Source organism: Anomaloglossus baeobatrachus, chromosome 4 (genome assembly GCF_048569485.1).
Source record: "Anomaloglossus baeobatrachus isolate aAnoBae1 chromosome 4, aAnoBae1.hap1, whole genome shotgun sequence".
In the NCBI taxonomy this organism is placed as follows: Eukaryota; Metazoa; Chordata; class Amphibia; order Anura; family Aromobatidae; genus Anomaloglossus; species Anomaloglossus baeobatrachus.
Window position 1 is genome coordinate 134109184 of NC_134356.1, and position 144179 is coordinate 134253362.

Consider the following 144179-nt stretch of genomic DNA (forward strand, 5'->3'; position numbering starts at 1 on the left):
CGCCCATTTGTGAAGTTAGGTTTGCCTGCTTCTCAGTTGTCTGTTTATTCCCACCCATGGACTGCTTTTGAACGTCCCATGGTCTGGGTCTCCCATAGGAACGATAAAGAAAAAGAGAATTTTGTTACTTACCGTAAATTCTTTTTCTTATAGTTCCGTCATGGGAGACCCAGCACCCTCCCTATTGCCTGTTGGCAGGTTTCTTGTTCCGTGTGTCCTCACCGGCTGTTATTGTTGTAGACAGAGGTTCCGGTTCTTCCGGATTTTACTCTGTCTCTTCTTGTGGGTGGATGTCCTCCTTCAGCTTTTGCACTAAACTGGCTAGGACTGGCTAGCAGGGGGTGTATATGCTAGGAGGGAGGAGCTACACGTTTTTGAGTGTAGTAACTTTCTGTGTCCTCCGAGGGCAGTAGCTATACACCCATGGTCTGGGTCTCCCATGACGGAACTATAAGAAAAAGAATTTACGGTAAGTAACAAAATTCTCTTTTTTTAACAGATAAAAATAATTGAGATGGGAAAATTTACATTTATTTAGTTAATTCTGCACACCTATATTTGCCCAGTAATTATACTCGCATAGATATTTTTATAAGAAAGACCATGACCCTTTTACTTTCTTACTATATTCAGTTTAACCTTTTTGGAGTGACTGATGGCACTTAACTTTTATTACTGAACAACTTATCATCAAAAACACAATTTGCCTAAGAATTGTGCACACAGTATATTATTCTGAGCATTTAGAAAGGATTAAACAGTAGTGATGGGCGGACCTGGACTGTAAAAGTCCCGATCCGCGCGGTTTCAAACTTACCCGAGTGCCGGACCTGGGCCCAGTAAAAAATTAAGAAAAAATAAAGAAAATAAGAATGAAACAAGCGCTTCATACTTAAAGATGCTCCGGCATGGCTTTACACTGCTCCCACGTCCTCTCCTTCACTTCCTGAGCCGCTCATTATTGCTCATCTGTATGCACTGCTTTCCCCACTCACCGGCTGTCCTAGTGTCTGTGATTGATTGCAGTCATACACGCCCCTAACCTGTGTGACAGCGTCTGCCTGCAACCAATCACAGGCGCTGACTGTGGGTCTATATCGTACAGTAAAAATAAAGACGTAAACAAAATATTTGGTGTTGGGTTCCCCCATATTATGATATCCAGCACAGATAAAGCATGCAGCTACTGGCTGCAGCCCCCAGCTGTGTGCTTATCTTGGCCGTGTATCAAAATAGGAGGAACCGCATGCGACTTTTTTAATTAAATAATTAAAAAAAAAAAAACTTGCGGGCCCCCCTAATTTTGATACTCAACCAAGATAAGGCCCGACCACTGGGGGCTGGTATTCTCAGGCTGGGGAAACCCATAGTTATTGGGAGCACCCCAGGCTAAAAATAGAAGCTTGCAGCTGCCCCGAAATTGTCGCATCCGTTATATGCAACAATTCTGGTGCTTTTTACCGACTCTGATTGCCTTAGTGCGTTGGCAATTGGGGTAATAAGGGGTTAAATGACAGCGCACAACTGTCATCAAGCCCAAAATTAGTGATTAATAGGGGTCTGAGACTCTCCCCATCACTAATCCTATAAGTAAAAAGAAACAAACACAAAGACAAATCCTTTATTTGAAATAAAATACAGCACCCTCTTTCCCCTCTTTATTAAACCCAAAAAGACTCTTGAAGTTCTGCCGTAATTCACACACTGTCCCACGACGGTCCTGGCTCTGCTACATCCAAGCCTGAAGAGACCGAACACATGTCTGATCTCTACAGGCTCCGGGAAATCCTGACAAGGGGGACCTGGCTAGCAGCAGTGACTTCACTTAGTTCACTGGAGGTCATACCCAGGTTCCCATGGTATGACCTCTGATGACCTGAAACACTCTTGCTTAAAGTGCAGGGCCACACACCGACGGCCCTTTAACAGTGACAGTGCCAGCCGTGCACTTCAAGCCAGAGTACTTCAGCATTTTCTCTGTGTTTGTGTTTTTCTTTTTACTTATAGGATTAGTGATGGGGGGGGTCACTGTCATAGACTGTGGGTGCGCCTAACTGCAAGCAGTCACATACACTAGGTCGGCCAGTGGGCAGGGAAAGCAGTGCATATGCAATGAAGGTAATGAGCGGCCCCTGAACTGGATGCGTGGCCTGGAAGCAGCGTACAACCGGTGTTTCGGTAAGTACAGCGCACCTGCGCCTATCCCCCATCCCTTCTATCAACATTTTTAATCGCTGGATTCTGGTCCCCGTAGACTTCTATATGGGGACCGGAATCCAGATACAGATTTTAAAAAACAGATAAAAGGGACCTGCTAAACCCGGTTACTGCGAGTCCACTCATCACTATAAGGGTAAGTTCACACAGTGCGTTTTTCGCGGCGTTTTTGCGCAGTTTTCGGGTGCGTTTTTGCTCAGAAAACTGCATGATTTTGCTTCCCCAGCAAAGTCTATGAGTTTTCATTTTTGCTGTCTGCACACAGCGTTTTTTTTCAGCTGCGTTTTTGTGGTGCCACAAAAACGCAGCATGTCAATTATTCCCGCGTTTTTCACTGCGCTTTTCATCCATTGAGTGCAATGGGATGTTGAAAGACGCAATGAGAAACGCAAATAGCTGCGTTTTGGTGCGTTTCTAAGACCAAAAACGCAGCTATAAACGCAGGAGGTGGGTAGTAAAGTGACGTGTACAGGAATAGGATTCCTTCTGTCAGTAAACACAGAAGCGTGAATCCTCCCGGTACCGTCAACGCCGCTTCCACCTCCCGTCCTGGGCATGTCTGCTGCCGTGCGGCGCCATGTCAAAAGTGAACAGTAGAAAAAAAAAAAAAGTTATACTCACCTGTCTGCACCCTCCCGGTGCCATGCCCGCTCCCAGATCCTCCTCCCGGTACCGCCGCTCAGGGTGTGTGCAGTCTCCCCGGGTACGTATGCCTGCAGGATGCAGGACCTGGCGATGGATCACCTGATGCAGTCACCTGACGCATCAGCTGATCGTAAGTCTCGGGCTGACGCCGGCGCCCAGCCGGTTATCAGCGGATGCGTCAGGAGACTTCATCCCTGATTACCGACAGCTGCTGCAGCGATCGGACAGGATCAGACTCCCGCCCTATCGCTCCAGGAGCTGCCGGTAATCAGCACATAAGTGAGTATTTTTTTTTTTTTGCACCGATGCATCTGCTGATTGTATAAAAGCCGATTATACAATCAGCTGATGTGTGATGTGCTTCAGCCCCTAGAACCTGACATCATCTGATTGCTTTGCCTTCCAGCAAACCGATCAGATGATATTGGATCCGGATTGGACGGCGCGGGACCCTTGACCCAGGATTACTGCGGAGGGGGGTTCTTTATTTCAATAAAGATGGAGTCACTAATTGTGTTGTGTTTTTATTTCTAATAAAAATATTTTTCTGTGTTTGTGTTTTTTTTTTTTTTTTTATCTTTACTAGAAATTCATGGTGGCCATGTCTAATATTGGCGTGACACCATGAATTTTGGGCTTAGGGCCAGCTATACAGCTAGCCCTAACCCCATTATTACCCAGCGAGCCACCCGTCATCAGGGCAGCTGGAAGAGTTGGATACAGCGCCAGAAGATGGCGCTTCTATGAAAGCGCCATTTTCTGGGGTGGCTGCGGGACTGCAATTCACAGCGGGGGTGCCCAGAAAGCATGGGCACCCTGCACTGTGGATTCCAATTCCCAGCTGCCTAGTTGTACCCAGCTGGACTCAAAAATTGGGCGAAGCTCACGTCATTTTTTTTTAAATTATTTCATGAAATTCATGAAATAATTAAAAAAAAAAAAAAAAAAAAAGGGCTTCCCTATATTTTTGGTTCCCAGCCGGGTACAAATAGGCAGCTGGGGGTTGGGGGCAGCCCGTACCTGCCTGCTGTACCCGGCTAGCATACAAAAATATGGCGCAGCCCACGTCATTTTTTTTGTTGAGGGGGGGGGGGCAAAGAAATCCTGCATACGGTCCTGGAAGGAGTATGCTGAGCCTTGTAGTTCGACAGCTGCTGTCTGCTCTCCTGCATACACTATTGGATGGAGTATGCTGAGCCTTGTAGTTCTGCAGCTGTCTGCTCTTCTGCATACACTAGTGGAGAATGAAGAACACATTGAAGAAGGAAATGACATCAGACCTTTTTTTTTTTTTTTTTTTGTTCACTGATAAACGCATCAAGACGCAGTGAGCAAAAACGCAGCAAAAAAACGCACCAAATCGCGGCAAAACGCGTGCGTTTTTTGCCGCGTTTTTTTGCCGCGGGTGCGTTTTTGTGCGTTTTTTTTGACGCAAAAAACGCACAAATACGCAGCGTCAAAAAAACGCAGTGTGTGAACCTAGCCTTAAAGAGTCATTCTGGGATGGATTTACAAACTAAATGTACTATTATCAGGGCCAGGGGATCTATTTAATTGTTAGATTAGGGGACAGCTCCTCTTCACGATACAGATTTCCTATCTTCTATTCCTATTGCTAGAATAAATCCGCACATGGCTATAGTCCTCTATTTCACACAGCATACCTGATTTCAAGTCTGCCTTATCTGCCTTTATTTGTAAATCAAATAAAGTGTTCTCTAAATTGTATGCTTTTTTTTTCCAGCCACATGTGATTGTTCATTGTGCTGCGGAGAAGAGACTTGATATAGTTGAGAACCATCCATATTCTGCTTCCTTGTTAAATGTGGGGGTTTCTGAGAATTTAGCTAAACTCGCAGGTAATATGTTAATTAAACCGAAGTTATAGTAAATCTTATTTTTCCCGTGTTATAATTCCCTAAAATCGGTGTGTAAGAAAATAACACCCCTCTTATACAAGGTGAGTGCTGCATTATGATACCCCTTGGTGCAGTCTGGACGAATTTGGGGCAAGTAATGGATTTTATAAGAATCACAAGCCATGTGTTCTTGTACCATCATTAGCCCTCAGTCTGTAGCAGAGCATACTCTTAATACAAATATTAGCTTGTGTTACCCCTATAAAACAAGCTTTTTGCCCGGTTTTCCAATGCCTGATGACATGCTGTACATGACCGTATTGCTTTTTCTGGAGTGTATATTGGCCATCCAGTAGTATTGGAGCCACATGTCGTCTAATAAGGCAGGGTTTTTCAGTAAGGCACAAAAAATGTAGTCTACTGCATTTTTGTGCTTTCCTAAAAAAGACTAATGGTGATTAAAATGAGATCAGACAGATCACAAAGTGACTGCTTCATTAACCCCTTCAGCCCCCAGCCTGTTTTCACCTTAAAGACCCGGCCATTTTTTGCAATTCTGACCAGTGTCACTTTGACAGGTTATAACTCTGGAACGCTTCAACGGATCCTGGCGATTCTGAGATTGTTTTTTCGAGACATATTGTACTTCATGTCAATGGTAAATTTAGGCCGATATTTTTTGCGTTTTATGTGTGAAAAGTTTGGAAATTTGGCGAACATTTTGAAAATTTCGCAATTTTCAAAATTTGAAATTTTATGCCCATAAATCTGTGAGATATGTCACACAAAATAGTTACTATATAACATATCCCACTTATCTACTTTATACCAGCGCAATTTTCGAAACAAAATTTTTTTCCGTTAGGAAATTAGAAGGGTTCAAAGTTCATCAGCAATTTTTCATTTTTCCAACAAAATTTACAAAAAAAATTTTTAGGTACCACATCACATTTGGAGTGACTTTGAGAGGCCTAGGTGACAGAAAATACCCAAAAGTGACCCCATTCTAAAATCTGCACCCCTCACACTGCTCAAAACTACATCCAAGAAGTTTATTAACCCTTTAGGAGCTTTACAGCAACCAAAGCAATGTGGAAGGAAAAAATGAAAATTTTACTTTTTTACACAAAAATGTTACTTTAGCCATAAAATTTAGCATTTTCACAAGGGTATCAGGAAAAATGCACCATAAAATTAATTGTGCAATTTCTCCTGAGTACACTGATATCTCATGTGTGGGGGAAATCAATTGTTTTGGCGCACGGCAAGGCTCGGAAGAGAAGGAGCATCATTTGAATTTTTTAAAGCAAAATTGTCTGGAATAATTAGCAGATGTGATGTTGCGTTTGGAGACCCCCTGAGGTGCCTAAACAATGGAGCTCCCCCACAAGTGACCCCATTTTGGAAACTAGACCCCTCATGGAATTTATCTAGATGTTTATTGAGCACTTTGAACCTCTAGGGGCTTCACAAAAGTTAATAACTTTGAGCAATGAAAATAAAAAAAAAAAATTACCACGAAATTGTTACTTCAACCAGGTAGCTTTTTTTTTCACAAGGGTATCAGGAAAAATTGCAACATAAAATGTATTGTGCATTTTCTCCTGAGTACACAGATACCTCATATGTGGTGGAAATCAAATGTTTGGGCGCACAGCAGGGCTCGGAAGGCAAGGTGCGACAATTGACTTTTCAAACGCAAAATTGTCTGGAATCGTTAGTGGATGCCATGTTGTGTTTGGAGACCCCCTGAGGTGCCTAAACAATGGAGCTCCCCCACAAGTGACCCCATTTTGGAAACTAGACCCCTCATTGAATTTATCTAGATGTTTACTGAACACTTTGAACCCCTGGAGGCTTCACAAAAGTTAATAATGTTCAGCCGTGAAAATATATATATTTTTTTTTTACCATGAAATTGTTATTTCAACCAGGTAGCTTTTTTTTCCACAAGGGTATCAGGAAAAAATGCACCATACAATGTATTGTGCAATTTCTCCTGAGTACACAGATACCTCATATGTGGTGGAAAGTAATTGTCTGGGCACACAGCGGGGCTCAGAAGAGAAGGAGCGCCATTTCACAGCAAAATTGGTTGGAATTATTAGCGTACGCCATGTTGCGTTTGGAGACCCCCCTGAGGTGCCTAAACAATGGAGCTCCCCCACAAGTGACCTCATTTTGGAAACTAAACCCCCATGGCATAAATCTACATGGGTAATGAGCACTTTGAACCCTCACGTGCTTCATACATTGAGGCATAAAAACAAAAAAGTACTTTTTTTTTTTCCCACAAAATGTTATTTTAGGCTCCATTTTTTAATTTGTACAGGGGTAACAGGATAAAGTGGACCGCAAAATTTGTTAGGCAATTTGTTCTGAGTACGCTGATACCTCATATGTGGCAGAAAACCACTGTTTGGGCGCACGGCAGAGCTCAAGAGGAAAGGAGCGTCATTTGACTTTTTAAATGGAAAATTAGCTGGAATCGTTAGCCGCACCATGTCGTGTTTGGAGATCCCCCTGATATGCCCAAACAGTGGAGCTCCCCCACATGTGACCCCATGTTGGAAACTAGACCCCCCCAATACAAAGAAACATTGGTTTGGCATAATAAAAAATACAGACGTCAGTAAAAAAAAAAAAAATATATGCACCTGCAACTGACGCTAAGGCAAGCGCCACACGTGAGAGCAATGCACAAATCTCGCATCGCATCACCCGACACAGCCGCACACTCCTGTCTGGAAGAGAGCGACCGTGCCGGATGATGCGGTGTGAGACTCGAGCATCGCTCTCATGTGTGGCACTGGGCTGACCCTTACAATATTCAGTAAAAAATACTGTAGTTGATGATTACTACAGTATAATTTTACTGGCCCTAAACTAAGTTTATTTGTATTTCTTTCTTAGTTTACAGAAAAAAAAATTAGGACGAATGCACGGATGTGCTGCAAAAAGGGGGGGACTAGGTGGGATGGAAAAAAGATGGATGGAGGATAGAAGGGCGCAACGGATGCAGGAGCGGCGGAGGATGGGTGAGGGGGCACGGCGGAGGATGGGAGGGCGTGGCGGATGGAGGAGCGGTGGAGGATGGGTGAGGGCACAACGGATGCAGGAGCGGCGGAGGAAGGGGGGGCGAGGGGAAGGGTGGAAGGGGAGTGGGAGATGAGATTGGGGATAGCTACCTTACAGAATGGATCTAGGCAGCAGGATTGCAGCAGATCCGGGAGGGGGGAGAGGGGGCAGAGGATTAAGGGGATGGGAGAGAGCAGGCAGCAGATCAGGGAGGGGGCAGAGGCTGATTGGGGAGTGAGGTGGCAGATGCAAGGGCGCAGAGGCTGATTGGGGAGTGAGGTGGCAGATGCAGGGGCGCAGAGGCTGATGGGGGAGTGAGGTGGCTGATGCAGGGGCGCAGCGGCAGATGGGGAGAGAACTGGCAGATGGGGAGAGTGCGGCGGCAGATGCAGGGGAGAGTGGAGCGGCAGATGCAGGGGAGAGTGGAGCGGCAGATGCAGGGGAGAGTGGAGCGGCAGATGCAAGGGAGAGTGGAGCGGCAGATGCAGGGGCGGTGGAGCGGCAGATGCAGGGGAGAGTGGAGCGGCAGATGGGGAGAGAGCAGTGGCTGATGGGGAGAGGGGAGCGGCAGATGCTGGGGCGGTGGAGCGGCAGATGCTGGGGCGGTGGAGCGGCAGATGCTGGGGCGGTGGAGCAGCAGATGCTGGGGCGGTGGAGCGGCAGATGCAGGGGAGAGTGGAGCGGCAGATGCAGGGGAGAGAGCAGTGGCTGATGGGGAGAGGGGAGCGGCAGATGCTGGGGCGGTGGAGCGGCAGATGCTGGGGCGGTGGAGCGGCAGATGCAGGGGAGAGTGGAGCGGCAATTGGGGAGAGAGCAGTGGCTGATGGGGAGAGGGGAGCGGCAGATGCTGGGGCGGTGGAGCAGCAGATGCAGGGGAGAGTGGAGCGGCAGATGCAGGGGAGAGTGGAGCGGCAGATGCAGGGGAGAGAGCAGTGGCTGATGGGGAGAGGGGAGCGGCAGATGCTGGGGCGGTGGAGCGGCAGATGCTGGGGCGGTGGAGCGGCAGATGCTGGGGCGGTGGAGCGGCAGATGCTGGGGCGGTGGAGCGGCAGATGCTGGGGCGGTGGAGCGGCAGATGCTGGGGCGGTGGAGCGGCAGATGCAGGGGAGAGTGGAGCGGCAGATGGGGAGAGGGGAGCGGCAGATGCTGGGGCGGTGGAGCGGCAGATGCTGGGGCGGTGGAGCGGCAGATGCAGGGGAGAGTGGAGCGGCTGATGGGGAGAGGGGAGCGGCAGATGCTGGGGCGGTGGAGCGGCAGATGCTGGGGCGGTGGAGCGGCAGATGCAAGGGAGAGTGGAGAGGCCGCCGTGACGCTCTCCTCCCGCTGCGCCACCCCCTGCATCTGACGCCGCTTGCTCTTACTGCTGAGTAGCGGCATAACATGCAGGGGCGCAGCGGGAGAGTAGCGGCGTCACATGCAGGAGCGCAGCGGGAGAGCAGGGCCGAAGCACATGGAGCAGGGCAGCGGTGGATCGGGGGCTGTGACTCACAGATGGGCACCCGAAGGGATCGCTCTCCTCAGATTCCACGGAGGGAGACGCTGAGGAGAGCGATCTCCTACAGCGAGCTCACCCGGTCCCAGAGGCACGGTGCTGCTTGGAGAAATCGGTCACAAGGCCGATCTCTCCAATCAGAGCTGGGGGCGGGTGCAGTAAAGCTCACTGAGCTCCAGCCAATGGCCAGTGCTGCAGCAGCACTGACATAGCTGGATTTCAATGCTTCAGCCATTTTCAATGGCTGAAACATAACACTGGCTGTGATTGGCTGACGAACGCCGTTCAGCCAATCACAGCCTCCGTAGGTCCGGGAAGGAGACACCACCCCTCCTGAGGTCAGGTACAAGTCCTCTCCTTCCCGAATCTACAGTTTTTTAAAACCGATCCCGGTGCTCCGGGGCCGCGATTTCGCCATGACGGATCTATTCGTCATGGGTCTTTAAGTACCAGGGCACCATGACGGCTAGATCCGTCAAAGGTCGTGAAGGGGTTAAAGCCAATGGCCCCGTCAGCAGATACGCCTGGATCCCAATGAAAGCCTTGATATATGGTACACCGTGGTGTAAATCCAGCCTAAGTGGTCATGGTTCACAATTTCCTATGACTTGCCCATTAGCATTTCCTTAAAGGGTTGTGATGCCCTGAAATGGGTGTCTGTGCCGATACTTGCGCTCCACTCCTGCAGGAGAACGCCTAGGTGGCCTGACCGGTATCTGCCCAGTGAGAGGCCCTCCAGTAACTGGCACTTTGCTATGTGGCCATCACTGCCCATCATTTTATTAGTGGGTAAATGACCCAGCTGAAGCTATAGCTTGAGCGAACAGTAAAATACAGCTATGTTACTATATCCGATTATCACTACTAAAATCTAACAAAATGAAACCGTGTGAACCCAAAAATAAAACTGTAGACCACTTTTATGCTATCAGCCAGGGAGGGGGGAATTGGTCATGGACAATTGTGCCAGTCACATAAAGCTTTATAGATCTACAATTGCAGGGACCTCCATACATTGTAATCCTCTGTTGTCGTGCCAGTAATGTCTAAATAGGATTATATTCTGATGCTGCAGATTTCTATTCTATCTATTTCCATTCTGTATGGAAAATTCATGCCAAATTCCAGTGTAATACATGTGAATGGGGTTCAACTAAAGCTTATTAACAAAAAAATGATAAATATTGTATATTTTAGGTCACTGTCCATAAAAATAAGAGGCCAAACAAACGTTTTTGTGCACTGTATTAAGTGTGTATTTTCTTCTGTAATGTAGCTGGAACCGGATCATTCCTGATCTATATTAGCACGGATTATGTATTTGATGGAACTAGCCCTCCATATACAGAAGATTCGGAGCCCAACCCTTTGAACATGTATGGTAGAACCAAGCTAGAAGGAGAACGAGTTGTGCTGCAGAACAATGATGGTAAGGAGCAGTTACTGCAAAAAAAAAAAAAAAAAAAAACTTTTCTAGAGAATACTAAACAAGGTTTTCTACTGTCTCTTTGATGGGAAGGTGCTGCCGTGCTCCGAGTTCCTGTGCTGTACGGCAATGTGGAGAGGACTGCGGAGAGTGCAATCACCGTTCTGTTTGACCAGGTGCTGCAGAGCAACAAATTGGCCAACATTGACAACTGGCAACAGAGGTTTCCCACCGAAGTAAAGGATGTGGCTAGCGTGTGTGTACAGATGGCAGAAAGAAAGCTTCAGGTAAGAAAGTAGATTTAACATCTAATTTTAAAGGGAACCTGTCACGTGGAGAAAAGGTATTATCCTGCAGATATGGGGTTAATCTCCAGGCTAATTGCATTCTGAACCTACTTGCTCCCTACATATTAACCGTAGAACGCGCAACCATAGAAATCTACCCTTTCACATACCTGGGGCCTTTTAGGCCTGTGTGCAAATAACATGGAGTAACTCAAATACTTTTCAAAGTTTTAGTTGAGATGTGAACATTTCAAAACATTAAGTTAACAAGTAATCTTGCAGAAAAAAGAAAACAAGTAACCTAGCAGGCCTGCAAGGCCCCAGGTATGCGTTCTAGGGTTAAACTATGCTGCCAGGAGGAAATTAACTTTTAATCTTCCCAGCAATGTTCCAGTTTCAGTCACGGCTTCGCGGCGGCGGTGCCGCAAAGCATTCAACTGCTGTGAAGCACAGACTGCAGACAGCAGCCCCCTGCATCAGATGCTATCACGGAGGGGTCTATGTACCTGCGGTCTGCAAGAAGCATCTGAGAGGACACTGTGGGAACGGAGGATAGGTGAGAATAATTTTTGTGTGTAAACAGCATAATAGGGGATAGGAAAGGGACCAGTAAGAGGGCAATACTAGAGGGCATAAGAATGGGCACATTACAATAAGGGGAGGTAGGACAAGGATGGAAGGATGGGCACATTACATTTTATTGGAATCTATTTTTTTCTATTTTTGATATTTACCAGAAGCTGCTGCATTGCCCACCCTAGGCTTATACTCGAGGTTTTTTGTGATAAAATAGGAGCCTCAGCTTATACTGGGGTCGGCTTATACTCGCGTATATACAGTATATTTACCCAAACAATACTTTATTCAAGAAAACAATAACAGGTAAATATAAGTAATAATTAAAATAGAACGAGGGTACTACATAGTATGTGGGGACATTGATATGGGTATAGTACAGAAAACCCTCCAGTATAATGTCTTATTTGGATAAATATACTCCTTTTAGCGGTTGTATTATCACTCTTCTAGTGCTACAAAAATAAAAACCAGGTGGGATTTAGAGGGACCATGTGTGCAGGCATTAATGATTGACATAAAGTACTTAGTTTACAACATAAGCCTTCAAACCAGAAACCAGCCACCAGGATTTTTCCATATGAAGTAAAGGTAGTGCCAAACTGGCACCAAAATGCTGAATCCAGGCATACCTGCTGTAGAATGATCAGATGCTTGGTTGCGAAAATATCTTTGATCAAATTTCCAGAAATGGACTGCACTATGACTGACATGTGCAGCGCGGGCGGGTCTCTGTGGGTCAGATCCTCTGTGTATATTCTCCTTCAGCCTCCTCTATGGCATGCCCCCTTTTCTTTATTTAAATATTGTGCTGCTAAAAGCAGCAATGGCGAATGTGACCCTGACGCTCATGGTCTTCACCGCAGTGTCTTCAATAAAATGGCGCTGGAGATCACGGTACGTGCATGCTTGGACTCCAGCACCTTTTTAATGAAGTCATAATTACTGTGGCAGTGCGCATGTGCCACCAACAGCAGCAATAGCAGTGTGGCACGATATTTATCTAATGAAAAGGGGCCATGCCATAGAGGACACAGGAGGAGTAATATACACAGAAGACCTGACCCTGTAAGGCCCGCCCCCGCTGCACACGTCAATCATAGTACAGTGCATTTCTGCAACTTTGATTAAAGATCTTTTAGCAACCGAGCATCCGATCTTTCAACAACAGGTATGCCTGGATTCAGCATGTTAGTGCCAATATGACACTGCCTTTACTACATATAGCAAAATCCTGGTGGTTGCTTCTCTTTAAATCTCAAACCTTGACACTAATGTGTTTGCAAACTAAATTATCTTTCCATTAAAGTTTCCATAATCACTGGTACCAGATATATCTCTCAAAATGGCTAAATGTAATATTTTATATTGTGTTAGCCTGTAAATAGAGAAACCGAATCGGACTGTGATGTCATTGAATTAAATTACATACTCTGGTCTTTTTGTATCATTTCTCAAAATGTACAAGTCCATATTGTATTTGCTCCATTTGTCAGTTTGGTACAGACCAGTTACACAGCTACCTCCCGATGTCCTCCGGTTATGACTTGGAGAGCAATCTTTGCCACAATATTTGCAGGGAATTAATTAGTGTTAAAAGAGAGAACTTTTTTTGCACCAACATTTATCTCATCAGTCCTTACTGGCTGATACAATAAGGAATACTCCTAGTGCAGGAACAGACAGCTGGGTCTTACAATACCCCTTTTCTGTCCCATTGTATATTGCTACATACTACTATACACAAACAGCTGGAATACAGATGTAGCAGAGCTTAAATGGGGATTTCCTATCCTAGTAAGTGATGATAGATCGCTAGGATATATTATCGTATCAGTAAAAGGGGTTGTCCTATAAATAAAGTAAACTTTAGTCAGTATATCTTGGTAATAAAAGTAGGTTCCACAATTGGATACGTAAAAAAAAAAAAAATGTTCCTGTCCCGAAAATCTTACAATTGTTGCTTTGTGAAAGTGTCAGAGCATGCAGGAACATGGTTGGATATACCAGAGCTCTAGGGCAGAGAAGGAAGGAAAAGCGTATACAACATTACAGCATGGGATCACAGCTGATGGTTTACCTCACAGAAATAGTTTTTAAACGGGCAGGGAAATGTTTACCTCACAGAAAGCAGCAGCAGCTATGATCCCATGCGGTGCTATAAGCATGCTTTCTTTTCCATTCTCCCCTGGCCAGAAGATGTGGTATGTGCCGACCAAGTTCCTGTACAGTCACACACGGCCATTACACAGTACATAGCAGGGGCACATTAAGATTATCTCAGCACAGGAACATTTTTTTATTTATTTAATTTTTTTTTTATTTTTTTTTAAACGACCAGTTGTGGAACTTTTTTTTTTTTTTTTTTTTATTCCAAAATCTATTAACTAAAGTGTGGTTTGTAATTTTTACCAGAGCATGAGAACCCCCTTTAACCCTTTCACGACCGGCCGATTTTTCGCTTTCCGTTTTTTTTTTTCGCCATTCTTTTTCTGAGAGACGTAACTTTTTTATTTTTCAGTCAATATGGTCATGTGAGGGCTCATTTTTTTCGGAACGAGCTGTACTTTTAAATGAAACCATCAGTTTTACCATATTGTGTACTAGAAAATGGCAAAAAAATTCCAAATGCTGAAAAATTGCAAAAAAAGTGCGATAGCACTATGGTTTTTGAGATATTTTATTCACTGTGTTCACTATATGGTAAAACTGATGTGTGGGTGTGATGCCTCAGGTCAGTGCGAGTTCGTAGACACCAAACATGTATAGGTTTACTTTTATATAAGGGGTTAAAAAAAAAATCGGAAGTTTGTCCGAAAAAAGTGGCGCACGTTTTACGCCATATTCCGTGACCCGTAGCGTTCTCATTTTTCGGGATCTTAGGCTCAATGACGGCTTATTTTTTGCGTCTCGAGCTGACGTTTTTAACGGTACCATTTTTGCGCAGATGCTACGTTTTGATCGCCTCTTATTGCATTTTGCGCAAAAGTTGTGGCGACAAAAAAACGTCGTTTTGGCGTTTGGAATTTTTTTGCCGCTACGCCGTTTACTGATCAGATTAATTGATTTTATATTTTGATAGATCGGGCGTTTCTGAACGCGGCGATACCAAATGTGTGTATATTTTTTATTTTTTTAACCCTTTAATTTTCAATGGGGCGAATGGGGGGTGATTTGAACTTTTAGGTTTTTTTGTTTTTTTTAATTTTTTAAAACTTATTTTTTTACTTTTTTTTTTTATTTTACTAGTCCCCCTAGGGGGCTATTGCGATCAGCATTCCGATCGCTCTGCAGTATCTGCTGATCACAGCTGGAAGGCTGTAAACAGCAGATACGCTGTCTTTCTCTTTTGCTGTGCCCCGGGCACAGCGAAAGTGAAACCAATTCATGTGTAGTACAGGAGTCATCACATGACCCTGTACTACCATGACAACTATCGGGAGTCACGTGATCGCGTCACGTGACTTCCGGTTTCGGCGGTAAGTAAAACTTTACCGCGATTGCGCTTATAATGGCGCTGTCATGTATTGACAGCGCCATTATAAGGGGTTAATCGGCACGAGCAGATAACGATTCTGCTCGTGCCTAGCAGGCACACATCTCAGCTGTGAAAATCAGCTGAGATGTGTGCCGATCGCGGCATGCTGCCGCCGGAGGACCGCGGGCAGTAAGATTATGTCATTTAGGACGTAATTTTACGGCCCGCGGTCGTTAAGGGGTTAAAGAATTTGTCCCTGGTAAAAACCAGCAATGTTGCAATTTACTTATTAAAAATCCTCTTTTATTTTTAATTTTTTTATTTTATTTTAATATTCAGCTCATTGCTTTGGCTACAAGCCACCTCTGCAGTCTATCATAGATGGTCGGTTGCCTAGTCAAGGAGTATCTTGTATGCTCTTTAGCTTAGTTCTTCAGAGCTCTCTGAAGAGTATTTACATATTTAGATTACCAGAGGAGAATATCATGGTGTATAAATCTCCATACACAAACCTGTCACTCACCACAAGGAGAAACGTTATCCCTCAAATACCCTAAGGCTATGTGCCCACGCTGCGGATTTACCGCGTATTTGCCGCGGATTTACCACGGATTTTCCGAAAATCTGCAGCAGCGGCACTTCCAAGCCATTTCAATGGCATTTTGGAAATGCTGTGTCCATGCTGCGGATTTTTCCGCGGCGGATTTGCCGCGGATTTTGATCCGGAAAAATCTGCAGCATGTCAATTCTTTGTTGCGGATTTTGGTGCGGATTTGGGTATAGAATGGAAAAAAAAAAATCCGCATCAAAATCCGCAGGTACATTCTACCGTGGACACATAGCCTAAGAGGCTTTTCTGTTTTGCCTTGATGGGGGATAAATACCCTTTAACACGTGTCTACATATAGAGTTTCTGGTTTGACTTCTTATTCCAAGTCATGTGGCAAGGCCCTATTTAAAAGGTCGATTTTATCCTTCACAATTGCTACTTACGTGGAGCTAGAGTTCCTGTCCCTGTCCCCTTTTTTTTTTTTTTTTTTTTCTTTTTCTTCTTTTCTCCAAATCCCTGCTATGAATCTGGCCAGTGCAAGCATATGCCGCTCATAAGAACTGTCAATCATCAGGTGTTTGAACCCCACTCTTTCCCCTCCCTCACCTGGACAACCCCTTCAAAAAAGCACTCCTATGATCTCTTTTGTTCCAGTCCAACTACTTGATTGCGCCCCATCCCCCCCCCCAATAATTGCATGACTACAGAGGCACGGTGCAGCTTCAGGATTGCTTTGCTTTAGTTTTTTCCTGTACTGCAACTCTCCGGGCCACCTGGCTGTGCACGGAACAGTAGCTGGACCCATTGACTTAAAGGGGTTAATTTTAAAGTTCATTTTCATCAATATATTTTGGAATAATTAGAAGTTCTACAAGTGGATATGTTTTAATAATTGATGTTCTTGTGCTGAGATTTTATATTTGTGTTCCTGCTATGTACTGTGTAATGGCCATGTCTGACCGTACAGGAAAATGGCCTGATCACCCTACATCTCCCGGGTTGCAGAGGATGCAAAAGTAAGTATGCAGACAATACAGCATAGGATCACAGCTGTTTCTTTTGGTGAGGTAAAGCATTTCCCTGCCTGTTTTTAAAACATGTTTTACCTCAAATAATTATTTGCGATCCCATGCTGTATTGCATATATGCTTCCTCTCCTGCTCAGGAGCCGTGGTATGATCAGACCATGTCCCTGTACAGTCAGACACTGTCATTACACAGCACATAGCAGGGACACATATATAAGAATATCTCAGCCCAGGAGCCGTGGTATGATCAGACCATGTCCCTGTACAGTCAGACACTGTCATTACACAGTACATAGCAGGAACACATATATAAGAATATCTCAGCCCAGGAGCCGTGGTATGATCAGACCATGTCCCTGTACGGTCAGATACTGTCATTACACAGCACATAGCAGGGACACATATATAAGATTATCTCACCATAGGAACATTATTTTATCCACATCTAATTGTGAAAAAGTATAATTATTCCAGAATTTATTGATTTAAAATGAAACCCCTTTAAGCGCACTACGCTATAGTAGGTTCCGGAGAATGCCCCAGTACAGAGGAAAGACTCGGCCTCTTCATTCTTAGGATTAGTGAGGCTCTTAGAGTTGCAATCACTTGAATTATGAGTGACATGCCATCAATTACTGGAATATGACTTTCCCTGTAAACGAGCAATCCTAAGACTAAAAGGGGTAACTTCATGCCTATAGATTGTGGTTGCACAGTATTATATTCTTGAGTGAATAAAATGACAAAAGTAAAGGATAAATATTTATAGTCAGAATAAAGTCTGTGGTGTAAGGGGTCATTTATCCTCCATAATACATTACATACATGGATTAATGTGTGCCCGAATACCTTGTGTCAATCCAAGAGCCATCTCGTCCAATCGCAGCACAAAACATGGAGATGTCAGCTACTAATATTATTTAGGTACGTCACCTCGTGAGCTTTGGATACATGTATTTTTATCTGCTTATTGCTGTGGCTTCAAGTACTTAAGGCCATTAGGACAGTGTATCTTCTAAGCAGTAATGGCCATTTGTTATCACTTCCCAGGATCCCTCACTAAAGGGCATTTTCCATTGGTCTGGAAATGAACAGATGACTAAATATGAAATTGCTTGTGCCATGGCCGATGTTTTCAATCTTCCCAGACGCCACTTAAGACCAGTAAGTACTGTAATGTATACTGTGACGTAAGGGTGGATGTTTGTGGATATTCTTTTAGGCATGAATTATCGTAATTAGAGATGAGCAGAGCTGACGAGATTCGAATTCACCAAATTTTCGAGATTTTACCAAGATATTCTATTTTGTCCTCACCTATCGTACCATCACCCATTCCCTGTAGACTGTGAGCCCTCGCGGGCAGGGTCCTCTCTCCTATACCAGTCTGTTTTGTATTGTTATTGCTTGTTGTACGTATACACTCTTTCACTTGTAAAGCGCCATGGAATAAATGGCACTATAATAATTAATAATAATTTGCAGTTAGAGGTATTCCCATCTCCAAGATCCAATCCCCATATGTAGTTGGTGTAATAATAATATTAGCCAATGCCTCCAATTAGAATTGTAGTATATTTCTCTTGATATAGCCATGTTTGTTACCTCATGTGCAATGCATTTCTGCTCTAGTATCTGTGGTTACGCGATCACAGACAACTAACAAACTCACTATATGAGTGAACGTAACCATGGATATCTAAGCTGCAATTCCCTGCACATGAGGTAAGAGACATTGCTATATCAGGAGAAATGTACCACATTTCTAATTGTAGGGTTTTTTTTATTATTATTATTATTATTATTGTTATTATTATTAGATGGTGGCCCGATTCTAGCCCATCGGGTATTCTACAATATGTATGTAGTTTATTTGAAGTGTCTCTTCCTCTCGACGTTGTCGTTGCCTCGCTGCTGCTCCTTTTCTGACCTCCTCAGTGGCGTATTTTTTCCAGCACCCATGACAGCACCACGAGAGAGAGGATCCGCCCTTCAAGGACAGGAAACCTCCAGAATAAAAAGGGGCGGCACCTCTCCCCGCATCAGTTGGTTTCCTGTCCTTGAACTGGGAACCTCCAGGAGCGGCGGTTCAAGATGGTCATAGGAACCGAATTCTTCAAGTTGTCCCAGCCCTGGCCGGTCGGTTCTGGCAGCGACAAGGGTCCTGCTGCGGCTGGCAGAGGTGCTGAGGGATTGCCACAGCGGGCCCACGGGGGTTGTGTCTGTGTGCAACAGCGCCTCCTTGCTACTGTCTCACCCCTAGCCGGACGGGGGGCAGAGACATGGGTCATGCTGCTGCAGGGAGGCTGAGGACGCAGCACGGTAGCCCACGGGGGCTGTACCTGTGGGTAGCGATGCCGCTGCCTCACCAGTAATGGAGCGCAGAGCACCTTCTACTATAGGATGCAGCAGCGCCAGCTTACCCGGTAAGTCCTGTGGGCACGTGTTAACATGGGCGCTCCGGTGTGGCTGTACGTGCGGCAGCAGGTGGTGGTGTATAGGTTGGCGCCATCTTGTGAATCGCGGCCGCTGCACGTATGGTGCACTTGTGAGACACCCTCTGCTTAAGATGCGACAGCGCCATCTTACCTGGTAAGTCCTGGGGCGCAAGGTAACATGGGCGTTCCGGCATGGCTTTACAGCGGGCAGCGGCGGCGTGTACGACGGCGCCATCTTGTGATTGGCCGGCCGCCGCGTGTGTGATCGTCTGCGCACGCGCGAGATACGCCGGGGCTGTGTGTTTTAAGAGGCAGACCGAGGAGCACTAGTTTGTCTGTTTTATGATACATATTCAGGAATTCAGCTTTTTACTGACGTTTATGTGCATCCCTCTAGTAAAGACAATTAAAGGCTGTACAGTTAGGTTCAGAAATATTTGGACAGTGACACAATTTTCGCGAGTTGGGCTCTGCATGCCACCACATTGGATTTGAAATGAAACCTCTACAACAGAATTCAAGTGCAGATTGTAACGTTTAATTTGAAGGTTTCAACAAAAATATCTGATAGAAATTGTAGGAATTGTACACATTTCTTTACAAACACTCCACATTTTAGGAGGTCAAAAGTAATTGGACAAATAAACCAAACCCAAACAAAATATTTTTATTTTCAATATTTTGTTGCGAATCCTTTGGAGGCAATCACTGCCTTATGTCTGGAACCCATGGACATCACCAAACGCTGGGTTTCCTCCTTCTTAATGCTTTGCCAGGCCTTTACAGCCTCAGCCTTCAGGTCTTGCTTGTTTGTGGGTCTTTCCGTCTTAAGTCTGGATTTGAGCAAGTGAAATGCATGCTCAATTGGGTTAAGATCTGGTGATTGACTTGGCCATTGCAGAATGTTCCACTTTTTTGCACTCATGAACTACTGGGTAGCTTTGGCTGTATGCTTGGAGTCATTGTCCATCTGTACTATGAAGCGTCGTCCGATCAACTTTGCGGCATTTGGCTGAATCTGGGCTGAAAGTATATCCCGGTACACTTCAGAATTCATCCGGCTACTCTTGTCTGCTGTTATGTCATCAATAAACACAAGTGACCCAGTGCCATTGAAAGCCATGCATGCCCATGCCATCACGTTGCCTCCACCATGTTTTACAGAAGATGTGGTGTGCCTTGGATCATGTGCCGTTCCCTTTCTTCTCCAAACTTTTTTATTCCCATCATTCTGGTACAGGTTGATCTTTGTCTCATCTGTCCATAGAATACTTTTCCAGAACTGAGCTGGCTTCATGAGGTGTTTTTCAGCAAATTTAACTCTGGCCTGTCTATTTTTGGAATTGATGAATGGTTTGCATCTAGATGTGAACCCTTTGTATTTACTTTCATGTAGTCTTCTCTTTACAGTTGACTTAGAGACAGATACACCTACTTCACTGAGAGTGTTCTGGATTTCAGTTGATGTTGTGAACGGGTTCTTCTTCACCAAAGAAAGTATGCGGCGATCATCCACCACTGTTGTCATCCGTGGACGCCCAAGCCTTTTTGAGTTCCCAAGCTCACCAGTCAATTCCTTTTTTCTCAGAATGTACCCGACTGTTGATTTTGCTACTCCAAGCATGTCTGCTATCTCTCTGATGGATTTTTTCTTTTTTTTCAGCCTCAGGATGTTCTGCTTCACCTCAATTGAGAGTTCCTTAGACCGCATGTTGTCTGGTCACAGCAACAGCTTCCAAATGCAAAACCACACACCTGTAATCAACCCCAGACCTTTTAACTACTTCATTGATTACAGGTTAACGAGGGAGACGCCTTCAGAGTTAATTGCAGCCCTTAGAGTCCCTTGTCCAATTACTTTTGGTCCCTTGAAAAAGAGGAGGCTATGCATTACAGAGCTATGATTCCTAAACCCTTTCTCCGATTTGGATGTGAAAACTCTCATATTGCAGCTGGGAGTGTGCACTTTCAGCCCATATTATATATATAATTGTATTTCTGAACATGATTTTGTAAACAGCTAAAATAACAAAACTTGTGTCACTGTCCAAATATTTCTGGACCTAACTGTTTGTTGGTAATAGCACTATACTTCTTACCGCATAGACACGCGCCACAGTAGGCCTATGGGGGCTATAGCTGGGATGGCGACCCGGGGAGCAGCCCCCTAGTCTGTCCTAATCGCAGGCTGGAGAAGAGCGGCAGTAGCGTGTGATCTCGCTGACCTTGTGTGTAGCGAGGCACTCAGGTCTATTATCTACACGAGATCGCTCCTTGCTATTGGGCGCTATCTGAGGGCCTACAAGGACAACACAAACATATATATCACATTTATATAATGAATAAACTGGTAGAACATATATAATATTATATTACATACAGCCATAAATATGTTCCCCTCTAGGATCAGTACGTAGATGGGTATAGGGAAACGTAGGCCAATTCCCAACAGCTACCTGAGAGGACAAAGAGCCCGTCTTTAACGCTACCGGCATCATCAACCGAAATTCCAGGTGTTGGGGGAGACCTCTAAGGGGGTCTCTCAGGCGTATAGTGTAAAATAATCACAGTTATACATTTCATTTCACTCGTATTGCTGTTGACCGATTATCTACCTTTGTTTCACTTACTCCCTTATTGGCTACAGTTTCTTTCAAGCTTCTACTGTTTGATAAGGCAAATGGGGGGGAAGTACATGATGGCGTTTAAGCAATGGTTATACAAAGACAGATTATCTTATTATTGGACAATTGATTCATAGCCTGGGCCTTCACTCTGGGACAGCCAAGTGAAGTGTACTGTCACTCGGTAAAGGCGATAGCAAAGCAAGCCTCAAAGCGGTCGGGATTTCAGCACTTCTAACTCAGGTGGGATATGCGCTGGAGGGTCTTAAGTCCGAACCAACTGACAGCAGGAGAGCCTTCAAGGGGGAATTGTCAGATGACCACTCCTCCTTCTGACCTGATACCGCCTCTTGCGCCTGAATGGTGAGTGACCTCCGCGAAAGTTCGCTTTGTACAGAGGTTCTTGTCAGCTTTTCCTTTCGTATGCAGGACAGACTCGGTAGATGCACCTTTAAAAAAAAAAAACAAAAAAAAAAAACCCCAAAAAACACAAAAACCAGACGCAGGGACTGCGCTCTCTGTAGCGGGAGCGGTCTCATTCCTAGTCTGAAAAGCTGTGATCCGAGGGGGGGGTAATTCTTCGGATTCTGTTCTCCCTCTAAGTCAGACAGTGTCTCAGAAGATCGTTCATGGTCCACTATGGGCATCCCTGAAGAGACAGCCATAATAAGAAGGAAAAAATTTTCAGCATCGTAAGTTAGTGCCTAGAACACAGTAAACACAGTAAACGGGCATTGATAATGTATACTCCCTCGTTCCTAAAGAATGGAGCAGCAACAGCAATTAAGGAAAATAAAAAAAAAAAAACCCTTTTGAGGAAGCAGCCTGTTCCTTATGAGACAAGGCCCCTAAGCTGGACATCGCTGTTAACAGGCTTCCATGATAAAAAAAAATATATTTCTTGGCCCGGGAGGATGTAAGGACTTGTAGCTTCCTTCGGCAAGAAAGCTGCCTCTTCCTCAGGAATGCCTGGGAATCTTCTCCTGGGGCTTTACAACCAGCTATTGCAGCTACTTGCTCATCAAGGTCCCTTGCAGTATGTATTGACCGTATCAAGGGTCAGCTGAGCAAGAGTGCCCCTAGAAAGATCATGTTATCACTCCTCTTATTTCAAGGGGCAACAACATTCCTTACAGATGTCTCTGCAGACTCAACCAGGCTGGTCAGAAGGGACACCCTCAACAGTTGTCCCAACATATAAAAGAATGGAGTCAGACATCCATGGTGAAACATTTATTCCAGAGGTCACATAGCTATAGTGGATCTGGTGGATGCACCTTCTCATGTCCAAACCGGCAGAGAGAACTTCCTCAGAGTAGCCCTGTTTCCCTGGAAGGAAACTTTAGACATCTCTAGTATACAGCCCTTACGGGGCCTGGCAGTGGCGCCGAGGGTCCTCGAAAAACTATAAAAAAAAAAAAAAAACTAATGTCCAATCCAGGTCCAGAATTTTGCTAGGGCTCACTTACAATTAGTAACTCAGGGATTCATCTTCCAGTATCCCTGCATTGCTTGTTGAACCCTGTTAACTGAAGAAGCATGCTTCAGACGACCCGAGTTCTAAGGTGCTTACCACCGATGCAAGTTGACAGGGGAGCGCATATCTGGGGTCGCCCAATCCAGGGAGTGTGGTCTGGAAAGGAATCCCATTTCCTTTAAAAAAAAAAAAAACAGGAAATTGCTGGCTGTAGAACGAGCAGTGGACCAGTCCCTGCCATCCCTGACTGGTCATCAGGTAACAAATCCTCGTGGAAAATCCGGTGATGGTAATATACCCCAACCACCGGAGGGAGGCTCTGTTCAGACCACTAATGGATATGGCAAGCAGAATTTAATTAGCGGAGAGTTATCTGAAATCCCTCCCAACAGTGCCTGTATGGGGAAAGGAAGTCTGTTCGGCGGACTTTCTCAGCCACAGCCAGTTGAGACGGGTTATGGGTCTTAAGTCCTTTTTTTTTTTTTTTTTTTTTTCTCAATCAGATAACCGTTGCGGGGTGTTCGGAAATGGACCTCTTGTGACCTGCCAAAAAGGTTCACGGTTTCTGTTCTTAAATCCAATGAATCAACCTCACGCAGTGGACGCCCTGCTGTTCAAATGGGGCTTCGGCCTTGGTTATGCCTTCCCAACCATAACCCTCGTTCCAGCTGTGTTGATGAAAATCCAGGAGGAATGGGCAATATGGGTTCTGATAGCACCATTTTTTGGGCCAGACATACCATGGTTCTCTTGCCTGAGACGGAATATCGATCTCCAAGCCAGTGGGCCTACTGGACCTACCAGGCCTTCTCACTCAGGGTCTAGTTCTTCACCCTGCTGACGGCATACTGCAGCTCACGATGTGGGTTTTTTGAAAGGTCACCTTAAGAATCAGAGTATTCTCTCTTGTTCCCGTCTCTACTCTACTACAGGGCTGGAAGCCGATTACAAAAAAAAAAAGAAAAAAAAGAACACCCAGCCGGGCAAAAATTCTTGTATTCCATGGGCAAGCCCAGATGGACCTGCACCACTTGCGGTATTCTTAGAGCTCTTCCAGTAGGGGTTGACAGTGGGTCTGTTAGTACGTACAATCAGTGTTCAGAATACGGCCCTTTCATCCTCCTACGATTGTAACCTGGTGGGAAATCGCTGGGTTCCTGGTTCATTTGGGGGTATGGTCTAGACCAGTGATGGCGAACCTGTGGCACTCCAGCTGTTGCAAAACTACAATTCCCATCATGTCTTCACAGCCAAAGCTTTTGCTTTGAATGGCCAGGCATGATGGGAATTGTAGTTTTGCAACAGCTGGAGTGCCACAGGTTCGCCATCACTGGTCTAGACCTATGAGCGATATATCCTTGCCTCCATGGGATCTTAAATTCGTCCTCTCTGCCCTGGCGTAACCCCATGGAACCCTTCGAGTCCTTGTCACTTAATAATCCATCCCTGAAAGCATCTCTGGACAACCTTACCATCAGCACGTCAGGTTAGGACGTCCTGGCCCTATCTTAGATACACCGTTTCTTTGTCGCTCCATTGGGAGACCCAGACAATTGGGTGTATAGCTTCTGCCTCCGGAGGCCACACAAAGTATTACACTTTAAAAAGTGTAACCCCTCCCCTCTGCCTATACACCCCCCCGTGCATCACGGGCTCCTCAGTTTTTATGCTTTGTGTTGAAGGAGGCACACATACACTCATGCTCCCATTTTAGTCAGCAGCAGCTGCTGATTGTATCGGATGGAAGAAAAGAGGGCCCCTAACAGGGCTCCCGGCATGCTCCCTTCTCACCCCACTGAGTCGGCGGTGTTGTTAAGGTTGAGGTACCCATTGCGGGTACAAAGGCAGGAGCCACATGCCGTTTTCCTTCCCCATCCCTTAGGGGCTCTGGGAGAAGTGGGATCCTAACTGGTCATCCAGGCACTGGGACCGGGCTCCCTCCGCAGCCCCTGTGGGATTCTGACGGACAGGAGACTGAGTATCATCAGGGACAGCACCCTGCATCTACAGGTACTCTGTGTCCCCTTGGGGACGGTGCATGGAGCACTTTGGCCTCAGACGCTGCAGTGACTGCGGTGTTGGTATGAGACCGGGACTACCGCGCCGACCGTGCCTGCTTGCCGGCCGCGTTTTTAAATTTAGTCCCCGGCTTTTGGGGCCTAGTGCCTTAAACTCCCGCCCCCGGGCCTGCCAGTCAGGAAAAAGGGCGGGACGGTCGGTCTGACGCCGACAGTGAGGGCTGGAGCACACTTAGGTGTCCTCCTCCCCCCTCACTAATCACTCTGGGGCACCAGATTCCCGCACTTTTTTAGTTACGCCCACGGCTCCCTCCTCCCCTGTGAACGCCGACAGCCATGTTTTAAGCACATTCTGCCGGTGGAGGACTTCTGGCTGCAGCTCTGGGAGACCCGAGGCAGGGAATCTGCCACACCGGTCACCCGGTGCTGGTCCCCCTAGGGTGCTGAACTATATATATATATATATATCTATATATATATCTATATATATATCTATATATATATCTATATATATATCTATATATATATCTATATATATATATATCTATATATATATATATATCTATATATATATATATCTATATATATATCTATATATATATCTATATATATATCTATATATATATCTATCTATATCGTATTTTTCGGACTATAAGACGCACCGGACTATAAGACGCACCCTGGTTTTAGAGGAGGAAAATGGGAAAATAAAACTTTAAGCAAAAAATGTGGTCATGACACACTGTTATAGGGCGAGGATCTGCTGCTGACACTGTTATGGGGGTAATGTCCCCAAATTCTTTACTAAGGTACCCCATCCTGGTAATGATCCTCCTGCCTTGTATATGATCCTGCTATAAACCCCCATCCATCCTGTTCACATACCCACCCCCCATCCAGCCTGTTCACATGCCCCCCCCATCCAGCCTGTTCACATGCCCCCCCCATCCAGCCTGTTCACATGCCCCCCCCATCCAGCCTGTTCACATGCCCCCCCCATCCAGCCTGTTCACATGCCCCCCCATCCAGCCTGTTCACATGCCCCCCCCATCCAGCCTGTTCACATGCCCCCCCCATCCAGCCTGTTCACATGCCCCCCCCATCCAGCCTGTTCACATGCCCCCCCATCCAGCCTGTTCACATGCCCCCCCATCCAGCCTGTTCACATGCCCCCCCCCATCCAGCCTGTTCACATGCCCCCCCCATCCAGCCTGTTCACATGCCCCCCCATCCAGCCTGTTCACATGCCCCCCCCATCCAGCCTGTTCACATGCCCCCCCCATCCAGCCTGTTCACATGCCCCCCCCATCCAGCCTGTTCACATGCCCCCCCCATCCAGCCTGTTCACATGCCCCCCCCATCCAGCCTGTTCACATGCCCCCCCCATCCAGCCTGTTCACATGCCCCCCCCATCCAGCCTGTTCACATGCCCCCCCCATCCAGCCTGTTCACATGCCCCCCCCATCCAGCCTGTTCACATGCCCCCCCCATCCAGCCTGTTCACATGCCCCCCCCCATCCAGCCTGTTCACATGCCCCCCCCCATCCAGCCTGTCCACATGCCCCCCCCATCCAGCCTGTTCACATGCCCCCCCCATCCAGCCTGTTCACATGCCCCCCCCATCCAGCCTGTTCACATGCCCCCCCCCATCCAGCCTGTTCACATGCCCCCCCCATCCAGCCTGTTCACATGCCCCCCCCATCCAGCCTGTTCACATGCCCCCCCCATCCAGCCTGTTCACATGCCCCCCCCATCCAGCCTGTTCACATGCCCCCCCCCATCCAGCCTGTTCACATGCCCCCCCCATCCAGCCTGTTCACATGCCCCCCCCATCCAGCCTGTTCACATGCCCCCCCCATCCAGCCTGTTCACATGCCCCCCCCCATCCAGCCTGTTCACATGCCCCCCCCATCCAGCCTGTTCACATGCCCCCCCCATCCAGCCTGTTCACATGCCCCCCCCATCCAGCCTGTTCACATGCCCCCCCCATCCAGCCTGTTCACATGCCCCCCCCATCCAGCCTGTTCACATGCCCCCCCCATCCAGCCTGTTCACATGCCCCCTCCATCCAGCCTGTTCACATGCCCCCCCCATCCAGCCTGTTCACATGCCCCCCCCATCCAGCCTGTTCACATGCCCCCCCCATCCAGCCTGTTCACATGCCCCCCCCATCCAGCCTGTTTTACATGCCCCCCCCATCCAGCCTGTTTTACATGCCCCCCCCCATCCAGCCTGTTTTACATGCCCCCCCCCATCCAGCCTGTTTTACATGCCCCCCCCCATCCAGCCTGTTTTACATGCCCCCCCATCCAGCCTGTTTTACATGCCCCCCCCATCCAGCCTGTTTTACATGCCCCCCCATCCTGCCTGCTCATATACTCCCATCGTGCTCATATACCATCCTGGTATATGGCCTGTATCCTATAGCACAGAGAAAAAAATAAACGTTTATACTCACCTTTTCCTCATTCCCTGCAGCACCGATCATCTTCCTCTCTGGCACGCTGATCTGTGTGTGTGGAGCCGTTCCCCTGCAACATCGCGATGTCTTCCTGTCTGTGCCGATCAGCTGACCAGCCCGGCACAGATCAGCTGACCGGCACAGATCAGCTGACCGGCACAGACAGGAAGTCATCGCGTGCAGCAGGGGGGCGGCTCCACACACGGGGACGGGTGAGTGTACTGATTCACTGCACCCCGCACTGGTAATGACGCGCGGGGGGCAGTGAATACAGCCGCACATGATCACTCCAGGCTGTAATTGCCAGGGGTGATCATGCCGGCTCTTTACTATGCGCGCGTCCCCGCTCATCCTTCCGCCCACCTGTCAGTGCCGGCTTCAGCGCTGAGAGATGGGCGGGAGGATGGGCGTGCATATGTAATGAACGGGCCCACGTGGTCACGAGCAGGCGCTGCTGCTGCCTGCTCGTGCCCCCGATGACCCGCAGCACCCTCATTCCCAGCCGCAGCCCTATAGTCAGACCATAAGACGCACCCCCAACTTTCCCCCAACATTTGGGGGGAAAAAAGTGCGTCTTATGGTCCGAAAAATACGGTATATATATATATATATATATATATATATATATAATATATATATATATATATATATATATATATAATATATATATATATATATATATATATATATATATATATATATATATATGTATGTATGTATGTATGTATGTATGTATGTATGTTCGGCTGTACTGTTAGCTTGTGGCTATATACCCTCAGTGATCACTCTCCTGGGAGACAACAGCATGTCGTTCACAAGGAGCAAGGGTGCCAAGACACAGGGTTATTTTGCAACCTGTACCTCTTGTGCGGCTATGCTACCTGCAGGTTCCACCTACCCTCACTGTGAGCAATGCTCGGGCCCTGTGGCACTCGCTCAGCCGGAGCCTGGGGCACTGGTGGGACCCTCGGCCCAGGTAGAACCGCCGGCTTCCCCTGTCCAGGTGGCAGGGACAGAGTTTGCAGTTTTAGCTGAGAAACTCTGAGTCACTTTCACAATCCATGGCTCAGTCTATGGACAAATGGTCTGCTAAGATACTAGAGGCCTTGCAGTCCAGACCGGCCCTTACACAGGCCCCGGGCACTGCGGGATCGCCCCCAGGCCCCTCTCTGTCTGCGACGAAGCGTGCTCCTGGGGTGGCCTCTAGTTATTACGTGGAGGACTCCGGCACGGACCGCAGTCCCAGACCGGCTAAGCGGGCTCGCTTAGAATCTTCCCCGACTTCATCACGCTGTTCGGGGTCTCAGCTTGAGGACTCTCTAGAAGATGAGGCGGAGGTCGCAGCCCAGGACTCTGACCCTGACGTTGCTCTCAATCTTGATACACCTCAAGGGGACGCCATAGTAAATGACCTTTATAGCGTCCATCAACCAGGTGCTGGATCTTTCTCCCCCAACTCCACCTATAGAGGAGTCGGCTTCACAGCAGGAGAAGCACCAGTTTAGGTTTCCCAAACGTACTCGGAGTGCTTTCTTCGATCACTCTAACTTCAGAGATGCTGTCCAGAAGCACAGGGCTTTTCCGGACAAGCGCTTTACTAAACGCCTTAATGACACACGTTACCCCTTCCCCTCTGACGTAGTTAAGGGTTGGGCTCAATGTCCCAAGGTGGATCCTCCAGTCTCTAGACTAGCGGCTAGATCCGTAGTAGCAGTGGCTGACGGTTCATCGCTCAAGGATGCCACGGACAGGCAGATAGAGCTCCTAATGAAATCCATCTATGAAGCCATAGGCGCGTCCTTTGCCCCAGCCTTTGCAGCAGTGTGGGCACTCCAGGCTATCTCAGCTTGTCTGTCTGAGATTAATGCGGTCACCCGTACCTCTGCTCCGCAAGTAGCGTCTTTGACTTCTCAGGCGTTGGTATTTTCATCCTACGCCATGAATGCTGTCCTGGACTCGGCTAGCCGTACAGCGGTAGCATCCGCCAATTCGGTGGCAGTCCGCAGGGCCATGTGGCTACGCGAATGGAAGGCAGACTCTGCTTCCAAGAAGTTCTTGACCGGTTTGCCTTTTTCTGGCGACCGATTGTTTGGCGAGCAATTGGATGAAATTATTAAGCAATCCAAGGGAAAGGACTCGTCCTTACCCCAGCCCAAACCAAAGAGACCTCAGCAACGAAAAATTCAAGCGAGGTTTCGGTCCTTTCGGCCCTCAGCCAGATCCCAATCCTCCTCGTCCAACAGGCCACAGAAGAGCCAGAGAAACTCTTCTGCATGGCGGTCTAAGTCACGTCCTCCAAAGACCGCCGGAGGCACCGTCTCCAAGGCGGCCTCCTCATGACTTTCGGCCTCTCCAAACCGCATCCTCGGTCGGTGGCAGGCTCTCCCGCTTTTGCGACGCCTGGTGGCCACATGTCCAAGACCGATGGGTGAGAGACATTCTGTCTCACGGTTACAGGATAGAGTTAAGCTCTCGTCCTCCGACTCGTTTTTTCAGAACATCTCCGCCCCCCCGAGCGAACCATTGCACTTTTTCAGGCGGTGGACACTCTGAAGACAGAAGGAGTTGTGATCCCCGTTCCCCTTCAGGAACGTGGTCGCTGTTTTTACTCCAACCTGTTCGTGGTGCCAAAAAAGGACGGTTCATTCCGTCCCGTTTTGGACCTCAAATTGCTCAACAGACATGTGAGAACCAGGCGGTTTCGCATGGAATCCCTCCGCTCTGTCATCGCTTCGATGTCCCAAGGAGACTTCCTAGCATCAATCGACATCAGGGATGCCTATCTCCATGTGCCGATCGCTCCAGAGCATCAACGCTTCCTGCGTTTCGCCATAGGGGACGAACACCTTCAGTTTGTGGCACTGCCTTTCGGCCTGGCGACAGCCCCACGGGTCTTCACCAAGGTCATGGCATCCGTTGTGGCAGTCCTACACTCTCAGGGCCACTCGGTGATCCCGTACTTAGACGATCTCCTAGTCAAGGCACCCTCCCGGGTGGCATGTCAACACAGTTTGACCGTTGCTAAGGAGACTCTCCAGAGGTTCGGGTGGATCATCAATTTCCCAAAGTCAAAATTGACTCCGACCCAATCACTGACTTACCTCGGGATGGAGTTTCATACTCTCTCAGCGATAGTCAAGCTACCGCTGGACAAACAGCGTTCGCTGCAAACAGGGGTGCAATCTCTCCTTCGGGCCCAGTCACACCCCTTGAGGCGCCTCATGCACTTCCTAGGGAAGATGGTGGCAGCAATGGAGGCAGTTCCCTTTGCGCAGTTTCATCTGCGTCCACTCCAATGGGACATTCTCCGCAAATGGGACAAGAGGTCGACGTCCTTAGACAGGAACGTCTCTCTTTCTCTGGCAGCCAAGACCTCTCTTCAGTGGTGGCTTCTTCCCACTTCTCTGTCGAAGGGAAAATCTTTCCTGCCCCCATCCTGGGCTGTGGTCACGACGGACGCGAGTCTGTCAGGGTGGGGAGCGGTTTTTCTCCACCACAAGGCTCAGGGAACCTGGACTCCGACAGAGTCCTCCCTTCAGATCAATGTTCTGGAGATAAGGGCAGTGTATCTAGCCCTAAAGGCGTTCCAGCGGTGGCTGGAGGGCAGGCAGATCCGCATACAGTCGGACAACGCCACGGCGATCGCGTACATCAACCACCAGGGCGGCACTCGCAGTCGTCAAGCCTTCCAAGAAGTTCGGCGGATTCTGCTGTGGGCGGAGGCCACAGCCTCCACCATCTCCGCGGTTCACATCCCGGGCGTAGAAAACTGGGAAGCAGACTTTCTCAGTCGCCAGGGCATGGACGCAGGGGAATGGTCTCTTCACCCGGACGTGTTTCAAGAGATCTGTTGCCGCTGGGGAACGCCGGACGTCGATCTCATGGCGTCTCGGCACAACAACAAAGTCCCGGCATTCATGGCACTGTCTCAGGATCACAGAGCTCTGGCGGCGGACGCCTTAGTTCAGGATTGGTCGCAGTTTCGACTACCTTATGTATTCCCTCCTCTGGCAATGCTGCCCAGAGTGTTGCGCAAGATCAGGTCCGACTGCCGCCGCGCCATCCTCGTCGCTCCAGACTGGCCGAGGAGGTCGTGGTACCCGGACCTGTGGCACCTCACGGTGGGTCAACCGTGGGCGCTCCCAGACCGACCAGACTTACTGTCTCAAGGGCCATTTTTCCATCTGAATTCTGCGGCCCTCAACCTGACTGTGTGGCCATTGAGTCCTGGCTCCTAGCGTCCTCAGGGTTATCTCAAGAGGTCATTGCCACTATGAGACAGGCCAGGAAACCAACGTCAGCCAAGATCTATCACAGGGCTTGGAGGATCTTCTTAGCCTGGTGCTCTGATAAGGGGTTTACCCCCTGGCCGTTTGCCTTACCCACGTTTCTTTCCTTCCTTCAATCCGGAATGGACAAGGGTTTGTCTCTCGGCTCTCTCAAGGGACAAGTATCGGCGCTTTCCGTGTTTTTTCAAAAGCGTCTAGCCAGGCTTCCGCAGGTCCGCACGTTCCTGCAGGGAGTTTGCCACATAGTCCCACCTTACAAGCGGCCGCTGGAACCCTGGGATCTCAACACGGTTCTACGGGCTCTTCAGAAACCACCTTTTGAGCCGCTGCGGGATGTCTCTCTATCACGTCTTTCGCAGAAGGTGGCATTTCTAGTGGCAGTTACATCACTCCGAAGAGTGTCAGAGCTTGCAGCGCTGTCATGCAAAGCCCCCTTCCTGGTATTTCACCAGGATAAGGTGGTTCTGCGTCCGATCCCAGACTTTCTCCCTAAGGTGGTGTCCCCTTTTCATCTCAATCAGGATATCTCCTTACCTTCAATGTTCCCCGGTCCCCCTCAGTTGGAATTAATCCGTGCTCCAAGGGGGTCCCAGGCATCACAGGCTGAAGGCTCTGACTCGGACGACAGTCCCAGGCAGCCTAAGCGAGCTCGCTGGGAGAGACACTCGGCGTCATCACGCTGGTCAGGGTCTCAGCGAGAGGATTCTCTGTATGATGAGACAGAACTAGGTGATCAGGAGTCTAATCCTGAGACCGCTCTAAACCTGGATACCCCTGATGGTGACGCCATGGTGAATGATCTTATAGCGGCCATCAATAGACTGCTGGATATTTCTCCTCCAGCGGAGGAGGCAGCAGCACAGCAGGAGAAATTCCATTTTAGGTATCCCAAACGTAAATTGAGCTCTTTTCTGGACCACGCGGACTTCAGAGAAGCAGTCCAGAAACACCATGCTTATCCAGATAAGCGTTTCTCCAAACGTCTTAAGGATACACGTTATCCCTTTCCCCCTGACGTGGTCAAACGCTGGACCCAGTGTCCAAAGGTGGACCCCCCAATCTCCAGGCTTGCGGCTAGATCCATAGTTGCAGTGGAAGATGGGGCTTCACTTAAAGATGCCAATGACAGACAGATGGACCTTTGGTTGAAATCTGTCTATGAAGCTATCGGCGCGTCGTTTGCTCCAGCATTCGCAGCCGTGTGGGCACTCCAAGCTATTTCAGCTGGTCTGGCGCAGGTGGACTCGATCATACGTCCATCAGTGCCGCAAGTGACGTCCTTGACCTCACAAATGTCTGCGCTTGCGACTTACGCTATCAATGCGGTCTTGGACTCTACCAGCCGTACGTCAATGGCGTCCGCCAACTCGGTGGTTTTACGCAGAGCCTTATGGTTAAAGGAATGGAAAGCAGATTCTGCTTCCAAAAAATGCTTAACCAGTTTGCCATTATCTCAAGACAGGCTGTTTGGTGAGCAATTGGCGGAAATCATTAAACAGTCCAAGGGTAAGGACTCTTCCTTACCCCAGCCCAGATCAAGCAAACCTCAGCAGTGGAAGGGACAGTCGAGGTTTCGGTCCTTTCGAGGTTCGGGCAGGACCCAATTCTCCTCGTCCAAAAGGACTCAGAAGGAGCAGAGGAGCTCAGATTCCTGGCGGACTCACTCACGTCCAAAGAAAGCAGCCGGAGGAACCGCTTCCAAGCCGGCTGCCTCATGACTTTCGGCCTCCTCTCTCCGCATCCTCGGTCGGTGGCAGGCTCTCCCGCTTTTGCGGCATTTGGCTGCCACAGGTCAAAGACCGGTGGGTAACAGACATTTTGTCTCACGGGTACCGGATAGAGTTCAGTTCTCGTCCTCCGCCTCGGTTCTTCAGAACTTCCCCACATCCTGACCGAGCCGATGCACTTCTGCAAGCGGTGTGCGCTCTAAGGGCAGAGGGAGTGGTGATCCCTGTTCCTCTTCAGGAAAGAGGTCAGGGTTTTTACTCCAATCTATTTGTGGTGCCAAAAAAGGACGGCTCTTTCCGTCCTGTTCTGGACCTAAAACTGCTCAACAAGCACGTGAAAACCAGGCGGTTCAGGATGGAATCCCTCCGCTCCGTCATTGCCTCGATGTCTCAAGGAGATTTCCTAGCATCAATAGACATCAAAGATGCTTATCTCCACGTGCCGATTGCTCCAGAGCACCAGCGTTTTCTACGTTTCGTTATAGGAGACGAACACCTTCAGTTCGTAGCCCTGCCATTTGGTCTGGCGACAGCCCCACGGGTTTTCACCAAGGTCATGGCAGCAGTGGTAGCAGTCTTGCACTCTCAGGGACACTCGGTGATCCCTTACTTGGACGATCTACTTGTCAAGGCACCCTCTCAAGAGGCATGCCAACACAGCCTGAACGTTGCGCTGGAGACTCTCCAGACTTTCGGGTGGATCATCAACTTTTCAAAGTCAAATCTGTCACCGACCCAATCACTAACATATCTTGGCATGGAGTTTCATACTCTCTCAGCGACAGTGAAGCTTCCGATGGACAAGCAGCGTTCACTACAGACAGGGGTGCACTCTCTCCTTCAAGGCCAGTCGCACCCCTTAAGACGCCTCATGCACTTCCTGGGGAAGATGGTGGCAGCAATGGAGGCAGTCCCGTTTGCGCAGTTTCATCTGCGCCCACTTCAATGGGACATTCTCCGCCAATGGGACGGGAAGTCGACGTCCTTGGACAGGAAAGTCTCCCTTTCCCAGACGGCCAAGGACTCTCTTCAATGGTGGCTTCTTCCCACCTCATTATCACAAGGAAGGTCCTTCCTACCCCCATCCTGGGCGGTGGTCACGACAGACGCGAGTCTGTCAGGGTGGGGAGCAGTTTTTCTCCACCACAGGGCTCAGGGTACGTGGACTCAGCAGGAGTCCACCCTTCAGATCAATGTTCTGGAAATCAGGGCAGTGTATCTTGCCCTACAAGCCTTTCAGCAGTGGCTGGAAGGAAAGCAGATCCGAATTCAGTCGGACAACTCCACAGCGGTGGCATACATCAACCACCAAGGCGGGACACGCAGTCGGCAAGCCTTCCAGGAAGTCCGGCGGATTCTGATGTGGGTGGAAGCCACGGCCTCCACCATATCCGCAGTTCACATCCCCGGCGTAGAAAACTGGGAAGCGGACTTCCTCAGTCGCCAGGGTATGGACGCAGGGGAATGGTCCCTTCACCCGGACGTGTTTCAGGAAATCTGTCGCCGCTGGGGAAGGCCGGACGTCGACCTAATGGCGTCCCGGCACAACAACAAGGTCCCAACTTTCATGGCACGGTCTCGCGATCACAGAGCTCTGGCGGCAGACGCCTTAGTGCAAGATTGGTCGCAGTTCCAACTGCCCTATGTGTTTCCCCCTCTGGCACTCTTGCCCAGAGTGCTACGCAAGATCAGGTCCGATTGCCGCCGCGTCCTGCTCGTCGCCCCAGACTGGCCGAGAAGGTCGTGGTATCCGGATCTGTGGCATCTCACGGTCGGCCAACCGTGGGCGCTACCAGACCGGCCAGACTTACTGTCACAAGGGCCGTTTTTCCATCTGAATTCTGCGGCCCTGAACCTGACTGTGTGGCCATTGAGTCCTGGATACTAGCATCTTCAGGATTATCTCAAGGGGTCGTGGCCACCATGAGACAGGCTAGGAAGCCCACGTCTGCTAAGATCTACCACAGAACGTGGAAGATTTTCTTATCCTGGTGCTCGGCACAGGGAGTGTCCCCCTGGCCATTTGCATTGCCTACTTTTCTTTCCTTCCTGCAATCTGGTTTGGAAAAAGGCTTATCGCTCGGCTCCCTTAAAGGGCAAGTCTCAGCGCGATCGGTATTTTTTCAAAAGCGTCTAGCACGACTTCCTCAGGTACGCACGTTCCTGCAGGGGGTTTGTCACATCGTCCCTCCGTACAAACGGCCGTTAGATCCATGGGATCTGAACAGGGTACTAGTTACTCTCCAGAAGCCGCCCTTCGAGCCTCTGAAGGATGTTTCACTTTCTCGGCTCTCACAGAAAGTGGCCTTTCTGGTAGCGGTCACGTCTCTTCGGAGAGTATCCGAGCTGGCAGCGCTGTCATCCAAGGCTCCCTTCCTGGTTTTTCACCAGGACAAGGTAGTGCTGCGCCCGATTCAGGAGTTTCTCCCTAAGGTGGTATCCTCTTTTCATCTCAATCAGGATATCTCCTTACCTTCCTTTTGTCCTCATCCAGTTCATAGGTATGAAAAGGATTTGCATTTGTTGGATCTCGTGAGAGCACTCAGAATCTACATTTCCCGCACGGCGCCCCTGCGCCGCTCGGGTGCACTCTTTGTCCTTGTCGCTGGTAAGCGCAAAGGATCGCAGGCTTCCAAATCCACCCTGGCTCGATGGATCAAGGAACCAATTCTTGAAGCCTACCGTTCTGCTGGGCTTCCGGTTCCATCAGGGCTGAAGGCCCATTCTACCAGAGCCGTGGGTGCGTCCTGGGCATTACGACACCAGGCTACGGCTCAACAGGTGTGCCAGGCAGCTACCTGGTCGAGTCTGCACACTTTCACCAAACATTATCAGGTGCATACCTACGCTTCGGCAGACGCCAGCCTAGGTAGAAGAGTCCTGCAGGCGGCGGTTGCCTCCTCGTAGGAGAGGGCTGTTTTGCAGCTCTAACTTGAGGTATTACTTTACCCACCCAGGGACTGCTTTTGGACGTCCCAATCGTCTGGGTCTCCCAATGGAGCGCCGAAGAAGAAGGGAATTTTGTTACTTACCGTAAATTCCTTTTCTTCTAGCTCCAATTGGGAGACCCAGCACCCGCCCTGTTTCCTTCGGGATTTTTGGTTTTTTCGGGTACACATGTTGTTCATGTTGAACGGTTTCAGTTCTCCGATGTTACTTCGGATTGAATTTGTTTAAACCAGTTATTGGCTTTCCTCCTTCTTGCTTTAGCACTAAAACTGAGCAGCCGTGATCTCACGGGGGGTGTATACCCAGAAGGGGAGGGGCCTTGCACTTTTTAGTGTAGTGCTTTGTGTGGCCTCCGGAGGCGGTAGCTATACACCCAATCGTCTGGGTCTCCCAATTGGAGCTAGAAGAAAAGGAATTTACGGTAAGTAACAAAATTCCCTTCTTCGCTTACGATCCATTGGAAGATGGGAAGCGTTAATCGTGATTGCGTACAGTAAAGAAGTATCTGTTCAGTACGCTGTGACTGAAACAATGTGTTGAGTAAATGTGACTGAACTACATGGCACTGTGCCTGACAGAACTTGTCCAGTAAACGTGACTGAATTACATCACACTTGTTTAGTAAACATGAGTGAACTACGCAGGGTCGGCATCAGCACCCACCGCCGCCCACACACATTGTGCCATCACGCAGCAATCATTATTTTCTCCTGCATTCGCTAGTTTTCCCCTCACCCCTCCATTTGCCCTGTAAAACAGGTTCTGTGACAGTCTGTCACGTTGCTAAGGCCGCAGTCGGGTATCTAAGGGGCCTGCCTGCACCACTCCCTCAGCAACACCCACATCCCATCCGGAGGCAGCCGAGCAGAGAGATGGGTGGCTGGTGCGACCAATCAGCGACGTGGGATTTCCGTTACAGACAGAATCAGACAATTATATATTATTATTATTATTATTATTATTATTATTATTATTATTATTATTATTACAACTACTACATGTGATAGGATCTTTGAGATGGGAATAACCATTTAACTTCTGCTTTTTATCAGCAAATTGAATGTCTCTCCTTACACACTGGGGTTTGGAGAGACAACCAAGCATGATAAATTAAGATGTAGGGAAACAAATAATTCTTAGCCCCCGTATACGGTCTTTGGCATCACTTCTTTTCCCTGTGGCAATCTGAATCAGTGGGCATTTTCATGCTAGGTCGAGACATGCAGCCATGACAAAGGCCGGGATGTCCCTGTGCGCTATAAGTATGTGCCATACCTCGTGACGTGGCAACTGTGCTCCAACCGTGCGCTTGGACATCTCTGGCTTGATTGCAGTTGTATGTCCCAGGATTAGAGTGCATCTTGAAAGGTTGCAGCGCACATCCTGGAAGTACTGACCTACCATGAAGAGGCCTGGGTTTCCGTGCACGGAAGGAGTACGAAGAGATGCCGGGGACCAAATTGGGAATTGCAGCAAAATGGTGACTTTCACTTTGAGGAACAGAAAAAAAAAAAATCCACATTCTATAGGGTTAGGGTTTTTGTAGAATTCAATTAAAATGCAATTTGCCCAATAATTTTTCTTCCCCTGTGATAGCACCACATGAGAAGGACCCTCTCATTATGGAATGGAAACCTAGTGAATAAAAGGGCAGAACCTCCCCCTCCCCCACATCAGTTGGTTTCATGTTCTTTTAGGAAACCAACACAAGATGAAGTGGCGAATGAAGATAGCAGGAGCAGCAGCACGCTGCATTGCTGATACAGGTCCTAGAATTGCCGCAGCAGGTCTAGTGAGGGCTCAAGCTGGCTTGTGGAGGGGGCAGCCATGACATTTTCCATGCTGCTGCTGGCCACGCAGTCAACAGAGTCTGCGAATGCACGGACATGCTGGAAGAGGTGTGTCCCGAAGATTAGTGCGCCATTGATGTCAGCTGTGTCTGCACATGGAATGCCTTCTGTCAATTTCACTTCCAGAGGAGGTGTAAAGATTGATATGACAATTATAAGTGACAAGAAGAACACTGGAAGCGACAGTAAGGCTAGCAGCAGTTTGGATCGGGAGGGATGCACAGCCTCCAGGGAGTCAACACTTGTGTCATTTGATCCTGCCTCTCCAAATTTAGTTCCCTTTTTAAAGTGATTGATGGCAAGTGATCTTTGTGAGAGTTCACCGTGGTAAAAAGGTATTTTTCTTTTGCTAAGAAAGGCCTAGGAAATGTACAGCAAAATTTAAAGTGAGTGGGCACTCTGTAGGGATAAATTATCAGCATATGACAAAATAAAATATGCGTAGCATGTGTCCAAAAGACAACATGTGAGGAATCCCTGAATTTTGCTTGGACTTAAAATCTGTCATTAAGGCTACTTTCACACATCCGGTTTGAGCCGTGCGGCTCAATCCGGCTGTGAAACCTATGCAACGGATGCGGCGAAAACACCGCATCCTTTGCATACGTTTTTACATGCGGCCGGTCCGTTTTTTTCCGGTTGCGGCACGCTACTGAGCATGCGCAGTGGAAAAAAACGGATGCGGCGGCCGGATGCGTTTTTTCCGCATCGCGCCGCATCCGGCGTCCCTAGGCATGCATTGAAAATGCGCCACAGCGGCCGGATGCGGCGCAATGCGTTTTTTTTTTGCCGGAGCAAAAAACGTTGCAGGGAACGTTCTATCCGGCCGCGGCATCGGCTAAATCTGCCGCATGCGGCAAAAACCGGACTGAACGCAAGCCCCTGCGGCACAATACGGCACTAATTGTAAGTCTATGCAAAAAAAAAAAACGCAACCGGCGTCACAAAAACCGGTTGCGGTTTTTCTGCAGAACGCCGTATTGTGCCGCAGAGCAAAAACCGGATGTGTGAAAGTAGCCTAAGGCCGAGATTACACTTGAAGCTCTGATCCATGAGGAAAGGGTAAATGAGTTAAGACAAGATCCAGGTTATCTTCTGAGTCTAGTGATTCAGGAAACGCAGAAATAGAATGTGACTTCTATTTACTCCTCCACTGATGACGACATGGGGGCAGGCCTTGCTTCCCCTTCGAAAACAGACACCTTGGTTATAGCTGTAAGGGACACTATGGGCATCACAGAAGTTAGCACCCCTAAGTTAGTACAGGATTATGTTTGGGGCCTTAGTACAAACAAAGCAAGCCGTGTAACTTCCCAGTCACTGAGAATTTACAGACTCACATTAATAAGGAATGGAGTATGCAGGAAAAATGAGGTTTGCTGCTCTCACCATCAAAAAAGATGCCCTTTTGAGGAAGAGGAAACAACCATTTGGGATAAAGCACTGAATGAATGTATATGTAGCAATGGCTGAAGGTAGGTGTAGCAAAGACTAAAGGGTACTTTACATGCTATGTTAGCAATGTGACACGAGAGATCGCAGATTTTTGTAGCGCCGGTCACATGTGCGATCTCGGCAAATCGTATGTGCGATCTGGCGTGTTACATCGCTAACTAGATCGCTAGCGATGTCACAGCGTGTAAAGCACCTTTTAGTCCTCCAAAAAAAATCTTCTCTACCTTTTTTAAGACATGCGAACCCTGAAAGACCCTTTGGATAGGAAGGCTGACAGATACCTAAAACATACCTGCGAGTCTCCTGAAACTGTCTGTTTCAGCGACCTGCACGATCTGATCCATGATGATCTGGATGGACAAACTGGAAGGTCATCTAAGGAAAAACATGCCAAAAGGGAAGATCCTGACCACTCCCACTCTATTGCGGTAGGGCATAGTGGCAGTTGTGAGCTGCAATTAACCCCTTATTACCCCAATTGTCACCGCACCAGAGCAATTACTAAGAGCTGGGCAAAGTGCTGGGATTGCCGCATCTAATGGATGCGACAATTCTGGGTGGCTGCAGGCTACTATTTTTAGGCTGAAGGGGCCCAATAACCATGGGTTTCCCTAGCCTGAGAATACCAGCCCCCAGCTGTCAGGCTTTATCATGGCTAGGTATCAAAATCGGCGGGAACTGCACACCGTTTTTTTAAATTTTATTTAAATGTAAAAAAAAAAAGTCTGTATGCGGTTTCTCATATTTTGATACACAGCCAAGATAAGCGTATGGCTGGGGGCTGCAGCCTGTAGCCGTGGGCTTTATGTTTGCTGGGTAGCATAATATGGGGGGAACCCTACGCCAATAGTTTTATTTATTTTTATACCACGATAGACTCACATATCGACTGTGATTGGAAGCAGTCAGCTGACATGCTGTCACTCATGGTGGAGGCACGTCTAGCTGCAAGCAATTACAGATGCCGCTAGGCGGGGTAAGCAGTACATATGCCCCGGAAGTGAATGAGCAGCCTGAAAGCAGTGTACAACCGTGCGTGTTTGCTCCTATCCTCCTATCCCTTCTACTCTACCACTATTTTTAATCTCTTGATTTTGGTCCCCATAGGCCAGATATCCAGGACCAATCCAGGGCTGGAACCGGGTTTTGTTTTTTGTTTTTTTTTGTTTTTTTAACCTGGTTAGACCCACTGGACCCAGTTATCTGCGAGTCTGCCCATCACTAATCATGAGTGTTACACCCAGGGCTGTATTTGGCATTCATGCTGCCCTAGGCACTTTAAGTTATAACGCCCCCTACTGGTAAGGCTGCTTTCACACTTGCGTTGTTATTGTATCCGTCACAATCAGTTGTGTGACTTATGCAACGGATGCGTTGCAGATATTGGCAAAACTGCTGAGACTGATGGAAAAACAACGATCCGTTGTTTTTTTTTTTTTTTTACTGTTTTTCCAGCGGCTGGCTATTGTGAACGATCAGCTGATCACCCGGCGGCCGGCCACTGGGCGATCACCTGATTGTTCACAGTAGCCGAGCGATCAGATGATCGCTCGCAAAAGCCAGCTGATCGCTCTCAAAATCCAGCCGTCAGGCGATCAGCTGATCGTTCGGCTGCCGAGAGAGAAACATTGATTTCAATTATTAAACACAAAAGAGCTGAGCGTGCGCAGTAGACAAAAAAAAGGATTCCGACGCTCAAAAAATGCTAAATGCTGCGTTCCTACATTCGTACATAACTACATCACAAGAACAACCATCAGTACATGAATACATCACCAGAACCACAGTCAGTACATGACTGCATCACCAGAACAATTGTCAGTACAGAAATACAGCCTGAGAACAACTGTCAATACATGACACATCACCAACGTTATACAGCGATCACTTTCAATGTCAGGTTAGCCCCTATCATATAAACTTGTATACCTTAACAATGGTAAGGAGATGATTGAAATTGTTGTTACCAACTATCATCAAACTAGGTACCACAGTACTGATTAGATGCTAGTAGCTGCACTAGTAAACATTTAAAGAGTAACTTAAAGGTTTGGTTGGAAGGCAAAGTAATTTTCATTCTAAATCCCTATTTATTTAGTGCCAATATATATATATATATTTTAATATACTTGCATTAATAATTTCCTATCCTGCCCCTTGATGACGCTTCATTTCAGGGAGGGGCAGAGGCTGTGGCAGTAACTGCAGCCTCTGCCCCATGATAATGCTTCTTTCGAGTATCCCAGCATGCACCATGCTCTAGGATTCTCAAAAGAAGGGTCATCAAAAAGGTCCATTAATTCTTAGACTGGTGCAGTAATGTGTCCTAAGACACCCATAGGTGAAGTGCACGGTTCAGGAGACAGGACTCTGATTTTCTACTGAACCTGCGCTGCTCTCTCTGCTCTCCTGCACTTTCCTAATAGGTCTTTGGAGCAATTGTGGGGGACTCTGGACCGGGTTCACCTCAGATCTGCTCAAAATCAATTACCCTAAAACATATAAAATAATTTCTAAAACATTAAGTCTCTCTTTAAGGTGCGTTTACACTGCTGCGGATTATCGATCTACCTCAACAAGCTGTCAATCACCTAATGCAGGGGCAAAATATTTGTTTGTATAGTGACATTTTTAAAAGGAAATCTGTCACCCACAAAATGCCGATCACCCTGCACAAATATTCATAATGGGGAACGTCGCACATAGAAAAATCATACCAGGTGTATACAGCTCATACAGAGATCATACCAGGTGTATACAGCTCATACAGAGATCATACCAGGTGTATACAGCCTATACAGACATCATACCAGGTGTATACCGCCTATACAGAGATCATACCAGGTGTATACAGCCCATACAGAAATCACACCAGGTGTATACCGCCTATACAGAGATCATACCAGGTGTATACAGCCCATACAGAAATCATACCAGGTGTATACAGCTCATACAGAAATCACACCAGGTGTATACAGCTCATACAGAAATCACACCAGGTGTATACAGCTCATACAGAAATCACACCAGGTGTATACAGCTCAACTTAACATTTGATAAAAGATTCACTTTTGTTTATTACATAGGCCACGCCAAAAGTGCACAATGCCACCTCACTGCAAAAAAAAAAAAAAAGGATTTTTTTATTGTTGGGTTACACTGTTTCTACCTGGCATGATTTTTATATGCGCTGTGTTCCCTAAAAAACGTTTTTACAGTTTAATTGCCATTTGGGGGGGGTGACAGACTCCTTTAAATATCTTTCTTGGCCGCACATTGTCCTGTGAACACATGCTGCCAAGAATAGTGCTATTCTATGTGCACAGAACGATCATGGTAAAGATCGTACTGTGCACATGAAAGTTCAGTCACAGGCTCAGCAGCTATAAAACCACTGACCATCTGCTGGATATAGATCAGCGATCGCTTAAAACCTGCATTAGCCAATGTGTTTAGCCATCACCTGCATTTATCCAACCCCAATCCTCGGTACCTCACAGGTCCTGGCGCCATGATGACTTCACATCCACAGCTCGTCTCTGCAGACCTCCTTCTTCTCTGCTCTTCTGCAGCACATCACGACACGGTGCCCTTAAAAATAACCTGTCATAATAAAAATAATCAACCATGCTGTTCCCTAAATAATCCCCCAAAATAAATAACTGTCCCTCACTTTAATCCCTGCACACAAAAAATGACCCCCACCACACAGTCTATTATGGTACATGGCTTCCACACTGCCCCCTTTATATACCACACCGTCTCCCCTCATGAGTTACACCCACTATACCCTCCTCACTTAGGAACTACGATCTCCAAACTGTCTGCACCACATGCTGCCCCCTATTCAAACTGTCTCCCACACATTAGACTTCTACATACTGAGCCATGTTGCCCTTTTTCCATACTGAGCCCACCCCACTCTGCCCCCTTTTCCACAGAGATTTCACCCCGCAGGCTGCCCCCTGCCCCATACAGATCACACCCCATGCTGTGAGCCCACACAGAGCCAACTACATGCACCCTCTTTATCATACAGAGCGCTCCCTATGCTACTGCCCCCTTCCCCATAGAGATCCCCTCCATGCACCCCCTTTTCCTATATAGAGCGCTCCCTATGCTGCTGCCCCTGCCCCATAGAGATCCCCCCCCCCTCCATGCACCCCCTTTTCCCATACAGAGCGCTCCCTATGCTGCTGCCCCTGCCCCATAGAGATCCCCCCCCCTCCATGCACCCCCTTTTCCCATACAGAGCGCTCCCTATGCTGCTGCCACTGTCCCGTAAAGATCCCCCTCCATGTATCGCCTTTTCCCATACAGAGCGCTCCCTATTATGGTGCCCCTGTCCCATAAAGATCCCCCTCCATGCACCCCATTTTCCTATAAACACCGATTTGTGTTGCCACAAGGAGATATGCACAATTAAACAAAATTTAATAATAAATGATAAATAAATAATCTCCAAAATGGAGTCGAGCGACTGCACCAACAAAACCAATAGAAAATGTAGCCAGAGACAATACAATAGTAAAATATAAAATTTTATTGAAGATCATAATAAAACCAATAAACTGCAAGGGATAGTAATGAAAAAAGTGCCGAGGCACCACAAGACTCAAACAGTGGATTGCAAACAGACAGTAGATAGATTATAAAAATATAATATAAATGCGTATCACATTCCAATTATCTGTCCCCATCAAGGGTATAGCAGCAATTGGAATGGATGTAAAACTTCAAAAAGCATATATTCTAATTGACTGTTTGCATAGCGCTAAAAGGCATGTATACAGGCAAAAGGTACCCCATTTTCCTATATAGAGCGCTCCTATACTGCTGCCCTACCCCATAGAGATCCTCCTCCATTTACCCCCTTTTTCCTATATAGAGCGCTCCCTATGCCCCTGCCCCATAGAGATCCACCTCCATGCACCCCCTTTTCCCATACAGAGCGCTCCCTATGCTGCTGCCACTGTCCCATAGAGATCCCACTGCATACACCCCCCTTTCCTATATAGAGCGCTCCCTATGGCTGCTGCCCCTCTCCCATAGAGATCCCACTGCATGCACCCCCTTTCCTATATAGAGCGCTCCCTATGGCTGCTGCCCCTGTCCCATAGAGATCCCACTGCATACACCCCCTTTCCTATACAGCACCCCCCTATGGCTGTTGCCCCTGCCCCATAGAGATCCCACTGCATACACCCACTTTCCTATACAGCGCGCCCCCTATGGCTGCTGCCACTGCCCCACACAGATTACACCCCATGCACCTCCTTTTCCCATAGAGAGCGCTCCCTATGGCTGCTGCCCCTGTCCCATGCAGATTACACCCCGCCGGCTACCGCCGCTATCTTCCGCTCTATAGCGCTTACCTCCCGGCTCCGGTGACTTCTCCTCTCCTCAGCGGCACTCAGTCTGCAGAGAAGCCGGCAGCGGTGAGGTGACTTATCGCGCTGCCCGTGACGTCATCAGTGAATGCACCAGGCCAGGGAGCTGATTGCAGCTCCTGACCCCGGAAGTGCCGGCGCGCAAGGAGCAGGTATGGAGGATGATTGGTATTAGCGTTTAAGACGCTGATACAAATTAATCACTGGACCACAAACTACCTCCTCTCCCCCAAACACCCCCCCCCCCATCCCATAAACCAATCAACCCCCGCCTCACCGCAAAGACTCCGGTTTTAGTAATGAGTCTGGGGAGGGAAATTTTTTTTTTTTTTTTTATACTCTCGCCCTTGGCGCAGCCCCGGCCCAGGCACCGGACCTACGGTGCCTAATGGTAAATACGGCCCTGCTTACACCACAAAATAACTCTTGGAGGATTGGACAGTTTTTGCTTTCACCCTATCCTAACTTAAATGATGGATCTTAATTAAATGAACTATGCACCATTCTAATCACACACCATGAAATCAACAATATGAATTACACACCATCTTAATTAGACATTCTGGTGTTTAACCAAATTAATTTATATTAATTAATTCTCTGATGGTCTTGGTGACTAATGGTGCATCTTGTTTCATAGTCCACAATTAATTTTTGGCCCATGGGTTGGATCTCACATTTCCTTAATATTTTTTTTTCTCTATTCTATATATATATATAAAAAAAAGAGTTGTTTTTTTTGGGTTTTTTTTTTTCTTCTTTGTAAACTTTTTTTATTTTTTTCTACCTTACTTAAGATTAGGAAACCAATAACAAGTAGAATATGGCAGAACCTGGATAAAGCTCCTGTCCAGTCATTAGGGTAAACTGGGTGAGGAGATTCTGGTGGGGTCCGTCCTAATGTTTCTTTAGGATTACGGTATCCACTAGCACTCTTGGGGTGAAGATATCGGTCTTTAGTTTTGTTGTATAACTGTGACCTGGCATGGAACAAGATGGATCATTAGATTTATCAAAACATGCAATATATCAAGGCTGATCTCTAGTCTGAGGATTCCTCCTTGGAATCTAAACTTGGTGCTGAAGTCACTAACTAACCCCCCTTTGAGCATTTATCTTCAAAAGTTAAATATCTTACCTGGGAGACTATCCATAGGATCAGTGACATCTAGTCTTTGTCTCTTACATAAAGGGTGAATCAACTATTTCAAGATAGTCGTCCTAAGACCAGACCCAGCCATCCATCCAAAAGTAGCTACAATATTTCACAGAAGCCAGGAGATGGTCATTCCCCTTTTTGCGCTAATCCTAACACCTCAAAGGAGGAGAAGCTTTACAATTTGGATGTCAAAGTCTTTAATAAACTAAATTTCAGTAACAAAACCATGGAGGAAGAGTTGGTCGTTGTTCGTTTTTTATTTCAGGGTCCTATGAAAGGCCTGAAGGTGTCAAGAGGTACCCTGATCCGGTGAATCTGGGATGCCATTAGCTTAGTCTAATCCTCTAGTGATAGCTTTAATGTCTACTGGTTCTGAACTATGTTCACACAGGGCGTTTTTGGTCAGGTTTTGCAGCGTTTTTTTTTAGCTCCGGATTTGTCTTTGTTTTATGCAAATCCATGCTAATAAAACGCTGCTTTTACAGTCCCAGCGAAGTCTGAGATTTTTGAAATCTCATGCACACAAATCCATCCGGATTTTCTCCTGACTGTTTTGACTGCGTTATAGGTCATGTTTCATGTCAATTCTTGCAGCGTTTTCACCTACAGAGCGCAATGAGGAAGTGCCAATACCACTGTAAAACCTGTCCCATAAACTATTAACCCCTTAACGACCCATGACGTACTGGGTACGTCATAGATCGTGTGCTGGTAAGCCCCGCCCCCTGCCGCCAGCAGGCAGCGGCGATCCGCGCACATATCAGCTGTTATCAACAGCTGACATGTGTGCCTACTAGCCGCGGGTGGAATCGCTTCCACCCGCGGCCATTAACACTTTACATGTCGCTGCCAAAATCTTGGCAGCGATATGTATATGGGCGCCGCCATGACAGTCACTTACCCCGCCCCCACCGGAAGTCACGTGACATGATCACGTGACTTTCGGTGGTTGCCATGGTAGCACAGGGTCAAGTGATGACGCCTGTAGCTAACATGACTCACTTCCTCTCAATGCCGGAATACAGCCGGCATTGAAAGTGAAGCAGCAAATCTGCAGTTCTCAGCTCTGTAGCTGAGATCTGCAGATAGTGCAGAGCGATCGGATTGCTGATCGCTATAGCCCCCTAGGGGGACTAATAAAATAAAAAAAAAAAAGTTTTAAAAAATTAAAAAAAAAATAAAAAACCTAAAAGTTCAAATCACCCCCCTTTCACCCCATTGAAAATTAAAGGGTTAAAAATACACACATATTTGGTATCGCCGCATTCAGAAATGCCCGATCTATCAAAATATAAAATCAATGAATCTGATCAGTAAACGGCGTAGCGGCAAAAAAATTCCAAACGCCAAAATTACGTTTTTTGGTCGCCGCAGATTTTGCGCAAAATGCAATAACAGGCGATCAAAACGTAGCATCTGCGCAAAAATTGTACCGTTAAGAACGTCAGGTCGAGACGCAAAAAATAAGCCATCACTGAGCCTCAGATCCTGAAAAATGAGAACGCTACGGGTTTTGTAAAATGGCGCAAAACGTGCGCCACGTTTTTTGGACAAACTTGTGAATTTTTTTTAACCCCTTAGATACAAGTAAACCTATACATGTTTGGTGTCTACAAACTCGCACCGACTTGAGGCATCACATAGATATCTCAGTTTTACCATATAGTGATCACTGTGAATAAAATATCCCAAAAACTATTGTACGATCCCACTTTTTTTGCAATTTTTCCGCACTTGGAATTTTTTTGCCGTTTTCCAGTACACTATATGGTAAAACTTATGGTTTCATTTAAAAGTACAACTCGTCCCGCAAAAAACAAGCCCTCATATGGCAAGATTGATGGAAAAATAAAAAAGTTACGCCTCTCGGAGGAACGGGAGCAAAAAGCAAAAACGGAAAGTACCCGGGGGCTGAAGGGGTTAATCTAGTTTTCATCAGGTTTTGGTGGCAAAACCTGATGAAAAGTAGGATGTGACCTCAGACAACGCAACACAGAATTCGTAATCGCCAGACACTGATCGGGAGTCAGCTGACCGCCTGACCTCACAGTCCGCACATGCTGCGATGGCTGCAGATTAACAGCAGGCACTGCCCGCTGCTGATCACGTGTGGCTGTGTAGTCAGGAGTTCAGCTGAGTTTAGATCAGCTGACTCCAGTGCCGGCTGATTACTTGTTCTGTGTCCCGCCGCATCCATCGCAGCATGTGCAGGCTGTGGCGTTCAGTGGAGTTCGGCCGCCACTGGAGTCAGCTGATCTGGACTCCTGACCTCACAAGCCCGCACAGGCTGCGATGGATTCAGCGGGACACAAACAAGTAATCGGCCGGCTGAGTAAAGATCAGTTGACTCCAGTGACGGCCAGTTACTTGTTCTGTGTCATCACAGTGGCCATAAAAAAAGACACCAAAACCGTATAAAAAAAGCCATAAAAAACCGCACCAAATTGCAGAAGACTGTCAGGAGAATTTCTGCCACAAGATCAGGTATGGTAAGGAAAGAAAATCTGCGAAAACACCCTATGTGAACATAGCCTAAGGGTCATATTTTCCTGGACCGAAAAGGCGGAGGTGTGGATTGACCAGATATGTAAGGTGGTGATCTTCTTCAACCTTCTATAAGCACTATAGGCTTGATCTTTCCTCGTCTTCTGACCTTTCCTTTGGGAGAAGGGTGCTACACGTGGTGGACCCTTCATAAGGGATTTGTTTCTCTGTAAATCTCTCGTAGTGCTGTCATGGGGAAAGGATAAGAGTAAATTACATACCGGTAATGGGATTTTCCAGTGTTCATGACAACATCCTTATATTCCCCTCTGTCACTGGTTTTGGTCTGCACTAACTGAATTCCTAGGTGTGTAATTCATGTGGTGTTACACAAGTAGCCACTGGTTGGTGAAGGTTTGTGTATTAGGCTATGTGCCCACGTTGCGTTCTATCCCTGGAGAAATTTCTGCAGCGACTTGAACAGCACACGTGCGCTTCAAATCGCAGCAGAAACAGTCCGTACTGAAAAGCTGATTTCATGCGCTATGGATGCAGCCTCTCCCATAGAGTGGGGGCTGCATCCAAAGCGCACAAAATAAGTGACATGTTGCTTTTTAGAGCTCGGCGATTTGGCAGCATGCGCATGGATTATACGCAATCTTCATAGATTATGCAGAGGACGCAGGACGCATGCAGTTGCGCTGCGGTGCAGAACGCAGTGTAACTGCATGCAATACGCACAAGTGGGCACAGAGCCTAAAACTTTCTGGGAGAGCCTCATGCTCTGTAACCCAACTGAAGCGGACAATAGGTTCTGCCCTTCATTCAGTAGGTGTCCTGTCCTTGATGTGGTGCGGTCATGGGCTCTGGAAAAATCCAAAATTACCAGTAAGTCATTTAAACTTTTTTTTTTTTTTTTCATTTTGCTGCAGGAAATAGGATTTATTTTTAATTGTTATCACAGTCAAAAACTACACGTATTCATCCAAACATTCCTTGGCAGCCTTCAGGGTCACATACCTCGCATTTGCAGAAGGGAGTTGATAAAATATTAATAACCACTGACTGTCCTGTGGAAAGTATCTTCTTTATCAGGACTGAATTCTAAGATGTTCTGAAGGAAAAACTAATTATTGTGATAATGTCTTGCTGTGTGTGAAATAAAACAAAGCTTCTCTACAGTAGGTTTTTTTCAGACTCGCCTACTGTTTTGTTTACAGCTCCTATGTAGACTGCATCTCCATGATGACAGACACTAAACAGTGCAGTGTGATCCCCCTTGAATGAGCTAATAAATGGAGACATGGAAAGGGCAACAGATGTGGGGTTTTTTTGTTTTTGTTTGGTTTTTTTTACATTAAAGCATCTCCTTAGCGTATTTTTTTTTTTTTTAATTGCACCGCTGGAGTGGTGCATTAAGCCTACGTCCCCCGTTCCTAGTCTTTTTTTATACTTACCCTCCAGCAATTTCATCTGTTATCAGTGCCACTCCTTTTGGTCTCTAGCAGTTTTTGACCTGCTGGCAGCCTCAGAGTTTAATGGAGCAGCTCGAGCCATAGGACACCCTTCAATACAAGTCTATGAGAGCCACATTGTGGCTCTCATAGACTTGCATTCAGAGTTTGTGACCTAATTTCTGACATCCAGCAAGTGAAAGTTAGGATCACAAGATGGCGCTGGCAAACTAGAGCGATCCCACAAAATGGTGAAGACGCCTGAGGGTCTTAGATTTAAAGCACCACTCTAGCACTGAAAGGTAATTAAAATGTATGAAAGGGACATGGCTTTTAAATAACCCGTTACATATCTTGACCACACAGATTTTCAGGTATTATCGTACTTGAATTTGTAATGTCTGTAAAGTCTATCATTTGGATATTCAAATAATTTTTAACTTTTTTTTTTTTATATGATACATTTGGTTAATTGTCATTTTTTTATATTTTTCTTAGTATGTTTTGTTTTTTTTTTCTGTTTTCATTTAGTTTAATTTTTCATTTGTTTCACACATACTGTCTTAAAAGACCATCTGTTATTTTAATTTTTTTTAAACCTATTAAAAGGAATCTTTCACCCAGTTTTTGCCACCTAATCTGAGAGTAGCATAATGTAGAAGCAGAGATCCTGATTTCAGCAATGTCACTTACTGGGCTGCTTAGTGTAGTCCTGATGAGATCACGGTTTATTCAGCAGAACATTATCATTCAAGGACTACTGGGCATGCTGCTCATTATCCCCAACACTAATTGTCAGATTTCTGTGTACGCTGTGTATGGGCAAAACAGTGATTTTTATCAAAATGACAGCAAGCTGCTCAGTAAGTGACACATTGCTGGAGTTGGGGTCTCTGCTTCTACTTTATGCTGCTTTTTTAGATTAGGTGTCAAAACCTGGGTTAAAGATTCTCTTTAATATGTTAAAAGACCTTTTGGTTTTAAGACAGTATGTGTGAAATAAATGAAGGAAAAAAAAATAAATAAAGGCAATACTGTCTTATTGATTTCTCCTGTACCTTTGCCAGGTATATTACTCCAATTACAGAGGAAATTCAGCACTTAGTAGTCGACTGGGTCTTTTAGGACCCCAAAGCTCCTGTTCCATTTTTACACCCAGTGATCATATGACCACTGTGTCTGGAGGTGCTTCCTAATCTGTATACACAAGCACTGGTTCAGTGAAGTGTATACAGAGATCAGAATGGTAATGAGCGATGCTTACCTTCCCTCCGGGGAGTCTTGCGGTGTCTGTTTTTCTCCGTCGTCCCTAAACTTATGCCAGCTGTTCCTTCACATTGACATTTAAGAAACTCAGTGCAGAGTAAAGTGTAATATTTAGTCCTGAAGTACTTAAAAGATATTGAATATAATAAAAATATTTTCAGAACCTGTTTTTTTACTGTAGAATAAAAAAATGTCTAAAGTCTCACAATATAAACTGCGTACAGAATATAGTAACCTAAGGAGGCTGGTGTACTTTTTTTCAGAATGGCGGTATTAACCTCTGTGTGAGTTGTCATTCCTGATAATGAAATGTGAATTTAATGGTCGAGTTGGACTTGCTCATTTTATTTTCAGGATTGTACACCCATACAGACTTAGATTTTCAAGGTAAGTACACTAGTCTCTTCAGGTCTAAGATGCAGAAATATGTATGGAGTTTGCATTGCGAAGTCTGGTAACAGATCCACTCAAATTCCTCTAAATATTTGACATTATATTTGAAGAAATTTCTTTTGTCTAAACTTGTGTGTACCTCATTCCCATTTGAAGAAGAGAATCAGAGATTGTGTAAAAGAACAGTGGAAACCTGTATTTGATCTAAAAAGATGTACAAGAGACCTGGTTTCCCATATGTAATGTAATGTACAGGCGATCTTGTTTCTTAATTTTTCATACTATATTCTATCTGTCATGTAACTTGTTCACATGGTTAAAGTGGTTTGTTTTAGAAAAGCTGTTTACTCACCGTCCCTGGGTCCATCACGAAGTCTGCACCATGGACCCTGGTGTCTGATATTGGCTATTAAGCTGACGTCACTTTGACAGTGCAGCAGCCAATCGCTCAGCTCTGCGCTTTGCCCCTGTAGACGGAGTGCCCTACTCTCAGCCACGGACTGGCTTCAGATATATGAAAGTGAGGATAATTGATGTGAATAGGTTTTAATGGAAAATTGTCTTTGTTTAGGTCACGCAGGAACCTGTTGGGGCAACTCCTCGACCTTGGAACCCACAGCTCGACTGCTCCAGGCTGGAGGCACTTGGCATTGGTCAGCGGACACCCTTCAGAGTCGGCATTAAGGAATCGCTTTGGCCATTTTTACCTCTTAAGAAATCACAGCAAACAATGTTTCATTAGATTTTTTTTTTCCCTATAGGGGAAATTGATATTTGTACTTTTTTCTTGAAAAAAATTTAGTTTTGTATTTTGTTGTTAGTATGTATAAACTGAGGGGAAAAAAAACGGTCCGTTCCAGTTGTTAGGATAACCTGAATGACCGAGAGTTTATGTACCAATGTACAACCTATGTCAGCTTACAGCTAATTGAGACAGCAGTAATTAGAATAATTTGTGTGTGTTATTGTACTCGGCCTCAGCCAGATGCTCTGTGACCCCCCCCCCCCCCCCCCCTCTGCATGGCACATACAGCCCTGTAGGAGAGTATGGATAACGTCTGAGTAAGACATTTATTTACTTAAAATATAATGTTATGTTAATGCCAAAGCACTGTACATCTAGTGACCCGCATTATACGATATATATGTATGCCCGGGCTCTAATAATTTTTTTTATTACCAGTATTAAGTAAACTGCAGAATATTTTTGACCCATTATGCCAAAATATACATTAAAGGGATATTTTGGTTTCAGTGCAAAACAAATAAGTCGCACGCTTTCTTTAACAATTTTTCTTGTTTGTTCATTTTTGCTTACAATTGGAGATGAGTGAACCTGAACTTTAAAGTTCCGCGTTCTTACCAGACACAAAAAATCAGTGTTTGAGCTCGGGTGTTTTACGACAACGAGCATAGCTATGCTTGGGTACGCTCAGTGCCCGGCCCAATGCGAGCTGCTTACAGCGTTTCAATGGCTCGCATGATCAGCTGTAGTGTGTACCCCCCACCCCCCCCCCCCCCCGCAAAAAATAAAAATTGGAAAACCCCCGCTCACATGCGTCCAGAGGTGTCCTTTTATATGGCTGGCTGCATGTGGGCGGAGACCCAGCCAGTGACTTCCAGTAGGGTTCGAGTCCAGAACAGACCTGAGTCCAGCTGAACGCGCAGAACCTGAACTTCCATGAGTCCACTCATCTCTAATTGTGAGCATTTGTGTTGGGAGCCCTCACTGCTTACTTCCAGGAACTAAAAATCTGTCCAGGTTATGTAACACAGCTCCGACAAATATAGTTCCTGTTTGAGTCCCCTAGAAGAGTGCAAGCAGAAATGACAAAGTGGATAACTTTTCATATACAAGAATAACCCCTTTCTGAAACTGGAACACCCTTTGAAATGTAGGATTTTCCTAATTTCTTGATCACAAAGCTTTTTGACTGTGAACACCTCTTTAAATTTCACTGTTGCCAAATGTTTAGTGTGTATACTGGAAACGCTCCTGACATACGTATATTGTGTTCATCGTAAGACCAAGTCCAATAGTGTCCAATGTTCATAGATCACACAAAAATATAGTGCACTGTGCTCTGTCATCCAGCAGAAATCAGTAAGAAAACCTTGCAGTATGTGGATGCTATAGAGGGCACCACTTATTATTTACATCCTATGTGGGGCAAAATTCAATTTCTTAGGTGTTTTTTTGTTTTGTTTTTTTGTTTTGTTTTTTATTATTGAGTCAAAAGCAGTGACTTTTTTTTTTCCCACAGAAATATCAGGCCAAGTAATACAAAAAGATATTTTGGAGTCTTATCTGGTATACTATGTCTAAAGATCATTCAGACGCATAAGACACACATAATGGATATTCTACTAATTGTTAGTCAGAACATTGAGGCCTATTATTTACAAGTGTGGACTACTGTTCTACTTTCCAGACTTGTTTAAACCATATTCAGCCCTTGTATGTTGATTTATTTGTTAAAGTTCAAAATAAAACTGGATATTTCTAGAAATCTTTTAATATTGTTTTGTTATTGAGCCAAATATTCTATTGTAAGTGTAAATAACCACAACATTAACACTAATGGAGCCCACATACAGTAAATGAAGGTCAACCAAACTGCCAATGTGTATTGGGTTCTCCTGACTCTTCCCTGACAGCAAGTGGAAAGAATAAAGAATCAGGCATGCTGGAATCCAACACAAGCAATCCTTTATAGCCTCATGGTGAAACCCAATGAGGAGCTTTTCCACTATAAACATTTTTATTTTTTTGTTTTTCAAATTTTTTTTTTATTTATCCACATACCTGAGCATAATATACAAACAACAAAAACAAGTGTACAAATGCCACAAAGTATATTTTTACCGACAACATTCTTTGAACCTAAAATAGGCAGATCAAACCCTCCGCCAGCCCAGGGCTGTGTTTTATACTTTACAGACTATAAATATGTTAGTAGAAGAAAAAAAAAGAAAATAAAATCGAGAAGAAAGGTAGGAGAAACACAAACATGCACATAGGGAAGACCAGGCCAACAAAGGACAAAATATATGTCAAGGAGAGGGGGGAGGAGCCCTACACAAGGGAGAACCATCATGTATCCTCTACAGCAGGGGTCTCAAACTCAGCTGGGTGTATGGGCCGCACACAGAAAAAAAATAATTTGAGGGGCCACATTCTTTTCAGGGACAAAGTGACATTGGTAGTGGTACGGCAATGGTACTAATAAATATATATATATATATATATATAAACGCACACATTTTTTTTTGTAAGTAATACAGTTTTATTTACAATAAGCACCGCATAGTAATTTTGGCCAACATCTTGTAGTAATGTGCCCCATCCTGTTACCCATTCTGTAAAAATGTGCGCATCCTTGCCCCCTTGCAGCAATGTGCCCCATGCAGGTCCCCTTCTTATAATAATGTGCCCCATGCAGGTCCCCTTCTTGTGGAAATGTGCCCCATATGCAGGTCCCCTTCCTATAGTAATGTGCTTCATGCAGGTCCCTTTCTTGTATTAATGTGCCCCATGCATGTCTTCTTGTAGTAATCACACACACACACACACACACACACACACCCTGTGCAGCCTCAGCTGACACACACACACACACCCTGTGCAGCCTCAGCTGACACACACACACACCCTGTGCAGCCTCAGCTGACACACACACACACACACACACACACACACACACACACCCCCTGTGCAGCCTCAGCTGACACACACACACACACACACACACACCCTGTGTAGCCTCAGCTGACACACACACACACCCTGTGCAGCCTCAGCTGACACAAACACACACCCTGTGCAGCCTCAGCTGACACACACACACACAAACCCTGTGCAGCCTCAGCTGACACACACACACCCTGTGCAGCCTCAGCTGACACACACACACACACCCTGTGCAGCCTCAGCTGACACACACACACACACACACACACCCTGTGTAGCCTCAGCTAACAGACACACACACACACCCTGTGCAGCCTCAGCTGACAGACACACACACACACACACACACACCCTGTGCAGCCTCAGCTGACACACACACACACACACACACACCCTGTGCAGCCTCAGCTGAGACACACACACACACACACCCTGTGTAGCCTCAGCTAACAGACACACACACACACACCCTGTGCAGCCTCAGCTGACACACACACACACACACACACACTCCCTGTGCAGCCTCAGCTAACACACACTCCCTGTGCAGCCTCATCCAGCAGCAGAAACACACACACACCCTGTGCAGCCTCAGCTAACACACACACACTCCCTGTGCAGCCTCAGCCAGCAGCAGAAACACACACACACTCCCTGTGCAGCCTCAGCCAGCAGCAGAAACACACACAAAAACATTCTGCTCACCTATCCTCCGTAGGCTCAGCAGCACGCAGACGTGGACCCGATAATGATCACAGCTCCTGCCTGTCACTGCTGAACTTTCTGCCAGCGCGTGCAGAGCAGTTCTCACTGCACAACAGCCACTGGCCAATCACAGGTAATCATCTGAGGTCATATGGAGCAAGGTGCTTGACTCTGATTGGCAGGCGGCTGTTATTGTGTTCTGCAGCGAGAACTTTACTGTGCCCGGCAAAGGCAATATGTGTATGTATATATATATATATATATATATATATATATATATATATATATATATATATATAATATATATATATATATAATATATATATATATATATATATATAATATATACACACACACACACACACACACACACACACATTATATATGTATAATATATATATATATATATATATGTGTATATATGTATATATATATATACGGTATATGTATGTACACATATATACGGTATATGTATGTACGTGTGTGTGTGTATATATATTATATACACACATATATATATATATATATATATTACACACATGCACATATACCGTACATACACATTATATACATGTGTATGTCTGTATATACATATACACACATTTATACTGTGCGTGTGTATATATATACTAGAAGGTGGCCCGATTCTTCGCATCGGGTATTCTAGAATTTACGTATTCTGTAGTTCATGTATGATTTTTGTAATATATATAATATATGTTGTCTGTAGTTACCAAGTGTTTGTGTAGGGCGCTGTACATGTTCTGGGTGTTGTCTGGGTGTGGCGGAGGGTGAGAGCGGTGTTGTATGTGTGTTGCGTGTGTTGCGTTGTTTGTGGAGCGCTGTGTGCCTGTCGCGTTATGTGTGTGTGTGTGGGGCGCGGTTTGTGTGGGTGTGGTGTGTTTTGGGGGGAGGTATGTTTTGTGCAATGTGTGTGTGTTGTGCGGTATGTGCATATATTTATGTATGCCGCGGTGTTTGTGTGTTGGGTGTTGTGTGTGTGGGGCGTTGTCTGTGGGTGTCTGTGTAGGGCGGTGTTTGAGGTTCCCAGTGTGTGTGTGTGTGTGTGTGTGTGTTGGGGGGAGGTGTGCACCTCCCATCGTGCTCCATCCCCCATGCTGCGCATCCTCCATCGTGCCCCATCCCCCATGCTGCGCACCCCCCCATCGTGCTCCATCCCCCATGCTGCCCAACCCCCATCGTGCTCCATCCCCCAATGCTGCGCATTCCCCATCGTGCTCCATCCCCCTATGCTGCGCATTCCCCATCGTGCTCCATCCCCCATGCTGCGCACTCCCATCGTGCTCCATCCCCATGCTGCGCACTCCCCATCGTGCTCCATCCCCCATGCTGTGCAATCCCCATTGTGCTCCATCCTCCATGCTGCGCACTCCCCATCGTGCTCCTTTCCCCATGTTGCGCACCCCCCATCGTGCTCCATCCCCCATGCTGCGCATCCCCCATCGTGCTCCATCCCCCATGCTGCGCACCCCCCATCGTGCTCCATCCCCCATGCTGCGCACCCCCATCGTGCTCCATCCCCATGCTGCGCACCCCCCATCGTGCTCCATCCCCCATGCTGCGCACCCCCCATCGTGCTCCATCCCCCATGCTGCGCACCCCCCATCGTGCTCCATCCCCCATGCTGCGCACCCCCCATCGTGCTCCATCCCCCATGCTGCGCACCCCCCATCGTGCTCCATCCCCCATGCTGCGCACCCCCCCATCGTGCTCCATCCCCCATGCTGCGCACCCCCCATCGTGCTCCATCCCCCATGCTGCGCACCCCCCATCGTGCTCCATCCCCCATGCTGCGCACCCCCATCGTGCTCCATCCCCCATGCTGCGCACCCCCATCGTGCTCCATCCCCCATGCTGCGCACCCCCATCGTGCTCCATCCCCCATGCTGCGCACTCCCCATCGTGCTCCATCCCCCATGCTGTGCACCCCCCATCGTGCTACATCCCCCATGCTGTGCACCCCATCGTGCTCCATCCCCCCCCATGCTATAATAGTTCTCATATTATACTCAGAGAGGAGTATAATAGGAGGACTATAATAGGAGGAGTAGTCTTGGGGGAGAGGAGTATAATGCCGGCTCCCTGCACATGTGTACCGGGATCCGGTGTACGCTGGTAACTATGATACACATCGGGTAACTAAGGGACCTTAGTTACCCGATGTGTATAATGGTTACCAGCGTTCACCGGCTCCGTCAAGATCCCAGCATCGCAAGGTTATGTCTGGCGCTGCTGGGATCGTGAAGGAGCCGGTGTACACTGGTAACTATGATACACATTGGGTAACCAAGGGACCTTAGTTACCCGATGTGTATAATGGTTACCAGCGTTCACCGGCTCCGTCACGATCCCAGCAGCGCAAGGTTATGTCTGGCGATGCGTGCGGAGGGCCGAGGCGAGCGGGCAATCCATGCGGAGGGCGGGGCCAGGCCGAGGCGAGCGACCAATCCGTGGGGGGGGCGGAGGCGAGGCGAGCGGCCAATCCGTGCGGGGGGGTGGGGGCCATGGCGAGCCCAGCGGCCAATCAGCTTTGTGTCACCGTAAGGACACAATTTTGGAGCAAGACAGACAGAATAAGGCAATTATATATATAGATATAATATATTTTGTGTGTGTGTGTATGTATATATATATATATATATGTATATATATATATATATGTATATATTTATTATACACACATATACACATACATACACACAAGCACACATGTATACACACCCATATATATGTTATATATATATATATATATATATATATATATATATATATAAATATGGGTGTGTATACATGTGTGCTTGTGTGTATAAATATATATATATATAACAATTTGAGTTTTTGCAACAGCTATTTCAGTTTCATATATCTAACTAGAAGGTGGCCCGATTCTACGCATCGGGTATTCTAGAATTTACGTATTGTGTAGTGTTATATATATATATATCACAAATCCAAGAACAGAATGCGGCAACTCACTCCATCACGTGCAAAAATATCCTTTATTCTGCGTTATTGCAGACAAAATACAGGGGCATGGGGAGAGAGGGGGTGCAGGGGACGGTGAGCGGACGACAGCCTGTTTCGCGCTGACACGCGCTTTGTCGAGTCCTAGAGAAAACAGCCAGCTGGTCGTCTTTAAGAGTCTTCCCAGCTGACGTGAGTGCTGATTAAAAAGCAGCATCAGCCGCTGACATATACACACATCATCAACAAACCGCAATGACATTGGAACAGTATAACAGACCACTATATATGCATGATATCAACCATTGTTAATATTAACCCATTATTATATATTTTCAAAACGGTCAAAATTTCATTTTCTTTAAGTCATGCAAATTTTTTCATAAATGCCTGAATATACCGGTAGTTAGAGAGGAGCTAGAATATTTTACAGTTATTCATGTTCATTTTCTATCCATATATACCCGGGCTTATATGCAGCCGAAAGAGCCTCCTAACCCTGCAACGAGAATAAAGGGGAAGCATCTTTGTTTTCTTCGGCGCTCCATTGGGAGACCCAGACGATTGGGTGTATAGCACTGCCTCCGGAGGCCACACAAAGCATTACACTAAAAAGTGTAAGGCCCCTCCCCTTCTGGCTATACACCCCCAGTGGGATCACTGGCTCACCAGTTTTCTGCTTTGTGCGAAGGAGGTCAGACATCCACGCATAGCTCCACTGTTTAGTCAGCAGCAGCTGCTGACTATGTCGGATGGAAGAAAAGAGGGCCCATACTAGGGCCCCCAGCATGCTCCCTTCTCACCCCACTTTATGTCGGCGGTGTTTGTTAAGGTTGAGGTACCCATTGCGGGTACGGAGGCTGGAGCCCACATGCTGTTTTCCTTCCCCATCCCCCTGAGGGGCTCTGAGGAAGTGGGATCTTACCGGCCCCCAAGCCCTGAGGCCGGGCTCCATCCACAGACCCATGGAACCTGCTGGATACGGAGCTGGGGTACCGTTCAGGGACATGGCCCTGCGACATTAAGGTACTCTGTGTCCCCGTATGTACAGGCCGCGCACACACTCCAGACTTGCTGGGTGTGCTAGTGCGCCGGGGACAGTAGCGCTGCGCGCTGGGGTTACAGTCACTACAGTTTGTCTGAGTGACTTTATGTGTGGGGACTGCCGCGCCGGCCGCCCCTGGAGCGGCGGCGCGGCTGCGACTTGTAGTGCGCCGGGGACTTAGCGCCGACCGTGCTTTTACGACGGCGGCGCTTATAAATTTAGTCCCCGGCTTCTGCGGCCTAGCTCCGCTTCGTTCCCGCCCCCGCCCTGTCAATCAGGGCAAGGGAGAGACGCTGTACGATTCATCAGCGCCGAGGGCTGGAGCCTTATTTACATGCTCCAGCCCTCTCACTGAGCACAGTGGGACGCAGGTTTCCCGCTCTTATGTCTGCAACACGCCCAGGGCCCGCCCCTCTCCACAGGACGCCGGCAGCCATTCCTACATGCAGTCTGGCTGGAGAACGGACACAGGCTCTGGGAGACCCAGACAAGGGATTTCTGGCGACCACACACCCGCGTTTAGCGGGCGGTAAGCAGCATTTAAGTGCTGGCCCCACTAGTGCCACAGTGTGATATTTGTGTACTTTTTTTCTCTGTACCCATATATATATATATTTTGCACTGTAAGGTCGCTTCTTGGCTGTATACCCCAATTGCTCTGAGGAGACGACAACATGTCATCTGCAAAACGCAAGGGTGCCAAGACACAGGCTGTGATCGCTGCTTGTGCCGCTTGTGGGGCTAATCTACCGGCAGGTTACAATGACCCCCATTGTGTGCAATGTTCGGTTCCCTGTGCCACTTCGTCAGCCGGAGCCTATGGTGGTAGTGGCCCAGGCAGAGTCGCCGGTGAACCCTGTCCCGGTGACGGGGGACAGAGTTTGCAGTTTTTGCTGACAGGATGTCTGTCACTATGACAAAAATCCTAGAGACCTTGCAGGCCAGGCCAGTTACTCAGTACCATGGACACTGCTGCAGCAATGTTCCCCGGTCCCCCTCAGTTGGAGTTAATCCGTGCTTCAAGGGGGTCCCAGGCATCTCAGCCTGACGGCTCTGATTCAGATGACAGTCCCAGGCAGCCTAAGCGTGCTCGCTGGGAGAGACCCTCCACGTCATCACGCGGATCAGGGTCTCAGAGAGAAGAGTCTCTACATGATGAGACAGAGGAGGGGGGATCAGGAGTCTAATCCTGAAACCGCTCTCAATCTGGATACTCCTGATGGTGACGCCATGGTAAATGACCTTATAGGGGGCCATCAATAGTCTATTGGAAATTTCTCCCCCCTGCCCCTTCTGCAGAGGAGGCAGCTGCACAGCAGGAGAAGTTCCATTTCAGGTATCCCAAGCCTAAACTGAGTATTTTTCTGGACAAACGCTGACTTCAGAGAATCAGTCCAGAAACACCATGCCTGCCCAGATAAGCGTTTCTCCAAACGTCTTAAGGATACACGTTATCCCTTTCCACCTGACGTGGTCAAACGCTGGACCCAGTGTCCAAAGGTGGACCCCCCAATCTCCAGACTTGCAGCTAGATCCATAGTTGCAGTGGAAGATGGGGCTTCACTTAAAGATGCCAATGACAGACAGATGGACCTTTGGTTAAAGTCTCAGCATTCGCGGCCGTGTGGGCACTCCAAGCTATTTCAGCTGGCCTGGCACAGGTGGACTCTATCATATGTCCAGCAGTGCCGCGAGTAGCGTCCCTAACCTCGCAAATGTCTGCGTTTGCGACTTACGCTATCAACGCTGTCCTGGACTCTACAAGCCGTACCTCAATTGCGTCTGCCAACTCTGTTGTCTTGCGCAGAGCCTTGTGGTTAAAGGAATGGAAAGCGGATTCTGCTTCCAAAAAATGTTTAACCAGCTTGCCACTATCTGTAGATAGACTGTTTGGTGAACAATTGGCTGAAATCATTAAGCAATCCAAGGGTAAGGACTCCTCCTTACCCCAGCCCAGATCAAGCAAACCTCAACAGAGGAAGTGGCAGTCGAGGTTTCGGTCCTTTCGAGGCTCCAGCAAGACCCAATTCTCCTCGTCCAAAGGGACTCAGAAGGAGCAAAGGAGCTCAGATTCCTGGCGGGCTCATTCACGCCCCAAGAAAGCAACCGGAGGAACCGCTTCCAAGGCGGCTGCCTCATGACTTTCGGCCTCAGCCCTCCGCATCCTCGGTCGGTGGCAGGCTCTCCCGCTTTTGCGACATTTGGCTGCCACAGGTCAAAGACCGGTGGGTGGCAGACATTTTGTCTCACGGGTACAGGATAGAATTCAGTTCTCGTCCTCCGCCTCGGTTCTTCAGAACCTCCCCACATCCCGACCGAGCAGATGCCCTTCTGCAGGCGGTGTGCTCACTAAAAGCAGAAGGAGTGGTGATCCCTGTTCCTCTGCAGGAACAAGGGCAAGGTTTTTACTCCAATCTCTTCGTGGTTCCAAAAAAGGACGGCTCGTTCCGTCCTGTTCTGGACCTAAAGCTGCTCAACAAGCATGTGAACGCCAGGCGGTTCCGGATGGAATCCCTCCGCTCTGTCATTGCTTCAATGTCTCAAGGAGATTTCCTTGCATCAATAGACATCAAAGATGCTTATCTCCACGTGCCGATTGCTACAGAGCACCAACGTTTTCTACGTTTCGTGATAGGAGACGACCATCTCCAGTTCGTGGCTCTGCCATTTGGTCTGGCGACAGCCCCACGGGTTTTCACCAAGGTCATGGCAGCAGTGGTAGCAGTCTTGTATTCTCAGGGACATTCGGTGATCCCTTACTTAGACGATCTACTTGTCAAAGCACCCTCTCAAGAGGCTTGCCAACACAGCCTGAATGTTGCGCTGGAGACTCTCCAGACTTTCGGGTGGATCATCAACTTTTCAAAGTCAAACCTGGCACCGACTCAATCTCTAACGTATCTTGGCATGGAGTTTCATACTCTCTCAGCGATAGTGAAGCTTCCGCTGGACAAGCAGCGGTCTCTACGGACAGGGGTGCAGTCTCTCCTTCAGGGTCAGTCGCACCCCTTAAGGCGCCTCATGCACTTCCTAGGGAAGATGGTGGCAGCAATGGAGGCAGTCCCGTTTGCGCAGTTTCATCTGCGTCCACTTCAATGGGACATTCTCCGCCAGTGGGACGGGAAGACAACTTCCCTAGACAGGAAAGTCTCCCTTTCTCAGACGGCCAAGGATTCTCTGCTATGGTGGCTTCTTCCCACCTCATTAACGCAGGGAAGATCATTCCTGCCCCCATCCTGGGCAGTGGTCACGACAGACGCGAGTCTGTCAGGGTGGGGAGCAGTTTTTCTCCACCACAGGGCTCAAGGGACGTGGACTCACCAGGAGTCCACCCTTCAGATCAATGTTCTGGAAATCAGGGCAGTGTATCTTGCCCTATTAGCCTTCCAGCAGTGGCTGGAAGGAAAGCAGATCCGAATTCAGTCGGACAACTCCACAGCGGTGGCATACATCAACCACCAAGGAGGGACACGCAGTCGGCAAACCTTCCAGGAAGTCAGGCGGATTCTGATGTGGGTAGAGGAAAGAGCATCCACCATATCAGCAGTTCACATCCCGGGCGTAGAAAACTGGGAAGCAGACTTCCTCAGTCGCCAGGGCATGGATGCAGGGGAATGGTCCCTTCACCCGGACGTGTTTCAGGAAATCTGCCGCCGCTGGGGGGTGCCGGACGTCGACCTAATGGCGTCTCGGCACAACAACAAGGTCCCGACCTTCATAGCGCGGTCTCGCGATCAAAGAGCTCTGGCGGCAGACGCCTTAGTGCAAGATTGGTCGCAGTTCCGGCTCCCTTATGTGTTTCCACCTCTGGCACTCTTGCCCAGAGTGTTACGCAAGATCAGATCCGATTGCGGCCGCGTCATACTCGTCGCCCCAGACTGGCCGAGGAGGTCGTGGTACCCGGATCTGTGGCATCTCACGGTCGGCCAACCGTGGGCACTACCAGACCGTCCAGACTTACTGTCCCAAGGGCCGTTTTTCCATCGGAATTCTGCGGCCCTGAACCTGACTGTGTGGCCATTGAGTCCTGGATCCTAGCGTCTTCAGGATTATCCCAAGGGGTCGTGGCCACCATGAGACAGGCTAGGAAGTTCACTTCTGCGAAGATCTACCACAGAACGTGGAAGATTTTCTTATCCTGGTGCTCTGCACAAGGAGTACCGCCCTGGCCATTCGCGTTACCTGTCCTTCTTTCCTTCCTGCAATCTGGGTTGGAAAAGGGCCTGTCGCTCGGCTCCCTTAAAGGGCAAGTCTCGGCACTATCCGTGTTTTTTTCAGAAGCGTCTAGCACGACTTTCTCAGGTGCGCACGTTCCTGCAGGGGGTTTGTCATATCGTACCTCCGTACAGGCGGCCGTTAGATCCGTGGGATCTAAACAAGGTCCTTGTTACTCTCCAGAAGCCGCCCTTCGAGCCTCTGAGGGATGTGTCACTTTCTCGACTCTCACAGAAAGTGGCCTTTCTGGTAGCGGTCACGTCTCTTCGGAGAGTGTCTGAACTAGCAGCGCTGTCATCCAAAGCTCCTTTCCTGGTGTTCCACCAGGACAAGGTAGTGCTGCGCCCCATTCAGGAGTTTCTCCCTAAGGTGGTATCCTCTTTTCATCTTAATCAGGATATCTCCTTGCCTTCCTTTTATCCGCATGCAGTTCATCGGTATGAAAAGGATTTACATTTGTTGGATCTGGTGAGAGCACTCAGAATCTACATTTCCCGCACGGCGCCCCTGCGCCGCTCGGATGCACTCTTTGTCCTTGTCGCTGGTAAGCGCAAAGGGTCGCAGGCTTCCAAAGCCACCCTGGCTCGATGGATCAAAGAACCAATTCTTGAAGCCTACCGTTCTGCTGGGCTTCCGGTTCCATCAGGGCTGAAGGCCCATTCTACCAGAGCCGTGGGTGCGTCCTGGGCATTACGACACCAGGCTACGGCTCAACAGGTGTGCCAGGCAGCTACCTGGTCGAGTCTGCACACTTTCACCAAACATTATCAGGTGCATACCTATGCTTCGGCGGACGCCAGCCTAGGTAGAAGAGTCCTGCAGGCGGCAGTTGCCTCCCCGTAGGGGAGGGCTGTCTTTGCAGCTCTAACATGAGGTATTTCTTTACCCACCCAGGGACAGCTTTTGGACGTCCCAATCGTCTGGGTCTCCCAATGGAGCGCCGAAGAAGAAGGGAATTTTGTTACTTACCGTAAATTCCTTTTCTTCTAGCTCCTATTGGGAGACCCAGCACCCGCCCTGTTGTCCTTCGGGATTTTTGGTTGTTTTTCGGGTACACATGTTGTTCATGTTGAATGGTTTTCAGTTCTCCGATGTTACTTCGGAGTGAATTTGTTTAAACCAGTTCTGGCTTTCCTCCTTCTTGCTTTTGCACTAAAACTGGTGAGCCAGTGATCCCACTGGGGGTGTATAGCCAGAAGGGGAGGGGCCTTACACTTTTTAGTGTAATGCTTTGTGTGGCCTCCGGAGGCAGTGCTATACACCCAATCGTCTGGGTCTCCCAATAGGAGCTAGAAGAAAAGGAATTTACGGTAAGTAACAAAATTCCCTTCTTTTAATTTTTAAATTTTTAATTTATCCCCTAAGGTTTTTTTTGTTTTTTTTTTCCAAATGAAAGAAACCATCTGGAATTTGTCAACTCATGCCCTTGACAATAATATGATTTCCCTCCTCAATAAGGGACTGAATTTTTGTATTCCAGAGAAATTCGATTTTTGTGATTTTTCTGTTGAGTTGTATAAAGGATGTCGCAAAATGCATCTTGCTAAGTTCTATGGCAGCACTGAAAAATCCGTTGAACAACAAAAAAAGGCATCCATTGATAAGAATCCAATAAGTATTGGACCCTTAGGCTTTTTTCAAATTAATGAAGCCATGGATGCCATTAAGGATGATGCCCTGCTGCTACTGCAACTTACAGAACCAAACATTATTGAGCAGTGTAGTGGTGAAGAAATAGCGGATTTATCCGCCCCCTTTGTGGGGGGGTTAAAATCTAATTTTCATCCCCCAACCACCCCAGGCAACACTATAGATCTTTTCCAAGATCTTGTCAAAAGAGATATTGAGGCTCTCATATATCCTGAAGCGCCGCATAACTTGTCATCAGGCGAGAAGAGAGCCTTAAAGGAACTATCTGCATGGGATGATGTGGTCTTCAGGAGGCCCGATAAGGGTGGGGGGACTGTGATTTGGCCAAAAACTTTATATTTGGCAGAAGCCAAAAAACAACTGGATGATGCGTCCACGTATTCCAAGCAATTGTTTGACCCTACAAGTCAGTATAAAGAAAAACTGCGTAGTTTTTTGAATCGTAAAGTTGCAGAAGGATTTATTTCAAAAAGTAGAGCAGAAAAATTACTCCCCCTGCACCCGTCCTCGCCACATTGGTATTGCATACCAAAAATTCATAAAAACAAAGATATGCCGCCCGGTCGACCAATAGTGTCATGTATCAATTCGATTTTTGAACCACTCTCGCAGTACCTTGACTGGCTGTTAAACCCCTTGTTGGAAAAAATTCCAGCCTTTATAAGGGACACTAAAATGTTCATAGAGGTAATTGATACTATTGAATGGCAGGATAACTTTCACTTAACATCTATAGATATAGAAAGTTTATATACAAGAATCCCTCAGGATCTGGGGATAGAAACAATAAAGGGTTTGCTGGAAAAAGTACATGTCAAGAAAAAAACCACCGACTTCATTGAAGAAGCTCTGAAGTTGGTGCTCAAAAACAATTCTTTCAAATTTGGAGCTCAGTGGTATAAACAATGCGGGGGTACCGCGATGGGTACCCCCGTCGCATGTGTTTTTGCCAACCTATTTTTGGCGGCCATAGAAACTGAATTAGTTTATGGTATGCAAAATCCTTTCTTGAGACATATCAAAACATATCTCAGATATGTCGATGATATTTTCATCATATGGGACGGGTCACAGGAGGAATTTGTAAATTTTGTAGCATACTTGAATAGGGTCAACGTTTACAACATGAGATTCACCCACGTGTTTGGGGATAAAAAATTGGAATTTTTGGATGTAAAATCCTTGAATCACGGTTCCCTCACCCGTGAGGTCTTCAGAAAATCCACGGCTAAGAACACGCTATTACACTACGGCAGTTTTCATCCCCCGCATGTAAAAAAATCGCTACCCTTTGGTCAATTTTTGAGAACCAATAGAATCAATAATGACAGAAAAATTCGAGACGAACAGTTCCTGGAGCTTACTGGTCGCCTCAAGGAGAGAGGATATCCGTCCTCTGTCATTGAGGCTGCAAAGATTCGCACGCTACTGAGAACAGAGGAAGGCGATAGTAATAATGAAAGAACCAGTAGGGAGGTCAGAGGTACGGGCAGAAGTGGAAGGAACGTATATGACAAAAAATTCCCATTCACTTTCAAATTTGGTCCTATGGACCATCAGATAAAGGCAAGCATTAGGAAACACTGGCACGTGTTAGAAAACGATCCTGTATTGAAAAATAGAGTAGCACTTGGTCCTCTGATCACGTACAAGAGGAGTAGGAATTTAGGAGACGTCCTCGTGCACAATAGGTGGAAGGACAGAAGTAGTACATGGCTTGAAAAAAACCCCATGAAGGGAAATTTCAAGTGTGGAAATTGTAGGTTCTGTCCTTTCCATCTTATAGAAAAAACACTACGTATGGGTGATGTCACCTTTAATGTAACAGATTTCATCTCGTGTAAAACAAAGAATGTGGTATATGTCATCTACTGCCCATGTTTACGATATTACATCGGTAAAACCATCCGATGCTTATATGTGCGTTTTCGGGAGCATTTTAATTCTATTACCTCTGGTAAAGGGTCACCAAGGCTCATCCAACACATAAGGGAATGCCATGCGGGAAATCCTGAGTCCCTGAGATTTGCCGGTGTCTTGAGGGTGTCTCCGTCCGATTCTGGGGGGGACACCCACAAGACACTATTACAGAAAGAATCGCGATTGATTATAAGAACAAGGGCAATGGGCCCTTTGGGTCTTAACGATCGCAACGATATGGCTGTATTCCTTTGATGAGATGACCTTAGGTTATGACAACAAGTAGTGGAATTTAAAATTATAATAAAATAAAATAAAATTAGTAAACTATTCAAAAATGAGGAGTTAGACAACGTTACATATAAGGTAGCGCTAAAGTGCAACCTTTTAAACAGAGTATCTTTCATTTTCTTATTACCATTGGTTACGTGGCAATGAACATAAGTGGGCCCTTACTGGTATTTCGGGTCTCTCTATTTTCCTATTTCTCCTACTTTTCCATTTTTCTGTTTCTTCCCCCCCCCTTTTTGTCAGCCCTTTCTGACTTTTATGCCTTCTGTGGCCCCTGAACGGTCATGGAAGCAATGAGGGTTAAAGCTTTTTCTCCAGTTGTTATTAGAAGGAAAAAAAAAAAAAAATTTCCTTTTTAAAAAAATAAATAGGTCCAGGAGTCCATGATCTGCGCTCGTTATTCTCCTTTGCCAGTCCAGGACATAATGTAAGAGCTATTTGGTATATAATAGACATTACAAAAAAAAAAAAAAAACCTTAGGGGATAAATTAAAAATTTAAAAATTAAAAAACAAAGATGCTTCCCCTTTATTCTCGTTGCAGGGTTAGGAGGCTCTTTCGGCTGCATATAAGCCCGGGTATATATGGATAGAAAATGAACATGAATAACTGTAAAATATTCTAGCTCCTCTCTAACTACCGGTATATTCAGGCATTTATGAAAAAATTTGCATGACTTATAGAAAATGAAATTTTGACCGTTTTGAAAATATATAATAATGGGTTAATATTAACAATGGTTGATATCATGCATATATAGTGGTCTGTTATACTGTTCCAATGTCATTGCGGTTTGTTGATGATGTGTGTATATGTCAGCGGCTGATGCTGCTTTTTAATCAGCACTCACGTCAGCTGGGAAGACTCTTAAAGACGACCAGCTGGCTGTTTTCTCTAGGACTCGACAAAGCGCGTGTCAGCGCGAAACAGGCTGTCGTCCGCTCACCGTCCCCTGCACCCCCTCTCTCCCCATGCTCCTGTATTTTGTCTGCAATAACGCAGAATAAAGGATATTTTTGCACGTGATGGAGTGAGTTGCCGCATTCTGTTCTTGGATTTGTGGTTATGGACTTGTGTTGTTGCTGAGCACCGCTCCACCAGGCATCTTCAATCCAGGAGCAGTTAAAGTCCAGAAACATTGATTCCACGCAACTGTGAGTACGGCTCCACTGTTTGGCAGATTTTGCTCTGCAGTGCCCGATCTTGATAATTCTTATATATATATATATATATATATATATATATATATATATAATATATATAGAATATATATATATATATATATATATATAGAATATATATATATATATATATATATATATATATATATATATATATATAGAATATATATATATATATATATATATATATATATAGAATATATATATATAGAATATATATATATATATATAGAATATATATATATATATATAGAATATATATATATATATATATATATATATATATATATATATATATATATATATATATATATATATATATATATATATATATATATATAGAATATATATATATATATATATATAGAATATGAATATATATATATATATATATATATATATAGAATATATATATTAATATATATATATATATATATATATATATATAGAATATATATATATATATATAGAATATATATATATATATATATATAGAATATATATATATATATATATATATATATATATATATATATATATAGAATATATATATAGAATATATATATATATATATATATATATATATATATATATATATAGAATATATATATATATATAGAATATATATATATATAGAATATATAGAATATATATATATATATATATATAGAATATATATATATATAGAATATATATATATATATATATATATATAGAATATATATATATATATATATATATATATATATATAGAATATATATATATATATATATATATATATATAGAATATATATATATATATATATATATATATATATATAGAATATATATATATATATATATATATATATAGAATATATATATATATATATATATATATATATATATAGAATATATATATATATATATAGAATATATATATATATATATATATAGAATATATATATATATATATAGAATATATATATATATATAGAATATATATATATATATATATATATATATATATATATATATATATATATATGTGTGTGTGTATATATATATTCATATATATTTTTATATATTTATTTAGATGCTGTGTGTAGTAGTTGCCAGGTGTTTGTGTAGGGCGCTGTAAATGTTCTGGGTGTGCGGGGGGGTGGTGAGAGCGGTGTTGTTTGTGTGTTGCGTTGTGTGTGTGTTGCGTTGTTTGTGGAGCGCTGTGTGTCTGTAGTGTTGCGTGTGTGTGGTGCTGTGTGTGTTGCGCGGTTTGTGTGGATGTGGGGTGCGTGTGTGTGTTTTGGGGGAGGTATGTTTTGTACAATGTGTGTGTTGTGCGGTATGTGCGTATATTTGTGTGTGCCGCGGTGTTTGTGTGTTGGGTGTTGTGTGTGTGCGGCGTTGTGTGTGTGGGTGTCTGTGTAGGGCAGTGTTTGTGGTTCCCAGGGTGCGTGTGTGGCGGTGTGTGTGTGTGTGTGTGTTTTGGGGGGAGGTGTGCACCCCCCATCGTGGTCCAGCCCCCTATTCTGGGAACCCCCCACCGTGCTCCATCCCCCATTCTGGGCACCCCCCACCGTTCTCCATTCCCCATGCTGCACCCCCCCCATCATGCTCCATCCCCCATCCCCCATGCTGCGTACCCCCTATCGTGCTCCATCCCCCATGCTGCGCACCCCCCATCGTGCTCCATCCCCCATGCTGCACCCCCCATCGTGCTCCATCCCCCCATTATGAATGGGCATCGCGTGCGGCGGGCGTGGCCTAGCGGGCATCGCGTGCGGGGGGACGTGGCCAAGCGGGCATCGCGTGTGGGTTGCGTGGCCTAGCGGGCATCACGTGCGGGGGGCGTGGCCTAGCGGGCATCCCGTGCGGGGGGCGTGGCCTAGCGGGCATCGGGGGCGGGCCTGGCCAAAAGGTTAATCCATGCGGGGCCAGGCCAAGCCAAGCAGCCAATCCGTGTGGGGGGGCGGGGCCAGGCAGAGTCAACGGCCAATCCGACGGTTGTCACTGTAAGGACACCATTTTGGAGCAAGACAGACAGACAGAATAAGGCAATTATATATATAGATAACTGATGGACTGAGTACAATAAACCTCATTTCAATCCAGAAATATTACTAACACAGAAAATGTGCAATCCGCATGTAAACCAAATTTGACCGGTGCAAAAGTATGGGCACCTCAACATAAAAGTGACATTAATATTTTGTAGATCCTCCTTTTGCAAAAATGACAGCATCTAGTCACTTCCTGTAGCTTTTAATGAGTTCCTGGATGAAGGTATATTTGACCATTCCTGTTTACAAAACAATTCCAGTTTAGTGAAGTTTGATGGTCGCCGAGCATGGACAGCATGCTTCAAATCATCCCACAGATGTTCAATGATATTCAGGTCTGGGGACTGGGATGGCCATTCCAGAACATTGTAATTGTTCCTCTGCATGAATGCCTGAGTAGATTTGGAGTGGTGTTTTGGATCATTGTCTTGCTGAAATATCCATCCCCTGCGTAACTTCAACTTCGTCACTGATTCTTGAACATTATTATCAAGAATCTGCTGATACTGAGTTGAATCCATGCGACCCTTAACTTTAACAAGATTCCCGGTGCTGGCATTGGCCACACAGCCCCAAAGCATGATGGAACCTCCACCAAATTTTACTGTGAGTAGTAAGTGGTTTTCTTGGAATGCGGTGGTGTGTTTTTTTTTTTTTGTTTTTTTTTTGCCTCCATGCAGAACGCCTTTTTGTATGACCAAACAACTCAATCTTTGTTTCATCAGTCCACAGGACCTTCTTCCAAAATGTAACTGGCTTGTCCAAATGTGCTTTTGCATACCTCAGGCGACTCTATGGCGTGCTTGCAGAAACTGCTTCTTTCGCATCACTCTCCCATACAGCTTCTCCTTGTGCAAAGTGCGCTGTATTGTTGACCGATGCACATTGACACCATCTGCAGCAAGATGATGCTGCAGGTCTTTGGAGGTGGTCTGTGGATTGTCCTTGACTGTTCTCACCATTCTTCTTATCTGCCTTTCTGATATTTTTCTTGGCCTGCCACTTCTGGGCTTAACAAGAACTGTACCTGTGTTCTTCCATTTCCTTACTATGTTCCTCACAGTGGAAACTGACAGTTTAAATCTCTGAGACAAATTTTTGTATCCTTCCCTGAAACCAGGTTTGGTTTGGGGGCCATTTAATAGGCGCATCCACGCGGAAACGCGTAGTCCGGGAGACTACTACCCCTATCCGACACTTGTTCTTTGCCCAATGTGTTGATTGATTTTTAACTACTTTGTTTCAAATAAAACTACTTTACAAAAGGAAATTTTTTTTAAAAGAACTGTTGAGTCCTGGTATTTGTCCGCTGGAATTTGGATCATTATTACTGCATTGGACTTTCGTGGCCGGCTCCTGCCCTGCTTTCCTTGTGGACTCTATTTCCAGACAATACTAAAGATCCACACATCCGGGAGTACCGGTAAGCTGTCTGGGGAAATTTTTTTTTGTAATATATATATATATATATATATATATATATATATATAATTAATATACATACACACATTATATACAGTGGAACCTTGCTTAACGAGTAACCCAGTTAATGAGAATTTAGCTTAACAAGCAAGGCTTTCTGTAAATTTTGTAACTCTGTTTACGAGAAAGCTTTGCTGTACAAGCAAAATACTCACTGCACACACTTCTGGTTCCTTACATACACCGGGCTCTAACCCACTCTTGCAGTCTGCACAAACACACACACACAAGCACGCACAAACACACACACGCGCACACACACATACAGTATTATGCTCACCTTACCATCCGTTCCATCACCGGCCTCATGGTTCTTGTAGTTCCCCGGTACATTGCGACGAGGGAGGAATCCTCAAGGCGAACTAAAAGATCCAGGAGGCTGGCGATGGAATGGAAGGTAAGGTGAGCATAATGTGTACCTTCAGTTCCATCGCCGGCCTCCTGGGTCCTGTAGTTCGCCGCTATAGGCTGTGCATCGGCAACCATAGTGAGGAAGCAGGAACTTCCTCTGGTCAGCGCGCTGCCTTTGAGTAGCGGTGACAATCAGAGGCAAGCGGCTCATGCCTTTGACGTCAGTGCTCTGGCAGCGGAAGTTCCTCCCTCGTCGTGTTGGTAACCCGATACACAGCCCGTACTAGCGAACAGCAAGTTTAGGAGACAGGCGATCGAACGGAAGGTAAGGTGAGCATATGTCTGTTTGTGTGTGTGTGGAATGACACATTAGGGGACCAGGAAATCTTGCTTTGCTGAACGAGTAACTTGGTTACAAGCACACTCCCAGAACAGATTGTTCTCGTTAACCAAGGTTCCACTGTAAAAAAAAATAAATAAAAAAGTGTGTGTGTGTGTGTGTGTGTGTGTGTATATATATGTGTATATATATATATTTTGCCTTATTCTGTCTGTCTTGCTCCAAAATTGTGTCACGTGACAGTATCACCGTAAGTGTCATAAAAGTGACAACTGTCGGTTTGGCCGCTGGTCTCGGCCTGGCCCCACCCCCCCCCACGAATTGGCCGCTCGCCTCAGCCTGACCCCGCCCCCCCGCATGGATTAGCCGCTCTGGGCTCCCGTGCGTGCGGGGGGCGGGGTAACCATGGTACACATCGGGTAATATTGTGTACCATGGTTACCAGCGTATGCCGGCTCCCTGCCCGTTCAGATCGTTGGTCTCCCGCTGTCACACGCTGATGCGTGCTGCACAGCAGGAGACCAACAAGTGACCCAGCACTGTCTCTTATACTCCTCACCCCCAGGACTCCTCCTCCTATTATCTTCCTCTCTCCCCAGGACTACTCCTCCTATTATCCTCCTCTCCCCCCAGGACTACTCCTAATATCCTCCTCTCCCCCCAGGACTATTCCTACTATTATACTCCTCTCCCTCCAGGACTACTCCTCCTATTATCCTCCTCTCCCCCCAGGACTATTCTTCCTATTATCCTCCTCTCCCCCAGGACTACTCCTCCTATTATACTCATCTCCCCCCAGGACTACTCCTCTTATTATACTCCTCTCCTCCCAGGACTACTCCTCCTATTAGACTCCTCTCTCTCCAGGACTACTCCCCCTATTATACTCCTCTCCCCCCAGGACTACTCCTCCTAATATCCTCCTTTCTCCCCAGGACTACTCCTCCTATTATCCTCCTTTCTCCCCAGGACTACTCCTCCTATTATCCTCCTTTCTCCCCAGGACTACTCCTCCTATTATACTCCTCTCCCCCCAGGACTACTCCTATTATCCTCCTTTCTCCCCAGGACTACTCCTCCTATTATCCTCCTTTCTCCCTAGGACTACTCCTCCTATTATCCTGCTCTCCCCACAGGACTACTCCTCCTATTATCCTCCTCACCTCCAGGACTACTCCTCCTATTATACTCCTCTCCCCCAGGACTACTCCTCCTATTATACTTCTCTCCCCCCAGGACTCCTCCTCCTATTATTCTGCTCTCCCCCAGGACTACTACTCCTATTATCCTCCTCTCCCCCCAGGACTACTCCTATTATCTTCCTCTCCCCAGGACTACTCCCCCTATTATACTCCTCTCTGCCCATGACTACTACCCCTATTCTACTCCTCACCTCCAGGACTACTCCTCCTATTATCCTCCTCTCCCCCCAGGACTACTCCTCCTATTATACTCATCTCCCCCCAGGACTACTCTTATTATACTCCTCTCCTCCCAGGACTACTCCTCCTATTAGACTCCTCTCTCCCCAGGACTACTACTCCTATTATACTCCTCTCCCCTCAGGACTATTCCTCCTAATATCCTCCTCTCCCCCCAGGACTATTCCTACTATTATACTCCTCTCCCTCCAGGACTACTCCTATTATACTCCTCTCTCTCCAGGACTACTCCCCCTATTATACTCCTCTCCCCCAGGACTACTCCTCCTATTATACTACTCTCCCTCCAGGACTACTCCTCCTATTATACTCCTCTCCCTCCAGGACTACTCCTCCTATTATACTACTCTCCCTCCAGGACTACTCCTCCTATTATACTCACACACACTGCACAAAACATACCTCCCCCAAAACACACACACACACACCCACACAAACCGTGCAACACATAAAGCACCACACACACAATGCTGCAGACACACAGCGCTCCACAAACACAACACACACAACGCAACACACAGCACCACACACACACACACACAACGCTGTAGACACACAGTGCTCTACAAACAACGCAACACACAAACAACACCGCTCTCACACCACCCACCCAGACAACACCCAGAACATTTACAGCGCCCTACACAAACACTTGGCAACTACAGACAACATCTATATATATATAACAAAAATCATACAGTAACTGCACAATAAATTCTAGAATACCCGATGCGTTAAAACCGGCCTCCTGGGTGCTGTAGTGCGCCGCTCTGCTCCAGTCCACGCTGTGTAGCTGCATCCATAGCGACGAGGGAGGAACTTCCTGTCACCGCTAATGAAAGACAGAGCGCTGGCCAATCAGAGGCAAGCGGCTCTGCCTTTGACGTCAGCGCTCTGGCCGGAAAGTTCCTGCCTCGTCGTTATGGTAACGCGTTACACAGCCCGGCCCCGCACCAGAGAAAAGCAAGTCCCAGGAGACCGGCGATGGAACGAAAGGTAAGGTGAGCATATAATATGTGTGTGTGCGTGCGTGCATGTGTGTTTGTGTGAGTTTGTGTGTGTTTCTACGTGTCTGTGTGTGTTTGTACGTGTGTGGAATGATAGAATAGGGGACCAGGATGGGACATTTTAGAAGTTGTGGAACGGATCGTCAGCATTGCAATGATTTCCTATGGGAAATCTTGCTCTGCTGAACGAGTACCTTGATTAACACGCACACTCCCAGAACAACGGATTGTTCTCGTTAAGCAAGGTACCACTGTATGTGTGTGTGTGTATATGTATATATATATATATATATATATATATATATATAAAATATATATATATAAAATATATATATTGTGTGTGTATATATAATACACACTAATTATATTACACACACACATACAACATACACACAGGGCCGTATTTACCATTAGGCACCCGTGGTCCGGTGCCTAGGGCGGCAGATTGTGAGGGGCGGCACCTTCTGGCAGCAAAAAAAAAAAAAAAAAAAAAAAAAAAAAAATTTTTTTTTTTTTTTTTTTTTTTTTTTTTTTACATTTTTTTTTTTTGTGGCCGCCGAGCACAGGGAGCTGATTGACCCCGGAACTGCCGGCGCCTGCACTTCCGGGGTCACGGGCGCGCGCCAATCAGCTCCTTCCTCTGTGCTGCGTCCACTGCTGTGTGGACGTCACATGCATGCAGAGCTCACAGCAGGACGCCGCGGAGGACGCCGTGATGGAAGCCGGTGTCAGAAGAGGATACTCACGTGAGCCAGGAAGATGGCGGCGGGCACTGGAGCAGGTAAGTGGATTCATAAGGAGCGTGGGAGTGTCTCTAATGCAGACCAGAGATCTGCGCATGCGGGGGGGGAGGCGGCAAAGGCTGATACTGGAGGGAGGCAGAGGCTGAGACTGGGGGGAGGCTGGAGGGAGGCAGAGGCTGAGACTGGGGGGAGGCTGGAGGGAGGCAGAGGCTGAGACTGGGGGGAGGCTGGAGGGAGGCAGAGGCTGAGACTGGGGGGAGGCTGGAGGGAGGCAGAGGCTGAGACTGGAGGGAGGCAGAGGCTGAGACTGGGGGAAGGCTGGAGGGAGGCAGAGGCTGAGACTGGAGAGAGGCAAAGGCTGAGACTGGGGGGAGGCTGGAGGGAGGCAGAGGCTGAGACTGGAGGGAGGCAGAGGCTGAGACTGGGGGGAGGCTGGAGGGAGGCAGAGGCTGAGACTGGGGGGAGGCTGGAGGGAGGCAGAGGCTGAGACTGGGGGGAGGCTGGAGGGAGGCAGAGACTGGGGGGAGGCTGGAGGGAGGCAGAGGCTGAGACTGGGGGGAGGCTGGAGGGAGGCAGAGGCTGAGACTGGGGGGAGGCTGGAGAGAGGCAGAGTCTGAGACTGGGGGGAGGCTGGAGGGAGGCAGAGGCAGAGACTGGGGGGAGGCTGGAGGGAGGCAGAGGCAGAGACTGGGGGGAGGCTGGAGGGAGGCAGAGACTGGGGGGAGGCTGGAGGGAGGCAGAGGCTGAGACTGGGGGGAGGCTGGAGGGAGGCAGAGGCTGAGACTGGGGGGAGGCTGGAGGGAGGCAGAGGCAGAGACTGGGGGAGGCTGGAGGGAGGCAGAGGCAGAGACTGGGGGGAGGCTGTAGGGAGGCAGAGGCTGAGACTGGGGGGAGGCTGGAGGGAGGCAGAGGCTGAGACTGGGGGGAGGCTGGAGGGAGGCAGAGGCTGAGACTGGGGGGAGGCTGGAGGGAGGCAGAGGCAGAGACTGGGGGGAGGCTGGAGGGAGGCAGAGGCAGAGACTGGGGGGAGGCTGGAGGGAGGCAGAGGCAGAGACTGGGGGGAGGCTGGAGGGAGGCAGAGGCAGAGACTGGGGGGAGGCTGGAGGGAGGCAGAGGCTGAGACTGGGGGGAGGCTGGAGAGAGGCAGAGGCAGAGACTGTGGGGAGGCTGGAGGGAGGCAGAGGCAGAGACTGTGGGGAGGCTGGAGGGAGGCAGAGGCTGAGACTGGGGGGAGGCTGGAGGGAGGCAGAGGCTGAGACTGGGGGGAGGCTGGAGGGAGGCAGAGGCAGAGACTGGGGGGAGGCTGGAGGGAGGCAGAGGCAGAGACTGGGGGGAGGCTGGAGGGAGGCAGAGGCAGAGACTGGGGGGAGGCTGGAGGGAGGCAGAGGCAGAGACTGGGGGGAGGCTGGAGGGAGGCAGTGGCAGAGACTGGGGGGAGTCTGGAGGGAGGCAGAGGCAGAGACTGGGGGGAGGCTGGAGGGAGGCAGAGGCTGAGACTGGGGGGAGACTGGAGGGAGGCAGAGGCAGAGACTGGGGGGAGGCTGGAGGGAGGCAGAGGCTGAGACTGGGGGGAGGCTGGAGGGAGGCAGAGACTGGGGGGAGGCTGGAGGGAGGCAGAGGCTGAGACTGGGGGGAGGCTGGAGGGAGGCAGAGGCTGAGACTGGGGGGAGACTGGAGGGAGGCAGAGGCAGAGACTGGGGGGAGGCTGGAGGGAGGCAGAGGCAGAGACTGGGGGGAGGCTGGAGGGAGGCAGAGGCAGAGACTGGGGGGAGTCTGGAGGGAGGCAGAGGCAGAGACTGGGGGGAGTCTGGAGGGAGGCAGAGGCTGAGACTGGGGGGAGACTGGAGGGAGGCAGAGGCTGAGACTGGGGGGAGACTGGAGGGAGGCAGAGGCAGAGACTGGGGGGAGGCTGGAGGGAGGCAGAGGCAGAGACTGTGGGGAGTCTGGAGGGAGGCAGAGGCAGAGATTGGGGGGAGTCTGGAGGGAGGCAGAGGCTGAGACTTGGGGGAGGCTGGAGGGAGGCAGAGGCTGGGACTGGGGGGAGGCTGGAGGGAGGCTGAGGCAGAGACTGGGGTGAGGCTGGAGGGAGGCTGAGACTGGGGTGAGGCTGGAGGGAGGCTGAGACTGGAGGGAGGCTGAGACTGGAGGGAGGCTGGAGGGAGGCTGAGACTGGGGGGAGGCTGGAGGGAGGCTGAGACTGGGGGGAGGCTGGAGGGAGACTGAGGCTGAGACTGGGGGGAGGCTGGAGGGAGGCTGAGGCTGAGACTGGAGGGAGGCTGAGGCTGAGACTTGAGGGAGGCTGAGGCTGAGACTGGAGGGAGGCTGGAGGGAGGCTGAGGCGGAGACTGGGGCAGGCTGAGGCTGGGGAGAGGCAAAGGTCGAGACTGGGGGAGAGAGGCTGATGCTGAGGGAAGATAGAGGCTGATGCTGGGGGAGAGAGGCTGATGCTGGGGGAGTGGGAAAGAGGGGCTAATGCTAGAGACAGAGGACAAGGGATGAGGGATAGTGCAATGACAAAATCGATGGAGTGGGGGGAGTGTAAGGACTCAGAATAAGAGGGGGCAGCATTGGGAGCTCATTGTGAAGAAGGGGCAGCATGTGTGGGATCAGTATGGAGTGGAGAAATGTAGGGGAGTCAATATCAAGAGTGGGGTAGTGTGTGGGGGGGGGGTCTCAGCATAAGCGTTAGTGTGGTGGTCTTAGCATGAGTGGGGCAACATGAAGGTCTCATTATGGAAAAGAGGAAGGCAGCATTAGGAGCTCATGGAGAGGGACAGCATGCATGGGACATTGTGAGGAGGGAGCAGCATGCATGGGACATTGTGAAGAGGGGGCAGCATGCATGGGACATTGTGAGGAGAGAGCAGCATGCATGGGACATTGTGAGGAGGGGGCAGCATGCATGGGACATTGTGAGGAGGGGGCAGCATGCATGGGACATTGTGAGGAGGGGGAAGCATGCATGGGACATTGTGAGGAGGGAGCAGCATGCATGGGACATTGTGAAGAGGGGGCAGCATGCATGGGACATTGTGAGGAGAGAGCAGCATGCATGGGACATTGTGAGGAGGGGGCAGCCTGCAAGGGACATTGTGAGGAGGGGGCAGCATGCATGGGACATTGTGAGGCGGGAGCAGCATGCATGAGACATTGTGAGGAGGGAGCAGCATGCATGGGACATTGTGACGAGGGAGCAGCATGCATGGGACATTGTGAGGAGGGGGCAGCATGCATGGGACATTGTGAGGAGGGGGCAGCATGCATGGGACATTGTGAGGAGGGGGCAGCATGCATGGGACATTGTGAAGAGGGGGCAGCATGCATGGGACATTGTGAGGAGGGAGCAGCATGCATGGGACATTGTGAGGAGGGGGCAGCATGCATGGGACATTGTGAGGAGGGGGCAGCATGCATGGGACATTGTGAGGAGGGGGCAGCATGCATGGGACATTGTCCTCACATCATGCTGCTCTCTCCTCACAATGTACAGATCATATTTCATAATCGAGGAAGGTGTGGTGGATATACAGTAGTTTATAAGGGAGGGCAGAATGGTGTTTTAGTTTATTAGGGGCAGTGTCACAGTCACAGTATATAAGTGGGGACGGTGTGGTGGGAATATTTTATACTCATGCTATGTTTTGATGTGCCTGTGGTGATTCCCATTGGGGGGGGGGTTAGTTTCTTATTGATACTTTTTAAAGTGTGCTACAGAGTAGATCTGCCTTAAACAGATGTCGTGTGCGAAAACTCAGTTTTACGTTGTCACTAAGGGGCGCGACCACTTAAAGTGCCTAGGGCAGCATGAAGGCAAAATACAGCCCTGCATACACACATTCTATATATATATATATATATATATACATATATATATATATATATATATATATATATATATATATATATATATATATATATATATATTACACACAGTGCTGGCCAAAAGTATTGGCACCCCTGCAATCCTGTCAGATAATAGTTTCTTCTTGAAAATGATTGCAATCACAAATTCTTTGGTATTATTATCTTCATTTAATTTGTCTTCAATGAAAAAATAAAAAAAATTGTCATAAAGCCAAATTGGATATAATTCCACACCAAACATAAAAAAGGGGGTGGACAAAAGTATTGGCAGTGTTTGAAAAATCATGTGATGCTTCTCTAAATTGTGTAATTAACAGCACCTGTAACTTAGGCTGCTTTCACACTACGTCTTTTTAACATGCGTCCTGAACGTTTTTTTGCTGCAAAAGCGTATCCTGCTTTTACAGCAAAAAATGCATGCAAACGCATATGTTACTTTGCAGGATCCTGTCACTGGATGTTTAGGGGCGGGCATTGGAGTCATGTGATCGGGAGTGAGGGGAACTAAACGTGCCAGACTGGGAGCCGGCATCTGACAGCTGCGGAGGCTCATAACCAAGGTAAACATCGGGTATACTTGCTTGGATACTCGATATTTACTTTGGTTACGAGCGTCTGCAGCTGCTATGAGCCGGGCTCCCTGCACATGTAACCAACGTAAACATCGGGTAACTAAGATAAGTGGTTACCCGATATTTACCTTGGTTACGAGTGTCCGCAGCACTCAGGTGGGGGAGAGGGATGGGGAGAGACAGGGAGAGACAGAGAGAGAGGGAGGAGAGAGACTGATCACGGGGCTGGTTTCTGGGCATGCTCAGTAGAGCAAGCAGGATCCTGCCTATCAGCATGCCAGCGTTCACATGCGTTTGCGTGCTGTTTAGTCAGGATCCAGCGATTTTGCAGAAGTTGGACGCAGCTCAAAAACGCTACAAGTAGCGTTTTTGAAAGATGTTAAAAAACTGCAAGTCGCTGGATCCTCACTACAACGCACGCAAACGCAGGTGAACGCATGTTAACGCGAGTCCATTGCAAATGCTTTGAAATGAAAACGCATTTGCACTGGATCCGTTTTTGCGTTAAAAAAACGTTCAGGACACATGTTAAAAAGACGTAGTGTGAAAGCAGCCTTACCTGTGGCATCTAACAGGTGTTGGCAATAACTAAATCACATTTGCAGCCAGTTGACCTGGATTAAAGTTGACTCAACCTCTGTCCTGTGTCCTTGTGTGTACCACATTGAGCATGGAGAAAAGAAAGAAGACCAAAGAACTGTCTGAGGACTTGAGAATCCAAATTGTGAGGAAGCATGAGCAATCTCAAGGCTACAAGTCCATCTCCAAAGACCTGAAAGTTCCTGTGTCTACGGTGCGCAGTGTCATCAAGAAGTTTAAAGCCCATGGCACTGTGGCTAACCTCCCTAGATGTGGAAGGAAAAGAAAAATTGCCGAGAGATTTCAACGCAAGATTGTGCAGATGGTGGATAAAGAACCTCGACTAATATCCAAACAAGTTCAAGCTGCCCTGCAGTCCGAGGGTACAACAGTGTCAACCCGTACTATCCGTCGGCGTCTGAATGAAAAGGGATTGTATGGTAGGATACCCAGGAAGACCCCACTTCTTACCCCGAGACATAAAAAAAGCCAGGCTGGAGTTTGCCAAAACTTACCTGAGAAAGCCTAAAACGTTTTGGACACTGTGAAAAGATAATAGCGCATATGAGGAGCACCCGTGGAGTGATGTCTCTAAATATGTTTTATAGAATTGCTCACCTGATTAGGTTGTGCGCCCTCGCACAACCTCGGTGGTGGATGTGTAATTCCTCTGGGGGATGAGGGACTGTCTCAGCTGGCATTATCCGATGTTTTGCTGGGTGGACACGGGTGGATTACCGGTGGTGGTTCCTGGTTCACCGACTCCTTGATTCCTGGAACTCCGTGCGGACCTGCGTCCTCCCACTGGTTTGTTCAAAGAGAACTGATGGAACCTATTACTCGCAGCAGCTCTAGCCGGATTCCCTTGCGGGAGTATACATATGTTGAAAAGAAGACCGGTCTTTTGAGCGCTAGTAATAGGTCTTTAGTCTTTGATCTTTGTAGAATTTTAAGCTTTATTGTTATTAACATAAAGCTCTTGTTTTCACAACGCGTTTCAGCAATATCCACTTGCTTTCCTCAGGTGTTTTAACCTGAGAAAAGCAAGTGGATCTTGCTGAAACGCGTTGTGAAAACAAGAGCTTTATGTTGATAACAATAAAGCTTAAAATTCTACAAAGATCAAAGACTAAAGACCTATTACTAGCGCTCAAAAGACCGGTCTTCTTTTCAACAAAACGTTTTGGAAGAATGTTCTCTGGTCAGGTGAGACAAAAGTAGAGCTTTTTGGGAAAAGCCATCAACATAGAGTTTACAGGAAAAAAAGAGGCATTCAAAGAAAAGAACACTGTTCCTACAGTTAAACATGGCGGAGGTTCCCTGATGTTTTGGGGTTGCTTTGCTGCCTTTGGCACTGGACTGCTTGACTGCGTGCATGACATTATGAAGTCTGAAGACTACCAACAAATTTTGCAGCATAATATAGGGCCCAGTGTGAGAAAGCTGGGTCTCCCTCAGAGGTCATGGTTCTTCCAGCAGGACAATGACCCAAAACACACTTCAAAAAGCACTAGAAAATGGTTTGATAGAAAGCACTGGAGACTACTAAAGTGGACAGCAATTAGTCCAGACCTGAATCCCATAGAACATCTGTGGAGAGATTTAAAAATGGCAGTTTGGAGAAGGCACCCTTCAAATCTCAGGGACCTGGAGCAGTTTCCCAAAGAAGAATGGTCTAAAATTCCAGCAGTGCATTGGAAGAAACTCATTGATGGTTACCGGAAGCGGTTGTTCGCAGTTATTTTGGCTAAATGTTGTTCAACCAAGTATTAAGCTAAGGGTGCCAATACTTTTGTCTGGCACATTTTTGGAGTTTTGTGTGAAATGATCAATGATTTGATTTTTGTTTCATTCTCTTTTGTGTTTTTCATTGCAAGCAAAATAAATGAAGATAATAATACCAAAGAATTTGTGATTGCAATAATTTTCAAGAAGAAACTGAGTTTTTTCTCTGACAGAATTGCAGGGGTGCCAATACTTTTGGCCAGCAGTGTGTGTGTGTGTGTGTGTGTGTGTGTGTGTGTGTGTATATATATATATAATATTATAATATAATATGTCTATGTATGTTTGGGGCCCACCTGCAGCGGTCGGCCCAGGGACTCCACTCCACTTTCAGGGACGCCACACGGTCTCCACTCGGTGTCTCTGGCTATAGGTATGTCAGGTTTATTTACATGTGAGTTGTGACGCCACTCACTGTTTGCAGTCAGGGTTATGGGTGACCACCACTGCAGGTTTAACGTGCGTCTGGGGCTGATGGGCTCTGCAGTCGGATGGTATGGCCTCCCGCGAGTGAGGCTGGCCCCAGGGGCTCGGGTGCGTGGAACAACAGGTCCCAAAATAACTCAGTCTCAGTCCAAGATGTCTTTTAACTTCTTTACTCTCTTTTGTTGTTATTGGTGAGGTAACACGGACGATGCTGAGATTAACCAGGAGGAATCAGGTACCGTATTTTTCGGACCATAAGACGCACTTTTTTTCCCCCAAATGTTGGGGGAAAGTTGGGGGTGCGTCTTATGGTCTGACTATAGGGCTGCGGCTGGGAATGAGGGTGCTGCGGGTCATCGGGGGCACGAGCAGGCAGCAGCAGCGCCTGCCGTGACCACGTGGGCCCGCTCATTACATATGCACGCCCATCCTCCCACCCATCTCTCAGCGCTGAAGCCGGCACTGACAGGTGGGCGGAAGGATGAGCGGGAACGCGCGCATAGTAAAGAGCCGGCCGCATGATCACCCCTGGCAATTACAGCCTGGAGTGATCATGTGCGGCTGTATTCACTGCCCCCCGCGCGTCATTACCAGCGCGGGGTGCAGTGAATCAGTACACTCACCCGTCCCCGTGTGTGGAGCCGCCCCCCTGCTGCACGCGATGACTTCCTGTCTGTGCCGGTCAGCTGATCTGTGCTGAGCTGGTCAGCTGATCGGCACAGACAGGAAGACATCGCGTATTGCAGGGGAACGGCTCCACACACACAGATCAGCGTGCCAGAGAGGAAGATGTGATCGGTGCTGCAGGGAGTGAGGAAAAGGTGAGTATAAACGTTTATTTTTTTCTCTGTGCTATAGGATACAGGCCATATACCAGGATGGTATATGAGCACGATGGGAGTATATGAACAGGCTGGATGGGGGGGCATGTGAACAGGCTGGATGGGGGGGCATGTGAACAGGCTGGATGGGGGGGCATGTGAACAGGCTGGATGGGGGGGCATGTGAACAGGCTGGATGGGGGGGCATGTGAACAGGCTGGATGGGGGGGCATGTGAACAGGCTGGATGGGGGGGCATGTGAACAGGCTGGATGGGGGGGCATGTGAACAGGCTGGATGGGGGTTTATAGCAGGATCATATACAAGGCAGGAGGATCATTACCAGGATGGGGTACCTTAGTAGAGAATTTGGGGACATTACCCCCATAACAGTGTCAGCAGCAGATCCTCACCCTATAACAGTGTGTCATGACCACATTTTTTGCTTAAAGTTTTATTTTCCCATTTTCCTCCTCTAAAACCAGGGTGCGTCTTATAGTCCGGTGCGTCTTATAGTCCGAAAAATACGGTATTCTGTTAGGCCGGTCTAAGGGTAAACATTAACTCGCCTTCCTAGCACTTCTTGTTTTGGATAACCCCTGACTTGAAGTATTGTGGGATTCATCCAGGGAAGTCGCTACTGCCTCCCCCCCCCCTCCCTTTTTTTTGGACCGTTTGCTGGCAGCGTGGACCAAGGAAGATGGCTCTGTGCTCTATCCTCCTCATGGGCCCCCTCGTTGCTGCTGATGCCCGGACTCTAGTTGGTTAGTGTGGGACTTGCGGTTACCATTACTGGCAGGTTTAGCAGATCAAATAAGTGGACGTCTACTCTAGCGACCTGTTTTCCGTGCGTGCCTAGCCACCAGGAGTCTCCATACTCGACCAGCTGACTTTCTCAGCATCTTTCTGACCGACTTGCTGGTAACCGTTCTCCCTCGCTAACGGCTACTACACGTGCAGGGTCTGACTAGCATGTCAGCGCGCGTCTCTCCTTCAGCAACACTCTTTCTGCGCCTACTGCTCTCAGACTAACTCCTCCTATTTTCCTTACAGCCACTGCAACCTACCTTCCAGCCCCTCCCCTACACCCCTAGCTGAGATTTGGAGGAACTCCCCCTCTTGGGTCTGCCTAAGCATCCCCTCTATTGTTTGGGAGACCTGGTTGCTATGTGTCTGTGCGTACACACCCTATTCTGGCCATCAGAATTACCTGAAAGTACTGCCCCAGCATGGGTGCAGTACTCAGTGGTGCCTCACCAGGTCAGGGGCGCCACATATACACACACACACACACACACACACACACACACACACACACACACACACACACACACTATAATATTATATATTAGTGTATGTATGTGTATATATATATATATATATATATATATACACACACACATATACTGTACATATAAAATAATTGTGTGTATGTATATTATATATACTGTATATATACACGTATGTGTGTATATACAGTATATATAATATACGTACACACAACTTATATATAAGGACAAAGAGACAGAAATCAGAGTATATTGTATCAAAAAAAAAATTTTTAATAATATTCTTTAAACTATTTTTATAAAAACACTTTTTTATTTCAAATTGCTAAAATCATCACAAGGTCAAGAAAAAACATCACCAGAAAAAACATATAAACACATGAGGGGATCTCTGATCCAAAGGATTATTGGTGAAAAAGGCAGAGGATCATTTCATATCAAAAAATCTATATCATAAAAATATCACCCCTGTCCCTTCACCAACATCCATAGTACAGCACTAATACATATATTAATTGATAAATAATAAATATACAGATATATAAATATTATATCGATATATCAATAAATATACATATAATAGCTCCAGTGTAAATAGCCAATGTTCAAAAGGAAGGTTTTTACTCCTATAGACAAGAGCGGAATAAACAAGGAATCTCCTCTATATAAATATAACTTCTCCTTTAAGAATGATATTTCCTATGTCCATAGGTTTAATAAGGGGCAATGAGTTATAGTTTATTTAATAGCTTGCCCACTCAAGCTGTTTATAAATGCCCACTCCTCCCAAATAGAATGAATTACTCCCTTAACAACAGGGGCCAATAATAAGTGTAACAGACATCAATTTGCCATACTTGCCTAATATAAGGTCAGAGACACCCTCAAAAGCTCGACGTACGTTTCAAGGGAAACCTTTTCATCAGGAGGCTGAGTCTTTCTGTCTCTTTGTCCTTACCTAATTATTTGAGTTAAAGTATCTCTAAAAACTATGGTGAAGAAATTATAGGAATCTGCTATCATGTTTCTAACACAACTTATATATGTACAGTGTGTGTGTGTGTGTGTGTGTGTGTGTGTGTGTGTGTGTATCTATATATATAATTGCCTTATTCTGTCTGTCTGTCTGTCTTGCTCCAAAATTGTGTCCTTACAGTGACAACCGTCTGATTGGCCGCTGGCTCGTATATACTTGTTAGTATTCTCTGCACATTTGTCCTGAGGATGAGGACGGATATGTCCTTGAAACGCGTAGACCTGTGAAAATAAAGAAAAGAGTTTTACTATCTTCACCTGGACTCTTGTGGTTTGGCGCGGTATTCCAATCCTGCTTTTCTCCTGCTGATTTATACTACTCCTTGCTGCGGGACCGCTGCCTTCCACGTTATCTACATGCTTTCAAAGGGGTTGTGACTGACACAACCTCACCAGGTGAGTGTTCCTTTTGATATTCACCACCCTTGTCATACCGGGTAAGACCCTATTGCGCCTTATCTCTCCACAGCTTTGCGGTAACCATTATACACATCGGGTAACTAAGGTCCCTTAGTTACCCGATGTGTATCATAGTTACCAGCGTACACCGGCTCCCGGTACACATGTGCAGGGAGCCGGCATTATACTCCTCTCCCCCCATGACTACTCCTATTATAGTCCTCCTATTATACTACTCTCTGAGTATAATAGGAGAACTATTATAGCATGGGGGATGGAGCACGATGGGGTGCGCAGCATGGGGGATGTAGCACGATGAGGGGTGCGCAGCATGGGGGATGTAGCACGATGGGGAGTGCGCAGCATGGGGGATGGAGCACGATGGGGAGTGGGCAGCATGGGGGATGGAGCACGATGGGGAGTGGGCAGCATGGGGGATGGAGCACGATGGGGGGTGCGCAGCATGGGGGATGGAGCACGATGGGGGGTGCGCAGCATGGGGGATGGAGCACGATGGGGGGTGCACAGCATGGGGGATGGAGCACGATGGGGACTGCGCAGCATGGGGGATGGAGCACGATGGAGAATGCGCAGCATGGGGGATGGAGCACGATGGGGAGTGCACAGCATGGGGGATGGAGCATGATGGGGGGTGCGCAGCATGGGGGATGGAGCACGATGGGGAGTGCGCAGCATGGGGGATGGAGCACGATGGGGAGTGTGCAGCATGGGGGATGGAGCACGATGGGGGGTGGGCAGCATGGTGGATGGAGCACGATGGGGGGTGGGCAGCATGGGGGATGGAGCACGATGGGGGGGTGCGCAGCATGGGGGATGGAGCACGATGGGGGGTGAGCAGCATGGGGGATGGAGCACGATGGGGGGTGCGCAGCATGGGGGATGGAGCACGATGGGGGGTGCGCAGCATGGGGGATGGAGCACGATGGGGACTGCGCAGCATGGGGGATGGAGCACGATGGAGAATGCGCAGCATGGGTTATGGAGCACGATGGGGAGTGCACAGCATGGGGGATGGAGCATGATGGGGGGTGCGCAGCATGGGGGATGGAGCACGATGGGGGGTGCGCAGCATGGGGGATGGAGCACGATGGGGGTGCACACCTCCCCCCAAAACACACACACACCGCCACACACGCACTGCACAACACACCACACACACACTGGGAACCACAAACAGCCCTACACAGACACCCAACACACAAACAGCGCGGCACACACAAATATACGCACATGCCGCACAACACACACATTGCACAAAACATACCTCCCACCAAAACACACACACCCCCCACACCCACACAAACCGCGCAACACACACACACAGCGCTCCACAAACAACGCAACACACACAACGCAACACACAAACACCGCTCTCACCCCCTGCCACACCCAGACAACACCGAGAACATGTACAGCGCCCTACACAAACACTTGGTAACTACACACAACAACATCTATATATATAACAAAAATCATACATTAACTACACAATACGTAAATTCTAGAATACCCGATGCGTAGAATCGGGCCACCTTCTAGTATATATATATATATATATATATATATATATATATATATATAATTGCCTTATTCTGTCTGTCTGTCTTGCTAAAAAATTGTGTCCTTACGGTGACACAAAGCTGATTGGCCGCTGGGCTCGCCATGGCCCCGCCCCCTGCACGGATTGGCCGCTCGCCCAGGCTCCGCCCGCACACGGATTGGCCGGCCGCTCGCCCAGGCTCCGCCCCCAACACGGATTGGCCTCTCGCCCCGGCACCCTGCACGCATTGGCAACTCGGCCACGCCCCGCCCCCTCACGCAATGCACGCTCGCTCTGGCCCCGCCCCCCGCACGCATTCCCCGAACCGACACGGAGCCACGACTCCCTGGTGAGTACTGTACCCCCGGGAGCCCACATCAGCGTACGCCGCCAACCCAGCCGACACATACCCTCGCATTGCTGAGGTTGCTGCCGTATGCTGGTGTGGGCTCCCATGCGAGCGGGGGACGGGATACGCTGGTAACCATGGTAGCATAGTTACCAGCGCATCAAGGTCCTGCAGCGGCGGAACATACACACGCACACACATAACATACACACACACACACACATCAGATCACACTCACTCTCACACACACACACGCACACACACACATCAGATCACACTCACTCTCACACACACATCACATCGCATCCACACACTCACAACATCCTGGGATATCGCTTGCTTCTCGGCGGCGATACTGTGGAGTGACCTTCCAGGACCTGCCGGAGGATCACAAGGCCATGTGGTATCTCCGGATGTTGTGAGTGTGAGCGCGTATGTGCGATATCGTCAGTGTGTGTGTGAGTGTATGCGATCGGATGTGTGTGAGTGTGTTCTGATGTGTGAGTGTGTTCTGATGTGTGAGTGTGTGTGTGTGAGTGTATGCGATCGGATCTGTGAGTGTCGGCAGAGGAGCACGGCATGCTGGGGGAGGCTGGGAGGAGAGAGGCTGATTCTGGGGAAGGCTGGGTGGGGGAGGCTGATGCTGGGGGAGGCTGAGAGGAGAGAGGCTGATGCTGGGGTAGGCTGATGCTGGGGGAGGCTGGGAGGGTGTAGGCTGATGCTGGGGTAGCCTGATGCTGGGGTAGGCTGATGCTGGGGGAGGCTGGGAGGGTGTAGGCTGATGCTGGGGGAGGCTGAGAGGAGAGAGGCTGATGCTGTGGGAGGCTGGGAGGAGAGAGGCTGATCCTGGGGAAGGCTGGGAGGGGAGGCTGATGCTGGGGGAGGCTGGGAGGAGAGAGGCTGATGCTGGAGGAGGCTGGGAGGAGAGAGGCTGATGCTGGGGGAGGCTGGGAGGAGAGAGGCTGATGCTGGAGGAGGCTGGGAGGAGAGAGGCTGATGCTGGGGGAGGCTGGGAGGAGAGAGGCTGATGCTGGGGGAGACTGGGAGGCGAGAGGCTGATGCTGGGGGAGGCTGGGAGGCGGAGGCTGATGCTGGGGGAGGCTGATGCTGGGGGAGGCTGGGAGGGGGGAGGCTGGGAGGGGGGAGGCTGAGAGAAGAGAGGCTGATGCTGGGGGAGGCTGAGGCTGGGAGGAGAGAGGCTGATGCTGGGAGGAGAGAGGCTGATGCTGGGAGGAGAGAGGCTGATGCTGGGGGCAGAGAGGCTGATGCTGGTGCAGCATGGGGGATGGAGCATGATGGGGGGTGCGCAGCATGGGGGATGGAGCACGATGCGGAGTGCGCAGCATGGGGGATGGAGCACGTTTGGGAGTGCACAGCATGGCGGATGGAGCACATTTGGGTGTGCGCAGCATGGCGGATGGACCACGTTTGGGAGTGCGCAGCATGGCGGATGGAGCACGATGGGGGGTGCGCAGCATGGGGGATGGAGCACGATGGGAGGTGCACACCTCCCCCCAACACACACACCACACACACAACACACCACACACACACTGGGAACCATAAACACCGCCCTACACAGACACCCACACACACAGACAACGCTGCACACACACAACACCCAACACACAAACACCGCGGCATACATAAATATACGCACATACCACGCAACAAACACACATTGCACAAAACATACCTCCCCCCAAAACACACCACACCCAGAAAAACCGCGCAACACACACACACACAACGCTACAGACACATAGCGCTCCACAAACAACGCAACACACATACAACACCGCTCTCACCCCCCGCCACACCCAGACAACACCCAGAAAATGTACAGCGCCCTACACAAACACTTGGTAACTACAGACAACAACATCTATATATATATATATATATATATATATTACAAAAATCATACATGAACTACACAATACGTAAATTCTAGAATACCCGATGCGTAGAATCGGGCCACCTTCTAGTATATATATATATATATATATATATATATATATATATTATATAATTTATTAGTGTGTGTGTGTATGTACAGTACAGACCAAAAGTTTGGACACACCTCATTCAAAGAGTTTTCTTTATTATTGACTCTGAAAATTGTAGATTCACATTGAAGTATCAAAACTATGTATTAACACATGTGGAATGAAATACTTAAAGTGATAAACAACTGAAAATACAGTCAAGGCCAGAAATATTTGGACAGTGACACAAGTTTTGTTATTTTAGCTGTTTACAAAAACATGTTCAGAAATACAATTATATATATAATATGGGCTGAAAGTGCACACTCCCAGCTGCAATATGAGAGTTTTCACATCCAAATCGGAGAAAGGGTTTAGGAATCATAGCTCTGTAATGCATAGCCTCCTCTTTTTCAAGGGACCAAAAGTAATTGGACAAGGGACCCTAAGGGCTGCAATTAACTCAGAAGGCGTCTCCTCGTTAACCTGTAATCAATTAAGTAGTTAAAAGGTCTGGGGTTGATTACAGGTGTGTGGTTTTGCATTTGGAAGCTGTTGCTGTGACCAGACAACATGCGGTCTAAGGAACTCTCAATTGAGGTGAAGCAGAACATCCTGAGGCTGAAAAAAAAGAAAAAATCTATCAGAGAGATAGCAGACATGCTTGGAGTAGCAAAATCAACAGTTGGGTACATTCTGAGGAAAAAGGAATTAACTGGTGAGCTTGGGAACTCAAAAAGGCCTGGGCATCCACGGATGACAACAGTGGTGGATGATCGCCGCATACTTTCTTTGGTGAAGAAGAACCCGTTCACAACATCGAATGAAGTCCAGAACACTCTCAGTGAAGTAGGTGTATCTGTCTCTAAGTCAACAGTAAAGAGAAGACTCCATGAAAGTAAATACAAAGGGTTCACATCTAGATGCAAACCATTCATCAATTCCAAAAATAGACAGGCCAGAGTTAAATTTGCTGAAAAACACCTCATGAAGCCAGCTCAGTTCTGGAAAAGTATTCTATGGACAGATGAGACAAAGATCAACCTGTACCAGAATGATGGGAAGAAAAAAGTTTGGAGAAGAAAGGGAACGGCACATGATCCAAGGCACACCACATCCTCTGTAAAACATGGTGGAGGCAACGTGATGGCATGGGCATGCATGGCTTTCAATGGCACTGGGTCACTTGTGTTTATTGATGACATAACAGCAGACAAGAGTAGCCGGATGAATTCTGAAGTGTACAGGGATATACTTTCAGCCCAGATTCAGCCAAATGCTGCAAAGTTGATCGGACGGCGCTTCATAGTACAGATGGACAATGACCCCAAGCATACAGCCAATGCTACCCAGGAGTTCATGAGTGCAAAAAAGTGGAACATTCTGCAATGGCCAAGTCAATCACCAGATCTTAACCCAATTGAGCATGCATTTCACTTGCTCAAATCCAGACTTAAGACGGAAAGACCCACAAACAAGCAAGACCTGAAGGCTGCGGCTGTAAAGGCCTGGCAAAGCATTAAGAAGGAGGAAACCCAGCGTTTGGTGATGTCCATGGGTTCCAGACTTAAGGCAGTGATTGCCTCCAAAGGATTCGCAACAAAATATTGAAAATAAAAATATTTTGTTTGGGTATGGTTAATTTGTCCAATTACTTTTGACCTCCTAAAATGTGGAGTGTTTGTAAAGAAATGTGTACAATTCCTACAATTTCTATCAGATATTTTTGTTCAAACCTTCAAATTAAACGTTACAATCTGCACTTGAATTCTGTTGTAGAGGTTTCATTTCAAATCCAATGTGGTGGCATGCAGAGCCCAACTCGCGAAAATTGTGTCACTGTCCAAATATTTCTGGACCTAACTGTATGTCTTATATTCTAGGTTCTTCAAATTAGCCACCTTTTGCTTTGATTACTGCTTTGCACACTCTTGGCATTCTCTTGATAAGCTTCAAGAGGTAGTCACCGGAAATGGTCTTCCAACAGTCTTGAAGGAATTCCCAGAGATGCTTAGCACTTGTTGGCCTTTTGCCTTCACTCTTCGGTCCAGCTCACCCCAAACCATCTCAATTGGGTTCATGTCTGGTGACTGTGGAGGCCAGGTCATCTGGCGTAGCACCCCATTACTCTCCTTCTTAGTCAAATAGCCCTTACACAGCCTTGAGGTGTGTTTGGGGTCATTCTCCTGTTGAAAAAATAAATAATAGTCCAACTAAATGCAAACCGGATGGAATAGCATGCCACTGCAAGCAGGGCTGTGGAGTCTGAGTCGGTGCTCATTTTGTCGGAGTCTGTATCAAATGGACCGACTCCTAAAATATATAATAATTTGGGTACAGTACTTCAATGCAGAATGTGCTGAATATTTTTTCATAGGAATTTGGGAAAGTTATGAAATGTCCTATAAATGTCTATTCTATTCCTGATCTAAGGCTACATTCACACAGCATTTTTGCTGCGTATTTTGAGGATACTTTTGTCAGCTGCAAAAGAAGATCAGCTTTTTAAAAAACTGCATCAACTGAAAGGTGTTTGAGCTCATAGATAATGTTTTCAATAGCAAAAGCAGATTAGAAATAGGCCACACAAACTGACATGCTCATTCTTTGTGAGGATCTGTTTATGAGCCCAAAAACGGATCCTCACAAAACGATGTGTCTGAATGTCATATCTTGAAACCCATTGACTGCTGGGATGCCCAGAGTCACTGTATTTCACTGAATTATTTTGCTATAAATGTTCGATACGTTTGTGACAAGAAAGAAATTGTTACCAAGACACTAGCAGTAAAAGATACTAAAGCTCATCACACCAGCCAGTTTCTCCAGGTCTTAGTGGAAAAAGTTTTGCAAGATTACGAAGTCAAAAAAGAACAGGTTCTTGCTATTGTAACAGACAATGCTTCAAACATGATAACTACAATTAAACTCATGAATAAGAGTAATGAACAACAGCTAGAAGAAAATTTAGGATTCAGTATGTGTGAGATGGAAGGCCACAGTGCTGTTCATGTAATATCTGTTTGTTCCTCAGTTACAACAGAAGAACAGCAAAATGATACTTTAGAATTAGATGATCTTGTTGAAGCTGCTTCAAAACACTTTCATATTCATCACATGCGCAGTGTTGTGCACACGCTGCAGCTGGCAATAAGAGATAGTTTGCAAGAGGGACATGCTGGAAGTCTGATTGCAAAAGTGAGGAAATTGGTTATTGCCGCCAGAACCCCTAAAATTGATTCCATCTTGCAGAGACGTGCTGGGAAAGGGGCAATTGTTGATCAAGCCACTCGGTGGGGCAGCACTTATTTAATGATTGAGCGATTGCTTGAACTAAAATAATTTCTTATAGATATGGTGAACCCTCAGGTAACCCTAAACGAAGGTCAATGGACACAGGTGGCTGAATTGAAGGAATTGCTTAATCACCCATTTACTGTGACTAAGAAATTACAAGCTGAGGATTTAACTCCTGGCATTTTCATAAGGGAGTGGAAGAACTTGCTATTTTGCCTATCCCAAAGAGGAGGTTTAATCGCAGATGGCATTTCTGCTTCAATGAAATGGAGGGAGACACAGCTATTGGAAAATAAAATTCTTCTGGCAGCTGTTTAGGTGGACCAAAGTCATCATATACTGCTTGATGATCAACCGCTTACTAAAGGAAAAGAAGTGTTGACTGAGGTAGCAGTTAGGATGGGTGGCCTACAGTATTGCCAGGCGCAAGAAGACATGGGTCCTGACAGTGCTACTGCTGCCATATCTTCATCCTCATCAGATGAAGAGTTTAACTTTGACAAGTATTTAGATGACATGGAGCAGGCAAAGCGTTGCCGCAAGGAAAAAGATTTTACTCAGTCTCCTATAGCAAGCAGATTGATGAGATTTCAGCAAAATTTTTCACTTGCTCTCAAAGAGAGAGAAAAATTAAACCGTTCATGAAAACTGACTGTGCATGAGGCAATTTCCTTATACCCGGAAACTGTTAGGCTATGTGCACACGGTGCGTTTTTCTCGGCGTTTTTGCGCGTTTTTCGGGTGCGTTTTTGGCCTCAAAACTGCATGACTTTGCTTCCCCAGCAAAGTCTATCAGTTTTCATTTTTGCTGTCCCCACACAGCGTTTTTTTTCAGCTGCGTTTTTGTGGTGACCACAAAAACGCAGCATGTCAATTATTCCCGCGTTTTTCACTGCGCTTTTCATCCATTGAGTTCAATGGGATGTTGAAAGACGCAATGAGAAACGCAAATAGCTGCGTTTTGGTGCGTTTCTAAGACCAAAAACGCAGCTATAAGCGCAGGAGGTGGGTAGTAAAGTGACGTGTACAGGAAGAGGATTCCTTCTGTCAGTATAGACAGAAGCATGAATCCTCCCGGTACCGTCACCGCTGCGTCCACCTCCCGTCCTGTGCATGTCTGCTGCCGTGCGGCGCCATGTACAGGCAGGAGGTGGAAGCGGCTGCGAAAACAAAAGTTAACAGTAGAATAAAAAAAAAAAAGTTATACTCACCTGTCTGCAGACTCCCGGTGCCATGCCCGCTCCCAGCTCCACTCACGGTATCGCCACCCCCGCTCCGGCTGTGTGCAGTCTCCCCGGGGCAGGACCTTGCTTGCAGGACCTGGCGATGGATCACCTGATGCAGTCACCTGACGCATCAGCTGATCGAGTCTCGGGCTGACGCGGGCGCCCGGCCGGTATCAGCGGATGCGTCAGGAGACTTCATCCCTGATTACCGGCAGCTGCTGCAGCGATCGGACAGGATCAGACTCCCGCCCCATCGCTCCGGGAGCTGCCGGTAATTCAGCACATAAGTGAGTATTATTTTTTTTTTTTTTCTACTGATGCATCTGCTGATTGTATAATCGGCTTTTATACAATCAGCTGATGTGTGATGGGATTCACATCCTTGAACCTGACAGATCATCTGATCGGTATGCTTTCCAGCAAACCGATCAGATGATATTGGATCCTGATTGGACGGCGCGGGACCCTGACCCAGGATTACTGCGGAGGGGGGTTTATTTCAATAAAGATGGAGTCACTAATTGTGTTGTGTTTTATTTCTAATAAAAATATTTTTCTGTGTGTTGTGTTTTTTTTTTATCTTTACTAGAAATTCATGGTGGCCATGTCTAATATTGGCGTGACACCATGAATTTCGGGCTTAGGGCTAGCTGATAATATACAGCTAGCCCTAACTCCATTATTACCTGGCTAGCCACCCGGCATCAGGGCAGCCGGAAGAGTTGGATACAGCGCCAGAAGATGGCGCTTCTATGAAAGCGCCATTTTCTGGGGTGGCTGCGGGACTGCAATTCACAGCGGGGGTGCCCAGAAAGCATGGGCACCCTGCACTGTGGATTCCAATCCCCAGCTGCCTAGTTGTACCCGGCTGGACTCAAAAATGGGGCGAAGCTCACGTCATTTTTTTTTTTAAATTATTTCATGAAATTCATGAAATAATTTAAAAAAAAAGGGCTTCCCTATATTTTTGGTTCCCAGCCGGGTACAAATAGGCAGCTGGGGGTTGGGGGCAGCCCGTACCTGCCTGCTGTACCCGGCTAGCATACAAAAATATGGCGAAGCCCACGTCATTTTTTTTTTTTTGGGGGGCAAAGAAATCCTGCATACAGTCCTGGAAGGAGGATGCTGAGCCTTGTAGTTCGACAGCTGCTGTCTGCTCTCCTGCATACACTATTGGATGGAGGATGCTGAGCCTTGTAGTTCGACAGCTGCTGTCTGCTGTCCTGCATACACTATTGGATCGAGGATGCTGAGCCTTGTAGTTCTGCAGCTGTCTGCTCTTCTGCATACACTAGTGGAGAATGAAGAACACATTGAAGAAGGAAATGACATCAGACCTTTTTTTTTTGTTCACTGATAAAAAACGCATAAGGACGCAGTGAGCAAAAACGCAGCAAAACGCAGCAAAAAACCGCACCAAATCGCGGCAAAACGCGTGCGTTTTTTGCCGCGTTTTTTCGACGCAGGTGCGTTTTTGTGCGTTTTTAGCGGCCAAAAACGCACAAAAACGCAGCGTCAAAAAAACGCAGCGTGTGCACATAGCCTTAGAGATGTTGCCCATGTGGTTACAGCTTTCCCTCCAACCCAAGTTAGTGTAGAGAAGTTGTTCTCTAGCCTTATAATTACTAGGTCAGATTTGAGGCCAACTATGATGGAGAATGTGATGGAGGCAATTCTATTTCTTACAACAAAAAATAGACTCACTGCACAAATGTTATTTAGTATGTTTTTGTTGAAAACTGTTTTTTGCCACTTACATAGTTTTACATAGTGTCCATGTATATATATAATATGGACACTGTAATAAACTATGTAAGTGGCAAAAAACAGTTTTCAACAAAAACATACTAAATAACATTTAGTATATTGCTTATATTTAAGTGAAAAATTTATTGTAGTGCAATGTGAACATCAGATATTTAATCATTTTTATGTTACAATAATCAAGATATTTAGAACATAAAATATATTCATTGGAACACAACTTTAGAACACAAAAAACTAATTGTAAATATGTAATAGAATATGTAATATACAGTGTATATATTTATTTTTATATAATACACACAAGATATACAGTATATGTAATCTATATTACATATTTACAATTTTGTAAAGCTTTGTGTTCTAAAGTTGTATTCCAATAAATATTTTTTATGTTCTATCTAAATATCTTGATATCATAACAATGATTAAATGTCTGATGTTCACATTGCACTACAATACATTTTTCACTTAAATATATGGTAAGCAATATATGTGGAAGTTTGAGTCGGTGCATGGGAAATTGAGGAGTCTGAGTCAAAGGTTTGGCTTACAGACTCCACAGCCCTGGCTGCAAGATGCTGTGGTAGCATGCTGGTTCAGTATGCCTTCAATTTTGAATAAATCCCCAACAGTGTCACCAGCAAAGCGCCATCAAACCTCCTCCTCCTCCATGCTTCATGGTTGGAACCAGGCATGTAGAGTCCATCCGTTCACCTTTTTATGCGTCGCACAAAGACACGGTGGTTGGATCCAAAGATCTCAAATTTGGACTCAGACCAAAGCACAGATTTCCACTGGTCTAATGTCAATTCCTTGCGTTCTTTAGCCCAAACAAGTCTCTTCTGCTTGTTGCCTGTCCTTAGCAGTGGTTTTCTCGCAGCTATTTTACCATGAAGGCCTGCTGCACAAAGTCTCCTCTTAACAGTTGTTCTAGAGATGTGTCTGCTGCTAGAACTCTGTGTGGCATTGACTTGGTCTCTAATCTGAGCTGCTGTTAACCTGCGATTTCTGATGCTGGTGACTCGGATAAACTTATTCTCCGCAGCAGAGGTGACTCTTGGTCTTCCTTTCCTGGGACGGTCCTCATGTGAGCCAGTTTCTTTGTAGCGTTTGATGGTTTTTGCCACTGCACTTGTGGACACTTTCAAAGTTTTCTCAATTTTTCTAACTGTCTGACCTTAATTTCTTAAAGTAATGATGGCGACTCGTTTTTCTTTACTTAGCTACTTTTTTCTTGACATAATACAAATTCTATCAGTCTATTCAGTAGGACTATCAGCTGTGTATCCATCAGACTTCTGCACAACACAACTGATGGTCCCAACCACATTTTATAAGGCTCCTTCTCCTGACACTTCTGGCCATTCTACTACCATCCCTCCATCTGGGTGGCCTTATTTCCCTCAGGCTGCCCAATGGGTGTTTGGTGGGTGTGGTGCAGAGTGTTCCTCAGGATTTGTGTATACCTGCTCTTAGCAACATGAAAGGGACAGGACCCGTAACCAAGGAGGAGCGGGTACCATGCAGAAGGGCAGATTGCACGGCACCCTTGTGACGACCTTATAGGCCAGGGCGTCACATTCCCCCTTGGTTAAGCGTAGCTCGTCCGCGAGCTACAGGACGCCAAGTAATTATTGAACTGGTAAAAAAGGGAAAAGGTTAACATTACTAACATTTATTAACAGGTTCATCCCACATTAGGGAGGTACTTATACTTTAACGTTTCGTAACTCAGAGTTCACCTATCAGCAGGGGGACACCACCGATTGTGATGGCAGCGGGGACCCAACCTTCCACGTTGCGGTCCCTTCCTGCGACAGTGCAGTCCCAATGTCCTGGATCCCAACAACCCCCACCCAAATAACCTGGTTCCCCTGGAAACCTAAATGGGTCCTTGGTCGGGTTAAGGGTGAGCAGATGACTCTTTGGCACAGGAGGTGCAATTATGTATAAGACACAAGTTTGTGTTAGTCACGCTAGTCCTGTGACCGTGGTCCATTTTTACTTAACTATTTACAACTACAAAGTCCTTGAAACAATTGACAAAGTCCACGTATCAATTGTACACCTGTAGCAAATCTAGAGAAAATCTGGTTACTTTCCCGTTCATTTAAAACCTTTTCATTAAAGCATTCATTTTCTAGCAGTTTCTATATGAAAAATAACAAACTGTGAAAAACAACAAACGAAAACATCGATACCTAACAGTTCTGTGGCATCGTTAACTTTTACCCTGAGCAACCTAGCAGCTGTCCCCCACCGGGGCCTCCTGGTGACATCTGCCAGTGTGCCACCCCCACGTCAGTAGCAGCCAGGCTGCTCGGATTCGGGTCCGCAGTGTGGCTCGAGGGACTCTCCAAACCCGGGGGTCACGCGGACACTCCAAATGAAAGGGGACGTATTTGTACGGGATTTGCCGTAGTCAGTCTGTGACGCCACCCACGGTGTTTGGTGAAATGTGGCACCACCGGTGCTGTTGTGAGGCACCCGGAGGCGATGGGATGGCAGCTGGTTGATAACCCCTCCGTGGGTAGGAATGGTTGCCCTGGGGCCAGTGACTCGGCGCAGAGGACGGTGATGGCAGGGGCCAGCGCGCCTGGTCAGACCAGGGAGTCTCAGTTTACTCACGATTAAATAAATCAGACAAGTCCTATGGTTAACCAAGGTGCTGGTTGCCGACCGCCGCGGCCGGGTGTACTCTGGTCCCTCACCCGGGGTGATGGTCTGTGTCACTTTCCTCTGCACTGTGTTGTGATATGGTGGACTTTCCGGTGTGGAACACGGGAGTCCGCTCCCGGTACTTCTGTTGGGAGCAGTACTCGCTGATGCTGACCCGTGGGATCTACCGGGCCCTGGCGGATTCCCTATCCCTCTCTGTGGGTGGTTGTCTGCTTTTGGGACTTTGGTTGGGACAGGACCTGTAATCCTGCCCTCAATTGGTTAATTAGCTAGGCCGTTGGTTCCAGTCCTGGATTCAGGGTCCAAGTACCCCCTTCTGTGCACGGTTTCCGGGTCGGGTCTCCGGTGTTGGTACCGGCGGGCTCCAACTCTGCTCCGGTCCACCTCGGATCTCCGGCTTTCGTCTTCCCATCTCCTGTCAGACACGGACCACCGTCTGCCACCTAGTCAATACACCGGGGCTCCAACCCTGGCGACTCTGCTCTTAGACTCCACTTTCTCCTCCTGCTCCACTCCACTTGAACTCAGACTTAACTGAACTCAACTCAACTGACTCTCTTCCCGCCCCGGGTTCTGTAGACCCCCTAGGTGAGCATTCTCCATCCACCTGGTCCCGCCCACTGGTGTGCCTTTCCAACCCTGGGGGGTGACTAGGATTTGGTTGGCAAGGTTTAACCCTGTGAAGAAAGGTCTTGTGCGGGGGCCGAATCTGTGTGACCACCTGGTGGTGCCAGGGCATCACACCATCATGCACCTCAAGGCCCTGATGGCCTCTTCCCTGGAACAAAGAGCGGGAAAGAAGTTCAACAAAGAGGGCACAATCTACTTGCAGGAAATTCGGCTGCCACCTTCCATCAGGGAGGGACCCTGTTGTTGGCTCCCGACAGCCTCCTCATTTGAACACTGAGGATGTTCAACAAAAGTGGCAGTCCTCGTAACTTTAGACATACAGGCTCCGGTCCCCTTTAATGCTGGGCACCTCCTGGACACATCCTCGCATAGTGCCCCGATAGACCACAGCGATGGCAGATAGGGACTACTTCAACTTCCATGTCGCCAGCAGAAATCTCCTCATCTGAAGTGGACTCCATTTCCATGATTTCTAACTCCATTTGAGCTTGTGACAACAACCTCATTCTGTAGCCATTGCCTCCATAACGTGGCACCCATGCTGCTTCTGGGGTACTGGAACCTGAATCTCCTTTGATTATCTCCTCCGGCTCAGAGTCCACGGCAAGCGGGTCAATCTGGTCGGCAATCTTGGACTGGTCATCCCCTTTGAGGGGCCACAGGATCCGCTGCCGGTGGTACTGGCAGCATCCCCGGATCAGCCAGGGCAGGGGGCAGAGGCGGCGGACAAATACTTGCCATGAGTGGGGGCGGCCCGGATCCCTCAGCCGCATCGGCTGGATTAGTGAAATCAGCAGGGACTGGGTGACCGCCTATGCGCTCCACACATGGGTCTTCATTCTCACGGGTTCGCACTGTCGCAGCTGCTTGCTGCATCCCTCTCCGTCTAGCCACTCTGGGCACGGGATCCTCTAGTGTGCAGCTGCGCTTCTCCGCCATCTTGCCTCTGCGTTGTTCAGGAACAGTATGGCAGAGTCCTGGCGTCCCTGCTTTTCTTCCGCTTTTGCTACATTCAGGCACGCCCCCTCTGTTTTCTCCCAGCACTCTTTCGCGCTCTGTGGCCCTCTGGGAACTTCCGGTTCCTGTTTCAGGCTGAAGACGAAGGGTGGGGCTTCGCCTTCGCGCACTTTCCGAGGAAGATGGCATTTTTGGCGCGAAAACAGCGAAAAAATGGCGAATGTCACGGAAAAAAGACTTTGGACTCTCGGACTTCACTTTACAAGGCGCACGTCACCCAGGTTAGTGGGTCCTGCTCACATCCTGTTCGTGATGCCAAGTTTCTCGGAGGTGTACCACCCCCACGACAGCCGACGGGCTGCTCGGATCCGGATCTGCAGTGGCTCGAGGGGTCTCCGGACCCGAGGCGGGGTCGCACGGCCTCTCGAAAATAAAAAGGGTGGATTTAGATAATGTTCGTGACACCACCCATGGGTGTGGTAAAAATGGGATACTGTTATGATACGGAACCATGGAAGATCACAATAGATCATTGGCAATAAAGGTGACAAGAGCATTGGCAACTAATCTGGCCGCTATCCCCTTACTAACCATAAACACTAGAAGTAGCTGAGGGGTGAACTAACATCCTATGCACCGCGAACCCAGCCGGAGAACTAGCTATCCTAAAGGAAGGAAGGATGAATAGCTCTCTGCCTCAGAAATAGACCGCAAAGGTATAGCAAGCCCCCCACATTCAAAGACTACGGTGATATAAGAAAACACAATACTCAGATGGATGATAGGATTAGCAAAGGTGAGGCCCCATTGACTAAATAGGAAAGGATAGGAAAGGGGCTGATGGTGGCCAGAGAAAGACCCTACAAAAATCCAAATACCTGATAGTACAAAACGTTCTCAGATCGCACGATCTGAACTTCGTCATATATCAGGCGCTATTGTCAAACCAATGAACAGAAAGCAGGAACAATTACAAATTTAAGAAGCAACAAACACATGGACTTATAGGAGCAATACTCCAAACATAGCTGCAGGGAGCTTCCCAGCTAAGCAACAGAGAGGGAAGATTCCTGCATGCAAATGAACTGACAATAACCACAGTAAATTACAAACCCAGATAAGAACAAAAAGAACAAAACAACATAAGAAAGAACAAAGCACTTATCTGGGGTAGATGTGATCTGGAGCAAGATGAGAAGGCTGGTAAACTAAAAAACAAATGACAACCTGCTCAGACTGCTAGCAGGCCAAGGTTTAAATAGGCAGAGAGTTAGCAATGGAAACACCCATTGCTTTCAGCACACCTGGTCTCTGTACAAACCATTCCTGGCCACAAGAGGGAGCCTCACAGCAGCGAAAGCATAACTGACATTCACAACAGTACCCCTCCTTGAGGAGGGGTCACCGACCCCTCACCAATGCCACCGGGTCACTGAGGATGAGCATGATGGAAGGCGTGAACCAACCTGTCCGCATGAATATCAGAAGCCACAACCCAAGAGTTATCCTCCTGCCCATAACCCTTGTGACGACATGGACTCTCATGGGTTAAGGTTTCTTAACATTCAGCCAGACATGAAGACAGTTTGTGTATAGATGGGGGATAATCCCTCATTGTTCTACAAGACCCTTGGGAGTTTAGTATTGAAGTTTTTGTTGACTCATGTAATTGTGTTGGCCACTGAAGGCCAGACACCCAGGTAACTCAATTATGCGAACTTCCCATTGTATTACTAAGTGAATTGCTAGATGTGATGTAATTTACCTGTCTCACCCTTGTCTCTGGATATTTGAATATAGCTTGAAATTCATCCAATAAGAGAAGCAATCTTGTACAACCAATCCGATAAGGGCACAGTATATCCGAAGGGAAGGCAATGGCTATAAAAAGGGACTTCTTTAAGTCACCAGTTGATGATGGATGTTGCATGATCCAGTCTAAGCTCTTAGGAGCTGGCTAGGGGATCAGAACCAGGATGCCTTGTGGACTCTGTCTAGGGACTTTGGCTCAGACTACAGGATCACTTGGCTACATGGCTTCAATCTAGGGACTTCGATTCCGATTGGAGACCATATCCACAGTCTAGGGATTTCGACTCCGGCTGCCAGGATTATGTCACATCATCACACCAGAGGCTATTTAAGGAGGAAACCCAGGTTGGGACAATCCAGTCACCTGGTTACAGACTTTGCAGACCTCAGCCAGCTTCCTAAATCTGGCGTTATTCCAGTCTCGGTGGGTGTCTGCCGAAAGCGGGGTGCTGCTGGATTGGAGTAAGTAACCCTGGAAGCTCTAAGGCATGGACATTCTAAATCCCTGGTGAACCAGCGGAAGGGTGAGACTCTGTTGCCTGTTACATTTGTGTGTTTTGCTGGTTGTGTTCTGTGCCGTTAATTGTTTGGGGATCCAATAAAGTCTGACTATTGTGATTCCCTCACCCCGTGTTGTCTGAGTAGTGTTCTGCCCACGGTTAAGGAGGTCGGCGTTCAGTTAGGATGAGCCCTGGGCCACGCTGTCTTTCTAAAGGCAGCCGGGCCAGCGGACGAGAGCATCCACTGACCCCCGGGTCTCCACAATTGGTGGCAACAGTGGGATAAGATTCATCCACACCCTACAGCGACGGGAATCCAGAATTTTTTCAACCTCATACTCCAGATCCCCTTGTACCAAAACAGGATCAGGAGGCGCTGCAGCAGAAACTGTTGGCTCCACATGTCTCTTCAACAAGGACTTATGGAAGACATTGTGAATCTTAAATGACGCAGGCAGAGCCAAATGGAAAGATACAGGGTTGATAATCTCCGAAATCTTATAAGGTCCAATAAATCTGGGTTTAAATTTAGGAGATGGAACTCTCATAGGAATATGTTTAGAGGACAACCACACAATGTCCCCCACTTTAAATCGGGGACCAACAGTTCGACGCCGGTTGGCAAACTTTTGGGCAGTTTCTTGTGATTGAAACAATTTATCCACTACCTGCCCACAAATCTGCTGCATTCTGTTTACCACGGAATCCACCCCCGGACAATCAGACCCCTCAAGCTGCCCCGAGAAGAACCTGGGGTGATACCCAAAACTGCAGAAAAATGGGGACACCAATGTGGTAGAGCTAGCCCTATTGTTAAGGGCAAATTCAGCCAAAAGCAAAAACTAAACCCAATCATCCTGATCCGCAGAAACAAAACACCGTAAATAGGTTTCCAGGGTCTGGTTAGCCCTTTCAGTCTGACCGTTGGTCTGAGGATGAAACTCCGAGGAGAAAGACAGCTCAACACCCAATTTGGAACAAAAAATCCTCCAAAATCTGGATATGAACTGCACTCCTCTGTCAGAAACAATGTTTTCGGGAATACCATGCAAACGAACATGTTGGAAAAATAAAGGCATCAACTCTGATGAAGATGGCAACTTAGATAGGGCAACTAAGTGGACCATCTTGGAAAATCTATCACAGATCACCCAAATCACAGTCATTTTCTGAGAGACGGGAAGCTCTGAAATAAAATCCATAGAGATGTGCGTCCAAGCTCTCTTAGGTACTGGCAAAGGCAATAATAGCCCACTAGAATGTGAACAACAGGGCTTGGACCAAGAAAAAACTCCACACGACTGCACAAAACTACAGACATCCCGGGACAGGGAAGGCCACCAAAAAGAGCGGCTCACAAGATCCCGAGTACCAAGAATGCCAGGATGACCCGCCAAAACAGAGTAATGAACCTCAGAGACAACTCTCTCCATTGGTCCGGGACAAACCGTTTCCCCGCAGGACATCTCTCAGGTTTATCCCCCTGAAATACCGCCAGTGCCAACCGCAGATCAGGCGAAATGGCCGAGAGAACTACACCATCAATCAGGATAATAGATGGCACGGCAACCTCCAAAGAGTCAGCACAGAAACTCCCGGAAAGGGCATCGGCCTTAACATTCCTGGTGCCTGGCAAAAAAGAGACCACAAAATTAAACTGAGTAAAAAACAAAGCCCACCTGGCCTGCCGAGGATTCAACCTCTTGGCAGATTCCAGATAGGTAAGATTCTTGTGGTCCGTAAGCACCACAACTTGATGCCTGGCCCCTTCCAACCAAAGTCTCCATTCTTCAAACGCCCACTTCATAGCTAATAATTCCCGGTTGCCCACATCATAATTCCATTCAGAAGGATCAAACTTCCGAGAGAAAAAGGCACAGGGCTTAAGTTTACCCGAAAGAGAGGCTCGTTGAGACAGAACAGCACCTACTCCGATCTCTGAGGCATCGATCTCAACTTGAAATAGGCGAGACACATAAGGTTGCTGCAGGACTGGGGCAGAAGTAAACTGTCTTTTAAGCTCCTGGAAGGCCACAATTGCCTCTGAGGTCCAATTCTCAGCATCCGCTCCCTTATTGGTCAAATCTGTGAGAAGTTTGACAATGGCAGAAAAATTGGCTATAAATTTACAGTAAAAATTTGCAAACCCCAAGAACTGCTGCAGGGATTTTAGAGAAGTCTGTTGCACCCAGTCGTAAATAGCCTGAACCTTAACCGGGTCCAGTTCGATAGCGGAGGGAGACAAAATGAACCCCAAAAAGGAAATCCTTTGCACCCCAAAGAGGCACTTTGACCCCTTAACGTACAGTGCATTATCCTTAAGTATCTGAAAAACAGCCCGTACTTGCCAACATGAGAGTTCCAATCATCAGAAAAAAACAAGATGTCATCCAAATAGACAATCATAAATTTACCAATAAGGTCCCGGAAAATATCACTCATAAAGGCCTGGAAGACGGAGGGGGCATTAGTGAGCCCAAAGAGCATCACTAGGTACTCAAAATGCCCCTCAGGAGTATTAAAAGCCGTCTTCCATTCATCACCCTCCTTAATACGGATGAGATTATACGCACCCTTAAGATCCAGTTTCGTAAACCATTTGGCACTCTTCACTCTAGAGAAAAGATCAGACATCAGAGGCAAAGGTTACTGATATTTGATAGCGATTTTATTAAGGCGGTAATCAATACAAGGTCTCAACGACCCATCTTTCTTAGCAACAAAGAAAAAGCCAGCACCCAAAGGAGAAGAAGAGGGTTGAATGTGCCCCTTCTCCAATGATTCCCTGATGTATGACCGCATGGCATCATGTTCGGGCACAGACAAGTTGAAAATCTGCCCCTTGGGAAATTTACAACCGGGCACCAACTCAATGGAACAGTCGTAGTCCCGGTGGGGGGGCAGAGAATCAGATTTCTGGTCATTAAATACATCACGGAAATCAGACAAGAAAGCCGGAACATCAACTGTCTGAGCAGACGTGGACGACACAGAAAGGTCCTGATGCACACCTTGACAACCCCAACTGGCTACCAACAAGGATCTCCAGTCAAGAACTGGATTATGGGTCAGCAACCACGGAAATCCTAGTACCAAAGTATCATGTAAATTATGCAATACTAAAAATTTACAAGTTTCCTGATGCTACTCTCATAGTCACCTGGGTCCAAAATTGGGGTTTATTTTCTGCCAAAGGGGTAGTATCAATGCCCCTTAAAGGAATAGGAGTTTGCAAGGGAACCATGGGGAAACCACAATCCCTAGCAAACCCAAAATCTATCAAATCGAGTGCTGCCCGAGTCCACAAAGGCCAGTGCAGAGAATGAAGACAATGAGCAAATCAGTGTGAGAGACAAAAGAAACTTTGGTTGCAAAGAACCCACAGTAACAGAACTAGCCAATCTCCTTTCACGTTTAGGGCAGACAGATATTATGAGAAGTGTCTCCACAATAGAGGCACAGTCTGTTCTTCCATCTGAACCCCTGCCGACCAGCATTAGAGAGTATCCTATCGCACTTCATAGACGTAACCGCCTATCTATTTGAATGGCTAAGCTCATAGAGGCATCAAGACCAGAAGGGACGGGGAATCCCACCATTACATCCTTCACATTATCAGCAATACCCTTCCGAAAAAGAGCCGCAAGTGCGTCATCATTCCATTTGGTAAGGACTGCCCACTTTCGAAATTTCTGGCAAAAGGTTTTTGCAGAATGCAGACCCTGAGTTAAGGACAAGGCTTTTTCTGCTTGGTCCACAATATTGGGTTCGTCATATAATAATCCCAAGGCCTGAAAAAAGAAGTCCACATCACTGAGAATCGGATCATCAGACGCCAAAGAGAAGGCCCAGTCCTGAGAGTCACCACGCAGTAAGGAGATGACAATCTTGACCTGCTGTACGGGATTCCCTAAGGACTTAGGACGCAGGTCAAAAAATAATTTACAATTATTTTTGAAGCTCAAAAATCTCGACCTATCTCCTGAAAAAAAATCAGGAATGGGAATCTTAGGCTCTGCAAGGGGAATCTGTGCTAGATAAGACTCTATACAACAAACCTTAGCATCAAGATGAGCAACACGCTCACCCAATTCATCCATGGTAGAAAAAAAATCTTCCACGGAACCCAAAGAAAAAGAGGAAAAAATAAAAAATTCAGCAGACTTTTTTTTTTTTTTCTCCTTTTTTCCTTCTTAAGAGTACCCTATAAATTTTAGGCCGGTTGTACTGCTATGATCCGGAACCATGGAAGATCACAATAGATTATTGGCAAAAAAGGTGACAAGAGCATTGGCAACTTATCTGGCCGCCATCCCCTTACTAACCATAAACCCTAGAAGTAGCTGAGGGGTGAACTAACATCCTATGCACCGCGAACCCAGCTGGAGAACTAGCTATCCTAAAGGAAGGAAGGATGAATAGCTCTCTGCCTCAGAAATAGACCGCACAGGTATAGCAAGCCCCCCACATTCAAAGACTACGGTGATATAGGAATACACAATACTCGGATGATAGGATTAGCAAAGGTGAGGCCCCATTGACTAAATAGCAAATGATAGGAAAGGGGCTGATGGTGGCCAGAGAAAACCCGTACAAAAATCCAAACACCTGATAGTACAAAAAGTCCTCAGATCGCACGATCTGAACTCCGTCATATATCAGGCGCTCTTGTCAAACCAATGAACAGAAAGCAGGAACAATTACAAATTCAAGAACAACAAACACATGGACTTATAGGAGCAATACTCCAAACATAGCTGCAGGGAGATTCCCAGCTAAGCAACAGAGAGGGAAGATTCCTGCATGCAAATTAACTGACAATAACCACAGTAAATGACAAACCCAGATAAGAACAAAGAACAAAACAACATAAGAAAGAACAAAGCACTTATCTGGGGTAGATGTGATCTGGAGCAAGATGAGAAGGCTGGTAAACTAAAGAACAAATGGCAACCGGCTCAGACTGCTAGCAAACCAAAGTTTAAATAGGCAGAGAGTTAGCAATGAAAACACCTATTGCTCCAGCACACCTGGTCTCTGTCCAAACCATTCCTGGCCACAAGAGGGAGCCTCACAGCAGCAAAAGCATAACGGTCATTCACAACAGGATACCACCGCTGCTGCGTTTAGGGAAGAGGGGAGCGCCCGGGAGCGATGGAATAGCAGCTGTAGATGATAACCGCTACTTCCCAGCCTAGGGTCCGCGTACCCCGTCGTGCCCTGGCACCTGCCCGGTTGTAGCACAAGGCCGCCGGTCTGCCCTCCATGGCAGTACCATGCCCCCTGTCACTACCCCCTGCGACCGGGGTTCCAGCTCCCACCAGGCCAGACCAACGTCTGGCACCTGGAACTGTTACAGCAGCCCAGCTCCGCAGCGTGACCTTTCCTGTCACCGCTCACTGGCACTTCTCTATTACTCTCTTCTCTTCTCCTGACACTTCTGGCCATCCTACTTCCATCCCTCCATCTGGGTGGCCCTATTCCCCTCAGGCTACCTAATGGGTGTTTGGTGGGTGTGGTGCAGAGTGTTCCTCAGGATTTGTGTATACCTGCTCTTAGCAACACCAAAGGGACAGGACCCGTAACCAAGGAGGAGCGGGTACCATGCAGAAGGGCAGATTGCACAGCACCCTTGTGACGACCTAATAGGCCAGGGAGTCACACGAGCGTATACCTGCTGCGGTGTCTGCCGCCCTTCTCCTGGCTTCGGTGACTGTTGTGTCCTCACTGGCTCTGGCTCCCATCGCGTCCTCCTCCTGTTTCGTTGTCCGCTGCCCTCCTCCTGCTGCTGTGGTGAGTGTTCTGTCCTCACTGGCTCAGAGTGGCTCCAGCGTCTGCCGCGTTCTCCTCTGTGGCGTCCTGCTGTGACATCTGCAGCATTGGACACCGCAGCAGGGAGCTGTTGGCGAGCCTCTGACCCCGGAAGTGCAGGCGCTGGAACTTCTGGGGTTACTCAGCTTCGTGTCTTAAAGATGTGGATACAAATAAATGGTGGTGTGCCCCCCCGAAAAGACAGCGGATTTATTACACTATCTTAGAGGATGTAAAAAAAAAAAAATAAAAAAAATGCTGCCAGAAAATACCGCCCCCTGCAGTGACAAATATGGCCCTGCCCATGTGGCAGTCAAACTCCACATTAGGGGAAAAAATTCCTTCCAGACTCCACATTCATTTCTTCATCTTCACAAGGGCAACAGGATAAAATGAACCCTACAATTTCTTGGGCAATTTTTTCTAAGTATCCCGATACCCCATTTGTGTTAGGTAAACAATTTGGAGTGGGGACCTGGTATGTGAACTTTATGTGGTGGCATGTGTGTGTTGTTTTTTTTTTTTTTAATCTGTGTGTTGTTTAGACTAGAGTACGTCAAGTTGACATGTGAGGTTTTTTTGTTGTTTTTTATATGTGTGAGTTGTGCAGGGTATGTGAGGTTGGCATGTGTGAGTGCTTTATGTGTGACTTGTATAAAGTACGACTACTTGGCAGGTGCCTGCTCGGATCCGGGTTCGCTGCTGCAGCTCGAGTGGTGACCGGACCCGGGCTCGTACGGCCGCCCGTCCTCACAACCGTCGGAAAGGGAATATTTACAAGGGAGGTTGTCTGTGACGCCACTTGTGGGTTGCAGTGAAGGATGTTGGCACCGCCGCTGCCTGTGTATGGGGGCGCCCGTGGCTGATGGAGCAGGGCAGCAAGGTGGGAACCCCTCCATGGGTAGGGGAGGTGTGGTCCTGGGGCCCTAGTCCACTCCCGGTTCTATTTGTGTTGGGAGCTGTGGCCCGCGAAAGTTGACCCTTTGGATTTCAGTGGGTTCTTGGCGGACACCCTATCCCCCGCGTTGGACTTCCATTTTGCTCTATCTGGGCAGTAAATTGGGACAATGTCTGGAACCCTGTCCCCGGCTGGTTATTTGGAGAGGGGCTTGCAACCTTCCTCGCCCTAGGGTTTAGGCACCCCGACTGTGCATGGCCTCCGGACCGGATTCCTGCTGTCGGTACCGGCAGGCTACAACCTTGCCCCGGTCCACTTTAGGTCTCCCGCGACCGGATCTCCGTCGCCTGTGGCTCTGCTCACCGTCTGCCACCTAGCCAAGTAGTCCAGGGGCTACGACCCCTGACTACACTACAGTCAGCTCTCCACACTTCCACTCACTAGGATGGAACACAGGAGTGATGGCTGCTGGAGGTGGCGCGCCAGACCGGACCGGGGGACAGTGGTGTACTCACAGTTCAATATCTTCACACAAGTCCAGTAGTAAACCAAGTTGCCAGTGGCCAGCTGCCTTTGGAGGGTGCATTTGGGTCCCGCGCCCAGGTTGATGAGCAGATAACCCTTCCTCCTGCACTTTGTGTTTCCTTCTCTTTTGGACGACTTTGCATGGAACGGAGAAGTCCACTGCCGGTTCTATTTGTGTTGGGAGTTATGGCCCGCAAAAGCTGACCCTTGGGATTTTAGTGGCTTCTTGGCGGACACCCTATCCCCCGCGATGGGCTTCCGTTTCGCTCTATCTGGGCAGTAAATTGGGACACAGTCTGGAACCTTCTCCCCGGCTGGTTATTTTGAGAGGGGCTTGCAACCTTCCTCACCCAGGGTCCAGGCACCCCGACTGTGCACTGCCTCCAGACCGTATTCCCGCTGTCGGTACCGGTGGGCTACAACCCTGCCCTGGTCCAATTTAGGTCTCCCGTCACTGGATCTTCATCGCCTGTGGCTCTGCTCACTGTCTGCCACCTAGCTAAGTAGTCCAGGGGCTATGACCCCTGACTACACTACAGTCAGCTCTCCACACTTCCACTCACTACTTCAAAGCTTGAACTTGATCTACTGTGTTCCCACCTCTGACTCCTCAGGACTCCCTAGGTGGGCGTCCTCATCCACCTGATCCCGCCCACTGGTGTGTCCTAGTTATCATGAGGGGATGACTAGGATTTTATGGCTGTGTGGTATGCCTAAGTGTGGGTTGTGATGGTAACAAGGAGGATGTGAACTATTTGTGACTACCTGGTTTTGCCAGGGCATCACACACTCTGCACTGCCTTTGCGTCCTCCCTTTCCTTGCTGTTTAAAGGCCTCACCTGGGAATTGTTGTTTGATCTCCAAACATGAGGGCCTTAACCACTACCTCCTGCAACCGAAGGAAGGAGTGATAGCATGAACGCGTTGTATAGTGCCATCTGCACGAGGTGCATGGCCAGCTTCTTGTACCACACCTTAGCCTTTCGCATTGCACTGTATGGCTGGAGGACTTGAACAGCGAGATCAACTCCCTCCATGTATTGGTTGTACCCCAGGATACAGTCCGATTTGTGAACCGGTGCAGAGGTACCTCGAACAGCAGTGGTATTGGTGCCAGGACAACCCCTGACAGAAATTACTCTTAAGCGCTGGGTCATTCCACTGGGTGTCAGTGGCCCACCTATGGAACTCCGAGCAACACTCTTTTACTAGCCGCACCCTCTGCTGGAGCCTTTGGAGTTTAGACTCCGCGATCTTGATGCCATCAATGTCGTCATATACAAGAGGCAAAGCTGCAAAAAACCTCATCCACCGACTGTAATGATGGAGAGTCGATCGGCAGAGAGAAGGCCCAGGACTGGCCATCTCCCCACAACAGAGAGACAAGAATCCCCGCTCGCTGGTCCTCACACCTCAAAGAGCAAATGCAGAGCCTGAAGTATAATTTACAGGCCTCCCTGTAAACTAGCCATCCCACCAGAAAACTTATCCGGGAGGGCTATAATTGGGTTCTGGGGGTGGCGAACATCCACTTCCTTAAGTGGGAGGGACGTTCGGCGTCACAGCGACGTCATACAGCGGCCGGCCAATAGAAGTGGAGGGGCGGAGATGAGCGGGATGTAAACATCCCGCCCACCTCCTTCCTTCCGCATTACAGGCGGGACGCAGGTAAGATGTGTTCATCGTTCCCGGGGTGTCACACACTGCGATGTGTGCTGCCTCGGGAACATTGAACAACCGGACATTCAATTTTTAGCTTTTGAACAACGTGAATGCGATCAATGGTTTTTCAGACAATCCGAATCGCACGTTGGTGTCACACACAACTACGTCACTAACGATGCCGGATGTGCGTCTCTTACGACGTGACCCCGCCGAGACATCGTTGGATATATTGTAGCGTGTAAAGCCCGCTTTACTGTTGGCATCAGAGAATCCTGACATCATGCAGTGTGGGCGTTGTGAGAACTCAGAAGTCTGCAGTCACAGAGTGACTCGGAGTGACTGCAGACTCATCACAAACTTGGGATAACCCCTTTAATGATCCTAACATTAAAAAAAATACTAACCCTTAAATTGGCAGACAGCACAATACTTTAACATAGTCCTGTAAAATGTAATCTTACAAGTTCTGAACTGTTACATTTGTACAGGATCAAGACTTATAACGGCACAGTAAGACATCAACCAAGAGCCACCAAAGGTACAGAAATAAATCACTAGAGCATCAGTACAAAAACACAGCATCAAAACCCTCTTCAGTACAGAAATACATCACCAAAACCATCATAGATACAGATACAAAGCATCAAAACCCTCATCAGTACAGAAAATCATCATCAGAACCACCAGCAGTAATGTCAGGTCAGCCCTGTATATATATTTTATCGTATAAACCTAGAAATTCCAGTATGTCCTTAACAATGGTAGGAAAATTGTAATGGTAGGGACCGAGTACCCCATAACCCTGGGTGACACAATATCAGTTGTGCCTCCCTCTTCATCCCTTGCCCCTACCCCACCTGCAACCATAAGCAGGGTCTAACAGGCCATGTTAGTCAATGTAAAACTAACAGGTCTTATAACCTGTAATACATACGTTTTGCAGTCTACTAGAAAAGCAATCCCTCTGTTTAGTGTTTAAGTAGTAGGTCTAAGTAAAAATGTAAAAAAAAAAAAAAAAAATCAATACATTTTGTAAATAATAAAGCACAAAAAAATTACGATTACAATTTTTTTTCTCCTTTAAAAAGGACCTTTTCATGTACGAGTAATTAAATAAAGTGCACGTGATTTGTATTCTTGAATAAAGAAAAAACCTAAGCTATAAAACGGTCACATTGTTTAGCCTGTCTGGTGAACACTGTAAAAAAAGATGTTTTTTATCACACTGCCACACGAAAAGTGGAATAATCGGCTGTTAAAAATGTATATATATAAGGGGGGCGTGGCCTGCACGCTGATGGCACTGGTCACCTAGGAACTGAGCTCCAGCCACAGTGACTCAGAAACAGCTCAGAACAGCTCACCAGAGACTCCAAATTCTCCCTGCATGGTGGGTAATCACAGAGATAACCACCTGGAGCTAGATATGACAAAGGGAAAGCCCCAAAAGAGGCCTTCTCCAGCGAAAGTGACAGATTTCTTTATCAGTGCTGGAAGAGATAAGATGGCCGCATCCTCCTCCACTGCTTCAACAGGCTCATCCAGGAGGGGCTCCATGGCTGCTACAGACCTTGACACTGATAATGCTGACATTCCGCTTACAAAGCGCACGATGCAGAAGCTTCTCAGTGCCCTCCGTGCCTCACTGCAAGAGGACTGGAAAGGCATGGTAGCTGAGCTGCGTGGAGATATTACAGCCATAGGAGCCCGCACCTCTCACCTCTCACATTGAAACAAAGATGGAGGAGCTCACAAGATCCCATAACAGCCTCATAGATGCCAATGCAGACCTGGAAAAGCAAGTACAGGGGCTGCAAACTAAAATCCTGGATCTGGAGGACCGATCTCGCCGGAACAATATAAGAATAAGAGGGATTCCGGAGGTTATACCAGACGGAGGATTGCAGAGCTTTTTGATATCCTTGCTGCAGGAGGCCTTGCCAGATCTGGGCCCAAATGATTTCATAATAGACAGGATTCACAGAGTCCCAAAACCAAAATTTCTTAATGCTGAGGCCCCTCGGGATACCTTAGCTCGCCTGCATTTCTACAAAACCAAGGAAGCCCTGCTACAAGCTCTGAGGAAGAATCCATCCCTGCCTGAGAAATTCCGCCTTATATCCATTTTCCCTGATCTGTCGGCTGGAACTCTGGCAAAACGGAGAGAATTTGCTCCTTACACCAAGATCTTAAGAGATGAAGCTATCGCCTACAGATGGGGCTTCCCTGTCAAAATCCTGATCACCCAGGCAGGGAACACCCACGTGTGTCACTCGCCAAACCAGCTAGCTAGGCTCCTTTCTTCGTGGAACTTGGTGAATCTCCCAGACAGATCTCCGGGAGCCGCAGGGCCATCCCGCAGGGAGAAAATTAATGAAGAGTGGTCCGTAGCGTGAGTTATCTAATATTTCGAGTCGTGGTTGTGACTTAGTTATTTTTCTTGAAGGCCCTCTGGATATGGTTCATCCAGGTCCTTCTGGCCCCCAGGGCGGCAATTTCCTATCATGCCGCTGGTCCTTTTTTGGATTTCTTTTTTCCTTTTGGACAAATGTTGGTTATGCGTGTTATGTTCTACCTAACCTTCCTTTCCCTCCTTGCAGTCTTAGCCAAGAGACTCTAATCCGAGCATAATGGTGTTAAACTGTATGTCTATAAATGTAAAAGGTCTAAATTCGCCAGCTAAGAGATCTATGTTCTGGCGGGAAGTGTCAAGATCAAAATGTGATGTGATTTGCGGACAGAAATCACATCTTCTCCAAAATGACACGTATCGGCTGAATAATCCTAAATTCCCATTTATTATGCATGCATGTGGTAAAAAAAAAAAGGCGGGTGTATTTATTTGTGTAAAAAATACTGTCTCTTTCACTATGCTAGCCCAGCACTCAGATCCTGACGGCAGATATGCTATTCTGAATTGCTCCATAAATGGGTCCAGGTATACTATTGCATCTGTATATGCCCCCAATACAGGCCAGATCTGTTTCTTGCGCAAATTCCTGATTAAACTCTCAGCAGTCACGGGAGGTAAACAAATAATTTGCGGAGACTACAATATGTTTATGTCAAGCTCCTTGGACAGTTCGAATGCTGCTGTACAGAGGAAAGAGATGAGAGTAGTGGTCTCAGAATGGCACCTTCATGATATATGGAGATACCATCATGGAAATGAAAGAGACTACACATACTTCTCACCTCGGTTCCTCTCCTAGAGCCGATTGGACTATTTTCTGGTAGATAGTACACTTATTACAGACTATTTAGATTCTAAAATTGGAATAATATCATGGTCGGATCATGCCCCCATTTATTTGACTATTCGAGAGCAAGATCGCTCGCCTATATTTGACCGGTGGCGAATGAATGATTCCCTTCTAGCTTCCAAACAAGTAGCTGAGGAACTAAGATCTAACCTCAACGAATTTTTCAAATTTAATGATAATAACGAAGTAAAAGAGGAGTCATTGTAGTCCTCTCACAAAGCTTATATTAGGGGGTCATTCATAAAAATCGCCACTAGGGAGAAAAAAAGACATCAGGCAGCTTCCAAAGCTATCCTAAACCAAATCAATTTCCTTGACTCTCTTAATAAATCTTCCCCAAGTCCCTCTGTTTCGAACGATCTCAGAAAACTAAGACTACAGCTCCGCCAAATGCTCTTGGTGGACTATGAGAAAAATTTGAGAGCTTTTAAGTTAAAATTTTATGCCATGGGTGACAGGGCAGGACCCTTATTAGCCAGGAGAGTCAAAAAAAGAGAAGTACAAATAAAAATAGAGTTCCTTATATCAGGCCCTCATTCAAAAATTCACAACCCAACAGAAATCACCAATGCATTTGCTGACTTTTACCAATCACTATACAACCTTAAAGATGACCTCACCGCTCCAAAGCCCTCCCAAGACACAATTAGTTCCTTTTTAAATAGCATTAACCTCCCCCGGTTATCCACAGATCAGCTAAAATTGCTCAATGTGCCCTTCTCTATACAAGACGTTCGCCAAGCAATTAATTCGGCAAAAAGAAACTCAGCTCCTGGCCCAGACGGGCTCACTAACACATATTATAAACAATTGACTAACATTCTGTCCCCATTTATCCTGAGAATCTTCTCCTCTTGGCAAGAATCAGCAGCTATCTTGCCAAGTAATCTTGAGGCCATAATAACTACCTTTCCTAAACCGAGAAAACCCCCAGTAACCCCCGGAAACTTTAGGCCCATATCCCTTTTGAATTGCGATGTAAAATTGTATGCAAAAATTATTTCGGCCAGGATTCATAAAATTCTCCCGAAACTAATTAATTGCTCCAGATCAGGTGGGGTTTGTGGCGGGCAGACAGGTGAAGGATGGATCAAGAAGGATGCTGGACCTGATCGCGCTAGTTGAGAAAAGGAAAACCCCCAGTATGCTCCTGTCCTTAGACACAGAAAAAGCATTCGACAGGGTACACTGGGGTTACCTGAAATCGGTACTAGATAAGTTTGGATTTGAAGGCCCTATTTTATCTGCTATAATGGCGCTTTTTCTAGTCCCAATGCTAAGGTATTGGCGTCCGGGTTTATGTCTCGGAGCTTTGAAATCACTAATGGGACACGTCAAGGATGCCCCCTCTCCCCTATCATTTATGCTCTCACCATAGAACCCTTGGCCCAGGCCATTCGTGAGTGTCCGCAGATTTCGGGAGTGAAAGCGGGCAAGATGGATCATGTGATCAGCTTATATGCAGATGATGTCATCCTATCGTGTACCAATGTGGTGGTGTCCCTGAAGGATATAATGGAGATTTTGACCTCTTTTTCACAAATCTCGTACTAAAAACGAAACGTTAATAAATCCCTCATTTTTCCGCTTTTCCTGCCTCCCGCTACCAAAACCGCCGTATCTCAGTTATACCCCTTTAAGTGGGAAGAGGATGGCATCCCTTACCTGGTTATTATACTGGCCCCACTTAAAACCATAATTCAAAAAAATATGATAGCTCTACATAATTCACTAGAAAATGAACTTGCCCGCCTCACTCTGCTTCCCCTGTCCTGGATGGCAAGAATGCAGACTTTCAAAATGATATGTCTCCCAAAAATCATCTACCTCCTGAGATGCCTCCCCTTGGCAATCCCACACCGCTATCTATCTAAAATCCATTCACTAATGGGAAAATTCATTTGGGCTGGGAAAAAAACAAGAATAGCCCTGCGCTGTATGCATGCACCATTGGATGGCGGAGGCATGGGTATCCCAAATATTCTAACCTATCATAGAGCTGCCATTTTGGAGGCGGCCCGTGACTGGTGGAAAAATGAACTAGACCAGAGATGGTTGCAGATCGAACATTCCTCAATCAATTGTCACACCCCTAAACAGTTAATTGAATCATTAATTCTAGCCCCCTCTTCCCATGGTGATCTTCTTCCCACAACAGCAACACTGAAGAAAAATTGGAGCGAGTGGAGTGGAACAGTGTCACAAGCTTTAAGACCAAATATCCCCCTGAGAGCGCTTGAATCCTTCATCCCAAATTTAAACCTTACCTCATGGGTAAAAAAAGAGCCTGTGGTGTTAGCGGACCTATATAAAGATGGAGTTTTACTTCCCTACTCAGAGATGTGTGAGAAATTCAATCTTCCTCAGCACAGCTTGTTCCAATTTTTTCAGTTGCACCACTTTCTCATAAACGCTCCAATCTTCTCCAACCCTCTAGTAGCTGACCCCATCTCAATTAAAAACTGAATTAAATTAAGAACTGAACAACATTCCACATTTATTCTTGAACAAAAAAATCTACATTTATTCAAATATATCATGTCATCACATTCTAGAACATCAACATTTATTATTCTCTATGAACTGCTAAGTTTACCTTCTAAAATAATCACACTTACCAGACCGCAAACAATTAGAGTTGGCAAATAAATGGGTTTTCACATACAAATCTGAATCATTGTCAAGTCCCCCTGCGTTCTACAGTGGTTGGATGCCCCTGGTGACTGGAAGCAGTATCACTTGCATGGAGTGATACTGGTACCCGATTTATTTGTGAGAGCTGCAGCGCAATGTAAGGTGTGACGCCCTGGACCCCAGGGGTCACAGGTAATTACACATACCACATACACATACACCCCCACCCCCTGTGAGGTCACACACACACGTCACCCGAGAGGGAGACCTGATGCCTCCTTCAGGGCCAGTAGGGCACACCAGGTGGGCGGAGTCAGGCGGAAAGGCACGCCCACCGAGGAGACTACTGTCCTGAGGGAGAAAATACAGTCAGTTAAGAGAACAGTTTTTGAGTTGACAGTGAGTGGTAGTGGAGCAACTGTCAGGGACCCGGGTTGGAGCCTGGGCCCCTTGGAAAACGTCATGCAGGCAGACGGTGGTGGCCGTCTGCAGGAGTACCGGTACAGCAACCGGCGGAACCATAGGGACCGGGCCTGGGTTGGAGCCCGCCGGTCCTGAACCGGGGAGTCAACTGTGTACCGGAGCACCAGAAATCGGGTACTCAGACCCCGTCCTAGCTTAGAAGCCACTGAGTATAGGCAAATTGACTGATTGCTGGCTGAACCTCACGGGTTCATCCACATCCAAAGTCCCGAAAGAAGGCAAAAGCCCACCGAGCCCGGGTGAGTGCCACCGCCAAGGGCCAAACACCCGACGGGCCAGCGACTGGGGGCAACTGAGGGCTCCTCCAGCAGCTCAACACCGGGGAGCGAGCTACCACTGCTCAGGCAGGGGAGCCGAAACACAAGAACCAGAGGTGCACGGGAAAGGGGCCACCATCAACCCCACAGGGGACATCAGCAGCTGGCCACGGGAACCTACCATATCCGAACTTTGGTTTACCAGTGACTCGAGTGTGAATTAATCGTGAGTACACCAGTGCCATCCGGGCACGGCACTACACCGCGGCACGGCACCATGCAGCCCGACAACAACATCAGCGCTTACTGATCCCCAAACCGGGCCCCGGGACGCACCGCCCCTACCCACGGAGGGGCTAACATCTCGGCTGCGGCCGCAACACCGATCCCGGACGAGCCCGCCATCATTTCAGCCGCAGCGGTGGTGCAACCCGTCACCACGACCCGTGGGTGGTGTCACGACCCGTGAGATGACAGCTCGACCCTCCCCGGCTGCGTGCCTCGTCCCGTCACCACCACCAACACCCCCACTGCCTCTCCCCCTTAACAGAGCGACGTGGCCCCCGGTCCGGAGGCGCTCGCGCCACCGACAACCCGAGCCCGGACCTCGAGTGGCTCGGCCCAAGCAAGCGGAAGAAGCGGCCGGGCCCCTCTCAGGGCGGTACATAAGGGACCTGACAGCAATGCAGATCTCTGTGTGAGAGCCCAACCACCATCTGCACTTGCCAGTTATAATTTTTTGGGGTCTGGTGAGTGCAATTTTTCTTTTGGGGGAGGGGGCGTGTCAGCTTTCATTTGGGGATGTCTACTTTCTTTGATGAAGAGTCTCACTATCTTTTTAGGTACTTGGACACGTCCTTATAAAATCGCAACTAGGACTTATTTTGGAGTAGGGCTTGTATTTTAATCATACACCAAAAAACCCTCCAAAATCCTACTAGGGCTTATGTTTTTTGGTAGCTCTTTTTGGGGAAACTGTAATACCGTCTATTTTCAGTGAGGAAGTATGTCAATACAGGTGCTGTTCTGTACAACACAAAAGGCGCCACAATCTACATATTAAGCGTATATATGGACCATGTGCACTCCACCAGTATTCATATTAAGCAACTGCCGTCGTGCCAATAGTAACCACCATAATGGAGCCACTGTCTGGGGATGGGTGGTGCATGTGCTAACTACATATACTACACCAGAAGCCATATAATATAAGGGCAATTACACTAATAGGGAAAATGACCAAAACTTAAATAAAATATACTGTAATAAAGCAAGGAATATCATACTAAATGAAGACATGGAGTGATGGGGAGAATATGTTAAGACATTCATATAAAGTAGTAACAAAACTAAATATGAGTGTGTATGTGTACAATAATATATGTGTTGATGAAAATGTGTGTAGAGGGAAAAGTAATAAAATGAAAAACAATGTTACTACATAAAAAATGTGTTTGCTTAAGCAAATATAATGTGTGAGAGTACACAAGCAGGTTCATATGCATAGAAGAAGAAAGTAAAATGTGATCAATATGGTGTTTTTGGAAGAATCAAAACTCCTGTATACGTGCGAATATGCATGCATACAAATATACACAAACAAGTGCACAAAGTACATACAGTATATGCACATCACAGAATATAATACATATGTGAATCCATAATCTTACCTAAAACTGATATGTTCCCGTAACTAACTTCACCATTGTTATCCAGGGAGTCCCAACTTATTAACATCCCACTACAACTCTACAACAGCGCTGGGTTCCTGGATTCAAATCCCACTAAGGACAACATCTGCAAGGAGTTTGTATGTTCTCCCCGAGTTTGCATGGGTTTCCTGCGAGTATTTTGGTTTACTCCAAAGACATACTAATCGGGAATTTAGATTGTGAGCCCCAATGAGGACACCATTTCTGATGTATGTAAAGCGCTGTGAAATTAATGGGGCTGTATAAGTGAATAAGTATGTCAGATGTGCAAAAAACAAACCTAAGAAACACACCTCACCGCCACTGACCTCTCCTGTCTGATCCTATTCTATCCGCTATTGCAAACCATATCTCCAGCTTCTTCACTATAGGCCAGGCTGCCAGTCAGCTCCAGGCCACAACAATAAGGTTGCATTGTCATCTCAACCTTATTTGACGGGCAGTAACCTTTGGCGTGGACAAGGTGAGAGGTCCTGGCCTATATAGAGGAGGCCAAAAAAGTGGTGCGCCCGATGACGGAAAGAAGAGGACAAGACGATCGCTGCTCTACGGCCCTCTTCTTTCCCCAGTCAGGTGCCGTATCTCTAAGACGTTCGACAGTGACCTTCAAGGCCTGGATATCCTGTAGGGAAGAGGCTAGGGAATGCAGTGTGGCCAGCAACTGAAAGAAGAAAACCATATGGCGGTCAGTGAGCTGTAGTGTGTGCAGAGTGGTCGCCAGTGGGACAAACATTTTTTTCCCCTGTCCAGTTAATGTACATACATATCTGGGTCATAACAGTTACATAACATATTTAATTCCTAACCCGGGGACTGCTTAAATTTTAATAGATACAGCGGGTAACAGAGGTATTGAACATGGCACCAATTTTCTAAGTAAATATTTTTCTAAATGTGCAATTGACATGAATTTCTCACCAGATGTTGGTAACAAGGGATTAGCGAATGTATATTCGCCACTATTCGATATCCAATGGATAATTGGGTATTCCAGGTATTCGCTATCCGACGGCTAATAAGGTATTCGCACCGATACTTTCATTTTCATTTCTGACTTCCAGGTGCCTGTTTTTCAGCCAATGAACACATCTGATGTTGCCTGCCCTCACAGTAATGCCGCAGCCATCTTTGTTGTGGTGTTACTGTGATTGGATTGGCCGCACAGCGTCATTAGTGCTATATAAGCCAGCGGACATTTTGTCAACACGCAGCCATATGGAGCTAGCAGTGTAGATAGACTGTACTGTGTGTGGGAGAGTGTTCTTAGAGCCAACTAATAAATAGTACTTGTAAGGCCTGAGCACAGTGTCCAGTAGCTGCTACCGGCTCCATAAATAGCTTTTTTGACAAACAGAGTGCAGGTCTTTCGGTCTCTCTGTCCGTCTGTCGGTCTCTCCCTCCCCCCTCTCTCTCATACTCACCGATCACTGACCGATTACCGGCCATGATTAACCTAGGACTTAGGCGGGCTTTGCACACGACGACATCGCAAGCCGATGATGCGATGCCGAGCGCGATAGTCCCCGCCCCCGTCGCAGCTGCGATATCTTTGTGATAGCTGCCGTAGCGAATATTATCGCTACGGCAGCTTCACATGCACTCACCTGCTGTGCGACGTCGCTCTGGCCGGCAAACCGCCTCCTTATTAAGAGGGCGGGTCGTGCGGCGTCACTGCGACGTCACACAGCAGGCGGCCAATAGGAGCAGAGGGGCAGAGATGAGCGGGATTTAAACATCCCGCCCACCTCCTTCCTTCCGCATCGCCGAGGTGACGCAGGTAGGAGATGTTCCTCGCTCCTGCGACTTCACACACAGCGATGTGTGCTGCCGCAGGAGCGAGGAACAACATCGGACCGTCGCGTCAGCGTAATTATGGAATTCGCCGACGCTACACCGATGATACGATTACATCGATTTTGTGCTCGTTAATCGTATCATCTAGGATTTACACACTACGATGTCGAGAGCGACGCAGGAAGTGCGTCACTTTCGACATGACCCCACTGACATCGCACCTGCGATGTCATAGTGTGCAAAGTGCCCCTTAGTGGCAGCTATGGGCTGCCATTAACTCCTTATTACCACGATTACCACTGCACCAGGGCCACCGCACCAGGGCATAATGGATGCGGCAATTCCGGGCGGCTGCTGGCTGATATTTTTAGGCTGGGGGGCTCCCCATAATGTGGGGCTCCCCATCCTGAGAATACCAGCCTTCAGCCGTGTGGCTTTATCTTGGTTGCTATCAAAATTTGTGGGGACCGCACGCCGTTTTTCTTTAATTATTTATTTATTTATTTTACTGCACTACATAGACCTGCCTACCGGTGGCTGTGATTGGTTGCAGTGAGACAGCTGTCACTCAGTGTGGGGACGTGTCTGAATGTAACCAATCATAGGCGCCGGTGGGCGGGGGAAGCAGGGAATATGAGATGGAGTAATGAGCGGCCGGCATTTTCAAAAGCTGGAGAAGCCGCCAGAGCAGCGTAACAGCCGTGCAGCGCCGCGCCCGTGAACGGTCAGTGATCAGTGAGTATGGGAGAGACAGGGTGAGAGGGAGAGACAGACAGACAGAGAGAGACCGAAAGACCTGCGTTCTGTTTGTAAAAAAAGCGATTACTTTGGTTTGAGAGCTGTTCTGGCGACTAAGTAAATGCTGCATGCTGCTCTGAGCACGTTATGCCAAGACACCAGAAATGCAGTCACACAGCTTCTACAGGCTGTGCCCATACTGTTTCCGCCTTTTCCCATCCATTTCAGCCTTTTCTTCAGACACCACAGCTCGCCGTTAGATCCAACGTGAAATAATTTGAGTTTCTCATAGACTTACATTGCGCATCGAATATTCACGAATAGTCGAATAGTGCCGACCTATTCGTCGGATATTCGTCGAAGCGGATATTTTGGTATTCGATCATCCCTAGTAACAACCCATCCAATCGACACAGGCAAAGAAATCAAACTATAGATGTCCGTAAATTTAGTGATGTGTATTAATGAGAAATGACACAGAGAAAAAGTATTGAACACACTAACTGAAATTTAATTTATACTTTGTACAAGAGACTTTGTTGGTGGCGACAGGTTTAAAACACCTCCTGTATGTAGAAACTGGTGGCATGCATGGCTCAGGTGGGATTTTAGCCCAGCCTTCCATCCAAACACTTTTCAAGTCCTTAAGGTCCTGTGGGCTCCTTCTATGAACTCTGAGCTTTGGTTCCTTACATACATTTTCTATTGGATTCAGGTTAGGTCAGGTGATTGGATTTATTTTCTGCCTCTGAAACCGATTTACTTGGCTATGTGTTTGGGATCATTGTCTTGCTGAAATGTCCACCCTTGTTTTCCCCTTTCTCATCCTACTAGAGTGCAGCAGATTTTTATCTACAATGTCTCGGTACATTTGTCCATTTATCCTTCCTTAATCATATCAAGTTTGCCAGTGCCCAGTGGCGTACCGTCAATAGAGGCAGACCACGCCACTGCTATGGGGCTCGTGAGCTGGAGGCAGGAGGGGGGGCCCACAGCTGACAGCCCAGGCTCCTTCCCTTTCATCCATCAGCTCACCGGGCCCAAGGGGGCGGGGCCGCCAGCAGGGCAATGAGGGGGCCCGAGTCACTCATAGAGAGCTGCCCTCTCTCTTCCTGCATTGATCTATGTGATCGGTGCAGGACAGGAAAATGTACTATGGAGGCTGTGGTGAAGGACCTGTCATCTAACTAATCATGTGCCTAATCACATGACCAGTGAACATGCAGGTCCTGCTGTTCAGCTGCTGCAGCCTCCGTGCAAGTCCCGATGGTTTCTCTCCTGCTCTTCACTGATCAGAAACTGCAAAATGAGGTAATGTATAGTGTGTGTAACTGTGCATGTAGTCTGTCTGGATGTCTCTGTCTGTCTCTTTCCCTGCAGTATGTCTTTTTCCCTGTCTGTCTCTCATTCCCTGTATGTCTCTCATTCCCTGTCTCTCTCTCATTCCCAGTCTCTCTCATTCCCTGTCTCTCTCATTCCCTGTCTCTCTCATTCCCTGTCTCTCTCATTCCCTGTCTGTCTCTCATTCCTTGTCTCTCTCATTCCTTGTCTCTCTCATTCCCTGTCTCTCTCATTCCCTGTCTGTCTCTCTTTCCTTGTCTCTCATTCCCTGTCTGTCTCTCATTCCCTGTCTGTCTCTCATTCCCTGTCTGTCTCTCATTCGCTGTCTATCTCATTCCCTGTCTGTCTCTCATTCCCTGTCTTTGTCGCTCTTATTCCCTGTCTCTCTCATTCCCTTTCTCTCTCATTCCCTTCTCTCTCATTCCCTATCTGTCTCTCTCATTCCCTGTCTGTCTCTCATTCCCTGTCTGTCTCTCTCATTCCCTATCTGTCTCTCTCATTCCCTGTCTGTCTCTCTCATTCCCTGTCTGTCTCTCTCATTCCCTGTTTGTCTCTCTCATTCCCTGTCTCCCACTCCTTGTCTCTCTCATTCCCTGTCTCCCACTCCTTGTCTCTCTCATTCCCTGTCTGTCTCTGTCTCTCTCATTCCCTGTCTGTCTCTGTGTCTCTCTCTCATTCCCTATCTGTCTGTCTCTGTCTCTCTCATTCCGTCTGTCTCTCTGATTCCCTTTCTGTCTGTCTGTCTCTCTGTCTCTCTCTCTCATTCCCTGTCTGTCTCTGTCTCTCTGTCTCTCTCATTCCCTATCTGTCTCTGTCTCTCTGATTCCCTTTCTGTCTGTCTCTCTCTCTCTTTCTCTGTCTCTCTCTCTCATTCCCTGTCTGTCTGTCTCTGTTTATCTGTTTCTCTGATTCCCTATCTGTCTGTCTCTGTCTCTCTCTCGCTCATTCCCTATCTGTCTGTCTCTGTCTCTCTCTGTCTCTCATTCCCTGTCTGTCTGTCTCTGTTTATCTGTCTCTCTCATTCCCTACCTGTCTGTCTCTGTCTCTCTCATTCCCTATCTGTCTGTCTCTCTCTCTCTTATTCCCTGTCTGTCTTTGTCTCTCTGATTCCCTTTCTGTCCGTATCTCTCGCTCTCATTCTTTGTCTCTCTCATTCCCTTTCTGTCTGTCTCTCTCTCTCTCATTCCCAGTCTGTCTGTCTCTGTTTCTCTGTCTCTCTCATTCCCTATCTATCTGTCTGTCTCTCTCTCTCATTCCCTGTCTGTCTGTCTCTCTCTTTGTCTCTCTCTCATTCCCTATCTGTCTCTCTCTCATTCCCTGTCTGTCTCTCTCTCATTCCGTCTGTCTGTCTCTATCAGTCTCTCCATCAATATCATATTACCTCACACAGAAGCTTCCTACACTAGCAATGTCCTTTATTGCCTATAATAACCAATCACAGCTCCTATTAATGACCTGTACCTCCTAGCTCCATTCACTTTAATGTCAGGAATTTTTTTGGAGAGCAAGGCGGGCTTTACACGGTGCAACATTGCTAGCAATTGCTAGCGATGTCGAGCGCGATAGCACCCGCCCCCGTCGCACATGAGATATGTGGTGATTGCTGCTGTAGCGAACATTATCGCTACTGCAGCTTCACACACACATACCTGGTCGGCGACGTCGCTGTGACCGCTGAACAATCACTCCTTCAAGAGGGACGTGCGTTCAGCGTCACAGCGACGTCACTGTGACGTCACTAAGCGGCCGGCCAATAGAAGCGGAGAGGCGGAGATGAGCGGGACATAACATCCGACTCACCTTCTTCCTTCCGTATTGCTGGCGGGATGCAGGTAAGGAGATGTTTGTCGTTCCTGCTGCTTCACACACAGCGATGTGTGGTGCTGCAGGAACGAGGAACAACATCGTACCGGCAGCAGTAGCGATATTATGAAAAGGAGCGACGTGTCACCGATCAACGTTTTTTGACGTTTTTGCGATCGGTGATCATCGCTCCTAGGGTTTACACGCTGCGATGTCGGTAACGGCGCCGGATGTGCATCACTAACGACGTGACCCCGACGATATATCGTTACCGATGTCGCAACGTGTAAAACCTGCCTAACTGTAAGGCTTAAGACACACGGCATGAAAATCAGAGCGAGTGGGATGCGATAAAACATCGCATTCCACTCAGACTAATATTAGCCTATGTGCCAGCGCACATGAGCAATTATTTTCTCAGCCCCAATCGAACCGAGAAAACAATCGCAGCATGCTGCGATTGTTATGCGAGACTCTTTCTCTTGCACCCATTCAAGTGTATGGGGTGAGAGAAAGATCGCACTGCACTCACATCACACCGGTGTACCGCGAGTGCAGTGCGAGTATGGCAATAGCCGACAACGGAGGAGAGAGGGAGATAAATCCTTCCCGCCCCTCCTCAGCACCGGCCCTCCCCTCCTGAGTCCCGGCCCGTCCCCCGCAGCTGAGGTCCGATCGCATGATCGGAGCTTAAGGCCCTGTCACACACAGAGATAAATCTGCGGCATATCTGTGGTTGCAGTGAAATTGTGGACAATCAGTGGCAGGTTTGTGGCTGTGCAGGGAGGTCAGCTCCGTGTTCAAAGAGCCAAAGTCCGGCAATAGAAAAAAGTTGTTTCCAGCATCACGTCCAAGAAATGAGGTTAAAAAACAATTTTATTCCATAACTTACTTGTGCAAATCTAGCAGGATATGTCTAAAGGGGGCTTTACACGCTACGACATCGCTAATGCGAACTCGTTGGGGTCACGGATTTGGTGACGCACATCCGGCCGCATTAGCGATGCCGTTGCGTGTGACACCTATGAGCGATTTTGCATCGTTGCAAAAACATGCAAAATCGCTCATCGGTGACTTTGGGGTCCATTCTCAAAAATCGTTACTGCAGCAGTAACGAAGTTGTTCCTCGTTGCTGCGGCAGCACACATCGCTCCGTGTGACACCGCAGGAAAGAGGAAGCTCTCCTTACCTGCCTCCCGGCCGCTATGCGGAAGGAAGGAGGTGGGAGGGATGTTACGTCCTGCTCATCTCCGCCCCTCCGCTTCTATTGGCCGGCGGTTCAGTGATGCTACTGTGATGTCGCTGTGACGCTGAATGAACCGCCCCCTTAGAAAGGAGGCAGTTTGCTGGTCACAGCGACGTCGCCGGGCAGGTAAGTAGTGTGACGGGTCTGGGCGATGTTGTGCGGCACGGGCAGTGATTGCCCGTGTCGCACAACAGATGGGGGCGGGTACCCACACTAGCGATATCGGTACCGATATCGCAGCGTGTAAAGCGGCCTTTAGACTAAGAACCTCTGTTAGGTGTGAAACGCATAAGCAATTGTTTTATACTTCGTGAACGTCCATCAAACCTACAATAGTGTTGGTACCTTATGGAATAAAGTTGTTTTTTTAACCTTTTCTTGGACGTGATGCTGGAAACAACTTTTTTCTATTGCCGAAGGTTCAAGGGATAGAGACAGAGCTGTTTTTGTCAGTATCTGGCCCGGAAATTCCTGGTGGCAGCCCTGGCTGGAGGGGCCTGGGGTGGCTGCCCGCAGTGTGTGCGTTTTCACTTTCATGCATCATGCCCCCGGGGCCGTCACCAAGCAGCTAATTAACGCCGCTGGAAGCCGACACTGTTTCTATAGCTGCAGACTAGCCAACGCAGAGATGCAGACTCGCCCACACTGCACACTGTGCACGGCCTGTGCTGAAGAGGAGGGAGTGGCCAGGCAGCAGCTTCTTCTAGTAAATAATGCCAGGAGAAGAAGAGCCAATCAGGAGATGGGGCGGAGCTTGTTCAGTACAGCCATGGGAGAATGAAATGATGAAAAGGAAAACCGTGCAGGAGTGAAGGAGTAAAGACCACAGAAAAGAGAGAAAAGCAAACAGAGAGCAGAAAAACCAGTGAGAAGTGGAGAACAGAAGGACTAGAAAGAAAAAGCAGAGGACAGGAGGAGCAGCCAGGAAGCCCCACAGAAAGTGCAGCAGAGAGGCCAGAGCCACTATCATCATCTCTCACAGCACAGGAGCAGGTGAGTATTATAATGTACAAACGTCTGCCTGTAACACTACAGAAACTGCCCTGTGCTGTGCCATCACTGTGTGTGTGTGTGTGTGTGTATTATCCTTGTACAGAGTTTTACTATAGACAATAAGGCTATAAAGAGGGTCATAATCGTTACCATTAAATGGGGGAGACAGATGTGAAAATGTATATTGTGTGTAGTGAGGGGCACGAAGAAGGACATCCCTACTTTAGACCAAGTTCACATATTGCAGATTATTTAGGGATTTGCGGTGTGAACCCACTGGTCTTGGTGCAGTGGCCTTTGCTCAGTAACAGGACGGTGGTTATATTCAGACTCTATGTGGTGATATTTGGTCATGGTGTGGCAGCATTATTTTGCAATGTAATAATACATTGCAAACCTTTATATGGTGGGTGTTGTTCAGTAACATTATGTAGTAGTATGTGTTATTTCTGACTATAAGCCGCCCCCAGTAACATGTATAATGATTATTATGATAATATTTTGTTTGTTTTTTTGTTGTTTTTTTTTATCGGTGGGGGGCCCCATTCAGACTTTTTGCTATGGGGCCCCATGATTTCTATGTACGCCCCTGCCAGTGCCGTATGCTGAAAAACAGCCCACAATGTAATGTCCCCCCTTCAAACTTCACTGTTGTTGGCGTTTTGGGATGATTTGCCTTTTTGCCTCCAAACATAGTGTTATTATGGCATCCAAAGAATCCAATTTTGTTCTCACCTGACTAGACTATATTATCCCAGTATTTCACAGACTTGTATAAAGGCCGCTTTACACGCTGCGATCTCGCGTGCGTACCCGCCCCCATTGGTTGTCCATCACGGGCAAATCGCTGCCCGTGGCGCACAGCCACACAACATCGCTCGGACCTGTCACACTACTTACCTGCCTATCAACATCGCTGTAACCGGCGATCTACCTCCTTTCTAAGGGGGCGGTTCGTTCGGCGTCACAGCGACGTCTCTAAGTGGGCGCCCAATAGAAGCGGAGGGGCGGAGATGAGCGGGACGAACATCCTGCCCACCTCCTTACTTCCTCATTGCCGGCGCCCGCAGGTAATGTGAGGTTCCTCGTTCCTGCAGTGTCACACATAGCGATGTGTGCTGCCGCAGGAATGAAGAACAACATCGTACCTGCAGCAGCAATGATAATTGGGAATAGGGGAGCATGTTAACGATTAACGATTTTGCACGATTTTGCGACCTTTTTCAATCGCTCATAGATTTCCCACGCAATGACATCACTAAAGAGGCCGGATGTGCGTAAGGATTTTCTTGACCCCAACTACATCACTTTAGCGAAGTTGCTGCATGTAAAGCGGCCTTAAATGTTGTTGAGCAAACTATAAATGAGCCTGTGTAGCACACCAGACTATATCAGGGTGCTACAGGGAACTGCATCCTTTCCCCAGGGTGCAGGGTCTACCCCCCATGGTTCCAGGTTCCTAAGCAATTGGTGTCAATCCCATCAGCACCACAAATCCCAATCAACATCCCACACCATGACCTGTCAGACACACCAGTGGGTCGGTCCAGCTGGAATAGGGCCACTCACCTAGGGGTCAGGCAGACTGGTGGGAAGGACAAAGACAGTGAAGTGACAGCTCTCAAAGTGAGAGGAGCTGGAGTGTTAGCTCCCGGGGAGCTAGAGGGAGACGACAGGTTGGGTCGCAGACGGTGGTCCAGGACCAGAGGAGTCGGGGACCGGTTGCAGGGACGTTGGACAGGGGTGTGACGGACGTAGTCTTGGAGGACTGTCGGCACCACAAAGGCCCAACAGAACGGACCGGTACCGAGCACGACGGGGTACAGGACCCTTGGTCAGGAGCTGATTCAACGTCCTTACAATTAACCTTAGAGGGAGAGGATCTTTACAAACTTCCCTGAGAGCTCAGAGATTGAGGGCATCAGCACAACGAGGGGGACAGGGTTTTCCAGCCAAAAGCAGCCCACTGAGGTCCCGAGTGCCAGCCCTCAAGAGCACAGCTACACTACACATAGTGAGCGGGGCCCCAAACACCTTCAAGCCATGGGGCCACCAATAGAAAACAAATTGTGCACGGAGGCAGGCTCCGGATCACTAAGTGATACTGGTGGGAGCGGATACATGGATGGGCTCCCCGCAGCGGCAGCGGTACTCAGAGACTTTGGTTTACCTACAGTGTGTGTGTCTACTTTCTAAACCTCATCCAACACCATGACTACCCGCAGTGAGTACCCTGGTCCCTGCACCCTGCTCTCCCCAAGCTACCAATCCCCAGAGTCCGGGGCCTTCCCTACTTGCGGAGGGACTGACACCTTGCTGCCTCACACCATCTGCCTTGGTACTCCCTCTGGCAGCGTTGGTACTCCTATTACCGCAACCCGCAGGTGGCATCACGACCTCTTCCCCTGTAAATAATCCCCTTTCAAGGATCGGAGTGTCTGCCAAGCCCGGGTCCGGACCCCTCGAGCCACGACCAACCCCGGATCCGAGCACCCCGGTCATCACCGGGGTGGCACATCTCCATTCCCTTTCTGGCATCACGAACAGGATAAGGACTGGACCCATTAAACCGGGTGACGTGCGCCTTACTGAACTGTCTAAATCGGAACTGTGGCTCTTTATTTGCCTTGCCGATATTTTGCCACCTAAAAACAACAACTGCGACATCATCCCTGCAAAAGGGCGCAAAGTTAGAGCTCCGCCCCTTGGGAGTAACAGGATGTGAGGGCGGAAGCTGTCACAGGGACACCAGGACTCTGCACAAAAGTTCCTGGCAGAAAAAGCAACAAGATGTCGGGGCCGGAAAACTGATCACCGAAGCGTGCTGCTCCCGGGACGGCTGCCTGGATTGAGGAGGACACAGAGCGGCTCTGCAGGAGGATGCGGACGCAGTTCCTGTTCTTGCTGGACGACTGGAGGATCGATATGAGGAGTGTGCCACAGCGGTGCAGGCTCGTGAATCGGAAGCCCTGCATGTGGAGCGGGTAAGCAGAAGCCCAGTTCCGGTTGATCCAGCCTACCCGGCCGTGGAACCCAGTCTGCCCCCGGCCACCAAAACAGCTATGCCACCTCCTCCACCCTCGGCTGAAGCTATGGCCAAGCTGCTGGCCCCAACACTGGCAGCAGAGCCTCCTGCCCCTGCAGAAGATGAACAGGCCACAACGCCTCTGGTCCTACCACCAGCCAGACCAGACCAGGCCGCAACGCCTCCGGTATCATCCCTGGCCAGACCAGACCAGGCCGCATCACCGGGCCTGTACCTCAGTACGGAGCACCCGGCCACTTCAACCCTGGCTGCGGAACAGCCGGTTCATCTTTTTGTTGCTGCAGGGGAGGAACCCACCAACATGCCGGTTCCACTGCAGCACGGCCTCCCGGTAGCTGCCGGGGCCATCAGACTCTGGTTCCCCTGGAGGAGGCGGAACCTGAAGTCCAGGTCCCATACTGGGAAAGGCACCAGCCACAGCTGCTCGCAGAGATGTCTGTCAGAGAGCAGCGTCGAGCAGAGGTCGCCGCCTGAACTCACCCTGAGAAGGATCATCTGAGCAAGGCTACGTTCCGGGTCAGAGGGCTGGGCCTGGTAGAGCGTTTTGACCCCATCAAGGGGTGGGGGTTCATCTCTGAGCCGGGCCTTGCTGCTGGGGTTTTTGTTTCCAGGAGGGATGTTGCAGAACACCACAGGTGATATGGTTTTGTATTGTCAGCATTGTGGGGAGCGGGGCTGGTATGCCTTGGAGGTTAATAAGTATGCCATGGTGGAAGGAAAGATAGTGCCAGCCCCCGCAAAAGTCCCAGATTACTAAGTGACACCAGTGGGAGGGGACACCTGGACGGTCTCCCCGCAGTGGCAGCGGTACTCAGAGACTTTGGTTTACCTACAGTGTGTGTGTCTACTTTCTAAACCTTATCCAACACCATGACTACCCGCAGTGAGTACCCTGGTCCCAGCACCCTGCTGTCCCCAAGCTACTAATCCCAGAGTCTGGGGCCTTCCCTACCTGCGGAGGGACTGACACCTTGCTGCCTCACACCATCCGCCCCGGTACTCCCTCCGGCAGCGGTGGTACACCCATTACCGCAACCCGCAGGTGGCATCCCAAACTCTTCCCCTCTAAATAATCCCCTTTCAAGGATCGGAGTGTCCGCCGAGCTCGGGTCCAGACCCCTTGAGCCACGACCAACCCCGGATCCGAGTACCCCGGTCGTCACCGGGGCGGCACATCTGTGTAGCGCCCCACGGGGCAAGTGAATTCAACCTACTCGTCGGCAGGTCATCGACTGTCATTGTCATAGGCGGCCTAGCCCAGCTCCGTTGCCCCGAGCGGTACAGAAGATGGCTGGGGAGAGATGTTGCGGGTAGTGGTGAGGTGTTTGTCGTGATGCCATCTGTGGTATGCTGTCAGAGATTGGGCCACCGCTGCAGTCACTGTCCTCTGGGGCAGATGGTAGTAGCAGCCTGGGATGGGATTCGCTCTCCACAGGTAGAGCGGGCCACGGGGAGGATGACGAGGGGAGTAGTAAGGGCGGCGGGTAGCGGCAGTACGCGTAATAAAGAGTCAGAGTCTATGGCTGCGGTTCCAGGTTGTTTTACTCACTTTTATATGATGCCGGTCACCTACTATGATGGTCTCCGTCGAACCCAAATCACTTTAGAGATCAGTCCGGTTTGGTGTTCGGTGGGTTTCTCCTTGTAACGCCTGTCTGTGGATCCCCTGGCTTGAAGCTATGAGGGGACCCTGGGTTTCACGAGATGTACTCTTGTGCCTCGGTTCTGATGTCGGGTCCGGCTTGAAGCAAGGCCCTGGATCTTATATGGCACTGTGCTGTCGGGCGCTGTGTTGACCGGGAAGTCTGAAACTTTCCCCGTCCAGGCAGATTCTGGAAAACCAATGTGAAGTATGATCTTCCCTAGGGTCCTGCCACTCTGTGTGGCGCCGGTTCCGTGGGGAGAAGAGATCCCTCTTCCCACAGCAACTGTTGTGAACTTCTCCTCCTTCCCACCGGAGCACCAGTGAGGCACGTCTGCTCCACTTCTCTCTTGCTGGAGAACTCTCTAACTGTTGTGTTGGTTCCTGACTCCCCCTGCTAGCTGCACCTCACCCCTCCCAGGTCCTAAGCTCGTGGGACTGTGGCCCTTTTTGATGGCATCCTATAAATGCCTCTCTGTCGGTGACCCCTTTATTACCCTACCCTAGCCAAGTCCCGAGTGGGAACAGGCAACCTGATGTGTATTTGAATGTGTAATGTGGTGTAACCGGGACTGACTTCCTCAGGAACCGGGTTTAGCATGACACCCAATGTTGGGTGCAACACTCTGTTGCGATTGAAGCCTCAGGGGTGCCACACCTGAACATGCTTTATGTTCAGCAATGGATAGCTCACAGGTTTTACCCATCATAAGCTGTTTCTTGTGTGGCACCTTAGTAATGAGGCACCTTTTTATCGACCATCAGTTGAACCAGTTGATATTATTGCATTGTTGGGTCTGGTGTCTCCCATCTTCCCCTTGACAATACCCCATAGATTCTCTATGGGGTTTAGATCACGCAAGTTTGCTGGTCAATCAAGCACAGTGATACTGTCGTTATTAAACCAGGTATTGGTACTTTTGGCAGTGTGGACAGGTGCCAAGTCCTGCTGGAAAATAAAATTTCCATCTCCAAAAAGCTTCTCGGCAGAGGGAAGCATGAAGTGCTCTAAAATTTCCTGGTAGAGATGTGGGGGCACAAGTCAGGCAGTAATAGTCGTGTATACAGGGGTCGCCAGGCTGCAGTGCAGCCGCTTGGTAACCCCTTGCCTCCCTGTTGCCACACCACTTAAAAGGATAATTCTCCAACAGTCCATTCTTTACTCCATTCTCACTCTGAGTCACTAAACTGCACAACGTAGTATTCTTTTCAAACAACAGAATTTTACTTATTTTCTTCACAGCATTTACAGCATCTATCTTCTTAACTTTACTTTTTGTCTTCACAGCATTTATCTTAATCTGCACTACAGAGGCACTGTTCTTGGTCCCGATGGGGTTCCCTCCAGACTCCACCTTACAATATAATTTAATGGTCTTCTGCTTTCCTGGCACCTGGGCTCCATAAGACACTGCTAGGCTCCTCATTCCCCTATCTGATGTCACGCTGCACAAACCGATTCAAATAGTCCATAAGTCTATCTGTCCCACCCACAGGTATTAGCTTGCGCTTTGGACAGGCTATGTACGACAGCACTCCTCCATCCGTTATTACGCCAGGACCTACCCTTCTCAGACAAGGGCCCACTGACCTTCGGTCTCGCAGGGGATTTCTTAGGGTATTTGTATCCAGGAAAACGGATGCCTCCCCGACCGACCGGACTATAGCCCGCTTCTTGGGATGTAGTTACACAATCCTTTATTTGCAGGATCCTGCGTGTCTGCGATCACCAAGGTGACCCTTAGGATCGATAATTAAAGTATATAGATTTGGGCTTCTTTTCAGTATCTCCTCCTGGGGACTCTCCTAACCTCCCTCCTCCGTCATACTGTCCTTTATATAGTCCTTATTCTCCTTTTCTTCCTTCCTTCCTAAACTGCCTACCCAGGTGCTAGGACTACTGTTCTCATCCTCATTGCCACCTGGTGGCTATTTACACATTATACCATACATTTGAATACATTAAATATAACCCTTCAATGTGCCGGCTACTCCTGCAGGGGTGGGCGCAGCCCTGATCCCCCTACAGATGGCTGCGCTGACTTTGGTCTTGATAAAACACAGTGGACCTACACCAACAGATGACATGGCTCCCCAAACCATCACTGAGTGTGGAAACTTCACACTAGACTTCAAGCAGCTTGGATTGTGGCCTCTCCACTTTTCCTCCAGACTCTGGGACCTTGATTTCCAACTGAAATGCAATATTTACTTTCATCTGAAAACAACACCTTGGACCACTGAGGAACAGCCCAGTTCTTTTCTCCTTGGCCCAGGTAAGACACTTCTGGCATTGTATATTGGTCATGAGTGGCTTGACACAAGGAATGCAACAGTTGTAGACCATGTCCTTGATACATCTGTGTGTGATGGCTCTTGAAACACTAACTCCATGTACGCCTTGTGAATGTCAGGTTTCCGGGATTTCCAGTTCTCTTTTGAAAGAGCTTGCCCTCGGTTAACATGGAGTTTACTGTTCTGTTGCCCTACTTCCTGTCCAGCTGCTTAAAAGGCCGCCTCTAAGCCTAGTCCAGTGCCTGAGTATACTGCTTGCTGTGTGCTCCTGCTTTGCTGCTCCTAATTCCTGATTGCCTTTGGATCCTCCTGAAAGACTACCGACACCGACTCTGGACCGTACCCGGTTTCTTCAAGCTGTGCCCGGACTCAGTCTGCCGTCTTTGGTCAGCACTTCTGCCCGGTTCCTTCCGGTTCGTAACCACTCTGGACTATCATACCGTACGGACACTTCTGGACTTTACCACTTGCCCCTTGTGTCCCGGCTGCTGCGCATTTAGGCCTTCCGGGGTGATTGCCAGACAGTCCCTGTATAGGGGTTCGCTCTTGGTGGTCTCCCTGGGGGAGTCCGGTGCGTGGCCCCGGGAATTCCCTTCGCTCCGATTCGGGAAGGTATTTCGTGTGTTATTGTTCTACTGTGTTTGTTCCGTTGTGTACCTATCGTGGTTACATATTATAAACATATTTGTACCAAGAACTCGTCTCTGGTTGTCATTGCCCTAACGCTATCGAAATCCTCAGAACATACAATAGTATTACATTATACTCAGGCCACAAAAGGATTTCGCTGGGGCAATGACTGAGACACGAGTAGATCAGCTCTTTTCCATGATTAACTCCTTGCAGCAGGAGATGGAGGCGGTACAAACTAAACTTAGAGATGTGGAGGCACAGCTGGGCCATGATCACCAGGTACTGGGTCCGGCTATTCAGGATTTGCAAGTCAGAGTGGAGGCTCAGGAAGCCGTCCCCACTACGTCCGTATCAGCTGCCGGTATGCCTAGGTTACCCCCATTCCGTTTCAATGGTGATCGTAGTCAGTTTCGTGGATTTGTTAACCAATGTATACTGTTTTTTGATGTACATGCTGATTATTACCGTTCTGACCGGTCAAAAGTGTTATGTATAATCATGTTATTAACCTCACGAGCACTGGCTTGGGCTAATCCTATGATAGAGAATCGGGATATCCGTTTAAATCACCTGGATGACTTTCTGACCGCAATGGCGCAAATGTTTGATGATCCGAATCGCCGTGCTACCGCTGAATCGGCTCTCCTTTCCTTACGTCAGGGAAAGCGTTCTGTCGTTGAATACGCCACTGAGTTCAAGAGGTTAGTGGTAGACACCGACTGGGGAAACAATGCATTATTGTCTGTTTTCAGAAAAGGTTTGTCCGGTACAATCAAGGACGAGTTAGCTCGTTCCGAATCTCCAAGGGATTTTGAACTGTTTCTCCAGCACTGTGTGCGTATTGATACCCGCTTGACGGAACGTAGACAGGAAAAATGGGCAGCTGTAAACCGGGTAACCAACTTTGCGTTTCCTTCCAGAGAACCCGCTCTCAGGACGCCACGAGAGGCCGAGGACGTTCCTATGCAAGTGGACTCTCTGCAAAAGCGAGAGACCAACGAACGTCGTGAACACCGGCTCCGTGAGCGTTTGTGTTTCTATTGCGGTCAATCGGACCATTTCTTGATCGACTGCCCGAAACGTCCAAATCGCCCAAATAAGGTATTGGCAGCCATGGCAGAGTGTGACAACACGGACGCAGAGTCCGATATCTCTGAGGCAAGTGGACACCTGGATGCGGTATTTCCCTTGACTGTAATGTCAACATCACCGAAGGACTCAGAAGGGAAATATACCCATTGCTCGCTTCCCATTCAGATCCGGTGGGAGGGACAGCTAATACCTACATCTGCAATGATAGATTCTGGGGCAGGGGGAAATTTCATGGACTCTTCTTTTGCCAGGAAACACGGTATCCGGACTCAGCAAAGATCCTCACCGGTTACCATGGAGACGGTAGACGGATCTCCGTTAGTTTCTGGACCAGTTGATCGGGAAACAGTACCCCTAGAATGCGTGATGAAGCCAGGTCAGCAGGAGACCCTTGTTTTCATGTTGATTTCTTCTCCTCATTTTCCGATTATTTTAGGAATTCCGTGGCTACGGTCTACAAATCCAGTCATCGATTGGGAGACTAAGGAAATATCCTTCCCACCGCAGAGTGGTCCGACCATTAGTCCAACTGTACCGGTTCCAGTAACACCGAATGCGGAGGGCACTGTACAGGTACCTGTTTTACCCCCGGTTTATCATGACTTCGCTGATATATGCGACAAAAGAAAAGCCGATCGGCTTCCCCCGCATAGACCGTATGATTGCCCCATAGACTTACTCCCAGGGGCGGAGATCCCGTTTGGTCATGTCTACCCGTTGGCGGCACCTGAGCTAGAAGCACTAAAAGAGTACATCGATGAGAGTCTAGCCAAGGGATTTATTCGCCCGTCTACCTCACCAGCAGGGGCACCCATCTTTTTCGTGAAAAAGAAAGAGGGGACTCTGAGACCCTGTATTGACTACCGGGAACTGAATAAAATAACCATCCGGAACCGGTATCCGTTACCGTTGATTCCTGAGCTATTGGAGAGAGTCCAACAGGCAAAAATATTCACTAAATTGGATCTCCGTGGGGCATATAATCTACTTCGCATACGTCCCGGAGACGAGTGGAAGACCGCGTTCCGATGTCGGTATGGACATTATGAGTACCTAGTGATGCCTTTTGGACTTTGTAACGCTCCCGCGGCTTTCCAACATCTAGTTAACGATATTTTTAGGGATATAATGGACCAATTCATGGTGATTTATCTGGATGATATCCTGATCTTTTCTGATTCCCTACAGGAACACCAGGAGCACGTCAAGACCGTACTTACCCGTCTGAGGGATAACCACCTGTACATTAAACTGGAGAAATGCGAATTCCATTGCTCACAAATACAATTCTTAGGTTATGTCATCTCTCCTCAGGGACTGAACATGGAGTCTGGCAAGATACAAGCAATTCTAGACTGGCCGGAACCGGGAAACATCAAAGAGGTACAACGCTTTGTCGGTTTTGCCAACTTTTACCGACGCTTTATCCGTAACTTTTCAGAGATCGTCCGTCCCATCACTCTGTTAACCAAGAAAGGACAGAAGTTTGTGTGGTCCGCCCAGGCCCAGGAAGCTTTCCATCGTCTCAAGGTTTGTTTTACCTCAGCGCCAATATTAGTACATCCGAATCCCGCACTTCCCTTTATCGTGGAAGTCGACGCTTCCGACTATGCATTAGGGGCAATCCTTTCTCAAAGGACTGGGGACAAGAGTCTCTTGCATCCGTGTGCTTTCTTTTCTCGCCGGTTGTCCCCTGCAGAAAGGAACTATGACATTGCGGACAAGGAATTGTTGGCGATTATTTCAGCTTTTAAGGAATGGAGACACCACTTACAGGGAGCTGCGCAGCAAGGGATAGTACTCACAGATCATCGTAACCTGGAGTTTCTTAAGTCTGCCAGGTGCCTGTCTCCACAGCAAGCCCTTTGGAGCCTATTCCTTAACCAGTTCAATTTTATCGTTACATACCGTCCAGGTTCACGTAATGGGAAAGCCGATGCCTTGTCCCGAATCCACGCCGTGGACTCCGTGCCTGGAACCCCGTCTCAGACCGTGTTATCGGATGCCAATTTCGTTGGAGTAATCCAGGACCAGGACTTGTGGAAGGACATCAAGCTGGCCTATGATGGTGACGTATTTCTTGCTGCCCCCCCGAATGATGTAACTCTTGTTCTTCGGAATGGTGTGTGGTTGAGAGAGCGACGCATTTATGTCCCGGAGGCCGTAAGACTTCGGGTTCTCAAGTTGGTCCATGACTCCGTGTTGGCTGGTCATAGGGGGGTACAGAAGACGCAGGAATTTCTGAGCCGTTTTTTCTGGTGGCCTACCTGTTTAAAGGATGTAAAGGACTATGTCCACTCATGTGTGGTTTGTGCCCGGTGCAAGGTCCCTCGTGTGGCTCCTACGGGACTCCTCCAACCGTTACCCGTTCCATCTTGCCCTTGGGGATCTATCTCAATGGATTTTATTGTGGAGTTGCCAGTCTCAGGCGGTCACAATACCATTTTAGTGGTGGTGGATCGGTTGACAAAAGCTGCTCACTTTATTCCGTGTACCGGTCTTCCCTCAGCCGCAGAGACAGTGGATTTGGTTATCCAGAACGTATTCCGATTGCATGGGGTACCAGACGAGATCATCTCTGACCGGGGCGTGCAGTTCACGTCTAGGTTCTGGAAGGGGTTTTGTACGGCACTCCAGATTGATGTCTGTTTGTCTTCTGCATACCATCCTCAGACAAATGGGCAAACCGAACGGACTAATCAAACCCTGGAACAATACCTTCGATGTTATGTCAGCCATCTGCAGGACGATTGGTTGAAGATGCTTCCGTTGGCGGAGTTCTCGTATAACAACACTCAGAGCAGCTCCACTAAGGTAACGCCCTTTTTCGCTAACTTGGGTTACCATCCGAATGTTTTGCCTAGGTCACCGGTTGCGGTTTCGGTGCCAGCGGTGGAGGACAGATTGACAGAGCTACGACAAAATCTGGAGGTTCTAAAGGACACTGTGGCTACGGCTCAGGAGCGTTACAAGAGGTCGGCGGACACTCACCGGAAACCGGCACCCATGTATAAGGTAGGGGACTCTGTATGGTTATCCACCAAAAACCTGAGATTGGGTGTTCCTTCGCAGAAGCTGGGACAAAAATTCATCGGTCCGTTTAAGATCACCGGGATCGTGAGCCCTGTGGCCTGTCGGCTGCGGTTGCCGCACCATCTAAAGGTACACCCGGTCTTTCATGTTTCTCTCCTCAAACCCGTTTCTCCTAATACGTTTCATGGTCGTGTCGTGCCTCCTCCTCCGCCTGTGATGGTTGACGGCGAGGAGCAGTTCGTGGTTGAGGACATTATTGACTCCCGGCTCCATCGTCGTCGGCTTCAGTATCTGGTACGTTGGCAGGGGTACGCCCCCGAGGACGATTCCTGGGAACCGGTGGGTAACATTCGGGCACCCCGAAAGATTGCTCAGTTTCATCGGCGATACCCGGACAAGCCAGGCCCTGATCCGTCCTGAGGCCGTTTCTGGGGGGGGAGTAATGTCAGGTTTCCGGGATTTCCAGTTCTCTTTTGAAAGAGCTTGCCCTCGGTTAACATGGAGTTTACTGTTCTGTTGCCCTACTTCCTGTCCAGCTGCTTAAAAGGCCGCCTCTAAGCCTAGTCCAGTGCCTGAGTATACTGCTTGCTGTGTGCTCCTGCTTTGCTGCTCCTAATTCCTGATTGCCTTTGGATCCTCCTGAAAGACTACCGACACCGACTCTGGACCGTACCCGGTTTCTTCAAGCTGTGCCCGGACTCCGTCTGCCGTCTTTGGTCAGCACTTCTGCCCGGTTCCTTCCGGTTCGTAACCACTCTGGACTATCATCCCGTACGGACACTTCTGGACTTTACCACTTGCCCCTTGTGTCCCGGCTGCTGCGCATTTAGGCCTTCCGGGGTGATTGCCAGACAGTCCCTGTATAGGGGTTCGCTCTTGGTGGTCTCCCTGGGGGAGTCCGGTGCGTGGCCCCGGGAATTCCCTTCGCTCCGATTCGGGAAGGTATTTCGTGTGTTATTGTTCTACTGTGTTTGTTCCGTTGTGTACCTATCGTGGTTACATATTATAAACATATTTGTACCAAGAACTCGTCTCTGGTTGTCATTGCCCTAACGCTATCGAAATCCTCAGAACATACAATAGTATTACAGTGAATCTCGCCCAAAATTTTGAATGGCCTTTTCGTAACAATCCTATCAAAGCTGCGGTTATACCGGTTGCTTGTGCACCTTTTTTTACCACACGTTTTCCTTCCAAGCAACTTTCCATTAATATGCTTGGATACCGCACTCTGTGAACAGCCAGCTTCTTTAGCAATGACTAGTTGGTCTTATATAATATTCTAATTTCTGTAAGCCATGATCATCAACATTAACAGAAATAAACACTTGAAATAGATCCCTCTGTGTGTAATGACTATATAATATATGCGTTTCCTTTGTTGTATTGAATTACTGAAAAAAAATAACTTTTTCATTATATTTTAATTTATTGAGATGCACCTTTGTATAATGGTATTAATAACAAGTGCAAGAAAAAAAAAGCTTTATTTCTTTTTTATATAAAGCTGTTATTATGCACTTGATATAAACAAGAAATAATGAGACCTCGTATGTTTTGAGCTGGATTCTCAGATTCACTGGGGAACGTGATTTTTTAGGAGTTAGGTCAGACAACTGTTCTTAATTAATTTTTGGATGCTGAATCCAGAAATGATCTCAGTTTTTCTCTATCACGTCAAGTTTTTGAACTATAGGATTTTTGTCTTCTCAAAAATATGTAAACTACTGTACCTAAAAAGTGTTTTTTTTAAATAGTACAAATATGAAAATAGAACAAAAAATGAAATATATAAGAAATAGGCATGACAAATACCGTTTGTTTTTTAACACTATCATGTTATATATATATATATATATATATATATATATATATATATATAAAATATATATATATATATATATATATAGATATATATATATATGCAAGTATTTAAGGTAAAAATGTACATTTATAGCTTTTTCTGGAGTGTTTAACTTGAGGACAATCACGTTTGATGCTCCAGCAATAGTCAGCCATCATATGTACATCCCATCTACCCTGGTAACAGTCTTCCATAACCTTCAAATCTTGGTGAAATCGTTCACCTTGCTCATCGCTAAGAGCACCAAGATTTTCCGGAAAGTTGGCAAGATGGCAATGCAGAAAATGTAGTTTAATACTCATTTTGCAACCAAGCGCTTTGTAGCTCTCCAATAGTTTCGGAACAATTTCTTTGTAATTACTTGCACGTGTATTTCCAAGAAAGTTCTTGACGACGTCTTTGAATGATAACCAAGCATACTTCTCAAGATCTGACATAGTCCCGGTGAAATGTTCATCTTTGATGAGCTGTCGAATTTGTGGACCATCAAACACACCAGCCTTGATTTTTTCAATGGACAGTCCAGGAAGTGCCAACATGATGTACTTAAAACAGTCGCCGTCAGTTGGCAATGCTTTTACAAATTGCTTCATGAGACCTAGTTTTATGTGCAGAGGTGGGAATAGTATATTCTTCCTGTCAACAAGTGGCTGATGTACAATGTTAGGATCTCCAGGTTTAAGACCAGATCTTGGAGGCCAATTCGACTCAACCCAAT

At 47.7% G+C, this 144179-nt stretch overlaps 1 protein-coding gene across 1 annotated transcript; it reads left to right on the forward strand.

Moving 5' to 3' along the window:
• The first annotated feature begins 2112 nt into the window (after window positions 1-2112).
• Window positions 2113-54580, forward strand: MAT2B (methionine adenosyltransferase 2 non-catalytic beta subunit). The gene is made up of 6 exons (XM_075343395.1): window positions 2113-2118; window positions 4607-4721; window positions 10568-10720; window positions 10811-11004; window positions 17687-17800; window positions 52642-54580. Exons 1-6 carry the CDS (start codon window positions 2113-2115, stop codon window positions 52810-52812), a joined length of 753 nt encoding a protein of 250 aa, XP_075199510.1. The 3' UTR covers window positions 52813-54580.
• Window positions 54581-144179: the final 89599 nt, after the last annotated feature.

What these genes read in the sequence shown, in the direction of transcription:
- MAT2B (XM_075343395.1), top strand. An exon ending in TGTGCTGCAGAACAATGATG is followed by an intron (nt 10,721 to 10,810) that starts GTAAGGAGCAGT and finishes TTTGATGGGAAG; the next exon opens with GTGCTGCCGTGCTCCGAGTT. An exon ending in CCAGACGCCACTTAAGACCA is followed by an intron (nt 17,801 to 52,641) that starts GTAAGTACTGTA and finishes GTCTTTGTTTAG; the next exon opens with GTCACGCAGGAACCTGTTGG.